This window comes from Coregonus clupeaformis, chromosome 10 (assembly GCF_020615455.1).
Source record: "Coregonus clupeaformis isolate EN_2021a chromosome 10, ASM2061545v1, whole genome shotgun sequence".
Taxonomy (NCBI): domain Eukaryota; kingdom Metazoa; phylum Chordata; class Actinopteri; order Salmoniformes; family Salmonidae; genus Coregonus; species Coregonus clupeaformis.
In genome coordinates this window covers 38,236,942-38,358,435 of record NC_059201.1, presented here as the reverse complement: position 1 = coordinate 38,358,435, position 121,494 = coordinate 38,236,942, and the positions used below count along the sequence as shown (strand labels likewise).

General features: G+C 41.5%; 3 protein-coding genes across 22 annotated transcripts; 2 read left to right on the top strand and 1 right to left on the bottom strand.

The window, feature by feature from the left end:
- Positions 1 to 2,691: 2,691 nt before the first annotated feature.
- On the top strand, positions 2,692 to 5,747 carry LOC121575999 (progonadoliberin-2). The gene is made up of 4 exons (XM_041889299.1): positions 2,692 to 2,857; positions 4,450 to 4,595; positions 4,781 to 4,864; positions 5,459 to 5,747. Exons 2-4 carry the CDS (start codon positions 4,458 to 4,460, stop codon positions 5,495 to 5,497), a joined length of 261 nt encoding a protein of 86 aa, XP_041745233.1. The 5' UTR covers positions 2,692 to 2,857; positions 4,450 to 4,457; the 3' UTR covers positions 5,498 to 5,747.
- Positions 5,748 to 23,916: 18,169 nt separating this feature from the next.
- LOC121575998 (T-cell surface glycoprotein CD8 beta chain-like) lies at positions 23,917 to 27,511 on the top strand. Its single transcript, XM_041889298.1, has 6 exons — positions 23,917 to 24,049; positions 25,120 to 25,470; positions 25,965 to 26,057; positions 26,234 to 26,320; positions 26,783 to 26,816; positions 27,207 to 27,511. Exons 1-6 carry the CDS (start codon positions 24,001 to 24,003, stop codon positions 27,223 to 27,225), a joined length of 633 nt encoding a protein of 210 aa, XP_041745232.1. The 5' UTR covers positions 23,917 to 24,000; the 3' UTR covers positions 27,226 to 27,511.
- A 15,447-nt stretch (positions 27,512 to 42,958) lies between these two features.
- On the bottom strand, positions 42,959 to 116,400 carry LOC121575511 (calpastatin). Of its 20 annotated transcripts, none has more exons than XM_041888641.2 (32): positions 116,014 to 116,400; positions 114,854 to 114,943; positions 106,869 to 106,958; positions 64,428 to 64,493; positions 62,225 to 62,365; positions 61,731 to 61,826; positions 61,197 to 61,352; positions 59,884 to 59,928; positions 59,675 to 59,776; positions 59,480 to 59,560; positions 58,943 to 58,978; positions 56,519 to 56,605; positions 56,236 to 56,316; positions 55,603 to 55,677; positions 55,296 to 55,337; positions 54,938 to 55,036; positions 54,720 to 54,836; positions 54,443 to 54,556; positions 54,015 to 54,128; positions 53,600 to 53,737; positions 53,375 to 53,473; positions 53,073 to 53,189; positions 52,806 to 52,919; positions 52,499 to 52,588; positions 52,220 to 52,324; positions 51,901 to 51,993; positions 50,244 to 50,288; positions 49,978 to 50,094; positions 45,374 to 45,460; positions 44,840 to 44,869; positions 44,609 to 44,715; positions 42,959 to 44,386 (listed from the first exon to the last, which is right to left on the bottom strand). In XM_041888641.2, exons 1-31 carry the CDS (start codon positions 116,041 to 116,043, stop codon positions 44,617 to 44,619), a joined length of 2,796 nt encoding a protein of 931 aa, XP_041744575.1. In that variant the 5' UTR covers positions 116,044 to 116,400; the 3' UTR covers positions 42,959 to 44,386; positions 44,609 to 44,616. The 20 variants fall into 20 exon arrangements, with proteins under 20 accessions (XP_041744575.1, XP_045078935.1, XP_045078936.1 ...); XM_045223000.1 differs by having other exon boundaries at positions 59,884 to 59,922; XM_045223001.1 differs by having other exon boundaries at positions 61,224 to 61,352.
- Between the last annotated feature and the right edge of the window lie 5,094 nt (positions 116,401 to 121,494).

Here is a 121,494-nt window from a genome sequence, read left to right as displayed (position 1 = left end):
CTGTGTGTTTCGGGTCGTTGTCATGCTGGAAGACCCAGCCACGACCCATCTTCAATGCTCTTACTGAGGGAAGGAGGTTGTTGGCCATGATCTCGCGATACATGGACCCATCCATCCTCCCCTCAATACGGTGCAGTCGTCCTGTCCCCTTTGCAGAAAAGCATCCCCAAAGAATGATGTTTCCACCTCCATGCTTCACGGTTGGGATGGTGTTCTTGGGGTTGTACTCATCCTTCTTCTTCCTCCAAACACGGCGAGTGGAGTTTAGACCAAAAAGCTCTATTTTTGTCTCATCAGACCACATGACCTTCTCCCATTCCTCCTCTGGATCATCCAGATGGTCATTGGCAAACTTCAGATGGGCCTGGACATGCGCTGGCTTGAGCAGGGGGACCTTGCGTGTGCTGCAGGATTTTAATCCATGACGGCGTAGTGTGTTACTAATGGTTTTCTTTGAGACTGTGGTCCCAGCTCTCTTCAGGTCATTGACCAGGTCCTGCCGTGTAGTTCTGGGCTGATCCCTCACCTTCCTCATGATCATTGATGCCCCACGAGGTGAGATCTTGCATGGAGCCCCAGACCGAGGGTGATTGACCGTCATCTTGAACTTCTTCCATTTTCTAATAATTGCACCAACAGTTGTTGCCTTCTCACCAAGCTGCTTGCCTATTATCCTGTAGCCCATCCCAGCCTTGTGCAGGTCTACAATTGTATCCCTGATGTCCTTACACAGCTCTCTGGTCTTGGCCATTGTGGAGAGGTTGGAGTCTGTTTGATTGAGTGTGTGGACAGGTGTCTTTTATACAGGTAACGAGTTCAAACAGGTGCAGTTAATACAGGTAATGAGTGGAGAACAGGAGGGCTTCTTAAAGAAAAACTAACAGGTCTGTGAGAGCTGGAATTCTTACTGGTTGGTAGGTGATCAAATACTTATGTCATGCAATAAAATGCAAATTAATTACTTAAAATCATACAATGTGATTTTCTGGATTTTTGTTTTAGATTCCATCTCTCACAGTTGAAGTGTACCTATGATAAAAATTACAGACCTCTACATGCTTTGTAAGTAGGAAACACTGCAGATTTTGCAGGTTATCAAATACTTGTTCTCCCCACTGTACATAGGGTGAGTATCGGTAAAGTGAGACATTTTCCAGGACACCTTAAAGAATCATCCCATTATCTTAACCCCCGACATGATACAATTCTAAATATCTTAAGAACTCTACTACACTATACAAAAGAGCAAATAAATAAATGTTAAACAGGATGGATGACTCTTCTTCAAACACACATTGTGCTGAGACCACCATTTGTATGTCGGTACTGTCAAATTGGGACACATTGATTGGTAAAGTGAGACACTTAATTATTTATTGTAAAGAAGGATACATTAGTGAGTATATGAGTAATTTCAATATTTAAATGATAAACTTCAATTATTCATACAAATTAAATGTATTAAAACATTCTTTATGTATTTTTGTGGAACATTAAAAATGATAATGTATTATTATTATTGTCATCATACTTGATTATAATTATATGATGTAGCCTATATGTAATTGTATAGCCTATAAAATAAAATAAAGAACTTAATCTAGGCCTATCAGCTCAACATTCTAAACACTACACTCTAATGGACATTTTGTAGAATGAAACCATAAAGACCTTATCCCACAACAATTTCAATGACTTTTATTGTCACCAGAGTCAAATACAGCAAAATATACCTGTATTGTTATGAATATACAGTAGCTAGCTAAGATTTTTTATGTTGGTGAGGTAATTTTTTCTAAGTAAAATGCAGTTATGCTAGCTTTTTCTAGCAGGCTAGCTGATAGCAGATTTGAGGAAAATGAAATGGAACATTTGATCTTATTTAGAAAATGGATTTCTGTTAAGAAAACATGTATTTCATTAGATTAGTTTAGATATAATTTTTCTGCATTGAAATGGCCTAGAGGAGTGTCCCAGTTTGACAGTAAGAGGGTGTCCCAGTTTGAGAGTAAGAGGGTGTCCCAGTTTGAGAGTAGGCGATTGGCATACTGGGACACTGTCAAAATGTCAATATTCTAAAAAGGGGAGAGTAGTAAGAAAGCCATTTACAGTCATTTTGATTTACAATTACATCCCATTACAACATATGTTGTAATGAGACACTGAATATCCTTTCTTAGTTTTTTATACCCTTAACATTATTTACCTCAGAACCCTATGTCATTTTACTTACCATTATGGCTCTTGAGACACGTGTCATTACACGGGATGCCGCGCCCACAATGATGACGTCATACCCATTGAACTGTTATTGTACACATGTAAAGATATCCATTACAAAGCTTAAGTGTTCCACTTTGCCAGGTGTCCCACTTAACCAATACTCACCCTACGTCACTAAATGTGTTGATTTTGGTGGAAGGGGGCAGGGAGGGACAGTGAAATGGGGTATTAGATAGAGGACGAACATCCCAAGGGAGGTTAGGACTGTTTGGAGATGATAATTGGAATTGAGCGGATCTTACGCACACCCCGCATCCCTATACACCGCTCAGCTGACCTCTGGGAGGGGAAGGAGCAAAGTGTTCAGCGATGGGCAGGGCGAGGTGACGTGGGGGAAGCATTTGAGGTGGGGACATAAATTGAGGAGGAAGAGGAGGCTTCAGAGATATCATCAGAGGCCAGCTCTCTACAACACTCATCGTCGCCTCAGGAAAAGTAATGTGCCACTGAGTTTCTGTATACCAACAGGTTAATAATAGGCAGAAGTGAACAGCGGGCACACAGACGTACCTGGCGGACATCAACAGTGATAACCGATTCCATACCACAGTGATTATCAGACTAAGGGTCTAAGGTAAGGATTGCTATGATTTCTGCTCTTGGGTATTAATGGCTATGAAGTGTTGATAAAACAAGTTTACTGGAGAACGGAGACCAAGTAGAGACTTTTGGACAAGGTGGATAATTGTATAATATAAGGCAGTTTATTCAGAGGTAAAGATATCTGAGAATAGCGTGCACGGACCCGTTCGTCAATCTCGTAGGGAGATATCTGAGAGAGAGCCCCTAAACATTGTGTGCTGACATTTTATACAATAAAATAAAGTAGGTTGATTCTAGTAGTTCTGATCTTCTGATTGGTCCTGATGAGTTGGTCGAGGTCACCTCCATTGCATTGGCTCTGAGTCGGGTTCTCTGTCTTCAGATGTTCAGCCTAAGAGAAGGGGTTTTTTGTGTGTGTGTGTGCTTAACAATGATGATGTGTGTGTGTGTGTGTGTGTGCGTGTGTGTATGTGTGTGTGTGTGTGTGTGTGTGTGTGTGTGTGTGTGTGTGTATGTGTGTGTATGTTTAACAATGATGATGTGTGTGTGTGTGTGCGTGTGTGTATGTGTGTGTGTGTGTGTGTGTGTGTGTGTGTGTGTATGTGTGTGTATGTTTAACAATGATGATGTGTGTGTGTGTGTGTGTGTGTGTGTGTGTATATGTGTGTGTGTGTGTGGGGGTGTGTGTGTGTATGTCCTCAGAGCAAGAAGTCGTGAGTTGGGAGAACTGAGAGACCTATGGCGTGGGTGTTGTCCATAGCCACCTGCTGATAAGGCCGACAAGATAGAAGTCTCTTGTGTATTGTATTAAATACAAAGGCCCAACACAAGATGGGTCATGCACAAGATTTTAGTCAGACCAAGCTATAACATTATATATATTTACTACGACAGAAGTGAGATCTTGGAGAGGATTATAGAATTTGCTTTGGGTTTGATGCTGTCTATGAATAATAAAAATAAAAATAAATTGTTTTACAATGAAGATTACGCAGTGAACATGTTCTTTATTTTCAATCCTGCCTTGGTAAGTGGAATCTTGAGAAGAAATTACCTCAACAATTGCCTATGAGAAACTGATCTTTGAAACCCACTGCAAACTTTGTGGAGATTTTTCCCCCCTGCATAAATATTATTTGATTGTATCAAATATTTATCCTGCATTACAAGAAAAACATATATTTTAAACTTTAAGGCTTGTTGCTGTTTTCCTGTCCAATCGTGCCTCTTCACCAACATTTGGATACCCTAATTTGCAAGCCTGGCCGATCAGAAGGCGCCATCACACTTCTGACACCAATGTCACTACCAGCAATAGTAGGACAGGCCACATGGGCTGCGTTTACACAGGCAGCCTAATTCTGATCGTTTGCCCAATTATTGGAAAAAGAGCTGATCTGATTTGTCAAAAGACCAATTTTGTGAGAAAAAAAAAACGGATTTGGGCAGCCTGTGTTAAAGCAGCCTCTCGCACTTTCTCTCGTTCCTGAGGCATTCATTATATAACCAGCCCGCATCCCTCCCTTTCTTTCCTTTTGAAAGGTATGCCCTACTGCACAGACAGTATGCTCTCTTAACCCACACCCTCCCTCTCCTTACATTTCTCCATCCCTCTCCACCCAGCTCCAGTGATGGTCAGTGTGGCTAGACTGGTGTTTATGCTGGGGCTGCTGCTGTGTCTGGGAGCCCAGCTGTCCTCCTCCCAGCACTGGTCCCATGGCTGGTACCCAGGAGGCAAGAGGGAGCTGGACTCATTTACCACCTCTGAGGTGGGTCACAGTACTACAATCTCAATGACTCAAATGGATATTACATACAGCACTTTTAATCAGGAATCAAGACAGGTGTTTAGCACCTGTCTGGGTAACACACAGTAGCCATTTGTGTCACCATCATGCGGTTCTCTCTCTCTCTCTCTCTCTCTCTCTCTCTCTCTCTCTCTCTCTCTTCTCAGATTTCAGAGGAGATTAAACTCTGTGAGGCAGGAGAATGCAGCTACCTGAGACCCCAGCGAAGGAACATCCTTAAAAACATTATTGTGAGTGCAGGGGTGGGAAGGGGGTTGTACATTCATGTAATGATGCTGTATCATGTGGCAATCATATAGGCCTGGGATAGCTCAAATCTGAGCCTGAGGGGCCGGAATATTCTCGCGTTCTTTTCTACATGGTCACTGATTAGCCACTCACCAGGGCCATGATCAATAGGCAAACATTGTGGAACATTGCAGATGTGATTCCTTATTCTGTGTCAGAGGCATGTTTGTTCTGCATCATGTATTTCTATCTGACATTTCCATAATGTTGTGCCCTGATGAATGTAGCCCTGGTGTCCCAAGTCTAAATCAGTCACTCATTCAGGGTGAATAATGAAATGCCACTAGTGTGTGAGCATAGTATTATTATTTATCTACAGGTGTTACAAGCATGTTGCATATCCAGGGGTGGAAATAGTTGGGGGAACTGGGTTCCGGGAGTACAATTATTTTGGATTTAAGGATTTTACATGGGTGGGTTTCCTGTGTGACTTTCCTCACTCATCTCCTCCCTTGTTTAGACCATTTTTTGTGGGATAAATGAAGGCTAAAAATAATACTGTACCTGTAATTCATGTCGTGTTACTCTCTTTGCAGTTGGATTCCCTGGCCAGAGAATTTCAGAAGAGAAAGTAACTTTAGACAACCTATCAACCGTGGCTGATTTAAATCCTTCCTTGTCTCTGTCTGTTTCCTTCATATGACCTCTATTCTAATCTCATGTGATTTGGTCCAATTTTGCGGTTTATCCACAAAATCATGTAGCATTTCTCTTTACCCTTGCATCCTCTTTCTGTCCCTTTTTGCTGCTGTAGACTATCAATTACAGATGTAACATCATGCACATGCCATTTCCTGTAATAAAGTATCTATTTTGTTATGAATGTCTTCATCATTGTCCTCTCTTTAATTGATTTGATTCAAAGAAAGTATAGGTCAGGATAAATATCATGATGAGAGCAAGGTTATCTTTTTTGAAAACATGATTTGAAAATTAAAATTAAAATGTAAACACTAGCATAAACAATAGAGTAAAATGTTCTCAGTTATTATATGGAAGTTGAGCACACAAAATTCGAACTTTACAGAGAGTAAATAAGATGTATCTCAAAAAGCAGAGAGGAAGAGGCGAGGATCCCAAGGATCCCAGATAGCAAGGACCATTCTGCAACACATTTTTTATTTATCTACGCAATGCGCATGCGCTGCTCAGATAAGAACAGAGATGGAAGAGCAAAGTATCTGTTCTCCGCTGCTAGTGGAGTCAGATACTGAAAATAACATTATTTCTACTCATAACGTGGGTTCTGTAGATGCTGACACAGTCATTAACACCAATACCAATGTTTCACAGATTGAAAGTGAGTTCAATAAGAATGTGTAATTACAGTTCGTAGCTAACAAGCTAGGTAGCAATGCTAAAGTCGTTATCCAAGGCAAGGGCGTTCTCAAATTAGAGAGCTAAGGTTAGTTCACTAACTGTTCAATGTCGAATAAGGCACTGTAGCCTATGATAAGGTCAACTTTAGCTAACCAGCTATCCGAGAGTACCACTTTCTGTCGGTAAATAATCGTGTCTTTCCCACTTGAACGTTGTTTTGCACTTAGCCTTGTACCTACTCCAATAGCTAGCTAGCTAGGTCCCACTCAAACACTTGACTGGGAGGCCCTAAATAGCTGCCATTGCTTTGAAGCCAATTTGCTAGCACAATCCCCCCACTGCAGTTGCTGTCACATTAGATGGGTTAGCAGCCAATTATTGCCTAAGTATTTAGCTCCTATTCAATTTGAACTGGTGCCTGGGTTAAGAAACTAGCTAATGCACAAAATGCAGAGATGAAAATGCTTGTTTTAGGGTCTTAATGTATTTAAAACTTAGCTGCCTAACTAAACATTGTGATCACATGTTAAATTTTTCCACATGACCCTCCCCTTGTACTGTAAAATAAATGTAGCACCCTGCCCCCTCATAGAATTAACTCAAAATAATGTTTACGACCACAAATAATAGTAACTGTAGCGACCCTGTGTTTATAAACATGGATATCTACTTTGCTTTTGTGGCCCAGTGGATGCCACGCAGGGCTACGTGCCAAACGGTTGAGGGTACACCGACCACCACAGAGGAGTTTCATTACTTCACGATCAGAGCCGGATCACCTAGCGGGTAATCAGATTTTCAACATTTTGATGCCATAGTTATAATTATATAAAATATATGGAACACATTTTCCACCAACAGGTTTCTGTGGCAATGCACCACACAACCAATAAACAAAACATACTGACATGGTTTGCGTTTTCAACACCACGATAAATTGACTGTTAATCTTGACAAATACATCCCTCCCTACCATCGAAGGCTTGGTTTGACAATCTCTGAACATCATTCAACTGTTGGGTGTTTTGTAACAGATGTCTCTTTCCATTTATCAAATTGCCTCTGTACAGTTTGGATTGATTGATTGATTGATCTTATTTGTCAGTAAAAATAATACTGACAAATAAAAATAAAAGTGATCGGGATTACACAATAAAGTCAAAGACTTATTTCCATTGTGGTCCCTACATTTTCTGCAGCATATGCTACAGTAATATATTGACTGAATGTACGTCTAATTTACACATCTCCTTCTGGTTTTCGGGGTCACCATATTTTTTTTACATAGCTACATCTATTGGCTTTTACGTTTTTCTGTTGTGCGGAATGTATAGTATATTGGATAACGGCACAATCATTTGAGGTTTTTTGGGCTTGGGATCATAAAATATCTTTAATGTAGGGCTCATAAAATGTATTTAATGCATGGCTCAGACTCAGGTAGCATCAGACTTGAATGTTCATGTTGATCAAAGCTCTAATCAAATCCAGACATTAATATGCTTTAGAATGACACTTCTGGTTTGGGCGGGAAATAATGGGTTACCCAAGAGAAAATTGATTATTTTCGGGATGGAACATTTGTAAAATACTGGAAAAATATTCATCCCTAGTCTGTAGCTTATTCTTTAGATGTTTGGGGCTGCTGGTGAACCATGATGTGCAGGCATAATCAAAGTGACACTGGACTAGCGCACTTGCCAGAGTCTTGAGGGTGTCTATAGGTTTCCATCCAATTGGCAACAGATTTTCATGCGAATATTCTAAAATAATATGCACATTTCAGGGTTTCCTTTAGGAAAATTTGGCGCCAGACAACGTGATCGGGCTAGTCTCTCAGTCCCTGCCGCTGAAAACATCCCAGTCGAGGAATCAATTATTTTGGAGTCGACTCTCCACCACTACGTCATCATCGTTAACAGTTGGAAAAATGGCAGAGAAAGGCAAGCGACAGCAGTGAAGTCCTGTATGGCAATACTTCGAGAAGTTCAATGAGAAGGAAATGCTAACTTTGCGAGGTGGAATTGAGGTACAGTAATACAGGTAGTACAGGTGCAATGCTTAACCATCTGAAAGGGACGCACCATGAGACCCAAACCGTTGCTGGCAGCAGCACAGCTGTGTTGTGAATTCACATGGAATTTTATGCATTTTTCTTATCGTTTTAATGGAAAACCAACTTTAATTTTAAGAAGAATTATAAATTTGTCACATCCCTGATCTATATCACTCTGCCTAATTGACGGGTTAGTACAGCCTATATCACTCTACCTAATAGACAGTGTGAAATAACTTTTTATATTTGTGTTTTCTAATAACCAATTTGACTGGGTTCATGCAAGTGACTGATTGATCGTGCCTGGGAGGAATCCTCACTATCAGTATCTGCAATTTGGCAGTACACCCAGAACATTGTTTTGAAAAGAAAGGGATAGCTCAGTTTCAAGGTCTCAGCTTGGAGAGAAGAAGCCCCATGAGGTATTGGTCTGTCACATGCATGAACCACATGTCAATGATTAATTAATTATGAATAATGAATAACTTGTCTGTGTAAGCAGGTACTTTATGCATCTAAGTTTGACTGTGACCTCTCCAGCTTGCTGTTAATAAAGTATGTTTCATTTATGATTGACTTCAGGTGTCCCTGGTTGTAATTTCCATGACAACAGGTTAGTACAGCCTATTTCACTCTGCCTAATAGACAGGTTAGTACTAGTAATCTAATACTAAGTAATAGTCAGTGTTAAAAACTGAACCCACATATCTCTCTTTCCCAATCAGACACTCTCTCTTTCAAAGTGGCCCTGAGTTTCCCATTCCAAACCCACTCCAGGCCTCCGGCACAGACCAGAGAACAGGCAAGGAGGTGGGGAAGGGACCCCAGGACACCTTCAGACACTGTGGACCTGAGTGACCCGAACACGCACTGCCACCTGTGTGCCGCCACCTTCAACAACCCCCACATGGCCCAGCAACACTATGTTGGCCGCAAGCACCAGAGAAATCACTTCCGGCAGCAGCTGCTCAAAGACCTGGGAGAGGACCCGCACAAGATACCCATGCCCTACACTGTCTGACTGTCTATGGTCATCAGCCAGTCAATGAAATGGGTGGAAAGGAAAGCATTCCTGGAATGGAAAGGGAGCCATTGTCAGAGAAAATGGGCTAATGTTTTTAACCCCTCAAATAGCTCTCTCTCCTTCAAAAATGTGTGTATGTGTTTGAGTGTTGTGGGGAGCCGACTCCTGTCCAGTGTGTAACATTAAGCTAGACTCTGTGGAGATGTACCAGGCTCACATGCAAGGAAACAAGCACCAGATCAAGAGAACAACCACATAAAGTTGAATGAAGAACATACTATGTTCGATCGATTGACTGCTATCTTTTGTTTCCCCAAAACAGATAATGTTCATTATAAGTTCCCAGCTCTGTACTGTGTTAAACTATGTAACCCTTTGTCTTTCACCCTCTGCCCCAACAGAGAGAAGAAGGTTGTTGACCTATGCAAAGCTCAGAAGGTGTATGACTCATTCGCAGATGAGTTGGCCGACTACATCCATGTGCAGAAGGCCCGCTGGATACCCCCAAAACCAGCTTCGGGGCTACCTAGGGAGAGGAAGAGGGAAAGGAGGAGGAAGAGGGAGAAGAGGAGGAGCGAACCTCAGCAAGGTTGGAGGCCAGAATAAAACCACCTTGGCACTTATTCCTTCCTCCCATCCTCTTCTTCCTCACACCTCTCTTCCTCTGCATCCTGCTGCTGCTTTTTGTCCTCCTCCCCTTTGGTGCCTGTCCTATCAGGCTCCTCCCACTCACTTTGGCTTCAGAAGGAGCACCTATAAGCATGCTGCCTGGGGCCACATATGCAGGCTGAGATTCAAGAAGACACAGAAGAGAGGGTGCAGACCAAGAAGACCAAAGCCAAACACAGGAAAGACAAGAAGAAAATGAAGGAGAAAGTGGACACCAGGACAGAGGAGGGAAAAGCTATGGGATGAGTCCATCATAGGCTTGTGATGCAGAACAAGGAACATACTCATCGCAAATACGTTTAGTGGCATAAAAAGCAGACAGTTTGGTGCACACGAACATGAGCAACCAAGTTCCACGTGCTTCCCTAAATATGTAAAGCAAAGTAGGCTAACATGAAGAAATGTTACAGTTCCATGTTTCAGTGGTGTAAAGTACTTAAGTAAAAATGCTTTAAAGTACTACTTAAGTTGATTTTTTGGCATTACTTTTACTTTTACTTCACTACATTCCTAAAGAAAATAATGTACTTTTTACTCCATACATTTTCCCTGACACCCAAAAGTTATTGTTACATTATCAATGCTTAACAGGAAAGGAAAATAGTCAAATTCACGCACTTATCAAGAGAACATCCCTACTGCCTATGATCTGGCGGACTCACTAAACAAACATGCTTGATTTACAACATTTTATTTATTTAACCAGGCAAGTCAGTTAATTACAAATTCTTATGACAGCCTACCCCGGCCAAACCCGGACGACGCTGGGCCAATTGTGCGCCGCCCTATGGGACTACCAATCACGTCCGGATTGTGATACAGCCTGGAACCGAATCAGGGTCTGTAGTAACACCACTAGCACTGAGATGCAGTGCTTAGACCGCTGCGCCACTCAGGAGCCCCTAAATGATATCTGAGTGTTGGAGTATCCATAAATGAAATTATTTATATGTTTACTTTTGATACTTAAGTATATTTTAGCAATTACATTTACTTTTGATACTTAAGTATATTTAAAACCAAATACTTTTAGACACTTATTTTACTGGGTGACTTTAATTTTTACTTGAGTCATTTTCTATTAAGGTATCTTTACTTTTACTCAAGTATGATGACAATTGGGTACTTTTTCCACCACTGCCATTTGGTGTCACAATTTGCAATAAACAAGCTCCCATGTTCGTTTGATTATGTTCACCAACTGTCTGTTCTAGATGATGTCGCTAGACGTCTTTGGTATTTGGTATTTTATTAGGATCCCCATTAGCTGTTGCGAAAGCAGCAGCTATTCCTGGGGTCCACACAAAACATGAAACATGACATTATACAGAACATTAATAGACAAGAACAGCTCATGGAAAGAACTACATACATTTATAAAAGTATGTTACAAGTTTTACAGCTGTCAATCCCCGGATAGCCCAGACATCATAAAAATTCAACAGCAACAACATTAGCGTACGACAACTGACTTTACACAGCAGGAGTTTAGGTATGCTAGCTGGCTAGCCATATGCTTAGTGTAAAATAAGGGTTTGTGTCGTGAATGTAATACACTTTATCAGCTACCAAGACTGTTTATTAAGTCTGCTATAACATGCTTCTGACAGCGTAACAATGGCGCATTCAAGGACTATGTCACTGCTTTATGTTATCGACAACCTCGACACGCAACTCTATTGCACATTTGCTCCGTTCTGTAAGACGCATTTTAAAGTGACAGAGCTTTCTTCACAGCCAAAATCATATGTTGCAATGACATCAAACACATCTACTTTAAAGACACTTTGTAGGTCCGAATTCCAAACAAGTGTTTAAGCAGAACTGAGTCTGAATGGCATAATACCTCCCCCTATGCAGCATGTAATAATAATGATAATATGCCATTTAGCAGACGCTTTTATCCAAAGCGACTTACAGTCATGTGTGCATACATTTTTACTGAATCTGTCTCACAAGTTGTTGTAAAGTACAGTATGTGTTACTCTGTCTTCCATTTTTGTTCACTCAGTAATGTCCTTTGGAACAGGGATCAACCATCCCTCCTCCTGGAGAGCTGCTGGGTAAGCATTGGCCCCAGCCCTGCTCCAATACACCTGATTCAGCTCATCAAGGGCTGGAGCAAAAGCCCTTAAAGTGTTTGTGCTCATGTTTTGGTTGTAAAGGAGGTTTGACAAGCTGGTGGTGAATGGATTAGATGAAGAGTGTTATAGGTGAAATCTACTAATAGCTATTGAGTTTTGTCTGTCTAATTTCAATCAAACTTAACCACGGTCCTAGCAGCTCTACAAGTCGGGTCAAAAATAGAACCAAAAACAAGCTTTTATTGTGTTGTATTGTTTTGCATTGATATCATCAGTACAGCTGCTTTCTCACTGAGTTTGTCTCAGGTGGTAGCCTAATCTTTGCCCTTTTGGAGCATAGTAGCCTACCTGACGCTGATAAGATCCTGCTAGGACAGGATAATGGTTGCATACTGTGCACGTACTGCGCAATTGGTGAGTTGTGGAGTCTTATATTGGATATACAGAGTAGCCTAATCAACAAAGTAAAACAAACTAATTAGCTATGAAACATCCAATTTGTTTCAATGTAATTTGTCAATGTGGAATCAATGTGGAAAAATAATAATGATAATATGCCATTTAGCAGACGCTTTTATCCAAAGCGACTTACAGTCATGTGTGCATACATTTTTACATATGTGTGGTCCCGGGGATTGAACCCACTACCCTGGAGTTACAAGCGCCATGCCCTACCAATTGAGCTACAGAGGACCACGTTGTAAACATTGAGATTAGGGTAAAACTTCAACTTAAATACATTGACTTAACCTGACTAACAGGTTGTTACATCAATCTAATTTCAACATAATCATCAGAGCTATGAATACGTTGAAATTGTGTTAAATTCCCCCCAAATATTTTTCATCCTACATTTAATATACAGGTAACTGCCAACATAGTTGAAACACCAACATAGTGTCTTAATAGGGCGTTGGGCCACAACGACCCAGAACAGCTTCAATGCACCTTGGCATAGATTTTACAAGTGTCTGGAACTCTATTGGAGGGATGTGACACCATTCTTCCATGAGAAATTCCATAATTTGATGTTTTGTTGATGGTGGTGGAAAATGCTGTCTCAGGCACCGCTCCAGAATCTCCCATAAGTGTTCAATTGGGTTGAGATCTGGTGACTGAGATCGCCATAGCATATGGTTTACATTGTTTTCATGCACATCAAACCATTCAGTGACCACTCGTACCCTGTGGATGGGGGCATTGTCATCCTATTTGGGAATAGCCATGGTAGCCAAAATAATGGCCTTCCCCGCATTTTTATACATGACCCTAAGCATGATGGGATGTTAATTGCTTAATTAACAATGGAACCAGCACCTGCTTTCAATATACATTGTATCCCACATTTACTCAAGTCTTTCCATTATTTTTGGCAGTTAACTTTATATTTTTATATATATTTATATATGTACCCTGTTTAGCTTTGGAAACAAACTGTGTACATTTCAGCTGAGCTATCATGCCAACACATTTAGATGTTGAACAGCTTCCATACTCATTTGTGTAGACTACCTAAATAACATTGAATAGTTTAAAGTAACTTCTCTAACTTTTCTTATGTGAAAGTAAATTCGGAGTAAGGTTGGGTTTATGTAGGCTACATTGACATATATTATTTGCCCAAAGGACACCATAATTTCAACGTAAAGCTAGGTATACTATCATTCGTCCATGGTTGATTGAATCTTAATGTATTTAAGTTGAAGTTAGATTAGATGAAAACAGTACTGGTTAATGACTTGTTTCAAATCCAATGTAGAGTTGGGTCTGATATTGTCACGCCCTGGCTCTGGGGACTCTTAAATGTTGAGCCAGGGTGTGGATTTTTCTATGTTTAGTTTTTCTATGTTTTCGTTCTAGATCTTTTTGATCTATGTTGGCCGGGGTGGTTCCCAATCAGAGGCAGCTGTAGCTCGTTGTCTCTGATTGGGGACCATATTTAGGCAGCCTGTTTTGCACTAGTCTTTGTGGGATCTTGTTCCGTAAGGTTTGTTTTGTATTAACCTAGGACTTCACGTATCGTTTGTTGTTTTGTTTGTGTTGTGTACTAAATAAAATGTACGCTTATCACGCTGCGCCTTGGTCCGTGTCTTCAGTCAACGATCGTGACAGAAGATCCCACCATAAGAGGACCAAGCAGCGTGCCCAGGAGGAGAAGATGGCGATGTCGCAGGTGGGCAAATGGTGGTCTTGGGAGGAGATATTCGCGGGCAGAGGGCCATGGGCAAAGGTGAATGCCTGTACGCCTGTCCTGTGCTAGCACCACGCACGTGTCGTGCTAAGGTGGGCATGCAGCCAGGACGGGGTGTGCCGGCTCAACGCTCGTGGCCTCCAGGACCCCTCCTCGGTCCCGTATATCCTGCGCCAGTGCCACGTGCTGTAGCGCCAGTACGAGTGCACAGCCCTGTACGTCCTGTGCTGATGCCTCACACATATTGTGCGGAAATAGGCATTCAGCCAGGACGGGTTGTGTCAGCTCTCCGCTCCAGACCTCCAGTCCGGCCCGGCCCGTTCCGGCTCCCCGCACCAAGCCAATGGTGCGTGTTCCCAGTCCAGCCCGGCCTGTTCCTGCTCCCCGCACCAAGCCAGTGGTGCGCGTCGCCAGCCCGATCCGGCCTGTTCCTGTCCCTCGCACCAAGACTGTGGTGCGCGTCGCCAGCCCGGTCCGGCCTGTTCCTGCCCCATGTACCAAGCCAGTGGTGCGCGTCGCCAGCCCGGTCCGGCCCGTTCCTGCTCCCCGCACCAAGGCAGTGGTGCGCGTCGTCAGCCCGGTCCGGCCCGTTCCTGCTCCCCGCACCAAGCCAGTGGTGCGCGTCGTCAGCCCGGTCCGGCCCGTTCCTGCTCCCCGCACCAAGCCAGTGGTGCGCGTCGTCAGCCCGGCCCGTTCCTGCTCCCCGCACCAAGCCAGTGGTGCGCGTCGTCAGCCCGGTCCGGCCCGTTCCTGCTCCCCGCACCAAGCCAGTGGTGCGTGTGTCCAGTCCGGCACGGCCCGTGCCTGTTCCACCGGTGCCTGGTCCGGCACCGGTCAGCTGCTCCACTCCGGAGCCATTGGGGACCATATTTAGGCAGCCTGTTTTGCACTAGTCTTTGTGGGATCTTGTTCCGTAAGGTTTGTTTTGTATTGTTCGTGTTGTGTACTAAATAAAATGTACGCTTATCACGCTGCGCCTTGGTCCGTGTCTTCAGTCAACGATCGTGACAGATATTTTTGACATCCTTGATAAAGATGAGCAATAATGACTGTATAAAATAAATAATTTAAATACTGAGCTATATTGTATGCTAAAGAAATTACTAATATAATTGCTCAGAGAAAGAGATTTTGTTTAACAAGTAATATATTTTTTTTCTCAAAAAGGTCGAGGTAAAAATTATTGACACCCCTAAAGATTCTTTTAAATAAATTAGTCAAAGGTTTAGTATTTGGTCCCATAATCCTAGCATGCAATGACTACATCAAGCTTGTGACTCTACACACTTGTTGGATGCATTTGCAATTAGTTTTGGTTGTGTTTCAGATGATTTTGTGCACAAAATAAATGAATGGTAAATAATGTATTTGTCATTTTGATGTTAATGTTATTGTAAATAAGAATATAATATGTTTCTGAACACTTCTACATTAATGTGGATGCTACCATGATTACAGATAATCCTGAATGAATTGTGAATAATGATGAGTGACAAAGTTACAGAGGGTCAAAGATCATACCCCCAAGACATGCTAACCTCTCACAATTACCAATTACAGGGGAGGTTAGCATGTCTTGGGGGTATGATCTTTTAACCTCTGTAACTTTCTCACTCATCATTATTCACGATTCATTCAGGATGATCTGTAATCATGGTAGCATCCACATTAACCCTTTAACAGGCAGCTCAACTGGGTGGATTTTGAAAACCAATTTTAGATGAAATTAAACATAGGAATTTTGTTTGTCATATTTTATCATCTCAACCAATGCCATTTAGTAAAATGATCATGTGGTTTTCATTATCGGACAAGAGATGATGCAAAACAACTGTCTGTATCTTGTGAAAGAGAAAATAATAAGAGTGCTGATCTTGTTAAAACAAAAAGGAAAAAGGAGAGCTCACCTCTTTGCTATGCTTGGGCCAAGATTTACCATAGGGGGGCAGCAGTCAATCAATCCAACTCTGCAGTCTCAGAGCCTCTTTCACTACCATGAAAAACCCTAAGATGAGCAAGCACACACATGTTGTCTTCAAGAAATGTACTTTTCTAGTTTGTAAATTAGAATGCATATCTGTTATGTTGGCTATAAAAGGTATCAGGTCCTTAGGAATTAAGGCTGAAATTAGTTTACTATTAGTTAGCTACAATGCTGTAGGACTATGTTAGTCTCAGTGTAATAACATTACCAGTAGGAGGAAATAAAACAAATGTGTCTCTGATTGAATGTAGAGGTTGCTTGATACCTCTATCTACACACCGGTAGATCTCATTTCGAAGAGAGTGAGGATCTCTAGAACAATGTTCTGCAGAAAATGCAATGTGTCTGTGTGTGCATGTGTGTGTGAGCTTGCACTTGTGGTGGGTCAAACAGGTGCAGGAGGTAAAAATGAGGACACTTGCTATGGTTTATTGTAGATTTTAAACTGGGTGGTTCGAGCCCTGAATGCTGATTGGCTGGTTTATTGTTGAATGAATTACAGTTTCTATACAGCAGTTACAGTGGGGAAAAAAAGTATTTAGTCAGCCACCAATTGTGCAAGTTCTCCCACTTAAAAAGATGAGAGAGGCCTGTAATTTTCATCATAGGTACACGTCAACTATGACAGACAAAATTAGATTTTTTTTCTCCAGAAAATCACATTGTAGGATTTTTAATGAATTTATTTGCATATTATGGTGGAAAAAAAGTATTTGGTCAATAAGAAAAGTTTCTCAATACTTTGTTATATACTCTTTGTTGGCAATGACACAGGTCAAACGTTTTCTGTAAGTCTTCACAAGGTTTTCACACACTGTTGCTGGTATTTTGGCCCATTCCTCCATGCAGATCTCCTCTAGAGCAGTGATGTTTTGGGGCTGTCGCTGGGCAACACGGACTTTCAACTCCCTCCAAAGATTTTCTATGGGGTTGAGATCTGGAGACTGGCTAGGCCACTCCAGGACCTTGAAATGCTTCTTACGAAGCCACTCCTTCGTTGCCCGGGCGGTGTGTTTGGGATCATTGTCATGCTGAAAGACCCAGCCACGTTTCATCTTCAATGCCCTTGCTGATGGAAGGAGGTTTTCACTCAAAATCTCATGATATATGGCCCCATTCATTCTTTCCTTTACACGGATCAGTCGTCCTGGTCCCTTTGCAGCCCCAAAGCATGATGTTTCCACCCCCATGCTTCACAGTAGGTATGGTGTTCTTTGGATGCAACTCAGCATTCTTTGTCCTCCAAACACGACGAGTTGAGTTTTTACCAAAAAGTTATATTTTGGTTTCATCTGACCATATGACATTCTCCCAATCCTCTTCTGGATCATCCAAATGCACTCTAGCAAACTTCAGACGGGCCTGGACATGTACTGGCTTAAGCAGGGGGACACGTCTGACACTGCAGGATTTGAGTCCCTGGCGGCGTAGTGTGTTACTGATGGTAGGCTTTGTTACTTTGGTCCCAGCTCTCTGCAGGTCATTCACTAGGTCCCCCCGTGTGGTTCTGGGATTTTTGCTCACCGTTCTTGTGATCATTTTGACCCCACGGGGTGAGATCTTGCGTGGAGCCCCAGATCGAGGGAGATTATCAGTGGTCTTGTATGTCTTCCATTTCCTAATAATTGCTCCCACAGTTGATTTCTTCAAACCAAGCTGCTTACAGATTCAGTCTTCCCAGCCTGGTGCAGGTCTACAATTGTGTTTCTGGTGTCCTTCGACAGCTCTTTGGTCTTGGCCATAGTGAAGTTTGGAGTGTGACTGTTTGAGGTTGTGAACAGGTGTCTTTTATACTGATAACAAGTTCAAACAGGTGCCATTAATACAGGTAACGAGTGGAGGACAGAGGAGCCTCTTAAAGAAGAAGTTACAGGTCTGTGAGAGCCAGAAATCTTGCTTGTTTGTAGGTGACCAAATACTTATTTTCCACCATAATTTGCAAATAAATTCATTAAAAATCGTACAATGTGATTTTCTGGATTTTTTTTCTCAATTTGTCTGTCATAGTTGACGTGTACCTATGATGAAAATTACAGGCCTCTCTCATTTTTTTAGGTGGGAGAACTTGCAAAATTGGTGGCTGACTAAATACTTTTTTCCCCCACTGTACATCTGGTGTATTTTTGATCAATGTCTATTGGATCATTGTTATCAAGATTCTGATGTTCCACATTTAATTACTTTTTTGCGAACAATAATACAAACATACAGACGGGAAATAATGCTTGAACATTCTTAGATCTCCTATACTGTGTGTTCCTGAACAGACATGAGACAAAATATTTCTCCATTTCAGCTTTGCGACTCGAGAGCCCAACAAAGGCTTGACTTTTCTGAGGCGCGTATAGAGATGCTCTGAAGCCCCCTGAGATCTCCTGTTTTCAAAGAATCCTGTGGTTTGGTTCCCTGTCTCTCTCAAACCCTCGACCCCCGTAGAGCTGTGCCGTGCCCACATCCTCCTCCTATACGACCCCCACCTAGGCCATGTTTCTCCCCCCAAACCCCTCAGCCCCGACACACACACACTCTCCAAAAAACCAAGCTCTATAGCCATGCAGTTCTAGCTAGGCATTAACAGTGTACAATTTCAGAATGCCTTTGCTTTGTTGCAGCAAGGTACATTGTTAAAGGGAGTGTTCACCCAAATTACCAAATGAAAAATGTATTTTGTTACCCTGTAAGCAGTCTATGGACAAGGTATGACAGCAATCCATGCTTTGGTTTTATTTACCTGACCGGACTGTTTCCAAATGCTAACCTTTTAGCATTTGTGGCACAAATCCAATGCAAGTCAATGGTACCGATATGAGCATTTTTCACGCTTCAATTAAGTTACTTATAGATGACTTTGACATGAAGCATGTAAAATGCTAATATCGATATCATTGACTTGCATTGGATTAAGCATTTAGAAACAGTGGCCTGGTAAATAAACCAAAGCATGGATTGCTGTCATATCTTTTCGTAATTTGGAAAATATATAATTTTGTAATTTGGGTGAACTTTCCCTTTAATATGACAAACTCTCTCGCAGGATGACGCTAAACGCCAAGTTCATTAGCAATTATATAACAATAACCTATTTAATGAAATGCATTTCTGAACTGATCCCTGACATTGCAGTTACATCGACTTTTAAGCACTTTTGTTTTACTGCACTGTAGTACAGGTTAACTTTGAATGACCCCAACTGTACATCTTCATCACCCTGCTATATATACAGTGAGCTCCAGAAGTATTGGGACAGTGACACATTGGTTGTTGTTTTGGCTCTGTACTCCAGCACTTTGGATTTGAAATGATACAATGACTATGAGGTTAAAGTGCAGACGGTCAGCTTTAATTTGAGGGTATTTTAATCCATATCAGGTGAACCGTCTAGAAATTGCAGCACTTTTTGTACATAGTCCCCCCATTTTAGGGGACCAAAGGTATTGGGACAAATTAACTTATATGTGTATTAAAGTAGGCTGTAAGTTTAGTATTTGGTCCCATATTCCTAGCACGCAATGATTACATCAAGTTTGTGACTCTACAAACGTGTTGGGTGCATTTGCTGTTTGTTTTGGTTGTGTTTCAGATTATTTTGTGCCCAATAGAAATGAATGATACATAATGTATGGATAGTCCTGAATGAATTGTGAATAATTATGTGATTGTAATTGGTGAGAGGTTAGTATGTCTTGTGGGTATGATCTTTGTGCGTCTGTAACTTTCTCACTCATTATTATTCACAATTCATTCAGGACTATCCGTAATCATTGTAGAATCCACATTAATGTAGAAGTGTTTAGAAACATATTCTATTCTTATTTACAATAAAAGTGACTCCAAAATGACACAATACATTATTTATCATTAATTTCTATTGGGCACAAAATAATCTGAAACACAACCAAAACAAACAGCAAATGCATCCAACGAATTTGTAGATTCACAAGGTTGATGTAGTCATTACGTGCTGTGAATATGGGACTAAATAAATACTTAACTTTGTCTACTTTAATACACATATAAGTGAATTTGTCCCAATACCCATTGATCCCCTAAAATGGTGGGACTATGTACGAACAGTGCTGTAAAACGGTTCGCCCGATATGGATGAAAATACCCTCAAATTAAAGCTGACAGTCTGCACTTCATAGCCATTGTATAATTTCAAGTCCAAAGTGCTGGAGTAGGGAGCCAAAGCAAAAAATAAAATGTCACTGTCCCAATACTTTTGGAGCTCACTGTATCTGTGTAATGTTCTTACTGAAAGGAAATCTTTTGGAAATTAAAATAGAAAAGGAACCAATTTTGGGGATCGTTCCACATTCTATTGAATTGTATCCCTTAGTTAGTGTGCTGTGTGCATATCTCAGGGTGCCCATATAAAGGCAGGCATAAAGAGGATATAAAGATTCTGTAAGTGAACAAAACACGACAGCAGGATCACATGTGGGTTGTCAGTGAATGGTGGTAAATATATTTGTTCATGAGAACCAACATTAAAAACGTATCCACAACATTATGAACATCTTGCTGTAAGGTTGTGAACACGTAAATGTGAGCTACTATATTTGCTATCAAATATAATATTTTAATATGAAAAATAGGCTACTTTACTTTACTTATAACTTTATTGTGGGAAAAGTAACCTCAAAGCTGCTTCAATACATCTTACAGTGGTAAGGTTCATGCTTTGTTGAAATTGTCAAGACTCCGTAGAATTTTATTGACAGATAAAATTACATTTTCAGGTATTTATCAGATTTAGCAATTACAGAAGTACTCTTGAGCTTCATTGTTGATTGGTTGTGTATTTCTTTGATATGAACTGGAGTTAAGGTAGGTTGATTTGCAGCTGTGCTCCAGTACTCAGTGCGGCTGCGGCTGGGCTAGGTCACACACCTGGGCAGAGAGGTTAGGAGAGGTGAAACTTGGCAATTGTGCAAACTAGTCACACCAGAAAAAACGAGGCCTTCGTTTTAAATGTATTGGTATAAAACAATTCCATATACAGTACATTCGAAAGTATTCAGACCCCTTGACTTTTTCCACATTTTGTTACGTTACAGCCTTATTCTAAAATGTATTAAATAATTTTTGTATTAAATAAACTTTTTCCCTCATCAATCTACACACAATACCCAATAATAACAAAGCAAAAACAGGTTTTTAGAAGATTTTGCTCATTTATTAAAAATAAGAAACAGAAATACCTTATTTACATAAGTATTCAGACCCTAAGAGACTCGAAATTGAGCTCAGGTGCACCTGAGTCCACCTGTGGTAAATTACATTGATTGGACATGATTTGGAAAGGCACAAACCTGTCTATATAAGGTCCCACAGTTGACAGTGCATGTCAGAGCAAAAACCAAGCCATGAGGTCGAAGGAATTGTCCGTAGAGCTCCGAGACAGGATTGTGTCGAGGCACAGATCTGGGGGAGGGTACCAAAACATTTCTACAGCATTGAAGGTCCCCAAGAACACAGTGGCCTCCATCATTCTTAAATGGAAGAAGTTTGGAACCCCCAAGACTCTTCCTAGAGCTGGCCGCCCGGCCAAACTGAGCAATCGGGGGAGAAGGGCCTTGGTCAGGGAGCTACAGAGTTCCTCTGTGGAGATGAGAGAACCTTCCAGAAGGACAACCATCTCTGCAGCACTCCACCAATCAGTCTTTATGGTAGATTGGCCAGACGGAAGCCACTCCTCAGTAAAGGGCACATGACAGCCCGTTTGGAGTATGCCAAAATGCACCTAAAGACTCTCAGACCTTGAGAAACTAGATTCTCTGGTCTGATGAAACCAAGATTGACCTCTTTGGCCTGAATGCCAACCGTCACGTCCGGAGGAAACCTGGCAACATCCCTACGGTGAAGCATGGTGATGGCAGCATCATGAAGTGGGGATGTTTTTCAGCGGCAGGGACTGGGAGACTAGACAGGATCGAGGCAAAGATGAACGGAGCAAAGTACAGAGAGATCCTTGATGAAAACATGCTCCAGAGTGCTCAGGACCTCAGATTGGGGCAAAGGTTTACCTTCCAACAGGACAACGACCCTAAGAACACAGCCAAGACAAGGCAGGCGTGGCTTCGGGCCAAGTCTCTGAATGTCCTTGAGTGGCCCAGCCAGAGCCCGGACTTGAACCCGATCTAACATCTCTGGAGAGACCTGAAAATAGCTGTGCAGCAACGCTCCCCATCCAACCTGACAGAGCTTGAGAGGATCTGCAGAGAAGAATGGGAGAAACTCCCCAAATACAGGTGTGCCAAGCTTGTAGCGTCATACCCAAGAAGACTCGAGGCTGTAATCGCTGCCAAAGGTGCTTCAACAAAGTACTGAGTAAAGGGTCTGAATACTTATGTAAATGTGATATTTACGTTTTTGCTTTGTCATTGTGGGGTATTGTGTGTAGATTGATGAGGGAGAAAAAACTATTTTATCAATTTTAGAATAAGGCTGTAACGTAACAACTTCCTGCCATCCAGGACCTCTGTACCAGGCGGTGTCAGAGGAAGGCCCTCAAAATTGTCAAAGACTCCAGCCACCCTAGTCATAGACTGTTCTCTCTGCTACCGCACGGCAAGCGGTACCGGAGTGCCAAGTCTAGGTCCAAAAGACTTCTCAACAGCTTCTACCCCCAAGCCATAAGACTCCTGAACAGCTAATCATGGCTATCCTGACTATTTGCACTGCCCCCCACCCCCACCCCCACCCCATATTTTTACGCTGCTGCTACTCTGTTAATTATTTATGCATAGTCACTTTAACTCTACCCACATGTACATATTACTTCAACTACCTCAACTAGCCGGTGCCCTCACACATTGACTCTGCACCGGTACCCCCCTGTATATATAGCCTCCCTACTGTTATTTTATATTACTTCTGCTCTTCTTTTCTCAACACTTTTTTGTTGTTGTTTTATTTTACTTTTTTATAAAAAATAAATGCACTGTTGATTAAGGGCTGTAAGTAAGCATTTCACTGTAATGTCTGCACCTGTTGTATTCGGCGCATGTGGCCAATAAAATGTGATTGGATTTGATTGGATTTCTATGCCAATGATTCTAATTTAGATGTTCATCGGTTGGGACATAGGGAAAAGTAATTGTTGATATTATGGAATTGTTCACTTTCTGTTGGTCCATGAGTGGTACTTTATTCTGAATATATACATCTTTGTGTAGCATCCCCTTTACTGCAAAGCAATAGCAGTAAATCCCTGATGAGGGCTATCGCTGGTGGGGTAAGTTTCTCAAAACCAAGTGAAATTATTTAAAAAGTGTCTGGACACTTCTACAGCATACCTCAATACACGTTTTGAATTAGGAGTAAAAAGTGTTATGTATACAAACTTCAAAGGATGATGTTTTTTATTGTTTTATTTTGTGTGTTAATAGTGTATGAAACAGTCATCTCTTAAGTGACAAATACAGACAAAGCCTTCCGAGCAATCAAGTGGATATAAAGCTTATTTCTTATTTGGGGAAAACTTCTGACATAATGTCATTACATATACATTGAACATCATCTCCTCTCTTCATTACAAGTGTGTGTGTGTGTGTGGCTCGCTCTCTGATAGGCCTGGTGCGTGGCTGTGTGTTGTCACGTAGGGGTGTTACCCAGGCGACACTTGGCCATGTTAGTTCAGTTGCTCCCCTGTTCTCTGACAGATGCAGAAAGGGAAAAGAAAGCAGTTTTGCCGACCCTCAGCTAACACTCGAAACATCACATCACAAATACACAACCTCTCAAGATGACCCCATTGGCACTGGTATGGACAACGGTGTGTTTGTGGACAACAGGTAAGGACCCCAATATTCTCTCTACCTACGGTCAACAAGTTATTTTCTGTTGAGGCCTCAGGAACAGCGTTAGGCCTACCTTGACAACTAGTGAGAGTCAGAATGTGAAGTGTATGTGCTGTTGTTATTTGCTTATCATTCCATTTAGGTAAAGGTTGTTATTTCTATCTAGTCTTGTGCATTTTTGCAAGAAGGTTTCACACAAGGAAAGGTTAAGAGAGTTAGAGGAGCGTTGATGAGGCCCCAGTGTTTTCTTTGTATGAAGTCCTTTAAAATATTTCAGTGATTAGAGTGATATGTTGTTTTAGTGATGATCGGATAAACCTAAAGAAAAACAGTAGGCCGGAGCCAAAATGCACAGACCCTCAATAATTGTCATATCTCCAAAACATGACAGACATTCAAAGACAACCAAGAGCTATTCTTAAATCCAACGAGAGCTCTGCAGTTAAGATATTTATACATATTTCTGTGATGCATTACATATAAAGAAGCGAAGCGAAACAGTTCAGCATTGTCTCGCGCAACGTTTGCTTCATAATGTCACCTTTATAGATAAGTCTCTCTTCTAACCTTTTTGTTGTGTTGCTACATGTCATGGTTCCAAGGTGCCATAATTTAACATTTCCATTCTTGCAAAATGATTGGTTTAAACATAGTGTTTGTGTCTGTATCCTTCCACAACCACAGGTTTTTTGCTTCATTTTAGATGGAGCAATCTCAACCCTTCTTTAACTCGTTCTATCTCGCTTGATGTATTTCTGGTATAATTTACCTGTTGTAAATAAACAGGTTTCCACAACACTGTTGAAAGCACAATAATGTATTTACAGTGAAGCACAAGCAGACAAAGTTTCAATCCTGTACATTTTTTGTCAGGTGAAAATATTGTAAGAGCATACCAGTGTTACGGACATCCGTCATGTCTTCTTATCATTGTGATCTCTGTCCATGTCCAGCATGCACAAATGACAATAGGACCTTATTCCATCAATATTGTTTATGTCTTCTTTGATGTGGCGACAGTTTGTCCATCCAAACTAAACCCCCATTCACTTCACCTTTCCCAGTGTACAGCCTGATACCAACCGAGTCCCACTTCGTCCGCTACCCCCCGATCAACGATACAGAGGTCCTCACCTGTGAGTGTTCAAGCCGCTCCTGCCAGACGGTCTTTTGGTTCCGCACTTTCCACAACAACTCCGGCTTCCAGTTCCTTCTTAGCCTCAACAATGCTGACCGGACCAGCCACGGACCCAATCTGGATAAACACCGGTTCAAGGCCAGTAAGCGTGACAGGGGGATTTTCACACTGCGCATCATTAAGATAAGGGCAGAGGACGCAGGGTTGTACTCTTGTATGCTCCAGAACCAGAAAGAGAACGAGCTGTGGAGGCCAGGAGTTCTTCTCAGACCTGGAGGTGAGAGGAAGCCATTACCCTGCACGGCACTGACACTTCCCATTTTTCCTATGACTGATTAGAGATGAGAAGATTTCCTGATTAAACCAGAATTCCTACATTTCCCTCATAGAACCAGTTACACAACTGTGTAACGCACTCACTCACATCTGCTGTATTATATTTTGAATGGCCCGAGAACACAGCAATTTCCGGATTTTCCATGTTCTTCCGAAATAGTTGAACCTTTGATTCAGATTTCGCTGTGTCCCTTCACAGAGCTGGGTTGGAATTAATTACAAAATGTTGTGAAGTCAGGACGTCAGTGCAGAATTCAGCCTTGATGTAGAAAAGAAAAGCAATTAGAAGTTTCCCTTGCGGCAGTTGCAGATCTTGTGTTACCATCTTTAAGCTTCTTCATCTGTCCAAATCTCTCTACATTATGTTTTGTGTATTTTGTCTCCCTCACAGTGTGTCTTATATCCATCACGTTGTGCATTTTTGTCACCCACCAGAGACTCGCCCAACATTAACCCCTGTCACGAAGCCCAAGCCCCAGGGCATCCCAAGAGGCCGCTGCACCAAAAGCAACTATGAAACCCCAAAAGGTGAGTTTCATAACTTTAACAAGTCTGTCTCATAAGTTGTTTGTTGTCTGTGTAACAAGTTGAATGTGTTACAGGTTACTTTTTGTGTATCTAGTTATGTTAATACTTTACAACTGGTTGAATGTTGTGTTGCAAGCTGCTTAAACACTGTAACAGGATGTTGTATTGGGTTCCAGGCTGTGGCTCCAAGGTTCTGTGGCCGTTGGTTGGAGTACTCCTGACCTTGGCTGTGGCTTTGATCTACACACTGTACTACTTCAGCCGTGAGTGTCTTCTCTCCTTCCTTACCTGCCGATTAAGCAATATAGCAGAATCACCCAGCTCCAGTGCTGTTTGTAATTAGAATTGTCAATTGTCAAAGACGCTACTCACGCAGGGCCTAATCCTTACTTGAGATGCACATGCTTAACTCTCGTGTAAACTGTGTATTGACGTCAATGGAATATTTGCCGGAAAACTTGAGTTACGTGGATATCAAATTAGGAATCCAGCCCGAATAGCCACAAACAAATTTTAATCTGCAACATTTCACATTTCACAAAGCAACGACAATAAAATGCATTATTTTGGGAGTAAGCAACAATATCGTAATTTATGCATTCTGTGTGGGATATTAGTGTACCTGCTCCTCCTATGGGGTTGAATCGGGGAGGCTGTAATGTATTCATGTTTATGACTGTTACTATGCTGTTGTTCTGAATTAGTTTTGTGTGTGTGTGTTACAGGACTACCCAAAAAGTGTCGACATCAGTTTGCCAAGTAAGTTCCATGTGTAAACTTTGCATCCCTGTGATTTTATCCTCTCCTCCTCTCCCCTTTTCTCACAACACAATAAAATATCTCTCCCTGCTTCTGTATCAATCTCTGACTTACTCTTTGGCTCTTTGATCTGAGCCTGTACTCATAAAGCGTCTGAGAGTAGGATCAGTTTTGCCTTTTAGATCACAATGAATACGATTGCATGGGCAAGGGGGACCAGGATCCTAGACAAGATACTCTGAGACATTTTGTCAATATGGGCCCTGGTCACGCTTCTAATCTCTAATTTTCTGTGATCGATCTGACTTTCTCTATAATTGACACAATATTTGTCCCTGTATTCATCTCTGTGTATTTCACTCTCTTTGACTGTTTGTATCTGCCTCACAGGAAAAGACCATTGAAGTAAGTCAGAGAGCCCACACTGCAGACTCTGAGACAGTGCTGTATGTGTCCTTGGACCTCCTTCGAGGAATCCAATTGGACTGAACCTGAAGACAGTTTTATTAGCATCTCACTTTTCTATTCTTTGTTCATTACAGCAATGAACTTGCCTGAAAATCCAACTGTCTAAAAGGAAACTCTTAGGATTCTGTCCACAATGTTAATGTCTTTGGCTTTGGTTTTCTAATTATGTGGACGTGTCTAATATACCACATTTTTATGAACAGGTATTACTCTCTTACAGTGGGGAAAAAAAGTATTTAGTCAGCCACCAATTGTGCAAGTTCTCCCACTTAAAAAGATGAGAGAGGCCTGTAATTTTCATCATAGGTACACGTCAACTATGACAGACAAAATGAGAATTTTTTTTCCAGAAAATCACATTGTAGGATTTTTAATGAACTTATTTGCAAATTATGGTGGAAAATAAGTATTTGGTCAATAACAAAAGTTTCTCAATACTTTGTTATATACCCTTTGTTGGCAATGACACAGGTCAAACGTTTTCTGTAAGTCTTCACAAGGTTTTCACACATTGTTGCTGGTATTTTGGCCCATTCCTCCATGCAGATCTCCTCTAGAGCAGTGATGTTTTGGGGCTGTCGCTGGGCAACACAGACTTTCAACTCCCTCCAAAGATTTTCTATGGGGTTGAGATCTGGAGACTGGCTAGGCCACTCCAGGACCTTGAAATGCTTCTTACGAAGCCACTCCTTCGTTGCCCGGCGGTGTGTTTGGGATCATTGTCATGCTGAAAGACCCAGCCACGTTTCATCTTCAATGCCCTTGCTGATGGAAGGAGGTTTTCACTCAAAATCTCATGATATATGGCCCCATTCATTCTTTCCTTTACACGGATCAGTCGTCCTGGTCCCTTTGCAGAAAAACAGCCCCAAAGCATGATGTTTCCACCCCCATGCTTCACAGTAGGTATGGTGTTCTTGGATGCAACTCAGCATTCTTTGTCCTCCAAACACGACAAGTTGAGTTTTTACCAAAAAGTTCTATTTTGGTTTCATCTGACCATATGACATTCTCCCAATCCTCTTCTGGATCATCCAAATGCACTCTAGCAAACTTCAGACGGGCCTGGACATGTACTGGCTTAAGCAGGGGGACACGTCTGGCACTGCAGGATTTGAGTCCCTGGCGGCGTAGTGTGTTACTGATGGTAGGCTTTGTTACTTTGGTCCCAGCTCTCTGCAGGTCATTCACTAGGTCCCCCCGTGTGGTTCTGGGATTTTTGCTCACTGTTCTTGTGATCATTTTGACCCAGCGGGGTGAGATCTTGCGTGGAGCCCCAGATCGAGGGAGATTATCAGTGGTCTTGTATGTCTTCCATTTCCTAATAATTGCTCCCACAGTTGATTTCTTCAAACCAAGCTGCTTACCTATTGCAGATTCAGTCTTCCCAGCCTGGTGCAGGTCTACAATTTTGTTTCTGGTGTCCTTTGACAGCTCTTTGGTCTTGGCCATAGTGGAGTTTGGAGTGTGACTGTTTGAGGTTGTGGACAGGTGTCTTTTATACTGATAACAAGTTCAAACAGGTGCCATTAATACAGGTAACGAGTGGAGGACAGAGGAGCCTCTTAAAGAAGAAGTTACAGGTCTGTGAGAGCCAGAAATCTTGCTTGTTTGTAGGTGACCAAATACTTATTTTCCACCATAATTTGCAAATAAATTCATAAAAAATCCTACAATGTGATTTTCTGGATTTTTTTTACTCAATTTGTCTGTCATAGTTGACGTGTACCTATGATGAAAATTACAGGCCTCTCTCATCTTTTTAAGTGAGAGAACTTGCACAATTGGTGGCTGACTAAATACTTTTTTTCCCCACTGTATGTGCTAGTATAGCACAAATGCAGCTTGTAATAGATAAATAAAAATACATTACCTGTAAATACGTGCACACTGTATTTCCATTGTTTTGTGTTTACCATGAATTGCCACCTGGAACAACAATACCATGGTTTGCCTATTGATATTTGGCAAAACTGTACTTTCAATAGAGTCAAAGCAATATGAAGCATTGTATTCTGGTTCAGTAGCCTAATGTGATTATCGTATGTGTCCATCATGTGTTGATGAATAAAATCATTTTTTGTATAATTCATTACTTAATGTCCATGTACTTTCATCTTATCATAGGGACCAGAGAGAAGTGTGTGTGTGTGTGTGTGTGTGTGTGTGTGTGTGTGTGCGTGTGTGGTATTTCCTTGTTTAACTGTTGAGTGGGAGACTTTTAATCTGCGTTTAAACACAGAAACATAATCAAGCCTTCTCCCCACCATTTCACTTCATATTGCATTGGACAGAGTGGAGAGACATGTAACACTCTATATACAAACTGTCTTTATTGATGTCAACCACAATATTAGTCTATATATAATAAACACATAACGATAACGCTTGTTTGAAACAGCATGCACACCTGCAGCATTTTAATGGGGGGATAAAAACATCTGTCTTCCGTGGTTCTTCAGGTCTCAGTGAGTGAACAAGACCCTTTCCTGTGTGACAGAGAAAGAGAGGGAACGAGACAGAGAGAGGAGAGAGCGAGCGCTGTGCACATTGAGATGCTATCACTCTCTCTCTCTTTGTTCTTTCAACTTTGAGCCCCTCTTCTTGACGCTGAAACAAAACAACCGCAGAGCGACCACAGACCCCGCCACAGGCAGAGACAGAAAGAGAGAGAGAGAGGGAGAGAGAGAGGGAGGAAAAGAGAGAAAACACTGTCGTCAGACATTACAAAACCCTCAACTTTATTAAAACTCCCATTGTGTTGTGTCTCACATGCTTTATTTAATTTGATGTTGTATCATGACAAAATAAATGGGAAAAGTTGACTGCAGTGGTTGAGATGGTGGAAGAGAAGTGGGCTTTAGAAAAGTACACATAGAATTGCAGTTTATAGTTACATGTTATTTTACTGAGTTTTTACCTAATCACTTTGTAATAATTCGGGTAACGTGGGGTAACTAGCCACCTGGGGTAACCCATTTTTCCCCCAACACATTCCCTGGCTGCCACTACTCTTTGCTCAACTAAAAATGTTATCTGTCTCATCTACATTTTTTAAGTCACTCTTAGGTAAGTTTATCAAAAAAAAATTCATTTAGAAAAAGTTACACTACCGTTCAAAAGTTTGGGGTCACTTAGAAATGTCCTTGTTATCAAAAGAAAAGCAATTTATTGTCCATTAAAATAACATGAAATTGATCAGAAATACAGTGTAGACATTGTTAATGTTGTAAATGGCTATTGTAGCTGGAAACTGCTGATTTTTTATGGAATATCTACATAGGTGTACAGAGGCCCATTATCAGCAACCATCAGTCCTGTGTTCCAATGGTACGTTGTGTTTGCTAATCCAAATGTATCATTTTAAAAGGCTAATTGATCATTAGAAAACCATTTTGCAATTACTGGCCTTCTTGAGACTAGTTGAGTATCTGGAGCATCAGCAATTGTGGGTTCGATTACAGACTCAAAATGGCCAGAAAAAGAACTTTCTTCTGAAACTCGTCAGTCTATTCTTGTTCTGAAAACAATGATAAACTTGGATTAGCAAACACAACGTACCATTGGAACACAGGACTGATGGTTGCTTATAATGGGCCTCTGTACACCTACGTAGATATTCCATAAAAAATTAGCCGTTTCCAGCTACAATAGCCATTTACAACATTAACAATGTCTACACTGTATTTCTGATCAATTTGATGTTATTTAAATGGACAAAAAAATTGCTTTTCTTTCGAAAACAAGGACATTTCTAAGTGACCCCAAACTTTTGAATGGTAGTGTATATATATAATCTGATTAAGTTAGATCTATAAACTTTTGTATATATATATAGTATATACCATTAGGGGAGCCTAAAGATAAATAATCCACTTGTTTAGAGATCTACATTTTTATCAGTTTTTAATAAAGCAGTTAAATCTAAGGTGAGAGTGTTGGGGGTAACTGTTCTTGCTCTGCATATCAACATGTTCCGATTTATTGCACATGTTCACAACAGCCATTACATCTATCTGGAAGGGTATTTGGCTATCCTAAAGAGAGATGTACTGAACGTGTAATATACATATTTTTTTAAATACAAAGAAGAGTAATAACTTGAGAAGGAATATAATAATAATAAGTCATTTAGCAGACACTCTTATCCAGAGCAATTAGGGTTATGCGCCTTGCTCAAGGGCACATCAACAGATTTTTCACCTAGTTGGCTCGGGGATTAGAACCAGCAACCTTTCGGTTACTGGCACAAAGCTCTTAACCACTAAGCTACCTGCCGCCCCATATATATATCAATGATTGTTACGGAAGCATATACAGTAAAAACTATCATTGAAAAGTAATCCTGTGTTTTAATCTATGGTTTCTGTTTGAGCATAGTAGAAAGAATGTATATCACTTTTATAAATATCCACTTGAACAAACACACATTAGTCTATCAATGTAATAACGATTATATGAAAAACAATAGTACTCCTAAAATTCTTCTTCTCTTTTATGTTTTTGAAAGATAATTGAAGAGAAAATGAAACAACCAAACAAAGATATTTATGATAAAAACAATAGTACCATATTTTAGTTAAAAATGTATATGTTTAATCCTTTGCACAAAATATAACATAAGTATTGTTGAAGATATTGTTGCTTATCTTTCTGCTAGTCTCATAACGTTTAGTATTTGTAGTCTCAGTTGTAGATTGTCCTTCTGACAGTAGCCATAATAGTCAACTTGGGCACATCCATTTCTGTTACTTTTTCTATTGTTACACCAAAGGGCAATCTACAGCAATGGCAAGAACCACATTTATTTACATTTTTCTTTGTTTGGTGTTCCCCCTATCATGTGCACATAGCCTACATCACAGTCCAAGTGCATATTTGGTAAAATACTTTACAGAACGTTTTTCATGTATGATCACTCGGCCATGGCTTGGTTATGTACTGTACGAAACATTGAAGTATAGTTGACTATACACAGTGATTAATTAAACAACGCTAGACAAAACATTACACAAAACATTTTAATGAAGTGCTGTATACAGTTTACATTTACATTTTAGTCCTAAACAAACACAGACAAAGCATTAGCAAAACTTAACGCATAAAGTTAACACATCAATCTTTAGAAATAACAGAAACTAGGTCAACCATGATAATAGATAGCTCTCTCAGACAGATTAAACTGTGAACAAATGATGTTGAAGACTAAATATTTCAAATCTGCATCTTGAAAGGCCTCAATGTCATTGCCATCAGCATTCCCAATTAGAAACCCCTTACCAAAATGTATTTAACTATTGTACTCTTATTTAATTTACAATGGACTGATAATATACTTGATCACTATTGTCTTACACATTATCCTATTGTCTTTCATATTGTCCTATTGTCTTACACATTATCCTATTGTCTTTCATATTGTCCTATTGTCTTTCATATTGTCCTATTGTCTTACACATCATCCTATTGTCTTACACATTATCCTATTGTCTTTCATATTGTCCTACTGTCTTTCATATTGTTCTATTGTCTTACACATTGTCTTATTGTCTTACAAATTGTCCTATTGTCTTACACATGGCCAATTCCATATAATTTTTAGTTTGGTTACACATCTGCGAGTGTATACTGGCATAGGTGCATGTACGTGTGTACATAGGCTGACAGTATGTGTCTTTCAGATTGCAGGCCTGTATAGGACAAAGGCAAAGCAGCTAGCAAGCTACTGCTCAGTGTCAGCTGTCACGGGTAGCCTAGCTGTTTGGAGAAGGAGGTGCTTTCTGTATCCATAAGTGTCCAGATATCCGTGTCCTTTGAATTGTTTGAATCCTTCTCGACCGTAATGTGATTTGTGGATTCAAATAAGGTATTTAAAATCTGTCTGTCTCTGTTTGTCTAGTCAGCCATTGCTACTTACTGTATGCTGAGTTCACCCAACTGTAGCTTCTCCGTCTCTTCCCTTTCCACAATCCATAGTGCCCCTATAAGGGCAAGGGAAATGATCCTAATACTGCTTTTGTTGCATCTCAAATTACGGGAGCCTTCTTCTGACTACATGTGAATGGCACGTTACTCACACTCTCCATTTGTCTAATGTGGTGCTTGGTGCTAAATGTTCAGGGAACTCTCTCTCTCACTGGCATCCCCCGGTCACCCCCCTCCCAACCCCCACACACACACTGCTTGGGGTCGGAGAGCCCTCGGTGTGACTAAGACAGGGAAGCCCAGGTGGGGGTAGAGAGAAAGCACCATGGAGGGTTAGGTGAGTCAATGCCGATACAGAGGAATGGAAACTGGCTAACTGTCAGGGCCCCTCTGTCTCTGTTTGACTTGCTCTTCCTGGACACCCACCTTCTAACTACAGAACACACCAACACAATCCCCCCTGCTGACTGAAAAGGTTATGAGTTATTGTCTCACTTAGTACACAGTATTAGGCAATGGCATTCAACATGACATTCAGATTTGTGTTACTATAGGATAATCTAAAGTAAGTAAAAGTGCTCTTTTTTTCCAAAGTAAAGGAAGGGCATGAGGTGACACAACGTTATTGCAACATGAACAAGATGAGAGGAGCACTTCATCTATAAAATGGAAACTCAAATGGAACAGTTTTTACGCCCACAGCCGCAGGTCTAGTGAAGATTGCTTAATATTGAAGATACAGTGCATTCGGAAAGTATTCAGACACCTTGACTGTTTCCACATTTTGTTACATTACAGCCTTATTCTAACATGGATTAAACTGTTTTTTCCCCCTCATCAATCTAATAATAATAATAATATGCCATTTAGCAGACGCTTTTATCCAAAGCGACTTACAGTCATCCGTGCATAAATTTTTACATATGGGTGGTCCCGGGGATTGAACCCACTACCCTGGCGTTACAAGCGCCATGCTCTATCAATTAAGCTACAAAGGATCTACACACAATACCCCATAATGACAAAGCAAAAACAGGCTTTTAGAAATTGATGCAAATGTATTAAAAATAAAACACTGAAATGTCACATTTATATAAGTATTCAGACCCTTTACTCAGTACTTTGTTGAAGCACCTTTGGCAGCGATTACAGCCTTGAGTGTTCTTGGGTATGACGCTACAAGCTTGGCACACCTGTATTTGGGGAGTTTCTCCCATTCTTCTCTGCAGATCCTCTGAAGCTCTGTCAGGTTGGATAGGGAGCGTCGCTGCACAGCTTTTTTCAAGTCTCTCCAGAGATGTTCGATCGGGTTCAAGTCCAGGCTCTGGCTGGGCCACTCAAGGACATTCAGAGACTTGTCCCGAAGCCACTCCTATGTTGTCTTGGTTGTGTGCTTAGGGTTGTTGTCCTGTTGGAAGGTGAACCTTCGCCCCAGTCTGAGGTCCTGAGCGCGTTTTCATCAAGTATCTCTCTGTACTTTAATCCGTTCATCTTTCCCTCGATACAGACTATTCTCCCAGTCCCTGCTGCTGAGAAACATCCCCACAGTATGATGCTGCCACCACCATGCTTCACCATAGGGATGGTGCCAGGTTTCCTCCAGACATGACTCTTGGCATTCAGGCCAAAGAGTTCAATCCTGGGTTCATCAGACCAGAGAATCTAGTTTCTCATGGTCTGAGAGGCCTTTAGGTGCCTTTTGGCAAACTCCAAGTGGGCTGTCATGTGCCTTTTACTGAGGAGTGGCTTCCGTCTGGCCACTCTACCATAAAGGCCTGATTGGTGGAGTGCTGCAGAGATGGTTGTCCTTCTGGAAGGTTCTCTCATCTCCACAGAGAAACTCTGTAGCTCTGTCAGAGTGACCATCGGGTTCTTGGTCACCTCCCTGACCAAGGCCCTTCTCCCCCGATTGCTCAGTTTGGCTGGGCGGCCAGCTCTAGGTGGTTACAAACTTCTTCCATTTAAGAATGATGGAGGCCACTGTGTTCTTGGGGACCTTCAATGCTGCAGAAATGTTTTGGTACCCTCCCCCTGATCTGTGTCTCGAAACAATCCTGTCTCGGCGCTCTACGGACAATTCCTTCGACCTCATGGCTTGGTTTTTGCTCTGATATGCATTGTCAACTGTGGGACCTTATAAAATAATGTCCAATCAATTGAATTTACCACACGTGGACTCCAATCAAGTTGTATAAACATCTCAAGGATGATCAATGGAAACAGGATGCACCTGAGCTCAAGTTCGAGTCTCATAGCAAAGGGTCTGAATACTTATGTAAATAAGGTATTTCTGTTTCTTATTTTTAATACATTTGCCAAATTTTCTAAAAACCTATTTTTGCTTTGTCATTATGGGGTATTGTGTGTAGATTGATAAGGGGAAAAAAGTATTTAATCAATTTTAGAATAAGGCTGTAACGTAACAAAATGTGGAGAAAGTCAAGGGGTCGGAATACTTTCCGAATCCACTGTATGTATTGAAGCTAAAGTCATTTTTCCACAATTGTACAGGATGTATAGGCTACAGCGTTGCGCCACAGGTGATGTCACTTGGCTGATCGCATGAGTTGGTGTCTGTAGCTTACACTCTTCCGGTAAGGCTATCTTTGAGTCAGGACTCTTTCCATAGAATGTACAGAAGCTTCGTTTTACATATCTTAGCTAACGGAAGAGAAACAAACAAGCACAAAGGTGTTAGGAGAAAGGACAGCGGCTTTTCTGAAACAGACCAGTAGAAGACGTCATTGGCTCTGTCCAGCGTGCTGAAACCGTCATGTCCTTGGCTAATTTTTGAGAGGGTAGCCAAACTGCTAATATAATGTGGGCGACACATTCGCCTACGCCAACATATAGGCAAGAGGTGATTATAATAGCCAGTATAGGGCTGGTTAGACTGTAGCGTAATAGCCTATCCATGTTGATACAGTCACATGCGTAAAAGGTGATAAATGAAGTGGATACAGTCTACAATGAGTCTAGGCTACAATTGAGTTGTCTTTTGAAAAATGTCAATGTATCAAAACATTGGGTCCTGCAGGCGGGTTTCCTTGCTCATTTTGTCTCTCATCCTCCTCAAAACCTAGGTTGTCCCCACTGAGTCATCGATACAACAGGTGCAGCCATTCTCATTTCCTCGACTTGAATCATCAATGGAAGTAGGCTAAAGTTAAACGGGCATATTTGTATAACGAACATCCCACTGGGCAGAGACATCAATTCAACCTCTATTCCACGTTGGTTCAACGTGGAAACAACGTTCATTGAACCAGTGTGTGCCCAGTGGGGTGAGTTTGGAGGGTTAAAACTATTATATATTAAGGCATTAATCCTCTCTCTTAAAGCCTCCATTATATCGAAATTATGTCTAAATCCAAACTGGGTTTCCAGCAGGCTACTAAGAGAGACACATCCAATGTTCAAAAAGGGGCTTTTTACCGTTATACAGATTAAAACCAACCATTTCCGGTGGATTGACAATGAAACCCTTTTTAAAGTATGCTCCTTTTAAAATGAAACCATACAGAGTTGGGTACAATTCCAATTTCATCCTCCAGAGGCAGAACAAATATTACAGCAAATAATAAACTCCAATGTACTGATAGAGGAAAGACCAATTTGTATAAGGAAGGTATCATGTTTATGAATGACATTGTAAATTGTAAATAAGGATGGTAAAATTGTCACACAAGCAATTAACAAATGTGTATGGAGATGTATTCTCAATACAAAAGTCTAACCAACTCACGCAGCTCTGCCACAAAAATGGAAGAAGCAATTACTCAAAGAAAAAGGAATGAATGGGTTTGTTTGCCATCAGTGAAAAACCATGCACGGTTTAAAATGACTAGTATAAATCGTAAAATGTAGCAGTTTCACTGAAGGGAGAGAGGTTTGACAACTATGCCGCATAAAATTCAAGATAGTTGGGAACCGATTTTTGAGGGGTTTATGAACGTATATACAAAACAACAATCGACACATCAATCCGTTATTTTCACTTAAACTATTATATAAAATGATCGCCACCAAAATAATGCTCAATATCGGTGGCGTTGAACAGTCAGCCCTTTTGGTACTGTCCTTCAGTGGCTCGCTCTTGGAGTCAGGTCCAGGAATGGTTGTTAAGTCGTAATGTCTGTGTTCAGATGGACCTACAAACAGTACTGTTAGCAGATCTGGAAAAAATAACACCATCAATCAATGGGAAATATGATTATATTCTTAGGTAGAATATTTATTTTTAGGGCAATCTCGGTAGAAATTGTACAAATACAGAAGTTCAAGACCCTCGTAAGACATCACAGTAAAATAGAAGGATGTATTGCAAAAGGAAATTGTAAAAAGGTTTCAAATAGCTGTAAGTAGCAGTAGAATACTTATTGTTGTCCATTAGTTTACTCCAATCAGGGAAGGGTTGGTAGGGTTGGGGAAAAATAATAATACAAATAATAATAATAGGGGGATTAGAAATTATTCAAACAATTAGTTGGATAGAACCCAACATCTATCAATGCGAGTAGGCTGTTGGCATTTTTCGCAAAATTAGATTTTACTTTTGGTGAACTATTTCTTGCATTTAGGGGGCGATATAACCAAACATTTATTCACATCACTCAGTATATTTCATGAATAGGCCTTGTTATTTATGAGCCTTTATAGTTTTAGATTGTTATCTAAATTAATCCAAAAGTTACCCAAATTAATTTTGATTCAATGTTATTTTATTTGCACAAGAGAGGAACCTTAAATTGTCTTATAAGCAGAGCCTCACCCTTCAAAACAAAAATAAAATGTATTTCAATGTTATCTTATCTCAAATCATGTCATTAACATAATATTCGACCTACAATTTATTGACCAGCTGCTTACAAAAGTATTGAGAATCCTCGACAAATGAATAGCCTTTCTTTGAATCTTCTCAGAAGTCTTTCGCAATATTGCAGTAGTTTTTCTTTAAAAAATTTAAAAATAAATATGTTTCAAAAGATCCTAAACTATTTTCAGACACCCAGGTGGCAGTTTATGTTCAAACATTTTAAGGAACTATGGCTGTGTGAAACTATTTCAGGGTTATTTCAGATTTCCAATCTGTTAAAGTCTAGGCTATCTATTAAACTTTGACACCATGCACTGATTTAGGCTGTAGATTATTGAAATATAGGCCTATAGCCTAATTTGGACATGATATAGGCCTTCTACATGATAAATACATTATGTTGCAAAGATAAAATGTAATGTAAATGTAATAATAGTAATACCAGAAAGAAAAAAAAAAAAAAATTGTTAACATTATTTGAAACAAATATTGTCAAGTCTAGATAATAGCCTTTATAATTATAGGCCTACGGATGATATTTTTCGGATATTCTTGCAATAGATGTTTATCAACGGGACAGCACAGAATCTCGTCCTCAAAAGTGCATCTGCTGCTCTTGTTTTACATTCATTTCCCCCGTTGAAAGTTTGACTAGTTTTTGTCGCCACATTGTGTTGTGGGTTAGCGCACAGACCGCGTGCAGTTTGTGTGCAAAGCCAGCCTGTTGTGAGGCGCAGCGCGGATTGGTGGGCTCTAGACCACCTTGGGGTGCACGAGCTTTGTGCAAGACTCCTGCAATGAACCGGTTTAACAGTGATGAAAAATGACTTGGGGCGGGGTTTAAGGTTGTTTTGAGCTCCTCATGATACCGGTTTCTACATCCCAGGATGAAGATCTTGAAAGTATTGCTGTGCCAAAAGACATGAAAATAGTCCAAAGGTGGATGCAGACACTTGTTTTACTGTTATTTTGTCAAGGTAAGTATAGTATAGCCTACGGGTTTATTCCCTTCAGTGTAGGTTGGATAGTTTAAACTAAAGTAATTGATGGATTTCCATGATGTCGCCAGAATACATGCACTCTCATAGGCCTAGTTCATAAGTGTGGCTATATATAATGTTTTAGCTTTATCAATCTGAAATACAATTAGCCTAGGCCTATATGCACAACGTTCTTGGCATTCATGTAGTAAGCTGACTAAATAGGCTACTTTTATTGGAATAAACAATACCATTGTAATAAATAGCAAAGTCTATTTCTATTTTAATTTCCATGTGAAGGGTCATTTAATTTGTGTTGTAGGTTTGTCTCTAGACTGTCTTTTTGTGAACAAAATAGTTTTAGGCTATAAGCTTGTAACCCCATTGAATAATTGATCACGTTTCAGTAATTTCAGTTTTTTAAATACATCTTTAAATAAGAAATGATTTATGTATTTATTTGTTGAATCTCTAATTTTTTCACAAACGCTATCAAAAACTCTCCAACTGAGTTCTCTAACAGAGAAAATGGATGGAGACCGAAACCTAAGGGCAACATGGTGATTTGGTTTCGAGTGAAGGACAACGCTGGAATGGAGTTTATTGCATCGTTTAATTCCAAGGATGGTATTAAGAAAAGCACAGACTTTTTTGACACCAAAGTCTTTTTACATTTTAGTCATTTAGCAGACACTCTTATCCAGAGCGACTTACAGTTAGTGAGTGCATACATTTTTCATACTGGCCCCCCGTGGGAATCAAACCCACAACCCTGGCGTTGCAAGCGCCATGCTCTACCAACTGAGCTACACGGGGTCTTCAGTGGGGACCAGATAAGCAAAGACATCTTGATACTGAAGGCTTTCAAAAAGGCGCAAGATAGTGGCGTCTACAGCTGTGCATCAATCAACAGTAACGTGCTAGTGTATGGTGAAGTAACTCGACTTGCTGGGCCAGGTGAGTAGGCTAGCTAGGCTACATTACATAAATGAATTGTATCAGAATAATCAAGTTCTAGACAACAATGGCAACAATGGTTTTTCAATCAGAGGTTTATTGTAGCCAAGGCTATAGCCTAAATAAGTTTAAAACGGTCTGAAAGTTATCCATGCTAACAACACCTCACTTTTTCCTTTTTCTCTAGCCCCTCCACCTACAACAACCACGACGACGCCACCAATTACCACAGCCATAGAGCTAACCAGATCTACAACTACCAAGTTTTGATTCATCATCATCATCATCAACATTATTCTAATCATCATTGATAGGGTTGTTTTGGATAACCAATGTTAAACTGACTGGGTATTTGCCATTATCCAATGTGGTTGAACAAAAATGTGTTCCCTGTTTGACTTGTGTTTTTGCAGTGGGAAAGAAGGACCCTAGTACATCCTGTGATCTGATCATTTGGGCCCATTTGCTGCTGGCTGTGGCTTCCTCTTCCTCCTCCTCTTCATCACCATATGCCACTGCAACCGTGAGTCCTGCATATGTGTACACCCACTCATATCCTCATGTACCTACGAAACACCCACTTATATACACTCACCTGAAACACTCTTACCCACCAAGCAAAACAAGAGCATTGAACCTAGTTGATGGAAATACACTGTCACCATTACTCAGCTGTAATTTATGGCATTTTTCATACACTTTCTATATTTCAATGTTATAAGTAAATTATATCATTATTATTATTAATACTATATCACTATTCATTATTATTTATTTTTAAATGTTACAATTATTTTTGCTTTAAGTATAAGAGTAAAACGATGCCCACATCATTACAAAAGAAAGTCGGTTTTTACCTCTTTAGTATGGCTAACATATACAGTCAGGTCTGAAATGATTGACACCCTTGATAAAGATGAGCAAAAATGACTGTATAAAATAAATGATTCAAATACTGAGCTATATTGTATGCTACATTTATATTTTGTAAATTCTTTTTTTGTAAAACAATTGGGAAAGTATATTATTTTATACTAATACAATTGCACAGAGAAAGAGATTTTGTTTAACAAGTTTTAAAAAGGTAGGGGTCAAAATTATGGAAAATGATTGTGAGGATAACGACACAGAGCCTTTTTCTAAAATGTTTTATGAGATTGGAGAACATTCATCCATACAGAATCCTTCCAGATCCTTGATATCCTTCGTCTGCACTTCTGGACTGCTCTCTTCAATTCAAACCACATATTTTCAATGGGGTTCAAGTCCAGAGACTGAGATGGCCATTGCAAAATGTTGATTTTGTGGTCAATTAACCTTTTCTTTGTGGATTTTAAGTAGTGGTTGGGGTTATTGTCTTGCTCGAAGATCCACTTGTGGCCAAGTTTCAGCCTCCTGGCAGAGGCAACCAGGTTTTTGGTTAAAATGTCCTGGTAAAGTTTATGATGCCGTTGACCTTAACAAGGGCCCCAGGACCAGTGAAGGCAAAATAGACCCATAACCAAAGATCCACCACCATATTTTACTGTAGGTATGAAGTACTTTTCTGCATGTGTTTGTGTTTTTCAACACCAAACCCACCACTCGTGTGCTTGGCCAAAGAGCTCTATTTTCATGTCATATGTCCATAGCACCGGTTCCAATCCAAGTGCCAATGCCTTTTATCAAAATGCAGGCGGTGCTATGGTCAGATGACATTAAAATAAGAGTTATTTGGCCATGCACACCAGTGCTGGGTTTGGCGTTGTTTCTCTGAGCAATTGTAGTAGTATAAAATAATATCATTTCCCCAAGAAATGTAGCATACAATATAGCTCAGTATTTGTATTATTTATTTTATACAGTCTCTTTATCAAGGGTGCCAATAATTATGGACCAGACTGTTAAGACTCTATTCAATCCGCATCACAGAAGTTCAGATTTACAGCGTGATATCAATTTAAAGGCAATGTTCCCGCTTTAGCGGAGACTGCTTTCATGGTAAACGCTGCATATGTCGGCTCAATCGGAAATGACCATGACATTTCTATTGCGGAATCAGTAACGCTTCATCTTTACAGATTGAATAGAACCCTATGTACTGTTATAATGTACGTAGAAATTAGAGAAGGTCCGCACTTTTGGGAGTTTTCTCCCCCCAAACGACCCAACAGAGTTTGTAGTTAGAAAGACAAGTTTCTCTTATATTTTTCTCTTGTACTCAGGCCAAGAAGGGGAGCACCAGGGAAACAACATCTATAGCCAACAACAAACTAATATATTATTTGGAATATTATGGGTCAGTATTCATAGTAAAGTAATTACAACTATTGCTGAAAAAAACAAGACAGCCCAAAACAACTATATATATAAAAAAATATTGAACAGATTAAAACTTCGACCTGACATTCACAATGTAGTTAGTGATGCTTATGACACAGCTGTTCATTGTCTATTCTTCTCACAGACAAAGATTTCCACTGAGAAAGAGGGAAACAAGATAGTGCAATGTCTCTTTGCTATGAACAATTCAATGGATTCTATTTGATACATTTGAACTGTAACACCTTTTATCTAGTTGAAATAGCCTAATTCTCACTCTTCATTTCATCAACAGACTGGCTTTATGGCAACTTTGTGGATATGATTCATGTCATTACTCTAATAAATGGAGATGTATTGCTTGTAGCTAAGTTTATACGGATGTAATAAGATACTTTTCACTTTCTTACTTTCATGTTCTGTAAATAATACCAAAGACAAGCTCTGCAGTGAATCTTCCATAAAACTAATGTAAAAAAAAAAATGTATGCCTCAAATTGTTGTAATTCTTCCCCATACTATTCAGTTTCGTATATTTGGAAGAAAGTAATATTTTTGGAATACTTGAATGATTGTACCATTGTGTATATACAACATGAGTGTTCCTGTAACTGTAAAGGCATGTTAATGTGAAATTCTCTGTCTCCGTTAATTTATATTACTCATCTCTTACAATCTGAATGATGAGACAGAAATGGTAAAACTACAAAGCTTTTTTATTATAATTTTTTGTTTACAACACTTTAAATCTATTCAAATTCTACTCCACAAGCGTCCAAGGCTGTTGCACTCTAAAAACCACCAATGTCAGAGGAGGGAACAGCATTGTAAAACTAAACAAAATTTAAAAACTACTGAGCTGCTTCGGACAATAGAAAGATTTTCCTAATATTACATGTGAAATCCTTTCTAAAATATATATAAGTATTCCCTTTACTGCAACAAAATATACAGTAAGTTGCCTATACCAAATGACCCTCCTACAAATTATGTATCCTACTACTGTCATTAATTGTTTTTGGCATTTTCTTATTGCCATTTTATTGGCAAAGTACATTTAGGCTACCCCATGTTAGCTACAAAAATTGTGTTTCTGTTTTTCGGTTGTTGAGGCACAAGTAGTTACTACAGACACTTGAATACTGAATACACACAGCAAACCAATTATTTTTCACATATATTTTTATTAAATTAGAATTCCCATTTCCAAAATATCTCTCAAGTTTTGAGTTTGAGACCTGCACCGAAATACTATATGTAGAATTCTGTCATACCAGCTTTTTGAGTAGAAGTGAAAGCCCTTGGGACTGTGTTTTACAGTATACAAACAAAAGCAGTTTACAGAGGTAGTGACCACCCAAGTTTACTTGTAAGTGCACTTTCGGAAACCAATACATTCTTCTACGAGGCAAAGTACACACATATAGACCCTTCTTGATAGATATCGCTTTACAGAAAGTAAATATATAGAATTGCATGAGCTCTCAGATGTATCCGTACCAAGCAGATCATTTCCTGTAAATCCTTTTACACGTTTCAATATTGTAAACTAAGTGTTATCATCAAACTAAGCAGACTATGCTGTATGCTAGTGTCTTATGTTGGCAGTCCACATAACAGAAAACTCGCTTTTCTGTGTAAAACAAGATTGCACAGACATCACAATCCTATATACCCACTATATACTGTTCCTAAACCCAGATCACGCTCACTATTACCCAACATTGTAGCAATGTTGAAGCAACGTCACTGCAACATTGGGGCAATACAGACTGTTAGCTAGGATGGACAGTCAGTCAGGCCACTTGTGGGCAACACCTCCATTTTATTTTCCTCACAGGATTGGACAGATGCTCTCTCTCTTTCTCTCTCTCGCTCTCTCTTTATTTTGCTCTCCTCATCTCAAAGGAAAGAAACCAAAACAAGTACAATCTTCTGTCATGTGCGAAACCAAGCAGGAAAGGCGTTGCACACAGTGTGTGTGTGTGTAAGTGTGTGTGTGGTCATGTTTGTTTTTCATCCAGTATACATTCTCCACCATTTAGAAAAATAGAATCATCGTTCACAGCAGCTCCCTCTAGTGGCGCCTCCATGTGGCAGGGGACATGTAGTGCGCTAGAAACCTGCAATACATAAAAACAGTCAATGTCACAGGAGAAGACAAAGAAATCCTGTACTAAGACACTAAATCAGACTAAATTGTATGTATGCTAGTACTTTAGGGAATATAAGGAATATAGAAGCCTGCATTGTAGCATCACAGTCACATTGTTTCAAGTTGGTTGAGTCTTGTAGGCTACTTTTGAAATCTGTGCTCCTGAGGTACTTGATGGTCAAGTCCTTACCTAGAGGTCTAGCTCTTGCCACCCTTAGTTTTGGATCCTGGCACTACGTCTGAACTCAGCTTTCCAGACAGGTGGTCTATGGCTGATGGGTCCTCCTCCTGTTGTTTCTGAGACCAAAGGTCAAGTCAATTAGCGGACATTTATATCATATCACATGAATATGGGCATGTATCTCAAATGATTATTAGGATCTAATTTCATTCAGGTTTTCTCAAGGTATAGTTTTCTTACCTTTGACTTAGACCGTGACTTGCTGTTGCTCTGCAATAAACAAAATTGACACCTTGTTCAGTGTGGATACAACTTCAGGGAGCGCTATGGTAAAGTGATACGGGAGACTTGTAATACATCTCGATAAGACTAGAGGGCACTGTAAGACAATCAACAACCATATCTGTTTCTCCATAACCAGAGAATCAATGGAAAGTTAGTCTTCCAGTGGAGGCTGGTGGGAGGAGCTATAGGAGGATGGGCTCATTGTAATGGGTGGAATGGAATTAATGGAACGGAGTCAAACATGCGGTTTCCATATGTTTGATACTGTTCCATTTATTCCATTCCAGCCATTACAATGAGCCCATCCTCCTACCGCTCTTCCCATCAGCCTCCACTGTTGTCTTCATATACTAGCAGATCTCATTAGAAATATGTTGAATGTTTTGGGGCATAATATGTCAGCTTCAGAGATATGTAACTACAATGGTTAAATGTCACTCTTTTGACATATTCTAATGAGACCATGTTGCTGCTAGATACCCTGCTCACCTTTGGCTTGTCTCCTTTGGATTTGAACTCAGGGGCATCTGGGAGCAGGGTGCCTGCCAGGTCATCCAGAACAGGGCCAGACATGGGCTAGACAGAGAAACACAAACAGCCAGCCAATTCATAAACCTGCCAAACAACAAAACATCTCAGGGCCTGTTTTCAAAAAGCATCTCAGTGTAGGTGCTGATGTCCTGTCTATATAATGTTATTCATTATGATCCAAACGGCAAAACTGACCCCAGATCAGCATTCCTAATCGGAGACTCACTTTGGTGTTCGTTTGTCAGTCTGCAGTATGGGGGGAATTCAGACCCGAGTTACGCACGTGTAAATGGAACTTAATTCCCTTTTTATGCACTTTTCTCTCTGAGCTTATTCTGACCTTGAACTTCAGCATTGGGGAACGCACGTGCCAGCCAGCTATACTTTTGGGGTGGAGATCACAGAAATGGAGGAGTGGCAGAGGTGTCTTCTGAAGTGTTCCAAGTGGAAAAACCTCAACTTTCCTTTTTTCGATAGAAATAACACCATTCTCCATGCACTGTAATTTATAAATTGATAAGCGCTAGGATAATGAGTAATCCATTTGGAGAATGGGGATTGTTAATACAAATAGCAATTGTTTGATATGATTTTTCCTCATGATCACTGGAGACTAATGTGAAACCAGTCATATGGAAGCAAACTGAAAATCATATCAGCATCATGTATTTCGGCCCCTTTTCCACAGTGAAGTAGGCTATAAATAGCTGTGCCGTTTTTCAGAATTGTAATTGTATGTCCTCGTAATTTGCGGGGATTAAATTTGGAGATCCAAGCCAGCCGGTAGTAGCCGGCTTTTGGCCGATACAAAAAAAAATAGAAAAGCGATAAATAAAAATTGCCGACGGCCAATTGTCCGGGAGAAGAAGGAACAAATCCCATTGCGAAATAATAATGTTTTTTAGCCCATTCATTGATGGAAATACCAGTCTGGACATACATTTGACTGGTCATGCTTATCGCTGTAGGTTAATTTGCATAATGTTGTGGAATAAAATTTGCACGTGTGTACAGTATATTCGTTATGTATCTTATTTATCACATGCCTACAGCATACAGAGCCTTTGAGCGGTAAATCTGTCAGACAGCACAAGAGCTGCTACTACAGCATCTCAAACAGCAAATACAGAGGCAACGGAAGGCAGGCTTCATCAGCGTGTCACACACCACTTTGCAATGAGCTGAAGGCAGTATACATTTTGAAAACATATACTTAATTGTTTGAAGCCTGAACGTGATACTACATATTATGAGGCATGTCTTACCTTGCTTCAAAGTAGCCTAGCCAAAATCAGACCATATCCGTTGAGGCAATTATTTTATATCAACTTTCTTTCATTGTCCTGTAGTCAAAGGCACAATCCTAGTCATATTAGCAACCCATGCTAGTTGTTGCATATTAGACCTTCCCTCTTTCTAAATTTTAAACAGATATTTTTGTCTCTGTCACATGAAACTGCTCGGATCCAGTCACCCAAGTAATTGACTGTTCTCTCTGCTACTGCACGGCAAGCGGTACTGGAGTGCCAAGTCTAGGTCCAAAAGGCTCCTTAACAGCTTCTACCCCCAAGCCATAAGACTGCTGAACAATTAATCAAATGGCCACCTGGACTATTTGCATTGACCTACATGTACAAATTACCTCGACTAACCTGTACCCCCGCACATTGACGGTACTATATACCCCTGTATATAGCTTAATTATTGTTATTTTATTGTGTTACTTTTTTAAACTTTAGTTTATTTAGTAAATATTTTCTGTTATGATGAGTTTCTGGTATTGAGAAGTTCCAGATGCAAGAATTTACTTAGACATTCTGTGGAGATTTTATACCAAGTTTTTATTGGATCACGAGCTCGTGGGTTCATCTAACAAACGGACATGGCTTTGCCCTTCGTCAGTTGAACTGCCCACACATACAAATCTAACCTCCTTTATACTCTTGGTTATACTCCCTTTCACATACATCTGGCAGCCATCATAGCACTCCCTTTCTCTGTTGTTATTACCCTTTGCCCCAGGTCATTATATCCTGTCTATCAATCATACTACCATAAACATCAGTAATCTCCTTTGGCATAATGGAATGTAGACTTTCTGTCTCCTAACCACTTATCTAGTAACTCTAACCTGTTCCCCACGATACTATGACATGACATCATTACACTATAAAAACATGATATCAATAACTCTATTTTCTTAAAACTGCATCTGTTGTATCAGACTCATTGCTTTAAAAAATATATATGTAGCCTAGGCCTACTGGTTGTATGAATTTGGGATCCATTTTCCCACAACTGTCCCAGAGTCTGTTTGGAATAGGCTATTTCTTTCTCGACAAGCTGACCAATAGAATAGGTTAACTTTTCTACTATGGAGGATTTTAGATTGACATAGGCTAGTGACTTTGCTGTTCGTTATTCGTCTTGTTGGCTGAGGAAAGGTAAATGTGGACAGTTAATCTAACATCTTCAAAGTGCGCATCTGAATTAGGTAAGAAGGACCGCACATCGTTGCATCCTCGACTTGCATGTTCTGTTAATATTAATTACCATTAATAGTGCCTAAAGGCTCTCCAAACCAGTTTTAAATACTTTCCTAAACCCTAAATAATCTACAAAATCAGAGTATTTTTAAATCTACCAATTGGTCCTGAAACAAAGACGAATATGCATATATTTAGATGGCTTTCTTTTATTGATCCCCAATATTCTGAACCCGTTCTCTATATTTTCTAGTCTAGTGAATCTTTCAACAACATTCTTAAGGTACACCATATTTAAAGGGATGGCTTTAGATAAATGTAGGAGAGAGTGGGGTAAATTGAGCCAAAGGGTTAGTTGAGCCACCCCTTGTTTCCAGGAAACCATACACAAAATTAATAATGTGACTAAATATTTAGGAAGAAGTCATGTGAAAGAGTCTGTGAAAGAAGAAACCACATGGAAAAAGTGGTAAGCAAAAACTGATTTTCACAAAGTCAAATGAATTTATTGTGTTATAGGTGTCATGATGCTTGTATCTAAACCTAGGTAGATAGTTTTAAGATTGATTTATACATCAGTTGGGGTCTCTATAAGCAGTGGTGCAAAGTACTTAAGTAGAAATACTTTAAAGTACTACTTAAGTAGTTTTTTGGGGTATCTGTACTTTACTATTTATATCTTTGACTACTTTTACTTTACATTCCTTAAGAAAATATTGTTTTACTCCATACATTTTCCTTGACACCCAAAAGTACTCGTTACATTTTGAATGCTTAGCAGGACAGGGAAATGGTCCAATTCACACACTTATCAATAGAACATCCCTGGTCATTCCTACTGCCTCTGATCTGGCGGACTCACTAAACACACATGCTTAGTTTGTAAATTATGTCTGAATGTTGGAGTGTGCTTCTGGCTATCCGTAAATTTAAAAAACAAGAAAATGGTGCCGTCTGGTGTGCTTAATAAGCAATTTGAAATTATTTATACTTTTACATTTGATACTTAAGTATATTTTAGTAATGACATTTACTTTTGATTCTTAAATATATTTTAAACCAAATAGTTTTAGACTCAAGTACAATTTTACTGGGTGACTTTTACTTGAGTCATTTTCTATTAAGGTATCTTTACTTTTGTATGACAATTTGATACTTTTCCCACCACTGTCTATAAGCTACAATATGAGGTCCTAAACCTAGCATGAAAGTGCATCCTTGTAGCTGTTTGAGCTAATATAGTCAAAATGTTTGAGCCAATGGCCACCATACCCCATACAAATTATGATTACATTTTGTCAGTGTTATGCATAAGTATTTTTGCAATGTGTCATGCATATGAACTCAAGTTCTGTTGGGCTCCCGAGTGGCGCAGCGGTTTAAGGCACTGCATCACAGTGCTTGAGGCGTCACTACAGACCCCCTGGTTCGATTCCAGGCTGTATCACAACCGGCCGTGATTGGGAGTCCCATAGGGCGGCGCACAATTGGCCCAGCGTCGTCCGGGTTTGGCCGGTGTAGGCCGTAATTTTAAATAAGAATTTGTTCTTAACTGACTTGCCTAGTTAAATAAAGGTTAAATTAAAAATATATATATATATTGTTTTTATTGTTACAGAGCAGACATCAAGCTCTGTGTATACAAATGTAAAACAAGCAGACCCCCTTGAGGTTCTTGAGAGAGCAGCCAATGAACTGAGAGAAAGGAAGAAGTCCATTTGAGCAGCAGCAAGTGATGGAAAAATAGACTGAATGACACTGAAGAGGTACATTGACAAAAAAGAAAATGAACATGTACCTGTGTGAAAGAGAGGCTACGGTAGAGTAGCAGAGGCACACAAGGTTTTATCTGATGATGACATGGAGTCTGAACTAAATATATTAAGAATTTCGCTGACCAGTTTCATGGGCTTAGTAGCCTCAAATGCAGAGAGTGTGCAAGGGATCCACACCTGCAGAGTGGGTTACACACCTGCATTCGGTAAATCTGAATACCAACTACTGAGAAGTGCTTAAATCACAAAGCGTCAAAAAGGCATCGATTTCCTAAGTCTGAATCGGGCCCTATGTACGTACCTCCAGACTGGGCTGTGTCTGCTTTGTTGTCACCACTACTGAGGTTGCAGCAGGACCAGCTGAGGAAGAGAAGTCGCTAGACAAGAGGTCGAGGGCATTGCTGTCATCCATAGATGGCTGTAAGGAAGGAGGAAGATGGTCAGCAGTGTACATACGGTTTACATGAATTCAACATTACTTTTATGAGTTGCACTGTGTTCAACACAGTATGACATTGAATACGACTGATCTGTACGCTTATAGATACAATTGGACAGAAACCTCACCTGCTTGGGTCTAAGATCAGCCTGGACTTTGGCCTCTGCCATTGCCTGTGAGGAGAAAATACACAAAACCTTATTAAAATATACAGCCTTGCTTACACCCTATATTAGTGTTTCCCAAACTCGGTATTTGCTCCTTTCTGATTTTCTGTATTTTTTTTAAATACTGAATGTTATCAGATCTTCAACCAAAACCTAATATTAGATAAAGGGAACCTGAGTTTACAAATCATACTTATTTTATTTATTTAATTAACAAAGTTATGCAACACCCAATTCCCGTGTGTGAAAAAGTAATTGCTCCCTAACACTCAATAACTGGTTGTGCCACCTTTAGCTGCAATGACTGCACACAAATGCAGCAAAGTATCCCCAAACCATCCAAAAAGTTATACTTTTGACATTACATTTTACATTTTAGTCATTTAGCAGACGCTCTTATCCAGAGCGACTTACAGGAGCAATTAGGGTTAAGTGCCTTGCTTAAGGGCACATCGACAGATTTGTCACCTAGTCGGCTCAGAACCAGCGACCTTTCGATTACTGGCACAACGCTCTTACCCCCTAAGCTACCTGCCGCCTGTCCATAGAACATTCTTCCAAGAGTCTTGATGAACATCCAGGTGCATCCAGGTGCTTTTTGGCAAACTTGAACCAACTTTTTGGACGAGATGGGTCCCATTATGTCTTCTGAAAACTAAACACTGCTTTCCACAGTAGGAACCTCATACCAACGGTCAAGCATGGTGGTGGTAGTGTGATGGTTTGGGGATGCTTTGCTGCCTCAGGACCTGGACAACCTGCCTTAATAGAAGGAACCATGAATTCTGCTTTGTATCAGAAAATTCTACAGGAGAATGTCAGACCATCCGTCTGTGAGCTGAAGCTGAAGTGCAGCTGGGTCATGCAGCAAGACAATGATCCAAAAGCAACACATTTGAAGTTTTGGAAGGGCCTAGTCAAAGTCCAGACCTAATCCCAATTGAGATGTTCTGGCAGGACTTGAAACAGGCAGTTCATGCTTGAAAACCCACAAATGTCGCTGAGTTAAAGCAGTTCTGCATGGAAGAGTTGGCCAAAATTCCTCCACAGCGACGTGAGATACTGATCAACAACTACAGGAAACGTTTGGTTGGAGTCATTGCAGCTAAAGTTCGCACAACCAGTCATTGAGTGTAAGGGAGCAATTACTTTTTCATACAGGGGCATTGGGTGTTGCATAACTTTGTTTATGAAATAAATGAAAGAAGTATGTAATTGTTGTGTAATTTGTTCACTCAGGCTCCCTTTATCTAATATTAGGTTTTGGTTGAAGATCTGATAACATTCAGTATGAAAAATATGCCAAAGTAGAGAACATTTGAAAGGGGACAAATACTTTTTCACAGCACTGGATATACTGTTAACTATTTAGTCCTAATCCAATATAAAAACAAAATACGAAAGTGGGCAGAATTGTACAGTATTACTTATGTGTTATTGTGGAACGTTCACGTATGTAGAAGAGCGTAAAATAATGTACAGGCCATTTAGTACCATTTTATTTGGTGTATTGCATTCACCACATATTAGCGTTAGCATTTACTTTATCATCAGCACATTACGTTAGCATTTTAAGGATTACCCCTTTTATTTCCTACTATAACCTTGTATATGTTACCTTTAGGTCTTCCTCTGTGGGCCGGTACTCAGCTGGAAGGCTGTCATCTCTCTCCCCCATCTTGATAAGCCTCTCCTCCATGATTTTCTTCTCCTAGAATAAGCAGAGAGCAGACTCGGGTGAAATAACAGATAGCATTAGCATTAGCTCATAATAAATGCTAAAGGTTTCGCTGCAGTGAGGTAAGGCTTATTTCTTTACCAAGGAATAGCCTTCAACAGTTGTGTTGCAACAGAGTGAATTTCCAGTTGGTCACACTTTAAACTAAATACATCTTGTGTAGGCTTAATGAAGCCTTCATATCACCCTTTATAAGTACCTTGACAATGTCCTTAATTGAGACGGGAACAGGCTCTGGGATAGGAGTCATGTCCATCAGGGTGTCTGACAAGGCATCCAGAGCATCTACCGTCCCTGTAGACAGCTACACACACACGCGCGCACACACACACACACGGTTACATGTCACTGCTGACAATGGGGATCTGACTGAGCCACTAAATATGAATTAGGCATAGGACAACAATAATCTCACATTAAGTGTGTGTGTGTGTGTGTGTGTGTGTGTGTGTGTGTGTGTGTGTGTGTGTGTCAGTACCTGGCGGTTAGCAGCAGATTTGACTGCAGGGGCAACAGCTGGGGCTACAAATTCCCCTGCCAGGGCATCCAAGGCAAAGTCATCTGTGGTCTACAGACACAGAGGAGGAGAGGAGAGACGGAGGGAAAAAGTAAGAGCAAGGCATGTATATGTTAAGTGAGCTGTTCTGTTACCGATGAAAAACTAGGAGCCACTTAAAGCAACCAGACATAAAAACACTTATTGGCTGGTCATAGATTTATACAGAGCAGACCAAACACTGGATGGTTTGATAAGTGAGTGACCAATGGTGGAGGGTGTTGTTCACCTGTTTTGGAGGAGCTGGGGGGCAGAGGACAGGAGCCTGGACTGCTGGAGCCACAGAGGAAGACATGAAGTCACCTGACAGGATGTCCAGAGCCTCACCAGAGTCCATGGAGGGCTGGAGAGAGGGGAGGAGCGGACGGGAGAGGAGAGGGAGGAGAGCTGTAGTTATGATTTCTTCTTAGTTTTTATTAGTTCTTCTCATGGTGAAACATAATCTGTCTTTTTATTTATCTCCCAACGACTTGCGCTTTGCGTATATGAGGCTCACCTCTTTCTTGGGAGGAGGCAGGTCTTTGCCTTTGTCCTTTGTGAACCTGTACTCTGGTGGGAGAGTGTCGTCCCTCTCACCCACAAACACACCCGCCTCTGATGTCAGTTTGCCCTCCTACACATCACACACACAAAAACACACACACATAAACACACGTGTATACACACACACAAGCAGAGTTGAAATGAATTATATCTTTTTTTTTAAAGGATCACAGGGACTGATACACGATGTACTGCACTGTAAGCTAGTCATTGTAAGAATAGAATAGGGTCACTTTATTTTCAGTGTATGTATACCGTGACAATGTCCTCAGGTCTGATCTTGGGAGGTTCAGGCGCTGGTTCTGGAGCAGCCAGAGTGTCTCCCAGAGCACTGAGAGCATCCAGGGACATACCCTGGAGACACACACACACAGAGAGAGAGGGATCAGCTGTGTGCAGGGACTTTTTTCTTCAGTTGAGTCTCTTACTGTATCTTCCTGCGCCTTAGATTTCCCCTGTGTCTACAGGTAGCATGGTTACCTCATCAGTGGTGGTTTTAGTAGGTGCTGCGGGTTTAGTAGGTGCTGCGGGTTTAGTAGGTGCTGCGGGTTTAGTAGTGGCTGCGGGTTTAGTAGGGGCCATGTTGGGGGCTTCAAGGTCAAATGTACAGATGGCTATCTATAGACAGGAAGCAGGGGCAAAACACATACACATGATATGACCTGACAGTCCGCGAGGTATACTGTACATATGCTTATGCATGCACACACGCACCATGACCCGACAGTCGGCAATACACAAGGTACACACACGCCTACACAAGCACTTGTACATACACACACACACACACACACAAACACAAACTATATGATTTGAATACAATGAACGCACACACACACCACATAACTAAACTACAGGACAAACTCAAAATATACAAACACCTCAGTGAGTTTACCTGTGGGGGTTTGTCGAGGTGAGGCAACACGGGGGCCTGTACAGCAGAGGCCTTAGTAGGGGCCACAAAGTCTCCAGCCAAGGCATCCAGGGCTGATAATTCATCTATTTTGGCCTGGGAGAGATAGACTCACATACTTACAGCTTATAATGCCTTCATAAGGCTGTCATAAGATTGACAAAATTCCTGTTATATTATGCCATGAGCATTGATGACAACCCACTTTCTGCAATATCAGTTGATTCTTACTGACATGCCATATTATGATAGCCCTAAAGTAATGGCATTGGAATGACTTTCACTTAGAAGATTACCAACAGACCCATAGAAAATGAAAGTATTGGAGGGGTAATTCGATTCATAACAGAGTTGACCAATTAGGGGATGGTTAGATAAGTGAAAGACCAATGATAGAGGGTGTTGTTCACCTGTGTGGGAGGAGCTGGGGGGCAGAGGACAGGAGCCTGGACAGCTGGAGCCACAGAGGAAGACATGAAGTCACCTGACAGGATGTCCAGAGCCTCACCAGAGTCCATGGAGGGCTGGAGAATGAGAGAGAGAGAGAAAACAGAGTAGAGATGGGGAGAAGTATGAGTACTGTGACTCAAATCTCAGTATACTATAACATTAGATCCCTTTGGAGGTCGCCACTGGTATTTACTATAGGTGTGATGAAAGTGGGACATGAGGCGTTTGATGACTCACCTCTTTCTTGGGAGGAGGCAGGTCTTTGCCTTTGTCCTTTCTGAACCTGTACTCTGGTGGGAGAGTGTCGTCCCTCTCACCCACAAACACAGCCGCCTCTGATGTCAGTTTGCCCTCCTGCAGAACAGAAATGTGCACAAAAATGTTTTACACACACGTACGCACGCTATGCGCACACACAAATGTAGCACAGATGGAATACAAGTCAGTGTGAGTACCGTGACAATGTCCTCAGGTCTGATCTTGGGAGGTTCAGGCGCTGGTTCTGGAGCAGCCAGAGTGTCTCCCAGAGCACTGAGGGCATCCAGGGACATACCCTGGAGACACACAGACACAGAGAGGGCCAGAGAGGGACATGAAGAAAGAAATACAGCCAGAGAAAGGGGGACAGATACAGAGAGGGGGACAGAGAGGGACATGAAGAAAGAAATACAGACAGAGAAAGGGGGACAGATACAGAGAGGGGGACAGAGAGGGGGTAGATAAAATGATCAACAAGCACATTGGATGATGCATAGTACAAAAGTAACAGTATTTCACTGGTTAGATAGAAACTGTATCCCTCCTATGACAAACCTTATCTGTCTTAGGCTTGGTGTCCAGTGGGGAGTCAGCCAACTGAAACACAAACAAATGTCAATAGATAACAGCTTCATAACCCGACAGAAGTATTACACGGAATAGATATTTTGCATGTAATTCTTTTTTTTTGCTGACACAGTACAGTACCCAACCCACCACAAAGCATGACAGGATGCAATGATGAAATACCCAATATAACATTGGAAATGAGCGTTTGTCTATGTAGGGCTCATTACATTGTTACGCATGGCTTATAATGTGTGATCATGACGTAGGACCTGCTTTCTTTGGTGGTATTTACCTTTTCCACCTTAGCTTTCATGTCTGCGGTGGGAGCAGCAGACTTGGTCACAACAGTAGACTTAAACTCAGCTTTCTGGAATGGAGGAGAGAGATTATTTGATTCCGTTGAATACTGTTTATTGGGTTCTAGTTGAGAGGAAGAGGGGAAACCCTTTGGTAAAAGCTCACTTGAACCATTCACTATAAAGCTGTCTTCACAGCAGCTTCACAGCAGCTTACCTTTACATAACAGTTGTCATAAGCTATTACTGCCGACATCGGTGTACGTCAAAATTACATGACACTGTCATGTTGTATGCAGCAGTATGCAGGGCAGGCTATTCATCAGAACCATCACATAATAACCAGTAGGTGGCTAGCGAGTTAGCAGTCCGACAAGCTAGCCAACATGTTGCTAGGTGTCATTATGACCATGTTATGTCAATTGACATAATAATAATAATACGCCATTTAGCAGACGCTTTTATCCAAAGCGACTTACAGTTGTGCGCATACATTTTTACGTATGGGTGGTCCCAGGGACATAACCTGACATTAGTGTTCATAACAGTTTACCATGTCATGCTAATTTATTTTACAATACAGTTTTACAATGGAGGATTCAAGTGAAATATCATCACTCTTCATTTACCTTGACAGGAGCGGTTGGAGGTGGAGCGAAGTTGGAGAAGCCAGCAGACAAGGCATCAATGGCAGCCAAGTCCTCCACTTTCTGTTAATAGATTAAATGTCATCGGTTTATAATGACACCTCACTTCTTATTCACAGTATCACTATCATATATTAACATGGAAGAGTCAGGACCGCGGTCTCACCCAAAAGACTATGGGACTAATAATAATCCTGTTACCCAATGTATGTTTCAGGGAAAATGGCCTCTAAGTGATTATAACCTGTAAATAGTGCAGTCTCACCTTCTCCTGTTTCTGAGGGATGGGAGCAGTAGAGGTCGTGAACCCAAAGGAGAGGGAGTCCAGAGCATCATCTGTGCTCATGGGTTTCTGATAGAAGTAAACAAACAAAGCATAGTTATACACAAAGGATACCAGTAAAAGTTGTGTCTTCATAATACACCACTAGATGGCGCTTTAGACTAACTCAAATGAAAGACTGCAGAATAATGTAGACCACGTGTGGCAGACCAGAAGGAAAAGTACTGACACACCCATCACATTCCCTAGGATCTTACTCACAACCAAGCACTCAGCAAATGACTCTGAGCAGACTCCCTTTACTTAGCATCAGGTTTAGAGCGTCAGTTGTATTACAAAAACCAACACATAACCAATGGGCAATTTTAGACAACTCACTTTTGACAACATATTTGATGGGTAAAAGAGTTTGCCTCATATCCAAAGAAGTTCTTAGAAGCAGAGGTATACAACAGAGAGAACTACAGTGCAAAACAAGGTGTGGCCCAAAGTTGGGACAGAGGGTGAATAAGTGTGTGTATGGGTCGTTCCAAGAAATGGGTGTCTTTTGCGTCCCTTTAATATTTAAAGTAGAAATTGTGCACCAATATTGAATTTTAAAAGCCTGTTATATTAAATGAAGTGACCTTTAATATAGACCACATGAATAATTAAATCAATCTGAAGAATTCAATGTACCAAAATTCTGCATTTTGACTAGTCCCAACGTCAACCCTGTGTCTAAGATTTTAACCCACTTAACCACAAACTTTTGCCAAGTTTCACCAACATCATACAGCCCTAGTTAATTTGTTGCTTTTACAAAGTATTTTCTGAAGATTATTATTTATTTCATGTGATTAGTGATTAATTTACATCTGTCCCTCATTTTAAGGTCAACCCTACATTTTACATTTACATTTTAGTCATTTAGCAGACGCTCTTATCCAGAGCGACTTACATAACCCTGTTATGTGAACTGAATTCTCGTTTTAATATGGTGAAACTATTCCTTTTAAAATATTTTTTTGCAAAAGAAACATTGAACATCTAATAGACAAATCATAGTGTAAAAGCAGGTGAGCTGGTTCTACTCTTTTTGGCCATGGTCTGGTTGTTTTGTAACACGTCAAACCTGTTACCAATAGATAGACAGGCACTTTTTGTTTAACAATTGCATTGTTTTTGTAAAGCTTGCATTTAACAGATAATTGTATCCTAAACGTCCACTGAGCGGCGCAGAGACACCATTCAAATGTGTACAGGACATGTTGCAACTTCAGCTTTAAGCACAATTTCGTCTGTCTGTGACCAAAAGAAAGTGGTATTGTTTCAATTCTATGAAATTATTTAGTATTTTTTCATGTTGAGGGCTTTAAATCCGGCTGAGAATATCACAGTGAGATGAAACCACAACGCCTGGATCCACTAGACTGTCACCGTTCATATGCCGTCTCACAGGCCGGGCTCATTCGCTCAGAGGAAGAATGAATCAATTATTTGTCTGGATAGGCCAGAATATGTGACACATCTCTCCCTATGCAAATGTGGGGTCTGAAAGCCGGAAACTTAAAGTCAGCTGCACTAAGAGAGTGGTAGCAGGGAGCAGACAGATGGGGCTTTCTGGCATTATAAGGCACAGGACCCTACAGCGTTCACAGAGTGCTTTGTACACCAAAATATCAGTCGGAACCGGTCCAGAACCGCTCAAAGTCCCTTACCATCTATTAATAGGCACTTACCTCGAGATGGGAAAATGAGTTTTCTATGAAGTTGAACATGTGCTCTTTATGACAGATTGTTAAAATTAGGTCAAATCAAACATTTTTGGGGACCAAGTTACACTTCTCAAAAAGCACCAAATTGGTAGAACGGCCTGTATACAGTATGTTTGTGTAGGTGTGTATGGGTGAATAGGTGTGAAGTATGAAAAAAATGTATGCACTCACTAACTGTAAGTCGCTCTGGATAAGAGCGTCTGCTAAATGACTAAAATGTAAAAATGTAAAACGAGTAATGAGTGATTGTGTGTTGACTATAAATCCTCTGTTAGTGTGTGTGTGTGTGTGTGTGTGTGTGTGTGTGTGTGTGTGTGTGTATGTGTGTGTGTGTGTAATAGGGTTTGGCACAACTAGAACCTGCTGGTTGAGATGGGTCTATTGTTGTTTGCAGAGCCAACATCCCTCAGTGCAATGCAACATTCCACACTGTAGAGGTAACCAACACTGTCAGAAGAGACCAGGGAATCACGCCTATGGTTTATTTCGTTCAGTGTGTGTGCACGTGCATGTGTGAGTCCGTTTGTGTATGTGAGAAAGATTGCGAGAGAGAAGGAGAGAGAAAGAAGAAAGGAGAGGGGGAGTCAATATCTCTGTGTTTTCGCCACAGCATACAGTGCATTGCCTGGCAGTTAATACAATGACTTACCGGGACATCCTTTGGCTTGACATCTGCAACAGGGGCCTATGAAAATGAAAACCATTTTAAAAGTTAATGAATTACATAGTTGAGTATGCCTAGATTTAAATAGAATCTGATCATGTTCTGAAAAGAATGACAAAAGATGATTCAAGGGCGGTAACTATACACAGGCTTTTCCAGCCTGGTCCAGAAACTAACCCTAGCCCTGACCCTAGCATTTAGATCTGAAAGAATTGCATACATATGGTAGTAGCTCCATCTTGTTCTCTGATCAGCTTGGTGGACATTTGGCCATATTGCTTACACCTATCAAGTCATCTCCGAACTACACAAGTGTCCAGGGATAGGCTAGGGGCTAGGAGACCTGATGACCAAGAGTTTCAGTCAAATGTGTCATGTCAAAGAGAGCACTGCGGTGCAAAGCTAAAGACACACAAACTCAAAGTTCTCTAACAGCAACAGAAGTGATTATGATGATGATTATGATGAGGAGGAGGAGGAAGAAGACTGGAGGAGAAGGGTGATTAAGAGTTAGGGACTGACCATGTCCTCAAATCGGTATGCTGGGGGCAGTGGGCAGTTGTTCCCCCCACATATAACTGCTTCCTGATGGGTCAAGCCATGCTGTGTGACACATGCAATAACACACACTGTTACATTTGGTGACTGGGTGGACACACACACACATCTATTCAACTCGCACCGTGCGCACACACACACTATGTGAGGGTGCTGTACCTCTATCACCTCTGGCCCGGTGTATACAGGGCCTGCAGCGGGGAGAGGCTCTGACGAGGGCAAGAAATCAGCCAGGGCATCGAAGGGGTCCGCAGCAAGCTCCTACACATGATGCGACACAACTCAAACACGAGCAACGCAACTCCATGCCATTCATTTTTGTGCAATATAAAACCCACATAGAGAGAAAACATAGATCTATTATTTACCGCTTTGGCTGTCTTGGCTGCTGGGGGACCTACCTCCACCTGTACCTGCAACCCAGAGCAGGAGAGGTTAGTGAATACAACACTGGGCTACTATATGTGATACTGCTCAGATCCTGTGCCCAACTGAGCTTCTGGGTGGTTGTGGGTTCAATTCAAACAAACCCACATAGGTAGTAGTCACGCAGGAGCAAAAAGCACTCTCTTTTTCCTGTAGTCAAATAAAATATAGAATGGTACAGTAAACCTTCCTCACTGCTTCCACTGTTATAATTCATGGTTACATAGTGTGAAAACAGAGAAAGAATGAGGAAGACACAGGGAAGTGATCAATGATAACCCCCTAACACCAGGGATAGCCCCACCCCCAAGAGTCGTCTTCTACTACAGCGTAGTTAATATCCAAAAGTAATCCGGAGTCTACCTTGGTCTCTGGACCCTTCAAAGAGGCGCCTCAAGCCGCGGCACCGCCTGCAGAAACAGCCTGAGGCAACATAGCAGGATCCTTTTTACCCATGTCAGCTTTGCTTGATGTGGTGGGCACACTCTACAAATGCATATGGCTCATTCCATTAGACTAGGTGTAGAGCAGAGCTCAGAGAGCTGCGCATAATCTTAGTCAAAGTTTAGTAGAGTGATAGGACGATAGTTAACACCTTATCTCCCATAGGTAATGATAAAGGAAAGGCATAAGTACCTAATCAGAATTTGTAATTTGTCGTCACTGTTAAGAAAAGTAATAGGACGGTGGTAAGCACTGCCATAGGGTTTCAAAGAGGGTACAGCGAAACAGAAATACATGAACAGGACCCCATCAACCTAAACCAGGTACGCAAAGCTGGAAGCAATACTCAGAAAGCAATACAAGATGTGGTGCGAAGCAACCAGACGAAAAAGCAAAGGTGGAAATATATTGTGCCTTCTCTGTGTTGATGTGTCAGACTTGACAGACATGGTTTGTTTTGACGTGTCGAGCGTAACACAAGTGTGGGCATGCTGGTAAGACTCAGTCACATTAGAGCTTGAGAGCAGAAGTGTCCGTTCAATTCCCAGTTAGACACACAGACACCTCCAGGCCAAAACTAAGGAAGTCCAAAGCAGAGATACGTTTTGAAGTATATCGGCAGAGAGAAAATGGAGGATATAAAGGGGTGGAAGAATATGGAGACAAAGAGAATGACTAAAACCTCAAGGTCTGATGATGACGAAGAAGACATGGAATAATGACGCAGGAAGAGAGTGTTGAAAGGGAGAGTGAGGTTAAAGAGAGCTAGGCCGGGCAAAGAATAAAGATGGAGGAGAAAGAGGCGCCGCACCACACTCATCGACTGTCTGCCATCTACCGTGGCTGTCTGTTTCGGAGACTCTTTGAGCTTCGGTACTTCAGCTTTCCACGGTGTCGCCGCCACTCCTACAATATTTACTCCTCCAGGGGTAGGAGGTGTAGCTTTGGCAGGTTGCATGGGTGCAGTCTATAATTAAGAGGAATGACTTAAAACTCAATGGATACAACACAAACAGAGCAGATTCAATGTATTGACACCCTTTAAATTCAAATATGTAAAGGTGAATGGGGGTCCAGTGAGTGTGAGGTGCAGGGGTTATTAAAATCTAGGGGGTAAAGTAGGGTAAAGTTGGCCCTAGACACTAAACTAGGGTCAGTTTTGCATTCACTTCCCATATTGGTTAAGTTAGGCATTTAGAGAAGGTAAGCTGATCCTAGATCTGTGCCTACGGGCAACATCTACCCGGAATCTGAAACCCAGCAGTCATTCAGACTATTAACAGGTCATACAACGGCCAGAGGATGAAACCATTACTATATTTAGGGGAGGGGTGTTTGGCGTTACCTTTGGGGTGTCTTTAGGACTGCCTCTGGTCCCAGGTGTTGGTATGTCAATAATAGTAGCACCTGCTGCCGCAGTGTTAGGAGAGACAAGTGCCGTCTACAAACCAAGAAGCAGGTGTAGAACACATTATGGAAATGTGGTTAGGAAAAACAAAAACCAGCCAACAACATGTTACGCACATCTCCAATAGACAGTGAAGAGCCCTAATCCCATTCTCCAGCATGTAAAAAAGCTCAGTCAATCAATAAGCTCATTGCGGTCATAGTGAAGAGTGATGGCCAAGCTGTGAAGGAGTCAATGGCAGAGAGCCCAAGCAGATGTAAAGAGCTTGTGACTGAAGGGTTGCAGGTGAGAATAAAGAGTAGAAGAGTGAGATTCCATTTAACAGAGTGTACACTACACCCATGGGAATGCATTTGGGAAGAGAGTTAAGAATGTCAGAATAAGCCATGATTGTCCCACGAGAATCTCCATAGACACAGTAACCAGTCTACCTCTGGCATCATCACTTTGGCCGTTCCTCTCTGCATTGTCCCGGCTGTAGTAGGACTTCCTCCCGCTGCGACACCACTTCCTGTGGCTCCACCCATGGCTCCACCTGGCTTCGTAGCCATGGTTGAGGCGGCAGATGCACTCTGTAATGCAACAAGGATTGTGATTGGCTCGGTCACATTTGATTCCTTTCAGCTTGCGTTATCCAATTGCTTATCTATATCATTCTGTGCCTAGTGACGCTTTCCCCTCAAAAAACTAACAAATGACTGACAAGAACAAAAAATGTTGGAAAGTAAAAATGATGACCATACGGCAGAGTATGTACAGATGCATATAGTCCTATACATAACCGTGTGCGTATGCATAAATCTCTACATAGGTATGCAGTGCATGCATTTGATACAAGTGAAACCTGAGTAGCTTTCCTACGTAGCAAACAGTCTGTCACAGCTTCACAAGCCAAAGGAATTTTCACTCTTCCTGGGTTTCACGCGGAGTCAGACACCAGAATAGGTTGCATTTTATGTTGTGTTGTCATGGAGTTGGGGGACATGTGAATACGCCACCTCAGGTTGGCATCTCTGCCCTTTGCTGTCACCATGGCATTGTTTGGGCATAGGAGAGAGGAATTTTGGAATAGATTCAGGAAAGTGATTCAGGGAACTGATACAACTTCTCTATGGAAACCAGTTCGGTAATTCCTTTGTCCTGAGTGGTCAACGACCTACCAAAACACCTAAATCAAGGTTGTAAACTTTGGTTACACGTTGATTAAAACCCTTTTATTTTAATTTTTTTACTTTCAGTTCCCCCACTGCCCGCCCAACCCCACAACAACAAAAAACGAAATTCAAACAAAGGAACAGTTTGTCCAATCTGTAGGCCCTATAAATATTGGGCTGGAGACCAGTTAAAGAAGATGCTGTGCAATGTGTGCTGACTATAGGCATTCTCTGTAGTTCATCTTTCTATTTTCTGGAGAGAAAGCAACTAAAACAGTGCTACTGTTTAGCATAAAGCTTTTGAACTGACAGTACATTTTTACATTTTTAGTCATTTAGCAGATGCTCTTATCCAGAGCGACTTACAGTTAGTGAGTGCATACATCATTTTTTGTATTTTTCATACTGGCCCCCCGTGGGAATCGAACCCACAACCCTGGCATTGCAAACACCATGCTCTACCAACTGAGCTACATCCCTGCCGGCCATTCCCTCCCCTATCCTGGGCCAATTGTGCGCCGCCCCATGGGTCTCCTGGTCGCGGCCGGCTACGACAGAGCCTGGATTCGAACCAGGATCTCTAGTGGCACAGCTAGCACTGCGATGCAGTGCCTTAGACCACTGCGCCACTCGGGAGTAGTAGGGAAGACATTGACTGTTGCGGATGGCCAAGTGCATCACTACTGCCTTCCTGAAACCTAGAAATACTGTCCCCCCGGATCCAAAAATACTGTCCCCCCGGATCCAGAAATACTGTCCCCCCGGATCCAGAAATACTGTCCCCTGGATCCAGAAATGCATTGGATTTTCTTATTCTTAACAACCTATTTTAACAGCCCATTTCCTGAATGGGTGACAACATAACAACACTGGTGTGAAATTATGTCTGGAGGTCATCACCTTTACAGAGTCAAGAATTTAAAAAAATGTCCCTCAATAAAGCCAAGCACATAATAAACACAAAATACCAAGCCTATTAGAAATGTATAGAATAATTCAGGATATGTTTAAAACATTCTAGTTGGAAGCATTTACAAAATCAAATGAGCTGAATAACATAAGCCTATATTTCATTCTAAAGCCATTGTTCCACTCCCTGAACATTTGGGTGTGACCAATCCTTTGCCTGAATGGGAGGAAGAGGGGAGTTTTCTTTTTCTATATAATCTTGCTAAATTGTTTTCCCTATCCTTTATGGTTTTATGGTAATAACACAGACTGGAACACACTGGGCAGCACTACTCTGTCGAAACAGGAAAGACATTAACAATACCAAGCATCGCCCAAAGAAGGGGCCAAGGGTCAAATAAACTGGAAGCCAGATCAGAAACTGGGACCTATCCCAAAGAAAAGAAGGTGAAGGCTGGGCAGAGGAAGAGGAGGAAGAGGTGTGTGAGACAGAGAGAGGGAAAAGGAGAGAGGGACAGGGTGAGAGAGAATGAGAGAAGAGGGGTTAAGGAAGAGTGTGTAGTAATGTTACCTCAAATTGTGCTGGATTCACAGCAACCTGTGCCACTGAAGTGGGTGAATATTGTCTGGGCTGCGACTGGAGAGAGAGAGAGAGAGAGAGAGAGAGAGAGAGAGAGAGAGAGAGAGAGAGAGAGAGAGAGAGAGAGAGAGAGAGAGAGAGAGAGAGAGAGAGATAGAGAGATAGAGAGATAGAGAGATAGAGAGATAGAGAGATAGAGAGATAGAGAGAGAGAGAGAGAGAGAGAGAGAGAGAGAGAGAGAGAGAGAGAGAGAGTTAAAAAACATACAATGAACGGAGAAGTTTTCGTCACTCATAGTAGAAAACACAGACTTAATCATTGTCAGAATCACTGACACAATTTAGCATATTCTTGGCTTGAAATGAACCACAGCAAAACAATACATTCCATGCTTCTCAAATGTCTGTACCATTTCCTCACACACATTTTGCATGACAAGGGCAGAGAAACATCACATGTAGCAATCCTGTTCCATTGATAAAATGACCAACGGTTCTAGAATGTCTCCTATTCACTAGCTATTGTGGCACATAGCAGCGAAAAGTGAAAAGCTGACTGATTCACACACTTATAACACTATTACCTGTGGGTAGATCCATTTGAATGCAAACACTTTTTGACAGCATCCCCATTGATTTAAACCAAACTTTCCATACATGTTTGCCCATGGAAGACATGGTCAGAAAGTGACGTTTTGGACCTGAATGTCAAAACATTCAGGAGATAGAGGTGTTCAAAGTTGACCCATTTTGCATACCCCACCATACCATGAGACATCACTGGAAAAGATAAACGGTTGAGTTTGATATCATTTAAAAGCTAACAAACAGGGTTGTCAAACTATTTAATAATTGCTTGAAAAATCTGTTGTTTTTTAATTATGACTTTTACCTTCAATGTAAATTATCAAAAAACGCGTAAACCCCAATTTATTTCATATTCACATACAGTGGCTTGCGAAAGTATTCACCCCCCTTGTCATTTTTCCTATTTTGTTGCCTTACAACCTGAAATTAAAATGGATTTTTTGGGGGTTTGTATCATTTGATTTACACAACATGCATACCACTTTGAAGATGAAAAATATTTGTTCTTGTGGAACAAACAAGAAATAAGACAAAAAAACAGAAAACTTGAACGTGCAATTCCAGCTGCAAGTCTCTTGGGGTATGTCTCTATAAGCTTGGCACATCTAGCCACTGGGATTTTTGCCTATTCTTCAAGGCAAAACTGCTCCAGCTCCTTCAAGTTGGATGGGTTCCGCTGGTGTACAGCAATCTTTAAGTCATACCACAGATTCTCAATTGGATTGAGGTCTGGGCTTTGACTAGGCCATTCCAAGACATGTAAATGTTTCCCCTTAAACCACTCAAGTGTTGCTTTAGCAGTATGCTTAGGGTCATTGTCCTGCTGGAAGGTGAACCTCCATCCCAGTCTCAAATCTCTGGAAGACTGAAACAGGTTTCCCTCAAGAATTTCCCTGTATTTAGCGCCATCCATCATTCCTTCAATTCTGACCAGTTTCCCAGTCCCTGCCGATGAAAAACATCCCCACAGCATGATGCTGCCACCACCATGCTTCACTGTGGGGATGGTGTTCTCGGGGTGATGCGCCAGACATAGAGTTTTCCTTGATGGCCAAAAAGCTCCATTTTAGTCTCATCTGACCAGAGTACCTTCTTCCATATGTTTGGGGAGTCTCCAACATGCCTTTTGTGTTTGCTTATTTTTTTCTTTAAGCAATGGTTTTTTCTGGTCACTCTTCCATAAAGCCCAGCTCTGTGGAGTGTACAGCTTAAAGTAGTCCTATGGACAGATACTCCAATCTCCGCTGTGGAGCTTTGCAACTCCTTCAGGGTTATCTTTGATCTCTTTGTTGCCTCTCTGATTAATGCCCTCCTTGCCTGGTCCGTGAGTTTTGGTGGGCGGCCCTCTCTTGGCAGGTTTGCTGTGGTGCCATATTATTTCAATTTTTTTATAATGGATTTAATGGTGCTCCGTGGGATGTTCAAAGTTTCTGATATTTTTTTATAAGCCAACCCTGATCTGTACTTCTCCACAACTTTGTCCCTGACCCGTTTGTAGAGCTCCTTGGTCTTCATGGTGCCGCTTGCTTGGTGGTGCCCCTTGCTTAGTGGTGTTGCAGACTCTGGGGCCTTTCAGAACAGGTGTATATATACTGAGATCATGTGACAGATCATGTGACACTTAAATAAAGTCCACCTGTGTGCAATCTAACTAATTATGTGACTTCTGAAGGTAATTGGTTGCACCAGATCTTATTTAGGGGATTCATAGCAAAGGGGGTGAATACATACGCACACACCACTTTTCCGTTATTATTTCATTTCAATTCACCAATTTGGACTATTTTGTGTATGTCCATTACATGAAATCCAAATAAAAATACATTTAAATTACAGGTTGTAATGCAACAAAATAGGAAAAAACGCCAAGGGGGATGAATACTTTTGCAAGGCACTGTATGTTGTAGCTTAGACCCTACTTTACATCTGAGGTGTTTGTGTTGTGCCCGTCATCGGTTGAGACACAACATTCTCTTGAATACAGGGTATATTTCAATAAATTATAATAGTTTGACAACCCTGTTTGTAAGCTTTTAAATTATACCAATCTCAAACGTTTATCTTTTCCAGTGATGAAGACATGGATGTCTCATGGTATGGTAGGGTCTACAACTATGATATGGTGGGGTTCAACTTTGAGCACCTTTATCTCTTGAATGTTTTGGCATTCAGGTCATGAAAGTCACTTTCTGAACACTTCTAAAATGGGCTAATATGTATGGAAGGTTTTGTTCAAATCAAAAGGGTGCTGTCAAAAAGTGATTGAATTCAAATGGATTTACCCTTGTGTTATTATAATGCCTAACTTGTAGTTCTTCGTGATATACATTTTCACTTATATATTCAAGAAGACCACGGGAATCGACGATACACTTTCTGGAAATGTATCTAGACTTGGTCAGAACCGATATCACAGGAAATCGGAATCTTTCTCTCATGCCCTAGCTTACGTTCACACATCAAAGAGGACCCATCAATTACCAACCTTAGGTGTGTATTCCAGAGGTTATATATCCCCTGTTATACACGCTACAACTGTGACATGTGAAGCAGCTGATCTCTAGAGAGAAGGGGAAATTATATGACATGACTGACACCCCACATGTCAATGGACTGATAGCATCATATGATATAATCAAAACAGTTTGTCCAAGGATTCTCTACAGCTTTTCTCATGATATTAACCAAGCAGATCCCATATCCTACTGTTGGGTGTATGTGGAATTGTGACTGAAGCGGTGAGAATAACTAACTAACATTGCAGGTTTGAGGAATGCAGAAACCAGGTGGAGTATGTTAAAGGGGACCCTTTTAGTGGAGGTGACCCACGGGGCAAGAAGACTTCATACACCCTCTCCACCCATACTGGCTATGGGAGAATCTCAATTGCATACTCCTCGTGTCCTCTCTCCACTCTCCCTTCTCAAAACTCATTGGAGGAGAAGGTGAGAGTGGCAGGACCTTAGATTTGACCTCTGGCTTTCTTATCCAATGGGTTTTGAGAAGGAGGCGAGGAGAGAGGACACGAGGAGTATGTGTTTTGAGATTCTCCCTATGTCCCAGAGTTACAGCACAGCATACTGTATTTATTATGCTATGATTCCCAACAATGTGTGTGAGTGTCTCATACCCTGCTAAGTATCTTTAAGATGTTTAGATTGAACCAACCAGTCAAGCCAGTTTAAAACGATTCTACTGTTACACAGAGATGATAGAAATGGGAGAAAGAGACAGAGCGAGAGACAGATGGAGAGAGCGAGAGAAAGAATGACAGAGGTTGAGATCTTACTAGTCAAACTGTATCCTAAATTCTTACTAGTAAAATACTGTACTATACTAATAGTATACTACTTATACTATTCAGATTAACTTTATTTTGCCATTCAACATTCCTTGGAGTGATTACTGTTGTTCACTCTGACAACATTACTTCCTCTATGCACTCTTAGAAAAAAAATATGCTATCTAGAACCTAAAAGGGTTCTTCGGCTGTCCCCATAGGAGAACCCTTTGAAGAACCCTTTTTGGTTCCACCCTTTCCACAGAGGGTTCTACATGGAACCCAAAATAGTTCTAACTGGAACCAAAAAGGGTTATCCTATGGGGACATACAAAGAACCCTTTTGGAACACTTTTTTCTAAGAGTGTGTCTTGTGGGAGCACAGTGGTGTTGACCTTGTCAAAACTAAAGGCCTTAGCGAGCTGGGTTTGAGGCAATCCCTGATTTAAACTGTACGTGATTAGATATGTGATATCATGGTTGCAGCCTGGTGTTTTCACCAGTAAGTGATAATCAGTAATGAACCTCAAATGAAGGAAGGAAAGGAGGGAAGGATTTATCAGTAAAGTATTGGAACAAGTCCCCCCCAGACGGGTTGGGAGGAAGTAGGGAGGGGAAAGTGAGGTCACATACACCCAGGGGCGGAAAGTGGGCTAACGAGTCACGCTGCCCTCCTTTTGGATAAATATTTTTGCGCTAGGCAACACACCAGATTCTGCCGGCGAATGAAAGGACAGGCAAAGAGAGGGCGGTGGCTTGGCATGGCACCTGGCTGGCTCATCTTTTGGCAACCAAAGAGATACAATTAGTTTGTTATCTGTATCTCTATGTTGGCAAAACTATACCAGAGCACTCTATTTGAATGCCTCTAGTTAGACCCAAGCTACTCAAGTATGTTTATTTCAAATTAAATTACAGACTATTGTGGTTGATTAAAGAATGTTGAGGGGGAAAACAAACCCAAAACAAAGACGTTGATTCAAAAGGCATTTGGTTGCAAATCTACTCATGTGATCATGGCAGCAAAGGAACATGGGCATCTCACTGCGAGCTTTCTCCTCTGTCTTCCAACCAACAGCACACGACAAAGGAAGTGGCTTTGGGTGTGTAAACAAACCACACTTCTCATTTCTAATGCAACAAAACCTACTTCAACGAACCCCACTGACTCTAACTACCCTGCCCCTCTGGCCTTCATGTTGTATGAAGTCCTTGTCCAACCTAACCGAACGTAGCAGGCGTAAAATAAACGCCTGAAACTAGATCCCCTACATACTGTTCCTGACGAGAAGACTGTCAGAGGAGGTTATCTTCTGCACTGTTCAACCAATCCAGTAAATGTGGAGGAGGAGTTACGATGGAGTGTCGCCTTGTTAACTTCCAAAAGCGGAAGTCGCGTCTTTCCATTTCCCCTGAAGACCGGAACATCCAGTTGTTTGGTACTCGGCAGAGGCTAATAGCATACAAGCTAATAGCCATTCTAAACTTACCAAGGTCCGTCTTAGCTCTTGATTCAATGTCAAAAAGTACACACCAGACATCAACTCAGAGACATTTTTGTCAAGTCAAGTGAAAGATCAGTTGGATCAGTTAGTCCGCATTCACTACACAAGGGTAATGATGAACAGAATTGTAGCACATTTGGCTAATGTGTACGAATGGGATTTCTCCTCTGGTGTGCTAACGGCTAGCTAGGCCAGAGAAGAATAATGCTAAACAGGCAACTGAGGGTCTCAGGAATGGGAAACATTTACCACCTAGCTGATGTCAGACCAGCGTGTGATAACTGTTGACCTTTGACATCTCATTTACATTCCGTAGTCAGTGACCTCATGGCTGCAGATTGAGGATGACTGACCTTCTGCAGCATGGTTACTTACTTCAGCTCTACACACTGATTCTCTATAGCTACTCCAGCCATACTGTTCTACACTCCAGCTATACAGCCTATGACAAGGGAAGGGAATTGCCAGGGACCTCACGATACGATATTATCACGATACTTTGGTGCCGATACGATATGTATTGCAATTCTCACAATTCTATATGTATTATGATTCGATACTGTTACTTTATTGCGATTCGATGTTCCAAATATACATTTGCAGAGGGACGAGAGAGCCATGAGAAAACAACTATATATATATATATATATATATATATATATATATATATATATATTACACATATACACACACACACACACACACTGGAGTTTTGGTGCAGGTACAGCCAATTAGCGCAAAAATAATATTGCGATATTGTCAAAACTATACGATATATCGTCAAAAGTAACATCCCCATATGTAACTGTATCAATGTTTTCCCTCATCACTACCTATGACCCCCTATTCTCAAATCTGGCCTCAAGGTCCACAGCATTCTTCCCGTCCAATAAGGAACTGATTTACACCTGGAACACCAGGTGAGTGAACTCTCTGGACAATCAGTGGCATTAAGTGCATACTAGTGTACACAAAAGTATGCTGAATGGATTTGTATCTGCTTGGGTGGCACACCATTAAAACCACCAGTCACAACAACAACAGTTTTTTTCCCTTCAAGGCGCTCTCTCAGGGAAAATCCTGGAGAAGGTGTCCACCCATGCAGACACACACGTGATCTGTAGACATGTTAGGCTAGCTCACCTAGCTCCCAGAACTACCCAGATACCTTTTAATACAGGCAGATAGATAAACAACAGTCAGCCCTACTGCATACAGTCCATTAAGAACCACACAAAGCACTGGCAGGGTAGAGAATAGAGGGCAGGTACCAGGCAGAATAAGAACATGTCTCAATGTCAACAGTGACTGTACAGCGGAAACCAGTCAACCACACAAATGCATCTCTCGGGGTCCAACCTAAAAGGTGTTATAAACTACGACTAACCAGTCACTTTTACTGCTGATTGTGATACAAGACTGGGTGTACCTTATTGGAGGTAGGCCTACTTCATGAGTCTAACACAGTATTCTGTTTTGCTATTATTATTATTATTATTATTAGTATTACTACTGAATAATAATAGCAAAACACTATCACTAAAATAGACATGTAGCTGTTTTAAGGACCAGTTGCCCTGAAACCAGTTGAAACTATCTATGCACGCACACACACACTAAGTCAGAGTCCTATAGCCACGCCCGAGAAGGGTGTGTATCAAATGATGGCACAGAAACATTACTCACAGCACCACTTAAAATACTGCATAAAGGGGCAGCCAGCGTGGCACAGGAGCCAATGCTGCCATGGTTAATAATATATTCATATGTCAGTCTGTGTAACCAGGAGAGAGTAGGGTTGTTCCTCCTAGGGGTTTAATATGAGTGCTTATTCAACCATAGGGTTAAAGAGATTGTCTTTACTTTACTGAGCTGGGCTATGAAAAGAGTTGACTTATACTGGGCCCCACCCCACAGACCACAACAGACATGTGAAAAGGGCTGGGTATAGCAACACGGCTAGCTGCTACAGGGGAACAGGGCTGGGTATAGCAACACGGTTAGCTGCTACAGGTGAAAAGGGCTGGGTATAGCAACACGGCTAGCTGCTACAGGGGAACAGGGATGGGTATAGCAACACGGCTAGTTGCTACAGGTGAAAAGGGCTGGGTATAGCAACACGGCTAGCTGCTACAGGGGAACAGGGATGGGTATAGCAACACGGCTAGTTGGCTGGGTATAGCAACACGGCTAGTTGCTACAGGTGAAAAGGGCTGGGTATAGCAACACGGATAGTTGCTACAGGTGAAAGGGGCTGGGTATAGCATCACGGCTAGCTGCTACAGGGGAAACGGGCTGAGTATAGCAACACGGCTAGCTGCTACAGGGGAACAGGGCTGGGTATAGCAACACGGCTAGCTGCTACAGGGGAACAGGGCTGGGTATAGCAACACGGCTAGCTGCTACAGGGGAACAGGGCTGGGTATAGCAACACGGCTAGCTGCTACAGGGGAAAAGGGCTGGGTATAGCAACACGGCTAGCTGCTACAGGGGAAAAGGGCTGGGTATAGCAACACGGCTAGCTGCTACACGGGAACAGGGCTGGGTATAGCAACACGGCTAGTTGCTACAGGTGAAAAGGGCTAGGTATAGCATCACGGCTAGCTGCTACAGGGGAACAGGGCTGGGTATAGCAACACGGCTAGCTGCTACAGGTGAAAAGGGCTGGGTATAGCATCACGGCTAGCTGCTACAGGGGAACAGGGCTGGGTATAGCAACACGGCTAGCTGCTACAGGGGAACAGGGCTGGGTATAGCAATACGGCTAGCTGCTACAGTGATGACAAAGCATTTGGCTAACATGGACACAAAGTATGTCATTACTTTGGAATTGACCCAAACCCTGATAGCAACAGCAAGCTAGCTGCTACAGTGATACCAAATGAGTAAGCTAACCAGTGTAGGCTACAAAGTATGTCATACCGACCTATATAGGGACAATTCTGTCTAGTAGTGTCATGTACTGGTTCAGCTGGTGTTATAGCTATGCTAATAGACATTTCCATCCAAAAGGACCCATGAGCACCAACATGTAAAGTTCATAAGAACATGTCAAATTGGGTGTCAAATGAAAGAAAATAGTCTATATTTTTGAGAAATTAAGGCATTTATACATTTTATACCCATTTTCATCCTACAAATTAGGAATAAGCAAAGGCTTTGATTTCTGGTCAAACACATGGAAAAGGGGTCTTAGACAACATCTACCAGAAAAAGTCAAAAGGTATTAGAAATAAATCAAAACACAATAATGTTGAAGTAAAGACCCTTGCCTGCTAATATCAACACTTATATTTAGCTTTGGATACATTATTTACCTTCTGTAAGTTTAAGAAACATTGCATTGTGCCTTGTAATTCCGTTACCAAAAACCCACATATCTTTAAGATATTTTCACATTTCTCTCCCTCATGAAGAAGGAGGATAATAAAGTTAACAGAAGTAACAAGTAAAGGTAGACCTACCAATTTGTTATAATATTTTTACTGATATCAAGTTTATTTATTTATTATTTAGTGATTAAAACATGTAATTCAGTTACCAAATCGGTAACGGAATTACCCCAAAATCTGTAATGGAATTACTGCAACTGAATTGGCTACAATGGGAAATCACAGTAGTCACAAACCATATTTGGGTCACCTGCTACTGTCCTCCCTTCATTTTACATTTTAGTCATTTAGCAGACGCTCTTATCCAGTGCATACATAAATATTTTTTTTCATACTTACATTGGCATCCTGTTATGTTCAGCTCATAACTGGGTTTTTTTCTATTTTTGTCATCTGGTGGTCAAAGCAAGACTGAAAACAGTCTGGACAACCCCTCCCTCTCTCTGCCGCTCTCTCTCTCCCCCCCCCGGTAATTTCACCTACCATGACACCTACCCTCTTTCCATTTACTGTAACAAGCATCCTCACCCACTGAATACCGACCGACACCGGGTGTCCATGGACGTTGAAAAGTACTTGAAATTTGGTCAGTCAGCCCAGGCCGGACCAAATCTGAACCAATCATAGACATCTATGTTTCACAAGTTTGGACAGCACAGTATTGTACAGTACAGGACAGTAAAGAAAATAAAAGTACAGTATAGTTCAGTACAGTAAAGCACACTAGAGTAGAGTACAGTATAATGTACTGCATTGTACTGAACATATCAACTATACTTTACTGTACTCTACTGGGCTCTTCTGCAGTGGTTCCCAACCTTTTTTGGTGACCGTAGCACCAACTGAATTTTGCTCTGCCCCGAGTACCCCTGAAGTATCCTCCCATATAAACCTTACCAGTAGGCCTATGGTCTCAAAAAAAATAAAAAAATAAGTATTCTTAAGTACCCCCAAAAGGATAGGTCATTACAATAATAGTCAGTGTGTAGAATAATACTAAATATGCAAAAGATGAATATTGCATATTTCTACCTTTGTACCTATTCAGGATACATCACCATGAAGAGAATGATATTCATATACATAATTATGCATTTCTGTAAAGTACAGATCAGGGACCAATGATGTAATTCCGTTACCGTAATTTCGTTACGGGATGTAAATCCACTTCACCTACTGTAAACCAAATTATTATAATTTTGTCATAGTTGACACCCCATTCTTTCTGCAGACATCTTTGAATCTTAATTTGGAGCAGATATTTAACAGAGTTTTTGGAAAATGTGGTCAAAAAAAACGGAGGGAGATTTTACCGTACTTTTGTTACCAAACTTTGCATCTGCACAGTTCTTCCAGTAAATGTGTTTTTGTGAAATGTTCTATGTGAATTGCTCAAAGTAGTCCTTGTGAATGGAGTTGAATGATTTGTTAAACTTGGAAATCAATGGTTTTTGATTGGCATACATTTTAAAGTAAAAACGTAATTCCGTTACAGTGGAATTGCCCTAATGTAAATAGTGTGATAGTTGGAGTAATTTGGAAAACAGACATCAATGACTAGAATGAACTCATCTAACATGAAAGAGCTCACGACTGCCTGGACTCATGCTTTGCTTTGCAAAGATGTCATGCAGTAATATCTGACAAGTCTAAAACACTGTCACGCCCTGACTCAGGGGACTCTCAGATGTTGAGTCAGGGTGTGTATATTCTTTGTTATATATATTCTATGTTGTAGTTCTATTATGTGTAGATCTATGTTGGCCGGTGTGGTTCCCAATCAGAGGCAGCTGTGGCTCGTTGTCTCTGATTGGGGACCATACTTAGGCAGCCTATTGGCACTAGTGGGTTGTGGGATCTTGTTCCGTGTAAGGTATGTTGTTTGTGTCTACCTTGGACTTCACGTTTCGTTTCGTTTGTTGTTGTGTTTATTCGTTATAATAAACACGTATGCATATCACGCTGCGCCTTGGTCCGTCCCGTCCTTCAATGAACGTGACAAACACAGCATACCAGTGGAGGCTCCTCAGCAGAGGAAGTGGGTGAATGAATTTCATAAAAATGTAAATAGTGAAACATTAACAAAGTTATCCTTTTTAGATAAAACTACACTAAATATGTTCACGTCACCAAATAATTGATTAAAACACACTGTTGTGCACTGAAGTCCACAAGCAAAGGGAAAAGGTGAGAGGAGGAGAGCGCATTGAAGCAAAAAGGAATTATCCAACGATCAACGCTTTTTGTATGTAGCTACTATGAAAGTGAACTGTGTTTGCGTGTGATCAGGGGTGTGTTCATTCCACCAATTATGTTGAAAAATGTTTCTTAAAATGAAGCAAACGGAACGAAACGGGGATAAACAGACCTGAATTTGTCCAATAGACACTCTTGTTTGCAACTGTTGGACTAATGATTACATGCTAGATCAGCTAGATGCAGGCAAGATTGTGCAAGGAGGTATTGAATGTCAATGTTTGTCACCTTGATTACTCAAATTTCTCTCGACCTGTGCACGTAGGCTGTAAACTTTCATTCATAGGCTAGGTTGTAGCAACCTCATGATGGGTATAGGGAAAGTTTGAGTATCGTATAGTAGCCCACACCTATTGATGTTACATTGAGCTGGGTGAACGAAATATGAATGACAGTCATCTAATATGCTGTAATAGAAATAAGGCCACGCTCATTTAAAAAAAATGTCCTCCCTCATCTTAAACCGACACTGCAGCATACTTCCTGTTGTCATAATAATGCTTTTTCACAGCGGATTGTCACGTTTGTCAAATGTCACAACAGCAATAAGTGAATTGACTCACAGTTCACAGTAAAAGTCAGAATGTGTGTGTGTGTATAAAAGCAGGCTCTCTCTTATCCTCAAATGATTTTTGAGTCTAAATGTCGTATTGTGAACCTAATATAATCTCAACAGATCACTATATCTACACCGCCAGCAGCACTCTGATGACATCACAGAGTTCCCTTCCTCGACCAGGTAACATCTTACAGTACAGAACAAGTCTGCCAGAGTTCAATTTAATAACGAAGCAATTTGCCTCCAAGCGATCTCTGTAATTTCCCCCTCGGTCACATACAGCTGTTTTGAGCTCTTTGCTAAGTTTCCTAGTTAAGATGTTAAGAACTGTAAACTACATGTAAACATCAGAAGCCCCATGGCTTCATCTGACTGACTCAAGTAACATCTGTGGTGGATATGTCTGCTCATAAAAGATAATGACGTCACTCACCACAACAGTGTAGGTCAACTGCCGCTTCAGCAATATGACAAAACCATCAAACTAAATCTATAGGGCTGGCACCAAAAGAGGAAACCACAAAACACACACACACACACACAGAAAAGCTGTGTTTAGGTACATACCATAGATTTGAGTGTGAGTGTATCCTGTATTTATCTGGATAGTCCCCGACTCTGTGCTGAGGCTAAATTACCTTATATTCCCTCTGGATGAAGCATAGAAGTCCCACAAACACACATGCATACAAACCACAGACTAGAGATAAAAACCTCTGCTCCTCCCACTTGGACAAGCCCGACAGGACAGTAATGCTCAAGCACCTCCCCTTTTCCAAAAAGGAAGTGGAGATGCCTGGATCTGATTGGTTGAAAGGGGACACTGTGCCCACCTCCTTCACAAGGCTAGCCAGGAAAAACAAACAAGACCGTCAGTTCCATTGAGGGAGTTCGATTAAAATAAACCGCGGTGCACCGGTCTATGGCCCGTGGCGTGACGGGAAAAAGCGGTGAGGAAGGAGCGCCCTTCTAAAATCGAACAGTAATCTGCGCCGCTCGGCCATGTTGTCAACAAGGCAGCATGGTACATTGTTCAGAAACATACAACATGACTTTTCCATTAAATATATGTTGGAATTTTCTAACTCGTTCTCATTGGGAAGGCAGATAAAGTATTTTTATCAAAAGCAATCACTTTTGCATTTGAAAAACACAGAATCCTACGCATTACTCCACGTGCTTAACCTACGGCACTTTTGCACCTGGATCACGCCTGGGAGGCAGTCCGGTTCCAAAACGAACGCAATCACTTTTCACCCGGTGCAATCTCCTCCCACCGGGGCAACCCGGGCCAGATAATCAAATCCCCTACATGTGTGAGGGAAAGTTTGGGCTGGGTCTTCTGACTGTGTGTGTTTGTGCATATGTGGCGGTACAAAAAAACAGATACAACAGCCTACATGTAGAAATGAGTAATGATGATTAAGCAGTGAATGTATTGTGTGTGCTGTAATGTGAGCTGACCAATTCCTAAGCATATATTTAATAGTGATAGAGATGGGTGGAGTCGAAGCAGGCTGGGCAGAGGTGGCTTTGCTGCAAGGACTGTCTGTCTGTCTGTCTGCAATAAGGTGTGTCTGATACACTCACTGCTTAGGAATCTGAACAGCAGAGCCACTCAAAACCAGAAAGAGAGAGAGAGAGAGAGAGAGAGAGAGAGAGAGAGAGAGAGAGCATAAAGAGGGAGAGAGAGAAAGAGAGAGGAGGTGCTTCAACATCTGCATCGCTTGCTGTTTGGGGTTTTAGGCTGGGTTTCTGTATAGCACTTTGTGACGTCTGCTGATGTAAAAAGGGCTTTATAAATAACATGTGATTGATTGATTGTATATAAAAACAGACAAATGGTATAAAGAACGAGAATGAGGGAGAAAGAGAGGGACTGAAAGCGAGAGTGTGACATGGAGCCTCTAGCCCAAACCACACCCTTTTACAGAGAGGAGCAAGGGAGGGGGGAGAGCGAGACCAATGATTATATGCTAAAAATGAAAAGAGAGGGAGGAAGAGGAAATAGCAAGGACGGGAGGGAGGATGAGAGAGAGGATAATGGAGGAAAAATATGTGCTTCTTCCCTTACCCAAAACAGTCTTCAAAGACCTTGTTGTAGCTACTATGAAAACACACAGGAAAATGTCGCGACGGGACATTAGCCAAGCCTTATGGAAGAGTGCGGAAAAACATGGCTACGCGAACTCATGCTTATGTTTAAACTACGATGTCATATGAGCTTGAATTCAATTGATTTACCAATGCTTCAATACTTCCATGCCACAAAACTCAATAGATATTAGACATTGTTTTCTTAACTCCTCAGATAGATAAGTCAGCTTCTAAGATGTAGAACCATTAAGTAAACTGAGAAGGGCCTGTCTAGCAGGCTGGCTCCCACTAGTGTCCAGAGAAAGAGTGGCACTTACTGTAAACTACAGATATGAGTGTGTTTGAAAGAGAGCAAATTCTAAGGGGAAAGTCCCAAACTCTCCACCATCAGTGTGACACTCCTTCAATGTTCCTTTCCATTTAATGTACTTGTTACTTTGTATCTGTAAAGAATCAATGTGTTCTGTGAGACAGAAGGGGTTTAAATGACATGGAATGTCCTCAGTCAACGTTTGTTGACAACAACACATAGAAGATAGAAAGGGACAGATCAGGCAGTTCTTGTCTTGGGTGGTCATGTTGCCCTGGGAGGTTTTAAGATGTCACAACTACAGACTAGGAAACGTTTAGTTGTTTCATGTAATAATGTCATGTAATATTGATATATCCATGCAGTGTTGTGGAGAAGTGTATTGTTTGTGTAGTGTAACAAGGTGAAAACTGTACTTTGTTATGATTGATAATTATGCATTTAATTGTTAAATGCATTTAATTTGTTTAATGTAATATTTTTGTTTTGTGTTTTGTGCACACATACAGTGAGGGAAAAAAGTATTTGATCCCCTGCTGATTTTGTACGTTTGCCCACTGACAAAGAAATGATCAGTCTATAATTTTAATGATAGGTTTATTTGAACAGTGAGAGACAGAATAACAGCAAAAAAATCCATTAAAACGCATGTCAAAAATGTTATGAATTGATTTGCATTTTAATGAGGGAAATAAGTATTTGACCCCCTCTCAATCAGAAAGATTTCTGGCTCCCAGGTGTCTTTTATACAGGTAACGAGCTGAGATTAGGAGCACACTCTTAAAGGGAGTGCTCCTAATCTCAGTTTGTTACCTGTATAAAAGACACCTGTCCACAGAAGCAATCAATCAATCAGATTCCAAACTCTCCACCATGGCCAAGACCAAAGAGCTCTCCAAGGATGTCAGGGACAAGATTGTAGACCTACACAAGCCTGGAATGGGCTAAAAGACCATCGCCAAGCAGCTTGGTGAGAACGTGACAACAGTTGGTGCGATTATTCGCAAATGGAAGAAACACAAAAGAACTGTCAATCTCCCTTGGCCTGGGGCTCCATGCAAGATCTCACCTCGTGGAGTTGCAATGATCATGAGAACGGTGAGGAATCAGCCCAGAACTACACAGGAGGATCTTGTCAATGATCTCAAGGCAGCTGGGACCATAGTCACCAAGAAAACAATTAGCAACACACTACGCCGTGAAGGACTGAAATCCTGCAGCGCCCGCAAGGTCCCCCTGCTCAAGAAAGCACATATACAGGCCCGTCTGAAGTTTGCCAATGAACATCTGAATGATTCAGAGGAGAACTGGGTGAAAGTGTTGTGGTCAGATGAGACTAAAATCGAGCTCTTTGACATCAAATCAACTCGCCGTGTTTGGAGGAGGAGGAATGCTGCCTATGACCCCAAGCACACCAACCCCACCGTCAAACATGGAGGTGGAAACATTATGCTTTGGGGGTGTTTTTCTGCTAGGGGACAGAACAACTTCACCGCATCAAAGGGACGATGGAGGGGGCCATGTACCGTCAAATCTTGGGTGAGAACCTCCTTCCCTCAGCCAGGGCATTGAAAATGGGTCGTGGATGGGTATTCCAGCATGACAATGACCCAAAACACACGGCCAAGGCAACAAAGGAGTGGCTCAAGAAGAAGCACATTAAGGTCCTGGAGTGGCCTAGCCAGTCTCCAGACCTTAATCCCATAGAAAATCTGTGGAGGGAGCTGAAGGTTTGAGTTGCCAAACATCAGCCTCAACCTGAATGACTTGGAGAAGATCTGCAAAGAGGAGTGGGACAAAATCCCTCCTGAGATATGTGCAAGCCTGGTGGCCAACTACAAGAAACGTCTGACCTCTGTGATTGCCAACAAGGGTTTTGCCACCAAGTACTAAGTCATGTTTTGCAGAGGGGTCAAATACTTATTTCCCTCATTAAAATGCTAATCAATTTATTTAAAAAAATCTCTGGATTTTGTAGTTGTTATTCTGTCTCTCACTGTTCAAATAAACCTACCATTAAAATTATAGACGGATCATGTCTTTGTCAGTGGGCAAACGTACAGAATCAGCAGGGGATGAAATACTTTTTTCCCCTCACTGTACTTGATATCGTGTCTATACATGATATATACGGGCTGGGCATCAATTGGTGTACGACACGGAAATAAGTGTTCCCCAGATGTCTTGGATCTGAAGGCTCTCTATTATGTCTGCACTCCTCCAACCAGATTGGGTCTGTCAAAAAATATCCTAAAAAGGAAAACCAAACGAACCACTGACCTCTTTGCTTGTTACGTAATCGCTCCCCTTTGCATTTATTTGTGTTTTATTTTTTGTGACTAAATCAAGTCCTCCCCACTAGTGTGTGTATGCGTGACATGCTTACACTGGGGTGGAACAACTCGGGTGGGACCGACTCACTCGGTAACTCTTGGTAACCTTTGGGCGTGTTCTTAAAGCATTGACAGCAGTCAAAATCAGGCTGTTGCAGTCAGGGGAGAAACAGAAAGTTGCTGTTAGTGGTTGTCTATTAGCAAGGCTCATAACATTACATTTACATTTTAGTCATTTAGCAGACGCTCTTATCCAGAGTGACTTACAGTTAGTGAATACATTTATTTTTATACTGGCCCCCCGTGGGAATCGAACCCACAACCCTGGCGTTGCAAACGCCATGCTCTATCAACTGAGCTACATCCCTGCCGGCCATTCCCTCCCCTACCCTGGACGACGCTGGGACAATTGTGCGCCGCCCATGAGTCTCCCGGTCACGGCCGGCTGCGACAGAGCCTGGATTCGAACCAGGATCTCTAGTGGCACAGTTAGCACTGCGATGCAGTGCCTTAGACCACTGCGCCACTCAGTGTTAATATGCTTCCATTGTGTATAATGTCAAAATAAGCTCTTCTCTAACCCCCATATCATCCTAAAAACACACTCATAAACTGAATATCACACTAGTTGGTGAGAAAGGTTTCTTAAATATCCTGTTCATTTAAATAGCTTGTAAATGGCGGCAGAACATTTGCTCTGTTTCAGTCATATCCACATGGGTCGAGCAAAACTCCCTAATGATCGGTGGACAATTGTGCCTCTCATTGGCTGCGTTCGAGAGCATAACATGATGTGAGGCATTGTCCGTAAATGGTGACAGACTGACTGATACACAAATAATAATGATTCGTTGTTTAGGATTTGTAGATCAGTCAGTCTGCAGTTACCGACTGCAATGCAGTCGACCTCAAACATTATGTAGGTGATGGCTGCAGGGTGCAGTTGATGGGAAACAACCGCAGAGACAGCAATAATCAAAAACTGCATTAGGTGTTTGTACGCGTGTACACATGTACACATGCATATGCACACACTCTCATTCAAACAAACACGAGCACAAACACGGACACACATGTAAATAGTGCCATACATGCACTCCAACATATTCAGTTGGTCTTGCTGTTATGTTTTCTGTTGTCCTTGATGTCTTTTGTTTTTTGCATAGTTGTTTTCAGTTTTTTTCAGTTTTGTTCATTTTGTTGGTTGTTGGTGCATTGGGGGACGGAATTATTTTATTTGATCATTATAATTTTTTTCGGGGGGGGGCTCGGATGGTTGCGGGGCAGCTCTCGAGGAACTGTGGGGAGGGCTGGAGGGCTGGTGGTTGGGAGCTTGGGCGGGTGGCTGATAGGTCGCTGGTTCAGGTCCCCGTTTTTGACCTTGAGGGAGATCTGTCGACGTGCCCTTGAGCAGGGTGTTGACCCTGATTGCTTCTGTGGGTCTCTCTGGATGGGAGTCTGTTAGATGACTAATGTGGTGTAGTTGTTGAGCGGCTTCACTGCAAGTAGATTGTATGTTTTAAATATTAAATACAAAAACAAAAAATATATAATAACTGCATGACCCTCGTTTTTGTGGTTATTGTAAAGTTCATGAAGTCAACATGTAGGCGCAAGTCAGATAACGTTTATCCCTATAATGCAACACACATAAAAATGTGCTGATCAGCAACTGCACAAAATTTATGCTCTCCAACACGTCCCTTATATCTGTTGACAACTGAATGCTTAGCCAAAGCAAGGCCCCACCCATCTCAGGGGACTAGTCCCGTGTAGCTCAGTTGGTAGAGCATTTTATTTGCAACGCCAGGGTTGTGGGTTTGTTTCCCACGGGGGACCAGTATGAAAACAAAAACAAAAATGTTTGCACTCACTAACTGTAAGTCGCTCTGGATAAGAGCGTCTGCTAAATGACTAAAATGTAAATGACTAGACCAATCAGATATCTTGGCCTGCGTCAGGAACAAATCAGTGCAGGTGGGAGGGTTCAGTCTAGAAGTTTTGTTCCTAGGGAGATAATAGTCAAACTGAGTGTGAACCATAGAGATAGTTAGAGGAAGCAACATTGTATTGGCGTCTGTGAGAGCATGGGCAGCACAATCGAGGCCATCTTCTTCTACTTCTTCTATGAGTTGGTAAACAAACTAAAAGGGTGCACACTGCCACCTGGAGTGTGTTGTTTGAACAGGTATAAAGCCAAGGTTGGTTATTTACTGCCACCTGCAGTTTTGGAATGTTTGCTCACGAGTATAATTCATTGGCTGATCCCTCCTGATGACCTGGATAGAATTATGTGATCCTTACATAACCCATAGGAAGTCCCACCCAGTTGACTACTTAAAAATGGTGAAAGTCCTCAATGGGGCTGCATGCTAAAAGTCCTCAATCTCTCTCTATGGTGTGAACTCCTACTACAACTGCAGCGTAACAATAGCTTACTGCAATTGCACTTCATGGGTCGGTACAAAGCACAGTCAGTGAGGGTAAAAACACATAAAATACAACATACACTATATATACAAAAGTATGTGGACATCCCTTCAAATTAGTGGATTGGGCAATTTCAGCCACACTGTTGCTGACAGGTGTATAAAATCGAGCACGCAGCCATGCAATCTCCATAGACAAACATTGGCAGTAGAATGACCTTAATGAAGAGCTCAGCCCGGTCAACCGTAAGTGTTGTTATTGTGAAGTAGAAACGTCTAGGAGCAACAACGGCTCAGCCGCAACGTGGTAGGCCACACAAGCTCACAGAACGGGACCGCCGAGTGCTGAAGCGTGCAGCATGTAAAAATCGTCTGTCCTCGGTTGCAACACTCCCTACCGAGTTCCAAACTGCCTCTGGAAGCAACGTCAGCACAATAACTGTTCGTCGGGAGCTTCATGAAATGGGTTTCCATGGCCGAGCAGCCGCACACAAACCTAAGATTACCATGCACAATGCCAAGCGTTGGCTGGAGTGGTGTAAAGCTCGCCACCACTGGAGCAGTGGAAACGCGTTCTCTGGAGTGATGAATCACACTTCACCATCTGGCAGTCCGACGGCAAAATCTGGGTTTGGCGGATGCCAGAAAAACGCTAATTGCCTGAATGCATAGCGCCAACTGTAAAGTATGTGTGGAGGAGGAATAAATGGTCCATAAGAGACCACTTGCATGTCATGTAGCCAGGCAGTTCTGCTTGGGCAGTTCTCTCAGCATGGGAAAAACAAGTTATGTAGCTACCTAACTCAGTGAATTAACAACATTTTAGCATATTTAGCATTATTGTTAGCTATCACAAATAAAGTTCTAGGGCAGGGGTACTCAAGTACTATTTGAAAAGGTCCGGTCACACATATTTCCTAGGTGGCAAAGGTCCGGATGGATAATGTAATTTATCGGCGTAGTAACAAATCCCCCACCTCGCAACCCCAAACTGTTCACATCCCTCTTTTTGGCGGAGAGAAAATGTGCAGTTTTAAAGCTAATTTTGCGCAATTCTACACATTTTGCATGGGGCAGAGATTTTCTTTGCTGTTTTAAAGCTCATTTCCTGAAATTCTATGCATTCTTCCATGTCTTATGTGTGTTTATATGATACCAGGGGTCAAAGCTCGACCGAGTAAAAACAATTTTTACGGGCTCTGCGGTCCGTATTGGCCCCGTTCTAGGTCCGGATTCGGTCTGCAGTTCGCCAGTTGAGTATGTAGGTTCTAGGGTAATGTTAGTAAACTGACTTTAGCTTCATATCTAGCAAAGTTAGCTCTATTCTGAATGTTGTTGTTTACCTAGCTAGCTAGCTAGCTAGCGGTATGTTGCATTGTAAAGTGCTGCAGCCTGTATGGACATTGTTTTGCCTAACAGTAAATTAATTATCACTTTCTCCACTCAGTGTGGCATTATAAAAGTGCAGCATGAGTGGGTAGCTATAGCAAGCAGCCCAGACGTTCCTCGAGGACAGGCTAACTAGCAATGAGTGGCGACGGCTTGCAGGAGTTTCACACGAGAGCAAGTGCGCTCACGCTATAAAAGGGAAATAGTCTGTGCCGATACTCAAAGACCGATAGCCGATAGACTAGAAAAGGCCAAAAGTATTGTCCAGACCGATTATCGGTCGTTCTCTACTATGGACACACATACTTTGAAACACATGCATAGACAAATGCACACATGTACACACACACACACACACACACACGTCATGTCAGTGTTCAGAAGTTGCCAAAGATCAAGTAATTTCTCTCTGTTAAGACACAGACATGTAATTGTTCTGTCATGCAGGTGAATACTCAAAAGACAATTGTCTTCAACATCCTTTTCTGTTGAACTAACGGACATAACACTTGACTGAGTGGCTGCATGAGTGTCAATGACCGTTCTGTGCACGCTCAGATCACATCTACTGATTTTCGTCTCTGTACCGTGCTGCTATATTTAGCACTGTACATTCTATGGTGGAGTGTTTGCCCTCACTGCCTGTCCAACACTACATGCACACAAGTGGCTAAGTCCGAATATTTTCAACATTCAAATATTCGTGTTGACATGAGGACCAACAGCTCAATGGATGATATCACCTCACCACTGTGTGTGATTGCTCAGGACATTGCTCATTGTTTCCTGTTAAACACAAAAATATCTAGTAACAGCAAATAGGGCTCTGTCTCAATAGTCTTAACTCACTTCCTTTCCTCACATCCTTTCCTCCATTATCCAGTTATTTTTATTTTGCGTATCAGTAGCAATGAGGGAAAGGAGACAAGTGAAGCAGGCAAAAGTTAGCAGGAAATTAACTTATTTTAGAGTATTGGGACAGAGCCAGGGTTTGCCTCAACCATGATAGATGGAAATAGACAGGAGAACAAACGAGCAAACGAATAGCCAAATGCCATGTTGTTCAACGCCCTGGTAAAAAGCACATTCTCAGGTAAGCCCAAAGGCCTGGAAACCCTCCCAGAGGGGCTTTTATATAACCACAGCATGAGAGAGCCACTGAGCATGTCAGGATTGGATCAGCAGTCAGGCTCAAGACAAACTGACAGTGGAGTGAGAAATCTAACGGCTGGACTATCTTTCTGATGCACACAGAAACATGTAGAAACACACACAGAGACACACAGTACTGTACGTATTCAAAAGGAAATGGGTAATTCCACGGTAGCGGACCACGTTTTCTAAAAAATTCTGTTAAATATCTGCTCCGAATTAAGATTTAAAGATGTCTACAGAAAGAATGGGGTGTCAGCTATGACATGACACCTTGAGTTTGAACAAATCTATTTTGGTTATTGAACTACAGTAAGTGAGGTGGATTTACACCCGGTAACAGAATTGCGGTAACAGAATTACATCATGGGTCCCTGATCTGTACTACACAGAAATGCATAATTATGGATATGAAAGTAATTATCTTCATGGTGATGTATCCTAAATAGGTACACAAAGGTAGAAATACAGTGCCTTTGGAAAGTATTCAAACCCCTTGACTTTTTCCACATTTTGTAACGTTACAGCCTTATTCTAAAATGGATTAAAAAAAAATATTCCTCAGCAATCTACACACAATACCCCAATAAAACAGGTTTTTAGAAATGTTTGCAAATTTATAAAAAATAAAAAACAGAAATACCTTATTAACATAATTATTCAGACCCTTCGCTTTGAGACTCAAAATTGAGCTCAGGTGCATCCTGTTTCCATTGACCATCCTTCAGATGTTGCTACAACTTGATTGGAGTCCACCTGTGGTAAATTCAATTGATTGGACATGATTTGGAAAGGCACACACCTGTCTATATAAAAAGGTCCCACAATTGACAGTGCATGTCAGAGCAAAAACCAAGTAATGAGGTCGAAGGAATTGTCCGGAGAGCTCAGAGACAAGATTGTGTCGAGGCACAGATCTGGGGAAGGGTACCAAAACATTTCTGCAGCATTGAAGGTCCCCAAGAACACAGTGGCCTCCATCATTCTTAAATGGAAGAAGTTTGGAACCACCAAGACTCTTCCTAAAGTTGGCCGCCCGGCCAAACTGAGCAATCGGGGGAGAAGGGCCTTAGTCAGGGAGGTGACCAAGAACACATTGGTCACTCTGACAGAGCTCCAGAGTTCCTCTGTGGAGATGGGAGAACCTTCCAGAAGGACAACCATATCTGCAGCACTCCACCAATCAGGACTTTATGGTAGAGTGGCCAGATGGAAGCCACTCCTCAGTAAAAGGCACATGACAGCGCACTTGGAGTTTGCCAAAAGGCACCTAAAGACTCTCAGATCATGAGAAACAAGATTCTCTGGTCTGATGAAATCAAGATTGAACTCTTTGGCCTGAATGCCAAACGTCACGTCTGGAGGAAACCTGGCACCATCCCTACGGTGAAGCATGGTGGTGGCAGCATCATGCTGTGGGGATGTTTTTCAGCTGCAGGGATTGGAAGACTAGTCAGGATCGAGGCAAAGATGAACGGAGCAAAGTACAGAGAGATCCTTGATGAAAATCTGCTCCAGAGCGCTCAGGACCTCAGACTGGGGCGAAGGTTCACCTTCCAACAGGACAACGACCCTAAGCACACAGCCAAGACAACGCAGGAGTGGCTTCGGGACAAGTCTCTGAATGTCCTTGAGTGGCCCAGCCAGAGCCCGGACTTGAACCCGATCGAACATCTCTGGAGAGACCTGAAAATAGCTGTGCAGCAACGCTCCCTATCCAACCTGACAGAGCTTGAAAGGATCTGCAGAGAAGAATGGGAGAAACTCCCCAAATACAGGTGTGCCAAGCTTGTAGCGTCATACCCAAGAAGACTCGAGGCTGTAATCGCTGCCAAAGGTGCTTCAACAAAGTACTGAGTAAAGGGTCTGAATACTTATGTGAATGTGATATTTTCTTTTTTTTCTTAGCAAATAAATCAAAAAAACTATTTTTGCTTTGTCATTATGGGGTATTGTGTGTAGATTGATGAGGGAAATAAACATTTTAATCAATTTTAGAATAAGGCTGTAACGTAACAATGTGGAAAAAGTAATGGGGTCTGAATACTTTCCGAAGGCACTTAATAAAAAATGTATAAAATAAATAGACTCTTAGCTTTTATTTGACACCCAATTTGACATGTTCCTATGAACTTCACATGTTTGTGCTCATGGGTCCTTTTACATGGAAATAGTACATGACTAAATAGTACAAACTCAGACACACGCTTTAGGGTATCACAGACATTTCCACGTGCTTGACTACAGGTCCCTACCCTTTTTAAAGCTCTGGTCAATACAACAGACACATCCACACATTACCACACAATGGGCCTTCACTTACCTGGATCTATAATATGCCTATTAATTTTGTGTGAATATGTTCTTATTTTCATTGTGTAGAATGTAAAATCCATGTAAACAATGCATATGTGTCAATATATAACAAAAATATGAATACAGTATATGCTGCATATATTGTGAAATATATTTCAGTCATCCTCCTTGCAAGCTCTGTACAGCTTAGAGTTACTGTATATAGAGTTGCATGTACGTGGCAATACTGAATGTGTGATTAGGACATGTATTGGGAAATATACAATTTATGACAGCAGTTTATATTTCAGCACACAGTGCTCTGCTAATTGCATTAGTGTGCAAAAACAAGTGTCAAATGTCACACCCTGACACTCACTAGTCCTTACTACATCCCACTTAACCACTTACTGACACGTGTGTTTGACAGAAAGCATATACAGTGAGGGGGAAAAAGTATTTGCTCCCCTGCTGATTTTGTACGTTTGCCCACTGACAAAGACATGATCAGTCTATAATTTTAATGGTAGGTTTATTTGAACAGTGAGAGGCAGAATAACAACAAAAACATCCAGAAAAACGCATGTCAAAAATGTTATAAATTGATTTGCATTTTAATTATGGAAATAAGTATTTGACCCCTTTGCAAAACATGACTTAGTACTTGGTGGCAAAACCCTTGTTGGCAATCACAGAGGTCAGATGTTTCTTGTAGTTGGCCACCAGGTTTGCACACATCTCAGGAGGGATTTTGTCATACTCCTCTTTGCAGATCTTCTCCAAGTCATTAAGGTTTCGAGGCTGACGTTTGGCAACTCGAACCTTCAGCTCCCTCCACAGATTTTCTATGGGATTAAGGTCTGGAGACTGGCTAGGCCACTCCAGGACCTTAATGTGCTTCTTCTTGAGCCACTCCTTTGTTGCCTTGGCCGTGTGTTTTGGGTCATTGTCATGCTGGAATACCCATCCACGACCCATTTTCAATGCCCTGGCTGAGGGAAGGAGGTTCTCACCCAAGATTTGACGGTACATGGCCCCCTCCATCGTCCCTTTGATGCGGTGAAGTTGTCCTGTCCCCTTAGCAGAAAAACAGCCCCAAAGCATAATGTTTCCACCTCCATGTTTGACGGTGGGGATGGTGTTCTTGGGGTCATAGGCAGCATTCCTCCTCCTCCAAACACGGCGAGTTGAGTTGATGCCAAAGAGCTCGATTTTGGTCTCATCTGACCACAACACTTTCATCCAGTTCTCCTCTGAACCATTCAGATGTTCATTGGCAAACTTCAGATGGGCCTGTATTTGTGCTTTCTTGCGCAGTGGGACCTTGCGGGCGCTGCAGGATTTCAGAGTTTCACGGCGTAGTGTGTTACCAATTGTTTTCTTGGTGACTATGGTCCCAGCTGCCTTGAGATCATTGACAAGATCCTCCCGTGTAGTTCTGGGCTGATTCCTCACCGTTCTCATGATCATTGCAACTCCATGAGGTGAGATCTTGCATGGAGCTCCAGGCCGAGGGAGATTGACAGTTATTTTGTGTTTCTTCCATTTGCAAATAATCGCACCAACTGTTGTCACCTTCTCACCAAGCTGCTTGGCGATGGTCTTGTAGCCATTCCAGCCTTGTGTAGGTCTACAATCTTGTCCCTGACATCCTTGGAGAGCTCTTTGGTCTTGGCCATGGTGGAGAGTTTGGAATCTGATTGATTGATTGCTTCTGTGGACAGGTGTCTTTTATACAGGTAACAAGCTGAGATTAGGAGCACTCCCTTTAAGAGTGTGCTCCTAATCTCAGCTCATTACCTGTATAAAAGACACATGGGAGCCAGAAATCTTTCTGATTGAGAGGGGGTCAAATACTTATTTCCCTCATTAAAATGCAAATCAATTTATAACATTTCTGACATGCGTTTTCCTGGATTTTGTTGTTGTTATTCTGTCTCTCACTGTTGAAATAAACCTACCATTAAAATTATAGACTGATCATTTCTTTGTCAGTGGGCAAACGTACAAAATCAGCAGGGGATCAAATACTTTTTTCCCTCACTGTATACATCTCAGCAGGAAGTGATCTGGGGAAGCAGATTAACGTGACACCATTGTCCATAGTTGGAATGTGTAGCACAGATACATTTCCCCTTTGGCTGTTTTCTATGTGTTTGATGAAAGCAGCAGATGATGCTGAGCCGGAATGGCAGAGTGCACAGTCAGTGTGTTGACAACGCAGGTCTGGGAAAGTAGCCCAACTAGCCCAAAGCAGAGCCAAAATTCCCCTCAAAACACAAACAGAGACCGCGGGATATTAGACTGCAGCCTACTCAGTCACAAGTGCAACCTTATAACACAAAACTGATACTCATGTCATATAAATACTACTAGAACACATGGACAAACACAAACTCCTGAGTAACACAACCTATCCCTCATAACACAACTGTAAATCATCAAAATAAGCATCTGTAAAGTATTATAAGAACTATGCCTGGACTCAATCCACCACCAGAATTACATACACGTCCATTCTATGTCGCACCATGACACATAAACAAACATTGAGGAACAGAACATGATCAGCTCATCAAGACCTTTTGGTCAATGTATGACCAGGTAATAGCGGTATAGGGAGTTTTTTCTGGTCACTGTGCCTCATATTTATTGATTGTGTCATTAAGAACACAATTTCTTTTACAATATCGACCTGAGAGGCCTCAACATTTTTGGGGTCTTTGGGGTCTAGGTTGGTTCAGCAAACAAAGGGGTGCTCAACAACAATGACAAAAATCACGAGAATGGCTTACCAAGAAAAACTTCCAAAAGGACTAGTTCGAGGTAAAAAGGAGTTGGAGCACTCAACAAAAATATGTATTTTTGCTCAATTGAATCCATTGTTCAGGATGCGAACAGGTGACTGACGTTTCGACGTCAAGCTGACGTCTTCCACTACTGCTGATGTAAAGAGTTTGATAAATATATTTGATTGGTTGATTGTATAATACTCTAACTAACCAACACACACACAAACACCATGCAAAGGAATAAACTACAGACACAGACACACTGCCACAACTGGAAGCAACACACTATGTTGGGCCATGTGAAGAGCACAGCCCTTCTCTTTGCCTCTGTGAAATATCCTCTCTATTATTACAGTACAGACTGTACTGTACTTCTGTTCCCAGTTGTGGACAGACTACCATGACTTTCAATGCTTGAGACACTGACACAACTGGAAGCAACACACACTTTGCTGGTGCCATGTGAAGAGCACAGCAAAGCTTTTGTATTTGTCTTGGTTCAATATAAACCAGGACTTGGTTCAATATAATACAGTACAGTCTGTACAATATAATATAATTCTGTTCCCAGATGTTGACAGAGCAGCTCTCACACATTCCACCACTCCTCCTCCCTCCTCGACCAGAGAACGACGTCTGACTTGGATTAATGCCAGCAAACTTTTCCTCCTGACTTGCCTTCCCTTATAAGCCCTCTACTAAACATACAAAACAATACATGCCACACACATTAAAGAGCTCTGATTCACAAATACACAGCCGCACACTTTATCACTGACACCAATTTTCTTCATGCGTAAAACACACACATAGACACAAACAGACACACACACACTCCCCTCTAACCTGTGAGCAGGGTTACATTATGAAAGCTCACCTGTTGTTCCACGGCCACATCCTGTAAGGCCTGATTGTCCCGAGGAGCTCGGATCCAGCTTAGTAACTGGCCCATTTTCACCTCTATCTGTTGTGAGTGTGTGTGTGAGTGTATGTGTTTGACTCTGTTCCTACTCTGTGAACTGCAGCATGTACCCCAGCCACACACAGGGAAGGGGCGGGGACAGGGAGAAAGGGGGCGGGAACAGGGAGAACGGGGGAGGGACAGGGAGAAAGGGGGAAGGACAGGGAGCACACAGGGGCAGGGTTAAAGGGAAGGGGAAGGATGAAAGGAAAGGCTATATAAGGCCAATACAATTTGAAATAATTAAAGGGAATGAAACTCTTCAACTTTTTGGAATGAAACTCTTCAACTTCATATCGTTTTTTCTGTGCTCATTTGAGCTTGCCTGGCTTAGTAATGAACCAATAGAAAAGTCCAAGACTGCAAACCCTGCCCATCTGACACTCAGGTAGACTTAAGCAAATGCTCTGAGTATTTTAAAGATGGCCACATCTGAGTCGCTTCTCAGGGAAGCGGACACGGACCCACACATGAATGACCACACACACACACACCAATAAATCAGACACAAATACACATACATGAACACATCCCAACTACAAATGTGCATAATGCACACACTGTGTTAAAATGCACTGACGGAAAAGGAACCCACATGACCATACACTGAGTGTACAAAACATTAAGAACACCTGCACTTTCCATGACATAGACTGACCAGGTGAATCCAGGTTTAAAGCTATGATCCCTTGTTGATGTCACTTGTTAAATCCACTTCAATCCGTGTAGATGGAGGGGAGGAGACAGGTTAAAGAAGGATTTTTAAGCCTTGAGACAATTGAGAAATGGATTGTGCATGTGTGCCATTCAGATGGTGAAGGGGCAAGACAAAATATTTAAGTGCCTTTGAATGGGGTATGGTAGTAGGTGCCAGGCTCACAGGTTTGTGTCAAGAACTGCAACGCTGCTGGGTTTTTCACGTTCAACAGTTTCCTGTGTCTATCAAGAATGGTCCACCACCCAAAGGACATCCAACCAACTTGACACAACTGTGGGAAGCATTGGGGTCAACATATTTTTATTTTTTTATAGTCATTTAGCAGACGCTCTTATCCAGAGCGACTTACAGTTAGTGAGTGCATACATTATTTTTTATTTTTCAAACTGGCCCCCCGTGGGAATCGAACCAACAACCCTGGCGTTGCAAATGCCATGCTCTACCAACTGAGCTACATCCCTGCCGGCCATTCCCTCCCCTACCCTGGGCCAATTGTGCGCCGCCCCATGGTCTCCCGGTCGCGGCCGGCTACGACAGAGCCTGGATTTGAACCAGGATCTCTAGTGGCACAGCTAGCACTGCGATGCAGTGCCTTAGACCACTGCTCCACTCGGGAGGCATCCCTGTGGAATGCTATCAACACCTTGTAGAGTCCATGCCCCGATTAATTGAAGCTGTTCTGTGGGTAAAGGGGGGGGTTTCAACTCGATATTAGGAAGGTCTTCCTAATGTTTGGTATACTCAGTGTATTGACCTACAGTATACAGCGCACACTTTTAACCACAGAAGAAAAGCACACACCCTCTTCCACATGGAGTACATCTCACACAATCACTGAGCAATAAGTTGTGCAAACAACATCATTATGTGGAGGAGGAGGAGAAGGGAGGGGCAGGAGTTCTGTTTTCTATGAATTTTCACTGCCAAGTGTGGCCAAGTTCAACCTTAACTTTCTTGACTGTGTTACCGTAAACAGCAGTGGTTAAAGGCTACTGGAAGAGGCTAGCATTCCACTGTTGGAAGACTGGCACTGAAATCATAGGGGGAGAATCAAAAGGAATAATGCACATACAGTGGGGAGAACAAGTATTTGATACACTGCCGATTTTGCAGGTTTTCCTACTTACAAAGCATGTAGAGGTCTGTAATTTTTATCATAGGTACACTTCAACTGTGAGAGACGGAATCTAAAACAAAAATCCAGAAAATCACATTGTATGATTTTTAAGTAATGTCATGTAATAAAATGCAAATTAATAAGTATTTGATCACCTACCAACCAGTAAGAATTCCGGCTCTCACAGACCTGTTCGTTTTTCTTTAAGAAGCCCTCCTGTTCTCCACTCATTACCTGTATTAACTGCACCTGTTTGAACTCGTTACCTGTATAAAAGACACCTGTCCACACACTCAATCAAACAGACTCCAACCTCTCCACAATGGCCAAGACCAGAGAGCTGTGTAAGGACATCAGGGATAAAATTGTAGACCTGCACAAGGCTGGGATGGGCTACAGGACAATAGGCAAGCAGCTTGGTGAGAAGGCAACAACTGTTGGCGCAATTATTAGAAAATGGAAGAAGTTCAAGATGACGGTCAATCACCCTCGGTCTGGGGCTCCATGCAAGATCTCACCTCGTGGGGCATCAATGATCATGAGGAAGGTGAGGGATCAGCCCAGAACTACACGGCAGGACCTGGTCAATGACCTGAAGAGAGCTGGGACCACAGTCTCAAAGAAAACCATTAGTAACACACTACGCCGTCATGGATAAAAATCCTGCAGCGCACGCAAGGTCCCCCTGCTCAAGCCAGCGCATGTCCAGGCCCGTCTGAAGTTTGCCAATGACCACCTGGATGATCCAGAGGAGGAATGGGAGAAGGTCATGTGGTCTGATGAGACAAAAATAGAGCTTTTTGGTCTAAACTCCACTCGCCGTGTTTGGAGGAAGAAGAAGGATGAGTACAACCCCAAGAACACCATCCCAACCGTGAAGCATGGAGGTGGAAACATCATTCTTTGGGGATGCTTTTCTGCAAAGGGGACAGGAAGATTGCACCGTATTGAGGGGAGGATGGATGGGGCCATGTATCGCGAGATCTTGGCCAACAACCTCCTTCCCTCAGTAAGAGCATTGAAGATGGGTCGTGGCTGGGTCTTCCAGCATGACAACGACCCGAAACACACAGCCAGGGCAACTAAGGAGTGGCTCCGTAAGAAGCATCTCAAGGTCCTGGAGTGGCCCAGCCAGTCTCCAGACCTGAACCCAATAGAAAATCTTTGGAGGGAGCTGAAAGTCCGTATTGTCCAACGACAGCCCCGAAACCTGAAGGATCTGGAGAAGGTCTGTATGGAGGAGTGGGCCAAAATCCCTGCTGCAGTGTGTGCAAACCTGGTCAAGACCTACAGGAAACGTATGATCTCTGTAATTGCAAACAAAGGTTTCTGTACCAAATATTAAGTTCTGCTTTTCTGATGTATCAAATACTTATGTCATGCAATAAAATGCAAATTAATTACTTAAAAATCATACAATGTGATTTTCTGGATTTTTGTTTTAGATTCCGTCTCTCACAGTTGAAGTGTACCTATGATAAAAATTACAGACCTCTACATGCTTTGTAAGTAGGAAAACCAGCAAAATCGGCAGTGTATCAAATACTTGTTCTCCCCACTATAGCCAGTGAGAAATTGCAATATAATCTATGACTAGTTCTTAGGTGTGCAAAGGTCTTTGGCAAATTGCTTTGTGAGGACTGGAGGCATGCCTTCATTTCACTCATTTGTCTTGAACAAACAACTTTACTCTGATGTGAGTTGTCAATGTGACGCCTATTCACAAAACTCCAATAGTTCATAGGTCAGTAACATGGTGTTGGTCCATGGTCCAGCAATGATTACTCTTGGTTAAGATAGCTAACTTTTTGACCTTACAAATCTGCATAGAATGCAATGTGTTTTTGAGTGGACTGTAGATAAAGGGAATACAAACAAGTTAGACACAAATGTAAATGTTCTCCTGCCTTTCATGCAGGTATCAGTATATTTCCCTCATGCTAAAAACTTGAGACTATAAGTCAAATAACAATCCCCTGACTCTGTCTTATTGCCAAGAGATATACCTAATCCATGACCTCACTGTGTCCCTCGAGGTAATCCTTGGGTGGGGTGGGATAACAATGCAGTCTTTGAGTGAGTCATTGTGACAGAATCAGTATGTGACCTAAGGGTTGAGCTGTGTCCTTGGTCCCCCAGTATTAAACTATTAGTGGTAGTCCCAGTATTAAACTACTAAGGGTAGTCACAGTATTAGAACTACTAGGGGTAGTCCCAGTATTAAACTACTAGGGGTAGTCCCAGTATTAAACTACTAATGGTAGCCCCAGAATTAAACTACTAATGGTAGCCCCAGTATTAAACTCCTAGGGGTAGTCCCAGTATTAGAACTACTAGGGGTAGTCCCAGTATTACACTACTAGGGGTAGTCCAAGTATTAAACTACTAGGGGTAGTCCCAGTATTAAACTACTAGGGGTAGTCCCAGTATTAAACTACTAGGGGTAGTCCCAGTATTAAACTACTAGGGGTAGTCCCAGTATTAAACTACTAGGGGTAGTCCCAGTATTAAACTACTAAGGGCAGTCCCAATATTAAATTACTAGGAGTAGTCCCAGTATTAAACTACTAGGGGTAGTCCCAGTATTAAACTACTAAGGGTAGTCCCAGTATTAAACTACTAGGGGTAGTCCCAGTATTAAACTACTAAGGGTAGTCCCAATATTAAACTACTAGGAGTAGTCCCAGTATTAAACTACTAGGGGTAGTCCCAGTATTAAACTACTAGGGGTAGTCCCAGTATTAAACTACTAAGGGTAGTCCCAGTATTAAACTACTAGGGGTAGTCCCAGTATTAAACTACTAAGGGTAGTCCCAGTATTAAACTACTAAGGGTAGTCCCAGTATTAAACTACTAGGGGTAGTCCCAGTATTAGAACTACTAGGGGTAGTCCCAATATTACACTACTAGGGGTAGTCCAAGTATTAAACTACTAGGGGTAGTCCCAGTATTAAACTACTAGGGGTAGTCCCAGTATTAAACTACTAGGGGTAGTCCCAGTATTAAACTACTAGGGGTAGTCCCAGTATTAAACTACTAGGGGTAGTCCCAGTATTAAACTACTAAGGGCAGTCCCAATATTAAATTACTAGGAGTAGTCCCAGTATTAAACTACTAGGGGTAGTCCAAGTATTAAACTACTAAGGGTAGTCCCAGTATTAAACTACTAGGGGTAGTCCCAGTATTAAACTACTAAGGGTAGTCCCAATATTAAACTACTAGGAGTAGTCCCAGTATTAAACTACTAGGGGTAGTCCCAGTATTAAACTACTAAGGGTAGTCCCAGTATTAAACTACTAGGGGTAGTCCCAGTATTAAACTACTAAGGGTAGTCCCAGTATTAAACTACGAAGGGTAGTCCCAGTATTAAACTACTAGGGGTAGTCCCAGTATTAGAACTACTAGGGGTAGCCCCAGTATTAGAACTACTAGGGGTAGTCCCAGTATTAGAACTACTAGGGGTAGTCCCAGTATTAAACTACTAGGAATAGTCCCAGTATTAAACTACTAGGGGTAGTCCCAGTATTAAACTACTAGGGGTAGTCCCAGTATTAAACTACTAGGGGTAGTCCCAGTATTAAACTACTAAGGGCAGTCCCAATATTAAATTACTAGGAGTAGTCCCAGTATTAAACTACTAGGGGTAGTCCCAGTATTAAACTACTAAGGGTAGTCCCAGTATTAAACTACTAGGGGTAGTCCCAGTATTAAACTACTAAGGGTAGTCCCAATATTAAACTACTAGGAGTAGTCCCAGTATTAAACTACTAGGGGTAGTCCCAGTATTAAACTACTAAGGGTAGTCCCAGTATTAAACTACTAGGGGTAGTCCCAGTATTAAACTACTAAGGGTAGTCCCAGTATTAAACTACTAAGGGTAGTCCCAGTATTAAACTACTAAGGGTAGTCCCAGTATTAAACTACTAGGGGTAGTCCCAGTATTAAACTACTAAGGGTAGTCCCAGTATTAAACTACTAAGGGTAGTCCCAGTATTAAACTACTAGGGGTAGTCCCAGTATTAGAACTACTAGGGGTAGCCCCAGTATTAGAACTACTAGGAGTAGTCCCAGTATTAGAACTACTAGGGTAGTCCCAGTATTAGAACTACTAGGGGTAGTCCCAGTATTAAACTACTAGGAATAGTCCCAGTACTAAACTACTAAGGGTAGTCCCAGTATTAGAACTACTATAGGTAGTCCCAGTATTAAACTACTAGGAGTAGTCCCAGTACTAAACTACTAGGGGTAGTCCCAGTACTAAACTACTAGGAGTAGTCCCAGTACTAAACTACTAGGGGTAGTCCCAGTATTAAACTACTAGGGGTAGTCCCAGTATTAAACTACTAGGGGTAGTCCCAGTATTAAACTACTAGGGGTAGTCCCAGTATTAAACTACTAGGGGTAGTCCCAGTATTAAACTTCTAGGGGTAGTCCCAGTATTAAACTACTAGGAGTAGTCCCAGTATTAAACTACTAGGGGTAGTCCCAGTATTAAACTACTAGGGGTAGTCCCAGTATTAAACTACTAGGGGTAGTCCCAGTATTAAACTACTAGGGGTAGTCCCAATATTAAACTACTAGGGGTAGCCCCAGTATTAGAACTACTAGGGGTAGTCCCAGTATTAGAACTACTAGGGGTAGTCCCAGTATTATAACTACTAGGGGTAGTCCCAGTATTAAACTACTAGGAGTAGTCCCAGTATTAGAACTACTAGGGGTAGTCCCAGTATTAGAACTACTAGGGGTAGTCCCAGTATTAGAACTACTAGGGGTAGTCCCAGTATTAGAACTACTAGGGGTAGTCCCAGTATTAGAACTACTAGGGGTAGTCCCAGTATTAGAACTACTAGTGGTAGTCCCAGTTCTAAACTACTAAGGGTAGTCACAGTATTAGAACTACTATGGGTAGTCACAGTATTAAACTACTAGGGGTAGTCCCAGTATTAAACTACTAGGGGTAGTCCCAGTATTAAACTACTAGGGGTAGTCCAAGTACTAAACTACTAAGGGTAGTCCCAGTATTAAACTACTAGGGGTAGTCCCAGTATTAAACTACTAAGGGTAGTCACAGTATTAGAACTACTATGGGTAGTCACAGTACTAAACTACTAGGGGTAGTCCCAGTACTAAACTACTAGGGGTAGTCCCAGTATTAAACTACTAGGAGTAGTCCAAGTACTAAACTACTAGGGGTAGTCCCAGTATTAAACTACTAGGGGTAGTCCCAGTATTAAACTACTAGGGGTAGCCCCAGTATTAGAACTACTAGGGGTAGTCCCAGTATTAAACTACTAGGGGTAGTCCCAGTATTAAACTACTAGGGGTAGTCCCAGTACTAAACTACTAAGGGTAGTCCCAGTATTAGAACGACTATGGGTAGTCCCAGTATTAAACTACTAGGGGTAGTCCCAGTACTAAACTACTAAGGGTAGTCCCAGTATTAGAACTACTAGGGGTAGTCCCAGTACTAAACTACTAAGGGTAGTCCCAGTATTAGAACGACTATGGGTAGTCCCAGTATTAAACTACTAGGGGTAGTCCCAGTACTAAACTACTAAGGGTAGTCCCAGTATTAGAACTACTAGGGGTAGTCCCAGTACTAAACTACTAAGGGTAGTCCCAGTATTAGAACGACTATGGGTAGTCCCAGTATTAAACTACTAGGGGTAGTCCCAGTACTAAACTACTAAGGGTAGTCCCAGTATTAGAACTACTAGGGGTAGTCCCAGTACTAAACTACTAAGGGTAGTCCCAGTATTAGAACTACTAGGGGTAGTCCCAGTACTAAACTACTAAGGGTAGTCCCAGTATTAGAACTACTAGGGGTAGTCCCAGTATTAAACTACTAGGAGTAGTCCCAGTATTAGAACTACTAGGGGTAGTCCCAGTACTACACTACTAGGGGTAGTCCCAGTATTAAACTACTAAGGGTAGTCCCAGTATTAAACTACTAGGGGTAGTCCCAGTACTAAACTACTAGGGGTAGTCCCAGTATTAAACTACTAGGAGTAGTCCCAGTATTAAACTACTAAGGGTAGTTCTAATACTGACCATGTGAGACCAATAGGCACCCCACACCACTCCCATTGCACCATATACCTTACGACACTGAGTAAGAAAAAGGGTATGACCACATGACAGATTGTGAAAACTCGATTGGTACCTGCAATATGATATTGAACCAACCAAGCAGTGACACATATCTTCAGTGCATAGCTCAGGCAATATATATGTAAACACAGAGGTAGGCCAGGACACTTTAGATGAGAAAGACAGATGGATAAAGAAATACAATATCTGTGTCAGTGTTGTATCAAACACTGGTCAGACGTAATCTTATAACTCTATCTAGGAAAAATGGGATAGACCATCTTAAAAGTCAATTTCAGACATGTAAATCCTAGTGACCATTTTAGAACTTTGTGGTTGGTCAATAATCTAACTTGTGTTGTAAAGATGTTCCTCCCTAACAGTAGAGGGAACCTGGAGGCACCTGTTGTTAGGGCAGATCCCATTTCTGCCACCAGTTGCATTGAAATGTGGCCTCACTACTCAGTACTAACTGTACTTTTTACAACAAGATCTCACAGTTTGACTTCAGTATTCGACACTGGCCAGGGGGGATACATTTAAAATGTAATTCCGATTAATTCCGAATGGTTTAGGTAAGGGTTAAGGTTTGGGATAGAGCTAAAACAGGACCACTATTGTTTTCACTATATATTTTACCTCTTGGTGATGTCATTCGGAAACACAATGTTAACTTTCATTGCTATGCGGACGACACAGAGCTGTACATTTCGATGAAAAATGGTGAAGCCCCAAAATTGCCTAACCTGGAAGCCTGTGTTTCAGACATAATATTTCAAGGACAGCTTTTTTCCATATTTGTAACATTGCAAAAATCAAAAACGTTTTGTCCAAAAATTATGCAGAAAATCTAATCCAAGCTTTTGTCACTTCTAGATTAGACTACTGCAATGCTCTACTCTCCGGCTACACGGATAAAGCACTAAATAAACTTCAGTTAGTGCTAAACACGGCTGCTAGAATCTTGACTAGAACCCAAAAATGTGATCATATTACTCCAGTGCTAGCCTCTCTAGACTGGCTTCCTGTTAAGGCAAGGGCTGATTTCAAGGTTTTACTGCTAACCTACAAAGCATTACATGGGCTTGCTCCTACCTATCTCTCCGATTTGGTCCTGCCGTACATACCTAAACGTACGCTACGGTATTGCATCAGAATGCCCAAATCACTGCCAAAGGTGATTCTAACATGTATTGACTCAGGGGTGTGAATACTTATGTACATTAGATATTACTCTATTTCATTTTAAAACGTTTCTAAAATGTCAACAACAAAAAAATTCACTTTGTCATTATGGGGTATTGTGTGTACATGGGTGAGAAAAAAATATATTTAATACATTTTGAATTCAAGCTGTAACACAACAAAATGTGGAATAAGTCAAGGGCTATGAATACATTCTGAAGGCATTGTACATATATTCAGCAATTGCACTCTTCTCATATTACTCTGTAGGCTACTGACAAATTCAAAGCGAGGAAGCTTGTTCAGTAGCTACAGAGTGGAATGAGAAAAGTGCATCTTCCTGCATCTCACATCTGCCTTTAATTATTGAACTTTGCCTGCTGGACCCATGGGTTGAGGCAAACTTTGTCATATCCAGGATGGAGTGTCATGCACTCCAACCCTCCTGCCACCACCTGACTGCACCTGTCCATAACCTGTAATACATTACATAGATGGAAGTGACTTCATCACCCACTGGAGACTTGAATACAGAACCTCACTCAGAGAGCTGTGCATGTCAGTGTGTGGTAAGATAGCCAAATCCTTAGAATAGAACAGAATGCCATGCTAGTTCTTGGACAACTGAAGTTATACCAAATATTTTTATGCGGTTGTACTCTACACACAACTTATTTTCATTTGCTAATGTAGGGCATACTGTCTTTATAAGCATATCAATATGATAGCCTATTTACAGCAGAATTGTTTTTGTCTTTGTAACAAACACACCCATCGATTTTTTGTTGATTAATGTATCTACACTCAAGCTGGCCATGTATGTGCAATGTCCACATGTGGCCTAAACCTGTAGGGATATTAGTTCTGGGATGTGTCCCGCGGAAAATATCTATCAGCGGACATAAAGAGAGACTAGCCAGTTATAGAATATTGTGTTGACAGCTGCGCTAACTGAAGACTGGGCATTCACCTCACAGTTGATGATATCGTTTCCACGGTAACGTGTCTTTACATGACCTGATAAAAACTTTACGTCGCAAGCTACGTTCGTAGCAAGGTGTTGTAGAACGAGTGTCTCATGAAATACATTCCAGACACTGGTACTTCTTGCTATCTTGGCATAACTGTGATTTGACAGAGAAATATCAGCTAGCTAGATAGGCTAGCCAGCTGTAGCTAGCTCTCCCCAAGCTATGCTAACTAGCTAGCTGCTGTCAGGTTAGCTAACACAAGGTCAGCGCAGGCTTTAGCCTACACATAGAACTGAATTAGCAAATCATCTTGAGATGGCGAGTCAGTCAAGAGGGGAGAAGTCCTCAACTTCAAAACTTCTCTCCATAGCAATGCTAGCTTTTCTTATCTTGCTGTCACTAATTTACTCACTACTGCCCTTGTTTGTTTGTTGTGATTGAATGTTAAAGACACACCCACATTAAACCACAACCCAAAGACAACTCTCGTTTGGGCTTCAGTAATGGCCGCTGCATTTCTTAACGAGCACATGAAAAACACATGCGGAATCGGTGAGTGCAGTTCACCTTTTAAAAAAGTATAACTAAAACGAGTGCCTGGCACTGGGACTGAACCAACGATTTATATACTAGATGACTGACAGGGGGAGCTGTTTTGAAGCCACTGTGCCTCCATCTTGGAATTCCCCCACCATCGTAAAAAAATATTTTGGAAGCTATAGAAATGCATTTATTAATGTCTATATTTGTTTTTGCCACGTTTATTCTATTAGATACCTTAATGCATTTTTTTTTATTATATTATGTGTGCTAAACATAAAAATACATTTTTAGAAAGTTCTAATGTTACTGTCCCCACTACAATAAAAAAATACTTAAATACATGTGATTTTGTCCTTGAAACATTTAATTGAAATACTGTAGAATTCCATTAATTCCTATATAGGACTGCTCCTTCTGGGGAGTGCCAATATGGCTTAAAAGCCTCTCATTGGCCAATAGATAGCATCAGCAATCCAGGGTTTATATTGTTGGGTTCTATTTTTCTCATAATTGGATCTGTATGTGATGAATAGCTTAGAAGGAATGCATTAATGAGGAGCATAGGTTTGAACTGTACTGATATAAATTGTTTCACATAACAGGCTGTGATTCATGTAAGGAACGTTAGGGGAAGGATAGATAAGACTTGTATTTCTCATAGATACGAACACTGCTTCTTTGTGATCTGTGAACCTTCCAAGGACATGGGTACTGCAAAAAAGTGCTGACTCTACAGGTTCAACTTATGCCTGGGAACGGTGGAGCGCCAAGGGGTGGAGCGCCGAGGGGTTGGGACCAACCCGTGCGCCAACGGATTGGCTGAGTAAAGTCTAAACCACACTCAGTCCTTTACTCTGATTGGCCAACAGAAGAGGTGGGAACTCTCTGTCAGAGTATTTGAGAAAGTACCTGTAAACAATGGTTTAGTTCTCTGTCTGCCCTGCGTGGTTTTTCAGTGAGCCCGTATACGAACTTTCATACTTATCATACATACATTTTGCATATAATAAATTTAGCTTGGATTGAATATCTCTTGATTATGTTTTCTCTTATTCCAATACCAGATTTGAATTATGCAATTTCTAACAATATACATCATTGGATTGAACACCTTGAAGCCGGAGCTCGCTGCTTACATGCGACCCTCAGAGCCTGAGCTCGCTGCTTACACCCATCCGCCATCCCTATCCGCAACGCCCTAGCAAGCCGCAAGCCTACTTGATGGTAATAGCGCTCACCGTTGCCCCTAGTGGCAGGTTTTGAAGGCATCTCCCAACGTCCTGGGGACTTCGAATATCGCCTTGGATCTCGAGTGACCTGGCTGACTTTTTCCCAGTTGAAAATATGCGAACACACATCAAAGCACGTGTACACACACACATAGCCTACATATTTAAACTTATACATTGAGTGTACAAAACATTAGGAACACCTTCCTAATATTGAGTTGCACCACCTTTTCCCCACAGAACAGCCTTAATTCGTCGGAGCATGGACTCTACAAGGTGTCGAAAGCGTTCCACAGGGATGCTTGCCCATGTTGACTCCAATGCTTCCCAAAGTTATGTCAAGTTGGCTGGATGTCGTTTGGATGGTGGACCATTCTTGATACACACGTGAAACTAATGAGCCTAAAAAACACAGCAGCGTTGCTGTTCTTGAGACTCTCAAACCGGTGTGCCTGGCACCTACTACCATACCCTGTTCAAAGGCACTTAAATCTTTTGTTTTGCCCATTCACCCTCTGAATGGCACACATACACAGTCCATGTCTTATTGTCGTCGCCAAACCCACTGGCTCCAGGTCATCTATAAATCACTTCTAGGCAAATCCCCGTCTTATCTTAGCTCACTGGTCACCATAGCAACACCCACCCGTAGTCTGCGCTCCAGCAGGTATATCTCACTGGTCATCCCCAAAGCCAACACCTCCTTTGGCAGCCATTCCTTCCAGTTCTCTGCTGCCAATGACTGGAACGAACTGCAAACATCTCTGAAGCTGGAGACTCTTATCTCCCTCACTAACTTTAGGCGTCAGTTGTCAGAGCAGCTTACCGATCACTGCACCTGTACACAGCCCATCTGTAATTAGCCCATCTGTCACGCCCTGACTCAGGGGACGTTTAATTGTTGAGTCAGGGTGTGGATATTCCGTGTTGTGTTGTTTTCTATGTTTAGTTCTAGATCGTTTAGATCTATGTTGGCCAGGGTGGTTCCCAATCAGAAGCAGCTGTAGCTCGTTGTCTCTGATTGGGACCATACTTAGGCAGCCGTTTGGCACCAGTCTGTGTGGGATCTTGTTCTGTATAGGTTTGTTTGGTGTAACCTTAAGACTTCACGTTTCGTTCGTTCGTTGGTTGTTTTGTCGTGTGTTCAGTACTTTAATAAAATGTACGCTTATCACGCTGCGCCTTGGTTCAACCAATCCTTAAACGATCGTGACACCATCCAACTACCTCATCCCCATATTGTTATTTATTTTTCTAATTTGCACCCCAGTATCTCTATTTGTACATCATCTTTAGCACATCTATCATTCCAGTGTTAATACGAAATTGTAACTATTTTGCACTATGGCCTATTTATTGCTTTACCTCCATAATTTACTACATTCGCACACACTGTATATATATTTTATGTTGTATTTTTGACTTTATGTTTTGTTTACCCCATATGTAACTCTGTGTTGTTGTTTTTATCGCAACTGGCTTACCTGGTTAAATAAAGGTAAAATAAAAAATAAATTGTCTCAAGGCTTAAAAATTGTTCTTTAACCTATCTCCTCCTCTTCATCTACACTGATTGAATTGGATTTAACAAGTGACATCAATAAGGGATCATAACTTTCACCTGGATTCACCTGGTCAGTCTATGTCATGGAAAGAGCATGTTCCTAATGTTTTGTACACTCTGTGTATAGATAGGCACTGAGGCACACAAACCCACATTCCAGACTTGTCTTATCCACCCATCATCAAGCACACTCATGCTTCTAAACACACCTTCAGAGATTTGTTGTGTCAGCTCACCAAGCCTGTAAAACTAGGTGTTGCGCCTTGGGAAGAGACACTGGAACATTGTGAACTACCTCCAGATCGATTTTAATCTCTTGATAAGATGTGCATGTAACATAAATATTATATTTAAATTAAGTCAGTAACTTCAAGAAAACCTTTTGAAGCAAAGAGAGAGTTTACCACCGCCCTCTGAAGAGAATGAGTGTGCACAAATGTTTGAATGTTGTGTAAGTATGTGGTTTTGGGTTCAACATGCATGCACGCATACTGTGTGTGTGTGTGTGTGTGTGTGTGTGTGTGTTTGTGCGTGGTGCCAGCATGCATGTGAATGTGTGCATGTGTGTTACTGAGTGCCATGAAGTTAGTGTGTCCACCCTGGTTTAATTGTCTCATTAGAGTACTGGTCTGTGTTCCCTTGGCCTGGACTGTTTGTGTCTGTCTGCGTAACTGGACTCCTCAAAGAAGTGGAGCTCCTCACTATATTTAGATACGTAATTCATCACAGTCCCTTATTGCTCCAGTGGAAGCTGTTGAGGGGAGGACGGCTCATAATAACGGCTGTAACGGAGTATTATGGCTAGAATGGAGTGAATGGAATGGTATCAAACTATGTGTTTGATACCACTCCATTCCAGCCATTATTATGAGCTGTCCATTATTATGAGACTCCACTGTAATTCTTGTGTCACCAGACCTGGAAATACAGCCAAACGTTGCCTCATAAGTCCCCTCAGAAGTCCCCTCAGAAGTCCCTTCAGTTATCAATGAATACAGGTGTTTCTAAACAATCATAGGTAGGTTCATTCCCTTTTCCCGTCTCCTTTATTAACAGTGAACATGAATAGATTGATGTCAACTATATAATAGACAACTAATCTTTAAACTCTGATGAGGTCTGCACTCATAAGGAGAAAAGGAAGGGAAGCCATTTATGCCTTTTGGGACAGAGGCAGAGCCCAAATCACAACCTAAAATGGTGTAAAATGCCTGTTAGATGTAGTAGTTGTTGTTAACAGCTTTAGACTTACAACTTTTACAAAAGTTACAACCAAACAAACAAAGTCCCAGAGAGCCTTGTGAAACCAGATCACTGATATGGCTAAAGAAAGGGATCCAGTCAAGTGTGTGGTGAAATTAGCAGCCTGCGACTAAGCACATGCCTCTTTAACCCACTAGAGGGCAACACATTCTACAGAGTTAAAGTAGAATAGAATATGATAGAATAGTATAGAATAGAATAAAATAGAATAGCATAACTTGATTTTTCCCAAAGGGAACGTCAGCTGTGGCACAAAAAAAAGTCTAGCTGTTGACTCGGAGAGAACACAGGTCCTCAGTTCAAAGTCAGTTATTCATCACATCAGTGTGGTTGAGTGCACCACCTCTGCACTAACAGAGGTAACTGTCAAGTGTATCCGCACCAAGATGTGAACATTGTTTAGAAGGGTCTTACCTGAGCCTTAGAAGCTGCAGCAGCTCGAGTATTATAAGACCGGCCATCCACCTTCTGCTCTCCAAGTGTGGTACTAGGACCTGTTCTCTGCTGCAAAACACAAATGCACGCACACACACACACACACACGGAATCACAAGCACGCACACACATACACACGCACACAAAGATACAATGTGAATGTTAAACAAATCACATGTAGTCAAGACAATTGAGTGTGTGTGTGTGCTCCAATACCTAACTGCACCCTTTGAAGGCCAGTTCTTAGGTCTGTTGTTGTTGGCTATCTACCAGAGCAATCCGCTACAGCCACAGACAACCGCCTGGGTCTTGTAAGGAAGTGGTCATCTGCACCTATTGTCTGAAAGGTCACTAACGTTGGTTTGGATAGTCCCTAACTTGCAGTAAAGCCTATAAATGTTCTGAAGGCAATGAAGTTATGCTCCATTTGATTATTTTAGAAGAGTGACATTTACCTGTAATAGTGGGTTATAACAACCAGCTTATGATACTGTAAAAAGTTCCATCAAAATTCAAAATGGTAGCATGTAACTGCCATATTGGTTTTACAAATTATCACATATGTGCCATGGTACTTTAAAAACTACTTTATGAGATATGTAAGTGAAGAGGTAACAAATGATTCAGTCTCCACTTGGACTTGCACACTCAGGAGATGTTCAGAGAATGGACATAAAGACCATATTTGGATATCTAACAGGTATATTCAAATAAGAGTTAAAGGTGATAGACTGACCAACCCCAATGTCTCTCTAAATCTGCACCTGTAAAAGTCTAGGCAATGGTGCCAGGAGCTGAATGTGTATTTTATCAGTCACATGCCCTACAAAATAAAGTTCTATCCTGCCAAGAAATGCTGGCCCAACCCTTTTTATGATTCAGAATATGTCATTCATTTCATATCAATAGGCTTTTTGTTGATTGTACAACTTATTGTAAACTAATACATCAACACAACACAGGGTGTATGAACTTTAACATGACAAAAGTTGGAATGGCTGTTTGTATAACTATTTAAGGCGAAGTCTCTACTACAATAATGCTTCCTCGAATGGAGATGGATTTGCTCAGACACATCCCTGCCAGAGGGATGTTATGTTAATACAGAAGTTGGAGAAATCGGTGGCTAATAACCATATACTTACAAGGCTGGTCCAATATGCAGCATACGCCATGATGGAAACTGCGAGAAGCGGTGAAGATGAGAAGAATCGACTATTGCCTACGGATACCTCTGTCTAAACATGTGTAGCCTCTAATCTAGCCTGTCTCCTGTAGAAGTATTTCCCATGCGTTCCGGAGGGCCGCTCCCGTCCCGTATGTTCAAACAATGTTACAGGAATGTCGACTGATCATTATCGTACCCTAAACGAAGTGTCTATATAGGGCGGTTGTGGCGATGTCAAGAGACTGCTAGGTTAGCTTTTTACGGCATATAGCTAATTTTCTTTTTAGTTAAGTTTTCCCAATGAGTTTATCGTTTCCGCATAACCCACTGACAATCGACGGCTGAACTGCATTTATAGCCCATCATCCAAAACCACAATTCATGTTTGGGGTTGATGGGGTGGGTGGGGTGGGGGTGGGTTGCGCAATTGGTGAGTAAAGCAAAAGCAAAAGCCTCAGATAAAACGATTGTTGTTGCTACGGGTGTGTTGCGCACAGTGGCGGCTGGTGAAAAATATTCTCGGTGGGGCTGTGCCATACTTTTTTTTTCCTGTAACCATCGCGATATATTTTAACACAAACTGCAGGACAGCAGTGCTCAGTGAAACATTCAGTAATTATTTAATGCCAATATTAAAAAGTTGAGGCATTCTTACACAAAAACATATTACACAAACCCAAGCCTTTCATTTGCATTTAAAGTGAACTTTTCACCATTGGTAGTAAACAGGCAACGCAACAGGCATGCTGTCAGAACAGAGTGGAAAGTGGACAATAACATGAAATTATTATAAAGTTTATAGGAAATCTTACACTGTATGAAAGGATGTATAATATAGAAATGGATATCAAGTGGATGAACTCAAACCTTTGACTGGAAGAATAGCATACAGTATTTTATGATCATACTAAATGTGACTAATTGTTAATGTGCTCCAGAACTGCAACAATTAATTGATACAAAACAACATATATACAGTAATATTAGCAAAGACACTATTAAGACTTTCTAGAGTACCATATATAACTGGATTTTTTTATGCTAAGGTCAACTATATACAAAGAAACATGCGGCCAGAGCTGCTCTGTGTGTGTGTGTCTGTCATCTTATTTGTACAGGAATTTTGCCCGTCTGTCCTTCTGAGTGGCAAACCTCTCAATGACCCTTTGATTAAAGTCAGGAATGTCCCTGACAAGTTTCTTCTCCATGGAGAGCATGGCCAGAGCGTTCAGGCGATCCTGTGTCATGCTGTTTCTCAGGAAGGTCTTGATCCTTTTCAGTGTAGAGAAGCACCTTTCTGACTCAGCAGTTGTCATGGGTGTGGTGATGAGGATCTTGAGGAGGCTGGCAGTCTCTGTGAAAGTGCTCTGAAGGTTGTTCTCCATGAAGAACTGGTACAGGGGCACTGCACCACTACAAGCCTTGAACTCACTGTTCTCATAGATGAGGGACAGTTTGGTTTTGAGCTTGGCCTTGTTCAACATGGGGTACGCCTCCACGGTTGTTTCAAGCGCTGTATCGGGAACTTCACACTGTGTTGTGGGAACAACTCTCCGTGCAATAGTGTTGCGCTGATGAGGTGCTGGGTGAAGGAGAACCTCTCTTTGGCATGACTCAGGATGGTATCACATACCTGTAAAAGATACATCATCAGCTTTAATTTGCAATTAAGCTATTTTGATGCAAGTGATCCTGACTGACACATGCCTATGTCCAACTCAAGTATATGATTACCAAGGTGCTGATTGTTCAGGGTTTTGGCTACATACTACCAGGCCTGAAAAAAGTTCTAGGTGGGAAACACTGACAATTACATCACAACTTACCTCTATAGCCAACCTCTGTTGTTCTCCTGGTCCCAGCATCCTCCGTCGCTTGATGGGCTGTTGCTGCTCGTCAGATGCGCTGTCCCCACACAAAGAGGGAATTGAGGCCCTGGGTCCAAAAAATAAAGTTTAATTTGATAACTTGCAATCAGACTTCTTAACTCACTGTAATTCCCCCTCAACACACAACCAGTGACTTATATATATATATATAGACAGACAGACAGACAGACAGACAGACAGACAGTGTGTATATACACACAAACTATGTCTAGTAACTGCTTTTAACCTGTGATGTACATAATTAACTGATGTTATTACGTTTTTAAAGCCTTTTTCTATTACATTTGTGAGAGGGATGCAACATAATTTTGTTCTGCTGTTCACTTAGCAATAAAGTTAATATTCAATACAACTAGGCCTCTTCTAGAAATTGACCTGGTGGACACCTGAATAATTATTACAAACTGTGTAGTACTTTCCTGCCATTATTATCAACGCCTGATTGTGTCTTCTCTTTCCTTTTAAAATACTAAAACAAATATAATTGTGACGGCTCTATGATAATCACTCACACAAGCACCAACTGGCAGTGGGTGGAAACGTCCAGTCGTCTCACAGCTTGAATGGCGATAAAATCAGCACTCTTTACTTCCTCCAGGATGTAATCCTTAAGCATTGACAGCATACAGTCCAACAGCTCGTTCTGTATCGTCTTTGACGTGCCCTTAAAAAGCGGTAGCTGTCTTCAGGTGCTCCTCCAGCACACTGTCGAGGGAGGCAACAAAAATCCACTAAGCCCCCGGAAAATGCCGGGGTTGTCTGAGGAGTCAGTCTCCTCGTGCCCACGCAAGGCCAACTCAAAAGCCCCACAGAACTTCACACAATCGATAATTTTGGATAGAATGTGCCTGTTTTTATCCACCTCCTCATTGTGTTTCCTCACCGCAATCCTGTGGCCGTCATCCAGCTGCGTAGCAATGTTCACCCTTCCTAATACAGCTAGCTTTACAGAGTTGTCCATGTGTGCCCTGGTGTTCTCATGTTTCTTTACCTTCTCTGACAGGTGCTTCATATCCCTCACTCCGGTACCTGTCCATGCTGAATCTGACCCCGTCGTTTTAAAAAGCAAGCACGAAAGCAAAATAAGCATTAGCATCAGTGCACCCAGCTAGCCAAGCCTTCCTGGTGTACCAGCTACGGGAGAAGCCGCGCATATACTGCTTCCCTTCTCGCTAGCCTGCTGTCTGATTGAGAGGTCAGGTTGATCTGGGCCCAGCTCTTTCACCCGAACTTTCTCTGACAAAGTTCTCCTCTCAAAGCGGATCTTGGAGGAGAGATTTCACCGAGTTAGAGTTGGGTCTTGGAGGAGATAACGTTTGCGTTCGCCATTGTTGTCTAGTAAAAATGGCGTCACTGGACCGGTCCTTATTTTATCAGGGAACGAGCTTGAAGTGTAAAATAATCGCCCTCCTTGGATTCGATTTAAGATCGCTTATTGACTACATTTTTATGTCATACATTCATATCTTAAATTAGCAATTGGCTTAACTGCTACGTAGACCCGCCTCCTCGGGGCACTTTCTGTATCGCCCAGAGCTGACGAGGCGTTTGACAGGCAGAGGAAAGGTTGCGAATATGATTTTCTATCATATCTTACACATATTACTGTGTGCATTCCATATTTCAAACACACAAATATTGACATACTGATGTTTTTATTATTATTATTATTATTATTTTTATTTTATTTTTTTAAATAATTTTATTTAAGGGGGCGGCGCCCTAGCGCCCTCTATCGGCCAGCCGCCACTGGTTGCGCAATTGGTGAGTAAAGCAAAAGCCTCAGAAAAACGATTCTATCAGCAAGTCGTTTCTCAAAGTTAGTTATTAGAGATAAATGTACCTGTCTACGATCTGTAAGAGGATGCCAATTGAGGCAAAACTCGCGCGTAGCCTACTCATTGGACATTACTGCATCCAAACGTTGGACTGTTGTTTGGTCGATTGTACAGTTGTGGCGAGCTCTTGACCGAGGTTTATTAATTTAAACATTTTTATGAAAAAGTAGGTTACCCCGCAACAACTATTTAGAAGGAAAACTCACCTCCTGTGACTTTTTATGATGGCCATGGGCATGGCTTCTCTTTTTGTGTGGCATCGCTGCAACGCAAATACCTTTTTTATTTCCAAAACTTAACGGTGGCTCAACAGATATTCTTCTTGGAACCGCTAGCTTGCTGGGGAACCGAGTGAGTGAAATTGGCCCCTCTGGCGTGAAAGTGTGCCCCTCCCGCTAAGAACTCAAAATATTTTATATTTTATCAGTACCACCCTTCCTTCCTATAGTTCCCAGTTACTTTAATAGACCAGCAACCACCCCCCTTGATAGATTCATATTGTTGGCCAAATGTAGCCTCGCCAGCCGCATGAGGGGTATACTAAATTACAAAGCAGAATCAGTGGGATCAATGAGTTAGCCAGTTAACTTGCCTAAATATTCTGAAATAACGTTTTATTTTTTAGAAAGATAAGCTTGAAATGGGCATGGCCCAATTGACTCAACAACCAAAAACACATATCTAAATTCAGATTTCATAATGAACCAGAAAATCTGTAGTTATTTCTGGTTGTTTATCGAAGTTAGCTGGCTAACTCATTGATCATGTTTGTAGTAGGCTATACCCCTACCGCGAGTTTACATGAATGTTTTCTTTTATCAATATTGTGGATTTCCTTTCTTTGCTTAAGTTACTAGATGGAAAGATGAGTTCTCGCGGTTGTAAACATACTTTTGTCCTGGCTTTTATTTGCAGAACAGGGAGAAGCCACACCCCATTATTCAATAAAACGTCTGAGTCACACATGCTTGTTTTCATTACACTCACAGTGGGGGTTCTATCATTTATGCCACCTGGTGGTATTCAATGATACTGGTTGCCACAGGGAAATTCGATAAAGGATATTCCCACACATTTGATCTATATTGACAAATAAATCGTTCTGTTCTCAACCCAGTAACTCCATAATAAAGCTTCATCAAGAACTGAAGTATTGATAGACATGATCAGATTTAAAGTCTGTAAGGGTGTTGTGTCGGATATTGATGATGCACTTGCTGTCCATGGAACACATGTTGTTGTTTCATGTTTCATCACATTTTATGTATGTTTCTATATATGTACCAAGATGTTCAAACAAATAAATCATGGCCGCTTGAGTGTGGGCAGGTGAATTATTGGATGCCTTTTTTTTGGTTGAAATTACTGTCTTAAATAGTTTCAAAAAACATGTATATATTTTTTTTGATTTATCGACCGACGGCCTGTAAGGTCCGGAAAGATATATCCATATTTTGTTTTGTTATGTTTTGATATTTACTTTAAACATTAACACTACAATTAAAATAGCTGCTGCAGTTGTGGCTATGTCCAGCGATGCAAAAACTGATGTCAAGGAAAATGAGACCTGGAGCAAGGTTGTGGCCGAAATGCCCCAAAGGAGACTGTTTTACCTATTTTTATCATGGAGAGAGAAATCCTGACAAAGGAGGAGGCCATAGCCAACCCCATTAAGCATGAGGAGCTCTACCACAGTCTCATACATGAAATTGATGAGGTTAGTATAAAGAGTACATGCACTCTGGCCTATACAGTATATCTTCTCAGGAAGGAAGCACAAAGTTTCTGATCAGAGGAATAACAGTCAGAGGAAAACATGTTGTGTTCAAAGTGAATAATCCTGTCAGTTTGAAGTCGGGCATGGCTGACCAGAACTCAATTCAAGTTACAATTAAAGAACTACCTGAGTCAGCAGATGAAATGGTCTGTGATCTCTGAGTTTTTTCCTGTAAGTTTTGTTTTCCCAGTTTATATTGAAATCGCACATGAAGATGATCTCCTTCTTATGATCACATTCTTTGAGCACTCAGTTGTGACTGAGTTTCTGACTAAAGCTGGATGTAAGGTGGTGGGGAGGGTGATGAGGTGCAAGATAAGATACAAGGGTCAACTCACAAACTGCTCCAATGGAGATCATTTTGTATATGTTGAAGCAGCACCCATCACTCCCGTAACACAGTCTATAAAGACTGTCCCTCACTGGATCAACGTATTTTATGATGGACAAGGCCCCTGCGCGTCAGACAGGACTGGCAGACACAATCCCACTCTATAGGGGGTCAGGAGATGGTAGAGTACAGTCTTACTACACTGGAAAACACAAGGTGCAACTTTTTCACAATATGTGCAGGACAACAATCCTGTACCAATGAGTAGGGCAGACTTATCACATATCCCATCTGAAATAACAGAAAGTGAGACTGAGGTTGGAGAGGATAATTTCTCAGCTCCCAAGGACAAAGGTGGAGTGAATGAAACATTGGAGTTGGTACCTGGTGAGCCAGAATCTACAACAATGACCTCTCATTCTAAGAAGAAGAATAAGAGGGGAAATGGAAAGTGGCTACTGAGACCAGTGACAATCATAACCCAATAGAAAACTCTGAGGATAATAAGGGGCCCCGAAGGCGGTGCAACTCTCTGGGAAGTACAAAGGCAGCCAAACATCAATGCTGGCCTTCATTCAAACAATACAGAATCAACAAACACCCAAGTGTCTCAGGATACCAAGCTCCCCATCAGAGTCTGCAGTTAGGACACCTGCAGAAAAGAAGCCTGATATGGAGGATGTCATTCTGGGAGAAGTGGAGAAAAGTCCCCCGAATTAGCCATTCAGACGGAAATCATTGATGAATGGTGGAACATTCTAGTAGCCTTTATTATGTGAAGGGAACGTCAGCTGTGGCACAAACAAAAGTCTAGCTGTTGACTCGGAGAGAACACAGGTCCTCAGTTCCAAGTCAGTTATTCATCACATCAGTGTAGTTGAGTGCACCACCTCTGCACTAACAGAGGTAACTGTCAAGTGTATCCGCACCAAGATGTGAACATTGTTTAGAAGGGTCTTACCTGAGCCTTAGAAGCTGCAGCAGCTCGAGTATTATAAGACCGGCCATCCACCTGCTGCTCTCCAAGCGTGGTACTAGGACCTGTTCTCTGCTGCAAAACACAAATGCACGCACACACACACACACGGAATCACAAGCACGCACACACATACACACGCACACAAAGATACAATGTGAATGTTAAACAAATCACATGTAGTCAAGACAATTGAGTGTGTGTGTGCTCCAATACCTAACTGCACCCTTTGAAGGCCAGTTCTTAGGTCTGTTGTTGTTGGCTATCTACCAGAGCAATCCGCTACAGCCACAGACAACCGCCTGGGTCTTGTAAGGAAGTGGTCATCTGCACCTATTGTCTGAAAGGTCACTAACGTTGGTTTGGATAGTCCTTAACTTGCAGTAAAGCCTATAAATGTTCTGAAGGCAATGAAGTTATGCTCCATTTGATTATTTTAGAAGAGTGACATTTACCTGTAATAGTGGGTTATAACAACCAGCTTATGATACTGTAAAAAGTTCCATCAAAATTCAAAATGGTAGCATGTAACTGCCATATTGGTTTTACAAATTATCACATATGTGCCATGGTACTTTAAAAACTACTTTATGAGATATGTAAGTGAAGAGGTAACAAATGATTCAGTCTCCACTTGGACTTGCACACTCAGGAGATGTTCAGAGAATGGACATAAAGACCATATTTGGATATCTAACAGGTATATTCAAATAAGAGTTAAAGGTGATAGACTGACCAACCCCAATGTCTCTCTAAATCTGCACCTGTAAAAGTCTAGGCAATGGTGCCAGGAGCTGAATGTGTATTTTATCAGTCACATGCCCTACAAAATAAAGTTCTATCCTGCCAAGAAATGCTGGCCCAACCCTTTTTATGGTTCAGAATATGTCATTCATTTCATATCAATAGGCTTTTTGTTGATTGTACAACTTATTGTAAACTAATACATCAACACAACACAGGGTGTATGAACTTTACCATGACAAAAGTTGGAATGGCTGTTTGTATAACTATTTAAGGCAAGGTCTCTACTACAATAATGCTTCCTCGAATGGAGATGGATTTGCTCAGACACATCCCTGCCAGAGGGATGTTATGTTAATACAGAAGTTGGAGAAATCGGTGGCTAATAACCATATACTTACAAGGCTGGTCCAATATGCAGCATACGCCATGATGGAAACTGCGAGAAGCGGTGAAGATGAGAAGAATCGACTATTGCCTACGGATACCTCTGTCTAAACATGTGTAGCCTCTAATCTAGCCTGTCTCCTGTATAAGTATTTCCCATGCGTTCCGGAGGTTCGCTCCCGTCCCGTATGTTCAAACAATGTTACAGGAATGTCGACTGATCATTATCGTACCCTAAACGAAGTGTCTATATAGGGCGGTTGTGGCGATGTCAAGAGACTGCTAGGTTTGCTTTTTACGGCATATAGCTAATTTTCTTTTTAGTTAAGTTTTCCCAATGAGTTTATCGTTTCCGCATAACCCACTGACAATCGACGGCTGAACTGCATTTATAGCCCATCATCCAAAACCACAATTCATGTTTGGGGTTGATGGGGTGGGTGGGGTGGGGGTGGGTTGCGCAATTGGTGAGTAAAGCAAAAGCAAAAGCCTCAGATAAAACGATTGTTGTTGCTACGGGTGTGTTGCGCAATTGGTGAGTAAAGCAAAAGCCTCAGAAAAACGATTCTATCAGCAAGTCGTTTCTCAAAGTTAGTTATTAGAGATAAATGTACCTGTCTACGATCTGTAAGAGGATGCCAATTGAGGCAAAACTCGCGCGTAGCCTACTCATTGGACATTACTGCATCCAAACGTTGGACTGTTGTTTGGTCGATTGTACAGTTGTGGCGAGCTCTTGACCGAGGTTTATTAATTTAAACATTTTTATGAAAAAGTAGGTTACCCCGCAACAACTATTTAGAAGGAAAACTCACCTCCTGTGACTTTTTATGATGGCCATGGGCATGGCTTCTCTTTTGTGTGGCATCGCTGCAACGCAAATACCTTTTTTTATTTCCAAAACTTAACGGTGGCTCAACAGATATTCTTCTTGGAACCGCTAGCTTGCTGGGGAACCGAGTGAGTGAAATTGGCCCCTCTGGCGTGAAAGTGTGCCCCTCCCGCTAAGAACTCAAAATATTTTATATTTTATCAGTACCACCCTTCCTTCCTATAGTTCCCAGTTACTTTAATAGACCAGCAACCACCCCCTTGATAGATTCATATTGTTGGCCAAATGTAGCCTCGCCAGCCGCATGAGGGGTATACTAAATTACAAAGCAGAATCAGTGGGATCAATGAGTTAGCCAGTTAACTTGCCTAAATATTCTGAAATAACGTTTTATTTTTTAGAAAGATAAGCTTGAAATGGGCATGGCCCAATTGACTCAACAACCAAAAACACATATCTAAATTCAGATTTCATAATGAACCAGAAAATCTGTAGTTATTTCTGGTTGTTTATCGAAGTTAGCTGGCTAACTCATTGATCATGTTTGTAGTAGGCTATACCCCTACCGCGAGTTTACATGAATGTTTTCTTTTATCAATATTGTGGATTTCCTTTCTTTGCTTAAGTTACTAGATGGAAAGATGAGTTCTCGCGGTTGTAAACATACTTTTGTCCTGGCTTTTATTTGCAGAACAGGGAGAAGCCACACCCCATTATTCAATAAAACGTCTGAGTCACACATGCTTGTTTTCATTACACTCACAGTGGGGGTTCTATCATTTATGCCACCTGGTGGTATTCAATGATACTGGTTGCCACAGGGAAATTCGATAAAGGATATTCCCACACATTTGATCTATATTGACAAATAAATCGTTCTGTTCTCAACCCAGTAACTCCATAATAAAGCTTCATCAAGAACTGAAGTATTGATAGACATGATCAGATTTAAAGTCTGTAAGGGTGTTGTGTCGGATATTGATGATGCACTTGCTGTCCATGGAACACATGTTGTTGTTTCATGTTTCATCACATTTTATGTATGTTTCTATATATGTACCAAGATGTTCAAACAAATAAATCATGGCCGCTTGAGTGTGGGCAGGTGAATTATTGGATGCCTTTTTTTGGTTGAAATTACTGTCTTAAATAGTTTCAAAAAACATATATATATTTTTTTTGATTTATCGACCGACGGCCTGTAAGGTCCGGAAAGATATATCCATATTTTGTTTTGTTATGTTTTGATATTTACTTTAAACATTAACACTACAATTAAAATAGCTGCTGCAGTTGTGGCTATGTCCAGCGATGCAAAAACTGATGTCAAGGAAAATGAGACCTGGAGCAAGGTTGTGGGACGAAATGCCCCAAAGGAGACTGTTTTACCTATTTTTATCATGGAGAGAGAAATCCTGACAAAGGAGGAGGCCATAGCCAACCCCATTAAGCATGAGGAGCTCTACCACAGTCTCATACATGAAATTGATGAGGTTAGTATAAAGAGTACATGCACTCTGGCCTATACAGTATATCTTCTCAGGAAGGAAGCGCAAAGTTTCTGATCAGAGGAATAACAGTCAGAGGAAAACATGTTGTGTTCAAAGTGAATAATCCTGTCAGTTTGAAGTCGGGCATGGCTGACCAGAACTCAATTCAAGTTACAATTAAAGAACTACCTGAATCAGCAGATGAAATGGTCTGTGATCTCTGAGTTTTTTCCTGTAAGTTTTGTTTTCCCAGTTTATATTGAAATCGCACATGAAGATGATCTCCTTCTTATGATCACATTCTTTAAGCACTCAGTTGTGACTGAGTTTCTGACTAAAGCTGGATGTAAGGTGGTGGGGAGGGTGATGAGGTGCATGATAAGATACAAGGGTCAACTCACAAACTGCTCCAATGGAGATCATTTTGTATATGTTGAAGCAGCACCCATCACTCCCGTAACACAGTCTATAAAGACTGTCCCTCACTGGATCAACGTATTTTATGATGGACAAGGCCCTGCGCGTAGACAGGACTGGCAGACACAATCCCACTCTATAGGGGGTCAGGAGATGGTAGAGTACAGTCTTACTACACTGGAAAACACAAGGTGCAACTTTTTCACAATATGTGCAGGACAACAATCCTGTACCAATGAGTAGGGCAGACGTATCACATATCCCATCTGAAATAACAGAAAGTGAGACTGAGGTTGGAGAGGATAATTTCTCAGCTCCCAAGGACAAAGGCGGAGTGAATGAAACATTGGAGTTGGTACCTGGTGAGCCAGAATCTACAACAATGACCTCTCATTCTAAGAAGAAGAATAAGAGGGGAAATGGAAAGTGGCTACTGAGACCAGTGACAATCATAACCCAATAGAAAACTCTGAGGATAATAAGGGGCCCCGAAGGCGGTGCAACTCTCTGGGAAGTACAAAGGCAGCCAAACATCAATGCTGGCCTTCATTCAAACAATACAGAATCAACAAACACCCAAGTGTCTCAGGGTACCAAGCTCCCCATCAGAGTCTGGAGTTAGGACACCTGCAGAAAAGAAGCCTGATATGGAGGATGTCATTCTGGGAGAAGTGGAGAAAAGTCCCCCTAATTAGCCATTCAGACGGAAATCATTGATGAATGGTGGAACATTCTAGTAGCCTTTATTATCTTGTTCAGAGAAGGACATTCTGTGTATGTGAGTATAACCTCTGTCACTGACATGGCTGTTCAAGAGAATGAGCAATCTGCAGATAATCTCATTTTAATGCAAACTCTTGATACATGTCCCTAACGAAAACCCACCTTCGAGACAGAAACTCAGTTCCCTTAACCCAGCTATTAGAATACATTGTACCATTAACCTTTTTCAAACCAGGCTAAAATCCTCTGGGACCCTTGTCCCAAGCCTAATGGAATATTAGGAGGTCTTCTGAATATTTGTAGCATTATTTCTAAGAGTGAACGAGTGGAACATTTATTGACTGACTCTAATCTTGATTTTCTTTTCTGTTTCTCTGAAACATTACTTAATAAATCTTCTCCTATTTCTGCCTTTAATGTCCCTAGATATTCCATATTCAGGAGTGACAGGGGAGAGGGCAGAGGGGGTGGATTTCTTATGTTTACATTTGAGTCATTTAGCAGATGCTCTTATCCAGAGCGACTTACAGTTAGTGAGTGCATACATTTTCATACTGGCCCCCCGTGGGAAACGAACCCACAACCCTGGCGTTGCAAGCGCCATACTCTACCAACTGAGCTACAGGGGACTATGTACATGAAAGATAACTTTAAATGCAATCATATCATATTGAAACATGCCATTGACCTTGAATGTCTTCCTCTCCCCTCATGTCTCTCACTATTATTGGATTATATCGACCACCAACATCTGATACCTCGTTTTATGACCATCTAAATGCCATGCTTAAAGAATGTGATCATAAGAAGGAGATCATCTTCATGTGCGATTTCAATATAAACTGGGAAAACAAAACTTACAGGAAAAAACTCAGAGATCACAGTCCATTTCAACCCGACTCAAATAATACAAGGACCAGCCAGAGTAACACAGACATCCCAGACTCAAATTGATCTGGTGTTCTTTAACAGACCTGTTCGAATAACTAAGTCCATTAACTTATTAACTGGCATATCTGACCACAATGTTACATTGGTGGTTAGAAAGCTCACTAGAAAGAGATTTAAGAACCATATCAATGTGCAACAGTACAATAAAAAAAATCAAGAAAAGTGAGCAGAGTAACTACGATGCAGCTATAAGTCAAATTGACTGGTCTGATCTGTTATGCAATGAAGACCCAGAGTCAACACTATATTTCATTTAATCTCTGGGACCCTAGCATGGTTTCTTTTCACTGTAATAGCTACTGTAAATTGGACAGTGCAGTTAGATTAACAAGAATTTAAGGTTTCTGCCCATATAAGACATGTCTATGTCCTGGAAAGTTTGCTGTTACTTACAACGGTCATGCTAATCACATTAGCGCACGTTAGCTCAACCGTCCAGTTGACACCTATCCTATAGAGGTTAATGTGTCAACTTAAGTCATTAGTTGGATGTATTCCTATCTGACAAATAGAAGCCAAAGGGTTAGTCTGGGGGACACTCAGTCAGACTTTCTTTACTATAACATTGAGGTCCCTCAAGGGTCAATATTAGGCCCCCCTTATGTTTACCATCTATATAAATGATCTCCCACTTGCTTGCCCACAAGTTGACATGCATATGTATGCAGACGATACAGTCTGCATACACAAGTTGTTAACAAGTTAACTGAAGCTATGCTAAATGGATGACTGATTCTTGCCTGCATTTAAATATTGACAAGACTGTTTGAATGTACTTCTCAAAGAAAACCATTGATTCTTCCCAACGAGCTGTTCTTGTCAATGGGGAGAATCTGAAGGTTGTGTCTATCTTCAAGTATCTCTGCGTCATTTTGGACTCCAACTTGACATTTAAGAAACAGGTGAAGAAGGTGGTTAACATGGTGAAGTTTGGATTATCCAACTTTAGGTTTATACGACCTTACCTTCCCCTGGTGGGGCAAACTCCAATTTTTTTTAATGCATGCCAGCAAATCCACTACACTACACAACCCTATACAATACATTAATTGCACTATAACAGTGACAAATGGTGCCCACAA

What these genes read in the sequence shown, in the direction of transcription:
- LOC121575999 (XM_041889299.1), top strand. Translation starts at nt 4,458, where the DNA reads ATGGTCAGTGTGGCTAGACTGGTGTTTATGCTGGGGCTGCTGCTGTGT. An exon ending in ACTCATTTACCACCTCTGAG is followed by an intron (nt 4,596 to 4,780) that starts GTGGGTCACAGT and finishes CTCTCTTCTCAG; the next exon opens with ATTTCAGAGGAGATTAAACT. An exon ending in ACATCCTTAAAAACATTATT is followed by an intron (nt 4,865 to 5,458) that starts GTGAGTGCAGGG and finishes CTCTCTTTGCAG; the next exon opens with TTGGATTCCCTGGCCAGAGA.
- LOC121575998 (XM_041889298.1), top strand. Translation starts at nt 24,001, where the DNA reads ATGACCCCATTGGCACTGGTATGGACAACGGTGTGTTTGTGGACAACA. An exon ending in AGTTCTTCTCAGACCTGGAG is followed by an intron (nt 25,471 to 25,964) that starts GTGAGAGGAAGC and finishes GTCACCCACCAG; the next exon opens with AGACTCGCCCAACATTAACC. An exon ending in CACACTGTACTACTTCAGCC is followed by an intron (nt 26,321 to 26,782) that starts GTGAGTGTCTTC and finishes TGTGTGTTACAG; the next exon opens with GACTACCCAAAAAGTGTCGA.
- LOC121575511 (XM_041888641.2), bottom strand. Translation starts at nt 116,043, where the DNA reads ATGGCGTATGCTGCATATTGGACCAGCCTT. An exon ending in CCCCAGCTCCTCCCACACAG is followed by an intron (nt 54,129 to 54,442) that starts GTGAACAACACC and finishes TATCTCTCCCAG; the next exon opens with GCCAAAATAGATGAATTATC. An exon ending in CCAAAGGAGACAAGCCAAAG is followed by an intron (nt 44,870 to 45,373) that starts GTGAGCAGGGTA and finishes TGTTTATTGCAG; the next exon opens with AGCAACAGCAAGTCACGGTC.